The sequence below is a fragment of the Lytechinus variegatus genome, chromosome 13 (assembly GCF_018143015.1).
Source record: "Lytechinus variegatus isolate NC3 chromosome 13, Lvar_3.0, whole genome shotgun sequence".
In the NCBI taxonomy this organism is placed as follows: Eukaryota; Metazoa; Echinodermata; class Echinoidea; order Temnopleuroida; family Toxopneustidae; genus Lytechinus; species Lytechinus variegatus.
In genome coordinates this window covers 15,640,613-15,744,208 of record NC_054752.1, presented here as the reverse complement: position 1 = coordinate 15,744,208, position 103,596 = coordinate 15,640,613, and the positions used below count along the sequence as shown (strand labels likewise).

Here is a 103,596-nt window from a genome sequence, read left to right as displayed (position 1 = left end):
TTATGTATAAATGGTATAAACGTAAGACACGTTCGAGACAATTTTACCATGTGAGTAAAAAAAAATTGACACCTCACCAATCCCCAATTTAAAGAAAAATTTGTAATGAATGCATAATTATTATATATAGCCTTAATGAGCATGTTCTCCCAATAATCTGATACCATTTTCATGTGTCTTTATGCTTGGATAATCAGAAGGTATTCTTTGCAGTGATGTAAATTTTGATATTCGCGAAAGTAAGGCATGACTGCAATTAATGAATCCAGATGTCAGTTATGTCATTGAGTTAATAAACATATTTGTAAAACCCTTTTAAAGGAAATTAACTTAAGAATTAAGCGTTTATTGAACACTTAAAATGTAAATTATTGAAAAAAGAGTCTTGAAATGGATTTTCATGCATTCTCTTTAGGATTATGACATTACTGACATCTCGATTCATTCATTGCAGTCTTGCCTTACTTTGGCGCAAATCAAAATTTACATCACTGCAAAGAACACCTTGTGATCATCCAAGCGTGAAGACGTAACACATATATATGTTATCAAATTTTTCGAGAGAATATACTCTTTCAGGCCATTCATAATGAACAGATAATTTACTTATCTCAAATGGCCACTGTTTTATCAAATCGCGGGTACATGCACAACACATAAAATGAACGCAGTTGCGGATAATAAACGAAATATTTTGAGGTAGCACAACATAGCAAATGTGGAAAACATTTGTAAAAGTCGCCAGCGATCGAAGCGAACCAGAAAAAATTGGCTTTTTAAAATGTTTTTTTTTTAAATTAAATTCTACTTATGTGATAGTAACTTAGGAAATTTGGCCAAAGTAACCATTAAGAGGCTTTCTACGGTAAATCTTGCCAGCGAAAAGCTTTACTTATGCGTTAGGACATAATATACAATGATACAAGGGATATAATTAGCCCTTGATGAGGATTTTTGTCCAGAATGCGAACATTATTGCATCAAATTTAGCAAGCTTATAATAGACACCGGCCTCCTTCCTTCCCGTTCTTTATATTTTTCAATCCTCGGCAGCCCGGTCGTGTTATTAAGTTCTTCTCTTTTTTTCTTGTCCATTTTCTTCATATTCTGATCTTCAAATTTTATCTTTTGGCTTTACCTTCATTTCCCGTTTCCTTTTGCCTCTTTTGTCCCCTTTTCCCGCCATTCTTGCCCGTGCCATTGGGTAATATCTTTTTTTATTTTATATCCCTCTCTTGCTAACCATGGTAATGTAGGAGTATTTCAGGATACTTTGTACTTTCGCAAATGTTCTTCTTTCCTTCCATTTTCCCTATTTATGTTCTCTCTTTCCCTTTCTCTTCACATTTTCCCTTACCTACTTTTCTTTCTTTATTTCCCTTTCTCCTTTTCTCCTTTCCCGTTTCCCCCCACCCCCCGGTGAAATCTGCCGGGGGGGGAGCGAGCTTGCCCCCGCCTGTTACGCTACGGCTGGTCACCTCGACGGTGTAGTGTTCAGTTTGCTCACATAGTGGACGAGGCAATTGTTTGCAGTATGTGTGTGTGTGTGTGTGTACACATTGTGGAATATGTGAATGTCATTCATACTGTTGGAATGCTCAAATTGAGAAGTGTGGACATAATTTCACACTGTCGACACCTCGACAGTGTAAGTGTTCACTGTTTGTTCACGTGGTGGCCTACTTGTGGTTCACGCTGATAAAAAGGCTCAAATCAAACATGATTGTGAACTACATTGTGAACACATTGAAAATACATTGAGAACACACTGTATACACACTGTGAATTCACTATGAACTCACTGTGAACACGTCGTGAACACACCATGAGCAGGGTTTAGCCCCTTCAATTTCTCAATCTCAAATTTTCACTGTTCCCCTTTACGCCTGAAAGTGAAAAGAACAGTTGTTCTATATTCATTACACCTTTTTTTCCTCCGAACTATGATGGCGCAAGACGTAAAGTAACACGATCGAAACAGCATTGATGGAGATTATTATTTTGATTTGTTGGCATTCACCAATTTATTTCAGATACGTATACTCTGTATATACATACAATTCAAATAACATTATATTTACATTTAGATGAATAATGAAAATGCCCCAAAATAAGTATTTGCAATTAATTACGAAAATTGCACATATGAGGGGATACGGGGTAATACCGATTGGACTGTGCAACTAAAATGCTGGTCAATTGTCGGTCATATTTTTCCAACAGTTGAGCAAATTTTACATCTGCATTGTTAACTATTTTCCGGATTGCTTGATTTGGGCACATGCGTGTTCAATGATGACTTGTGTGCGGCAATTATTCCCTGGACAACTATAGGTCAATGAGAAACAAAAGATAGTGAACTGTTTTCACTTATCAAAAGTTTATTCTAATGACCAACGATGTTTGGGCAATGAAACGTTTAATGGACAACATGCGACTCAAAGCTGGTTAAGGAATACTATTGTTAACAAGCATCATTCTGATATTTCTCCAACTTAAATTGGATTTGTTTTTCATTACCACTTTTTTTTTGTTTATAAAAAACAGAAATATAATAACCAATAAAACATATCAATGAAGCAAAAATTGCACGAAATTGCAAAAAAAAATTTGTAATAAATATTTTGTATCAAAGTTTGCATAGTTTTGAAGTAACTTTACAGGCCTTTCCGTGTCATTAATAAGTGCGTGCCACATGCATACAATTAGTGTGTAGTATTTCTCAGCATGGACCTATCAATAGGTCCATGGTCTCAATCATTGTTTGAGGGTAGGTGACTTGTCCGGCCACAGAAAGGTTAATGCACTCGCAGAATCTTTTTAAATCAACCAAATCGTTGGTTAAGATATGAACTGACGAGCTGTCAGTTCAAAAAACTCATTCATTTTGCATGCAGCTTGGTTCTTCACCAACAATTAGTAAGTTCATATTTTAACAAACATAAATTTCATATAGGTTGGTTAAAATTTGACCTGCACCTCCTGGGTGCGAGCAGGCAACTTTAACTCTCGCCATACGATAAGTACGGTAAAATAATTACATCCACGCTTGTTCGAATCATCCGGAAATCATACCCTGCCAATCATCACACCCTGCTAACACATCTATATCTCCGGTATTGGGTGATTTCAAGTTCGGTGTAGAGTCATTGCTGGTGTTGGAAGCACAGTTTTGATTGTCTTCTCCAGCTTCAAATCCCGTAATTTGTGTGTTTTTTTTTACAAACATGGCTCAAATAGCATTATTGACAGTTCAACACATTGTAAGCTTCATCGGAGGACCATCTACATAATTACGGAGGCGCGATAGCTCAGTCGGTAGAGCGGGGGATTCGTATTCCGGTGACCCGGGTTCGACTCCCACTTGGTGCCCTAGTGCCCTTTGGTAAGGCATTAATCCTCATTACCAGGTCCTTCGGAGGGGACCTTAAGCCGACGGTCCTCTGGTTTCTTGCTTAAAAACATTCATGCTTTCTTAGCAATCAGGTAAAAACTCCTCACCAATCAATGTTGCAATTATGTTTGGTGCTATCATACTGGAATAAAGTGACCTACATGTAAAATGACCAATAGGGAAAGATAAACACCGAACTTGAAGTGGAAATCATCCATCGCCTTGTGTACATGTGATCCGGGTGTCTGACAACTATGTAGGTTTAAAAAATCCTTGATCTTGATTGGCTGAGGAGCACCGTTACTATGGTAACTGTCCGGTGAAAGAGGACTTGTCGAAATATCGTCCGACAAATCATGCCATGAAACGCTCCACTCATGATGGTCTTGACTAGCATTTTGAACAGGGGGAATCTCTAGTTTTCAGAGGGTAATATTGGCATTGATTAAACTTAAAGGCATTGTGTAGACATCCCAGACCAATGGACCTATTGCAACACCTCAACATCATTCAAGTTGTTAATGGTCATCATATTGCTGGTGATCATACTATACGTTCTATATCCAAGACCACGACTGTTCTACTGATCATCATAAATCGCTCGATATATCGCTGGATATCGTGCTATACGGACTTCCTCCACGACCGCGACTGTTCTTCATATGAAAGTGATCATGCCACGCACCAAATTCATTGTCCCTTGCCTCAAGGTCTTTGGTCTTCTTGGACACTTTGGCTACTTCCTTGGCGACCTTCTCTTCGAAAATGAGCTTCTTTTCGGCTTCTTCTCTCTCCTTCTTTCGCCGGAGACGCTCCTGCTTCTCGAGCGCCCACTTCTTGGTAAGGGTATCCTCGACGTTGTCCATGAGAACCGTGGTTGGTGATCGATTGCGCGCTCGATATCGCTATGGATTGAATGCAAAACAGAGAGAGGGGCACGTTATTAACACAGGTAAAACCTGGTCGAAAAAGAGGTAGCCTTGTTTGAGCAAATTAAGAAGTTCAACCACGACTTGATTTTTTTTTTCTTTTTCAAAGAAAGTCTTTATTCAATATTTCTCCACAACGCATATAAACAAATGCAAAATGTATGTGATACATCAAATTCAATATCATACATATACAAAATACATAATTTAAATAAGCTCGATGTGCCTCGATTCATCAAGATATACAATAAACTTATTTTGTTGCATGTGCATAGTTCGTTCTATCTCATGCTGATACTTTAATTTCTTTTGAAATGATGAGAATGTTAAGTTTCCTTTTAAACATTTAGTTGAAAAGATATAATATTGATTTGATGATACTGATGTTTATGTGAATGACGGTGGGAAAGATTGTGATATTTTTAGGGTTTTTTCTGAAGTGTTTTATTCATCAACCACAATGTCATAATCACGTACAATACAGAGGTCGATAAATTCCAAATATGCTGAATGACAAATTTAACCCCATCCCCCAAAAGAATAAATAAACAAAACAAATAGATAGAATTAGAAAAATAAAATAAATATTCAGTGATCTTTTTATTTCAACATCATTTTTTCTCTTTAAATGATGGACTCACCTTCCCAAACTGTTCCGTTCATAACTATGGAATTTCATATTCCCTTTACTTAAGGCAGAATATTTTATGTCCATTACAGATGGGACTCTTGGGAGATTACCGTATGCTGAATAACCGATTATTAAATGATGACGATAATGAGGATAACAGTAAATAACAATAATTACAATACTACCGTAATACCGAAGTGTAGTAGTGAATGATGATGATGGTGATGATGATGATGATGAAGACGACGAAAAAAAAGACGAGTACTAAATAAAAATAATTACAAGAAGGGTGGAGAATGGGAAGGATTGGGAAGAAAGAAAGAGAATATGATAATGACCAAAGAAAAGGGGTGACTTTTTACCGAGAATTCTCCGGATGGCGACGGCCACTTGCCCTTCGGATGGTGTAAGTGTTGTTCGAATTTTGGAGGTTGTTTGAGAACGTCTTGGCCCATCTGGATACCATTAAACCGGTCCGAAAGTGGAGGAGGAAGACCATACACTGTAAGAAAAAAAATATCAGACAGAAACATGTGAGAAAGAAAAGGAATTAACTGGATCTACGGGTAGTTTTGAATTCATATTTATATACAATCTCCAGTAAGCCGTTATTTTTGCTAAAGCTGACGATGATAATGACGATGTTGGAGAGGATGATGACTTTGACGACGCATCGGCGATGTGATGACTGAAGATGATGGCGATGATGAAGATTTTCATGTTGGTGTGTGTGGAGGAGGGGTAGTGATGATGATGGTGGGGTTGGTGGGGGTGATAATGGTTATGATGATGGTGATAATGAAAGAGATAATCAAGGAGATGATAACAGTTACCATGGTTACTGATGATTATGGAGTTGAATATAATGGTGATTATTGGCGAGCGAAAATAGTTACGTTTATAAGCTGGCATTGATAATGTTCTGATAAAATATTATTTTTAGTATGCTTATTTCTATAATCTTTTTTTCTTGCCCCAGGGAAAAAAAATCGAACTAAAGAAATAGATCCCCTCGTATTTCATCATGTAACGGTAAGGAGAGTTTGAATAGAATACAGCAAAGGGGAAGGGAAAATAAATAATATTCAGTTGGTTGACTTACCTATATCTATATTGTCTGTTTTAAACTTTATATTGTAAGGATCCTTGTCGCTGGCTGTTAAAAACTCGGGTAAACCAAGAGGGCCGAGGGGCGGATACTAAGAAAAAATAAACAAAACAAAATGATGATCAATATATTTATGCTTTATATGACGCCTAATTCACTTTCATAACGAGACGGAACGAACCATATGAAGACAACGAGTGAACGCGGGGGGGGGCACTGTATTTCATTACTCTTATAGGAGTGTCGTCAGGGACGATTTGTTTACTTTGTTAAATCTTTTTTTAAGAACACATTTATTTTTAAAATTTGTTTTCTATATTCTAAGAGTGCCTAGAGATAAATCCGAATTTGAGTTTGAAATAATCTATAAGAGCTGATTTGCTATACATGACATTCAAATTTTCACCTGGCCCAGATTATAAAAAAATAATTTATTTCAAAAATTTAGAGTGGCTCAAACTAAAATAATTGAAACGATCATTAGACAAGTCCACAAGATCTTGGTTCATTTCTCCAGCCAAAAGATGAGATTCAGCCTCCACCCCAACCCCAAAACGCCCCCAGAAAAAAGACTTTCACCATGGTATTTCATGAAGCGTCTTGTCAGTGAAAGTCACTGACAAACTTGATCTGAGCAAATCAGATGCAAGGATTTCAGTAGCTTATAACAGTTGTCGATATAAATCACTGACCATTTAATTCATGAAATGCTCCGCAGGATAACTAACTAATCCGATGCTTACCTGTCTAAAGTCATGCGGTTGAGGATTCTCAAACTTCTCCTTGGGATGTACAAGTGTCTTAACGGCTTCTTTCCTCGCTTGGTCCGAGTCTGGGATGTTGAACCTCGTGAGGATCTTCCTGCTCCTCGGTCGCGGCGGCTGTAAGATCTTCGGCAGTGTCACGGTGGGCTTCTCTGTCGTGGTCTGGTCAACCTTCTTCTCTCCGGGAAAGGTTCCCCAGCGCCAAGGCTGCATCGATTCGCGCGTGTTACGTTTCGGCGGTTTGGGCATGTATCTCTGCAGAGTGAAATCGGGTGGCGGCCTCTTCCAGATGTCGTCCAGTTTCTCGGGAGGACGGATCAGGTAAGAGTCGCTTCTTGTCACCAAAAGGTCCTGCCCGGCTTGGTACTTGGACTTGTCACTGAGGGTCACCGCACCGTGGTTCAAGACCGAGGTTGTTCGGTGATGGCCTCCCGTTATTGCTCGGTCGGCAGTTGGACCAAGCCGCTTGGACTTGGTCCCAGGAACAGCGCTTCTTGAATGCACCATTGTCATGGCGTCCTTCTGGGTTGTCGGTCTTCAGTGAAGCTTTGAGACAACGAGGTAGATTGTTCCGTAAAGATGAGGACTTAACAGCTGCAGAAAATGGAGATGGTAAATGGAAATCAAAGAAGAGCTTATTATTTTAAATTTTTTGTTGGTTTGATTGGCAATTAGTGATACTCAGACGGCAAATGATGGGAGTAGGCCTAGCAGTTGGCACGATCATAATTAATAAATCATGTCGTAATGGAACTTAGTGAATACATCATTAATCCGTTTGAAAACACTATTTGTCATTATATGAAGCATGTAATTCACTCCTTAACTGCAACTGAGAAAACTTAGATGTAAGTTTGCTTTCACACTCCATTTGTTTTCCTAAAATTGGACAATACTGGTGACATGATTATTGTTTGCAACGTGCCATGGAACAAAATGACTGTATAATTCAGTGTAAAGGTAAATACATGTACATGTACAAGGACAGGTAATAGTCTATTACATCGAGATTAAAAGCATATATGGCCGGCGTAAAAAAGTGACCGGATGTATGCTTTTTGATACATCAGTGGCACAAAAGTATCCGGGAATAGTATAGACAGACGGTTAGGGTATTTTTAAGACACGGAAATAAGGGGTCAGGGGGTCAAGATTACATTAAGTGAGGGGGGGATCCAACAGAATAGTTGGAATAAAACCAACTTATAGATCTGTGGTGAAAGTACGTTTGACATGGATGTTCACTTTGTTATAGGGGATTGGGGGTGGGGTGGCTGGACCCCCTTTGCTGAGGAACTAGATTAATTAATGTTTAAACATACTCAATCAACGGAAGAAGAACCCCATCAGACAGACACATTAATACTAATTGTTGCGATCATGTTTATGTTGTCAAGCATCGTCAATACAAACCCACCACACCGTGAAAAGTAAATATTTGAACCCGGACTCTGTGATAACTGTGTGCAAGGATAGCAAATACATTGCCTGTCCAAGTTTTGCAACTTGGTTTTAATTGTATATGAATTTTTTGTACGGCAAATGGGTATAATGCACCAATTTAAATACATTAGATTATATACATTTCAACCTACCTTGAACCAGTATAGGTTCATGGGCCTGGTTTTGCTTGTTACTTTTTGATGGTTTGACTTTGTTTATTCGTATGCTGCTTTTATTTGAAATAAATAGATGACTACAATCATTGCATTTTTTCCTCGAAAAAATCACGAGCTTATAGCAAGCGAGCCCCCACCACGGCAGCGAGGTTTTCAAATACAGCTGGAATCACGTAAATCGTGCATAAAATATTTAAAGACCTGTGAATACATTCGATTAAATTCATTTGAATGTTCTTGAATGGAATTGAGCTGATAAAGGAGCCAACGCTAAATCCCCGGGGTATAATTAAAATATGCAGCACTTTAATTAGAACATGTAAAGGGCTACATAGACCTACAATAAAACTATGAGCATTATGTCCTTATATATATATATATATATATAAAAGGACATAATGCTCATATATTCTATGGTATGAACATCACCGTAATAGGGCACCGGGGCCACGGGAACGGGAGGGAGGGGGGGGGGCTTCCGTCCTTAATTTCTAAAAAATCGTGCACAAAAACATGAAAATTACCATCTGATTGCATTTTTGCTGGTAATAAGTCCCCCTAAAACGATGAAACGATATTAGAACTATGTATACATGTACAGAGTAACGTCAGCTATACGGATAGTTAGCTAAGAATAGTACAGAGGAAAGATAGAAATGAAGAGAGTGCATGGGGTGATGTTCATGTAGATCCAAAAATGAAAGAACATTAATTTGAACAGCGCCATGTCGTCATAATCATTATTAGTTACGATCTCATATTATTTTGGCTATGATATTGTAGCCACTGTAGAAGTAGCTGTAGTAGTTTACGACCCTATTAATAATTCCAAGGTTTTACTTTGAATTCAGGCCCTGTCTCAAAGTACTTTTTGGAATCTGTACCAGAATAACATTTTTGAAGAATAATTTGTAAGATATATTTTGGTTATCTATGGCTGATGTATTAACAATAAAGGAGGGTACGTGATTTTTTTTTTGATATAGAACCATACGACAAAGTCGACAGTTACCTTAGTGTTCCTCATCATTGTCTACACTCATGGGCGGAGATCCCGGGGGGGGGGCAGAATATAAAATGCCCCCCCCCCTACTATTTGTTTGTGGTCTTTTATGATTGTAAGAAATACATCATTCAAAATCGAAATAAAGCATGTATTTTAGGACGAGATAAACTCTTGGCATTATAGCCCTTTTTTTGCTTATCAATTATTCTCGTCGAAATAACTTTAAATTTCGGATGATAACCATTTTTTTGCGCTTGTCAAATTTTCCGGCCCCTTGCCCCCCCCCCCCCCTATACCTTTTGTCTACATGCACGTGAATCCTACATGTATTCCTCTGCTGTATACATCTACCTTCTCTGACTGACCTCTCTTACAATACATACTAAGTTACAGGTACACTGTAAAAACCGTGGTGTTAAAACTGACACCAATTGGTGTTAATAGAGGATCACACCCTTAGGTGTTAAAATTACACCCTAAAGATTGAACATAACACCAAAGAGTGTAAATGTAACAACCAAAGGTGTTGTAATAACACCTATATAGGTTTAAAACTAACACCACCAATTTAACAACGGTGTAATGGTGTGGTCCTCTATATACACTGGTTAACATCACAGTTTTCGCTGCGCTATCTCTGCTGATCTCAGAAGCTAACGGAGGAGAAAGAAGAATTGATCTCAAGTCCAAGACCTCGATACGAATTATGGATTGCATTGTTTTCGGAAAAGATAATGCCCAAAATAAAACTAATCAAAGCAATCCAAAGGCATGATTTTTTTTAGAATTCTATGAATTCGAAATATAAGAAATTGATAAACAAAAGTTACATCATCTTAATAATGAAGTAGATGTACACTACATGTATATACTCGAAAACATGTAAGAGATGATAGCAACGTTAGATCGATGTAGTCATACAAGTATCCTATATGACTTCTTAGAACAGAATATAAATCATAAACATGCAATTAAAATAGAAAAGTTGATGTCTTACCTCGATTGAAGAAAATGGCATTTAGATCTGGTTTTAAGTCAATTCCTTATGTATTCGACGGTACGCGTTGTACATGCTGTCCCTCAAAATACGGGATGTGTATATTTCGTGCTTCGCATGGGGTCCTGTATGAAGGAGGGGTTTAGGGTATACCTGTTGATCGTAGTTACGGACCATAGCAACGGCGAAGCAGTGCAGACTCGTCCATTGTGTAGCGGAGCGAATAACAATGGATCGCAGGCTGACAAGCGGGGCGGTGAGTCGTAACGTAAGGACAATTCCCGGCCGACAAAATACCATAGCAGACCGAACACGCGCTGTTATTTACACGATAAACCCTTTTCGGAATAATAGAATCACCCACGATCCTTTCTCAATGAATCCTCTCAATTTGACCCAAATTTTAGGGTCACAAACGTGCTTTCGAGAGGTCAAATTCTCGAATTTGTGCCTCTGGCATCCTTTCCCAATTCAAGTAAGCAGATCGGGACAGAAGAGAAAGTTTAGAGGTGAACGAAAAAACATTGAAACCAGTCGGGAGCGCGCGTAACGACCCATTTTTTTTAGGGGGCCAGAAATAGCATATGGGGTAAAAATTTCTTAAATGATGCGACCAACCGATTCGAGAAAGTAAAACTTCTGACCTTCTTAATGCAAAATTTTAATTTTGTGATATATTCAGAAAACATCATACTTCCTCCATTTTCCTTTCCTAAATTTCTTTGTCCCTGTTTGTTTGTATTTATTTCCATATAAAAAGATAGAATATATACATAATCAATTTAATATAGCATACAGATGGTGGATGACCCATTTCAGCGGTATCAATAAGATACCACTGTCCTTCCATGGGGTCCCTTTTTCTTGGTAGTGAAAATCGTTGGGGTCCATGAGCCCGGCCATCTGCTCGCTAGTGAAACGAGTTTAATTCATATTTCATATAGAGAAAAAAATTATGAAGCATGCTGGTTTTGACATTTTCATTGACGAAATTTATTTATTTGTCTTCATTTTTGTATATCGTTCTTTAACTTTAAAAAAAAAAATTCTGCGTGACAAGTGGCTGAGCCTTTTTTTTTTTTTGCTTTGTCAACGTTGCTCCCTTCTTGTTCCGGGGGAAGGCACCTCGGGGCACACGAACTTATTGGGGCTCGTGTCTAATAGGCCCCTGTATCTACGCCCTACCCGGTAAAAAAGTAAACTTATTTTCCGGTAACCTTTTGCTTTTCATAATTAGAAGCCCAAGTTCATCGAGTTCAAAACAACGGTGTTAAGACCTAAACAAAATTGAGGGGGTACAACATTACGCATTGGTTGGGGGAATAAACATCGTGAGCGAGCGAAATTGTGGTCTTTTATAACGAAAATCGATTTAAAAAATGATTTGACATAAAAATATAAAAGAAAAATATATTATCACATATTTCACACTTACGCTTGTGAAAACGGAAATTTGTTTAGAGGATAGGGCTTAATATAAGAATTAAGTTGAAAAGTTTTATACGCAATTGTATGTATCAAATAAATATCATCATACTCTGTTATGATCGATAGCTTATAGATGAACTTAAAATTAAGCAAGGATATTATTTTGGTGCAAAAATAATATTCAATAAAAAACAATAAATGTGATAGATAATCCTCCCCATTATGAAAACCATTATGTTTTTCTTATTTTCAAGATTTTTTTAGAAAACATAGTGATCATCAAGTAAGGTCCAAATAAATGATTGATATTCAGATCTGTTTGTACGTCTTATAATAAATCCACAATGGCACGCAAAATGAATTAATCCTCTTTCATGCTAAGGTGAATTAATTCTAAATATTTTCTTTTCATGCTCTATTTCATCACTATTATTATTAGTAGTAGTAGTAGTAGTAGTAATAGTAGTAGTAGTAGTAGTAGTAGTAGTAGTAGTAGTAGTAGTATCATTCATTTATGTTGTTGACAATCCTACCATGGAGGCCAATAAACGTTTATCCAATGTTCTATTTAATTTTCTTTTGTACATTTTACACCGTATTGCCTTTAACGTGTTTAATATTATCACGCCCGCGGTTTGCCTGACGAATGAAGTCGATGCAGAAATGCTTTATATTATTTAGACATGATTTGAAGTTAGTCAGAATTTTTTTTTACGGAAATGTCGCTATCTGTATTTTCTTCTTTCCCCTCTCTTCACTTTTCTTTCTCGTCTTTTCCCCCTGTATTCTCCCCCCCCCTTCATTACTTAAAATATCATGGGGGCGATTGCCCATACCCCCAATAGCGGTGTACCCCCTCCCCCGTTTTCTCTTGAATGTAGCAACATTGGAACGAGGACATCTAAGATTGATTAGACGAATCATTCACACTGACAGGAAGGTGATATCTGATACATATCTTTACTCAAGTAGGCGATCCATCAAACTCAAAGTCGTATGGAATATAGGCCTTGTACGTAGTATATTAGAAGTAGTGGTGGTGGTGTTGTAGTGGTGGTGGTAGTAGTAGTAGAAGGAGGAGGGGGAGTGGAAATTTGAAGGATGATCGTACTGAGGTTTGAAGATGTGTTTGATCTCAAAATATCATAACCATTCCACAGCGAACAGCGGGTGCATGTTTAAAAAAAATCTCCTAACGAATTATTAATCACAAGTTATTGATATAACCTTAAGATTTAAGATATTCTACATTTTGAATGGCTCGATCAGGGCAAAATATTTATGATTTCTGCGTTTTTATTTTTTTAGTTTGATGGCATTATGCCCGATACATAGCATTGAGACTGGAAGTGTATTGACTGGGAATGAATGATGGCGGGGAGGGGGGGGGGGGGGTGGACGCCCAGATTCTCCACAAAGCAGTTTTTCTTTTTATTTTGACACTGATGTATTTCTATGGTCAGTAGGCAAGATCGGCCTTTCTTCATCTATCCCTCTCCGTCTCTTCTCATCTTTCTCTGTGTATTTTACACGACATTCTCACCTGAATTTCAAAGGCCGAAGGGGGGGGGGGGGGTTGAGGACTGCTTCCCCATCTCCAGTCTCCACACCCCTTGTCTACACCCTACGCATCGCTGACAGCCTCTCAGGCTGACAGCCTCTCGAGTGTAGCTGCAGCTTTCTCGTCGAGTACCTCTCTGCTTGAGCACACAAATGCTATAGTCCCTTCACCAGCCTGGTTGACTCCGCGAAGAGACCACATCCTCGAGAGATCCTGATCAAGAAATGAAACAAAATGGGCGAGTTCCTCAGCAGACTCCTGGAAGAATTTGGAGGGGACAAGGACAAGCACCAGGCTGCCTACACGGTCCGAGTGAAGACCGGCGACTGTCGCAATGCTGGAACGGACGCCAACATCTACATCGCGCTTCATAGTAAAGACGATGAAAGGACCAAAAATGTGAAACTTACTGGAAGCTTTTGGCAGGATCACTTCGAAAGAGGGGACTTCAACACCTTCAAACCCAAGGAACTTGCGGATAAAGGCCCTGTCTTGAAACTTGAAGTATGGCGAGACCTGTCGGGCTTCAACGATTCTTGGTAAATGCAGAATGAAATTTTAGATGTTATCAAGTTTTATTTCTTATTATCATGTTTCCAAAATAAAGATAGTAATGCATAAATATAATTTGTATAAAAGTATGAACAAAATAATTTATGTCAGACTTAGAAAGGACATGTGAAAAGATAAACAAGAAGCCAAGCTTGCAATTAAGGGTTAATAATTTAAGAGAACATTGTTTTGCTTGTTTAGTAAAAAAAAAAGATTTATTTTAGAGTGCGTCAACTCTGTCTAAACAAAGAGTGTTTTCATCACTTTCATTGCATTTTCACCATCAATATTAGAGAGAAGACAAGTAATATGGGACTTTACGTATTTAGTGTTGAAATCATTCTGCTTCAACGTTATCCTTGAGTCATTTTCGTAAAACATATTCAGGTATTAAAGAAAAATGAATATTTTCCATAATTTTTTCATTATATTTTCACTCTCCAAATCGATATAAAGCGTTAAAACTCATTCTGTTCGAAACTTACCCTCAGCCATTTTCATGAAATATACTCAGGTATGTCGATGTCATCGAAGTCGAGCGTCACTCGACGACCACAAAGTACATATTCCCGGTCAACCGATGGGTGGTCGACAAGCCTCGTCTTCAGTTAGTTGAATGGGATAGTCGATTGCCGCAGGACGACGAAAGTCGGAAAGAACAACGATTAGCCGAACTCGAGGCTATGAAGAAGAAGTATGATTTTGTCTGGAGATTCGAGGGCGTAATGCCGCAGGTAACGAATATTAATTCGATTTTCGTTTGGACAAACATATAGACTTGAACAAGTTAAACATTTACTTCAGGCATAATGGCACATACACTGTGGTAAACTTTTAAGATTCATATATATAAAAAAATGTACGGCGCCTGTTATTATTCATGAATACTAAACTCTTATGAAAATTTGAATTTGAATGTTGCTCAGCAACATACAACTTTGTATGAAGATAATATCACGCATATCCGTGGTATTTCATGCTATAAAGGTTGTAGAAAAGAAGAATAAAATGATCAGGTATTTAGCCAAAATAAATTTTACAATATTGATTTGAAATTGTATCAAGTTAACATCTCGCCAATTTCCGCTTTGTCCCTCCCTCTCACCCTGCTATCTTCTCGCTCACCCCCCTCACGCTTTTCATACCATAACACTCTAAACTATATTGGGTAAAAATGCTCCGTGACATGAGGGTAATTATGTGTCCAACCAAAATTGGGCATTAACATTTTGCCCATTCTAAAGTGCTAGACCAGTTCGTAGTTACTTCATGGACAATTTTGGTCAAATGACCTTTCATTTCTTTCATTATGATAGGCAGATTTCAAAGCAAGATATAACGTAAGCTTGCCTTACATAGCAGGATGAAGAAATTGAATAGACCAGGTGACTAGAATATCACACAAAATAATGAACGCTTCATGAAGGTGTTTGCTTCATTCCTACTTTGAACATATCATAGCATGTTGTACAACTTGGCAAACTGTGAAATACCAGTCGTTAGTGGACGCATTGTTGTTTTTTGTGGATGTAAATGAAAACCACTATTTAAAAGAATATATGAATAATCAAGACATCAAATTTGGTGCTTATCCCATTAGATTTAAAACCATCATGTCACTTTAGTACAAATGACCTTCCTCTGATGATCTGATTATGCGTCGAATCTTTTGATCATGCGCAGAAAGGAACAACGAACTGGCTTATTGCTGCTGTTTTTTTTTTTGTACCTTACTGGGCAATATAATGCTTCCCGCATTGAGTAAAATACTGCCCCAAATTGGTTGCACACAAAATGACCCTCGTGTTGGTTACAATATTTTACCCAATATATTTTACAGTGTATATTTTTCACACCATTATTGTCTTCATCATTTTAGGCCCGTGATGTGCCGATGGAGGAAATGATTACCTATGGATACGAGGTGAGAACTTAAAAAATTTTTTATTATCATTAATATTATTATTATCACTATTATTATTGTTATTATTATCATTATTATTATTATTATTATTATCATTATTATTATTATTATTACTATCATCATCATTATTATTATTGTTATTTTCATTATTATTAATATTATCATTATCATCATTGTTATTATTATCATCATCATCATCATTATTATTATTATTATTATTATTGAATGAAAGTAAAAATTTCCTTCTGAAGATTTGATATAATTAGCATATCACTTGAGGAACCGATGATGGTATCAGGACGTTCGGTGTGGACGGCCTTTCATTGCCGAACGCTGATCAGCGCTTTAGGTCATTATTGATGTTATAGATCTGCTTTTCATAAAACACACACACAACATACATTTGGAATATCACATGAACATTGGTCACTGAAGCAGGGGGGGGGGTGGGGCGTTTCCGCCCCTCCTTTTTCAGGAGCCATTGGGAAAAATGAATATGACAATATATGCATGTCCGTGGTATTGGGGAATAGGGTTTAATGTCTTAATAAGATTAAAAACAAACAACAAAACCGAGTTATTTCCTTTAAAAAAACGAGATAAATGCATGGATTTGAAATTAAATAAATATATCGGAATAAGGGGGGAAAACAACAAATTATGACGAGGGGCATATTTTTTTGGTTTTCTAGTGGGATCTGACAAAGCAGAGCTTGGCTCTGAGCTTACAAGGCGTCATTACAAGAGTGAGGGCGACATTTTGGAATTCCTTGGATGACATGAAAAGTATCTACGGTGGAGACCTACCGCCTCCAACGGTAAGATATCTTTAATAAGCCGTTGATCATCAACCCTTTTTTCGAACGACCTTTCCCATTTTTCAAGAGGATGTACACTTAAGGCCTGGTCACACAACCCGAGCGTTGTTGGAGCGGATGTGGAGTGGTAGGGAGAGAGGGTCGAATTTCGCTCACAAAATTGGGGAGAAAAAATCGAAAACAAAAAAAACAACAACAATCGAAAATGGTGAACGGTACCGAGCGGTGATGATTTTTTTCTCTCCGCTCCACGACCGCTCCAACAACGCTCGGGCGGTGTGACCAGGCCTTAACACTTTCGATGAAGATGTTGCGTAAGCATTTCTGACATAGTATCCTGTGATATTCAAAATCTAATAGCGACATTCACGGGATAGACCAGAGGAGCGTTTCATCAAAAAAAGTTGTCAGACCCGACAACTTTACTTGATTTTGATTGGATGAGAAGCACAGTTGCTAAGGTAACAGGACTTGTCGGGGAAAGCGCCCGTCTCATGAACTGATGAAATGCTCTCGGCTCCGTAACACAAACGTTTGCGATGGATTACAAATGAAAGAACAGCACTGATTGGTCCCTGGTCAGTATTTTAAACCAAATGCGCTTATAACATTGATCTTGATTGGTCAGTTCATTTAGCGATTGATCGCTTACCTAAACGGCGCCAAGGTGACTAGAAAGTAGGTCAGTGATAAAAGATGGAAAACGTTTTGGCATATCAACTATTATTTTGGCCAAATTATTATCGAATATTATTTGGGGCAAAGATTATAATTTATTATTACTCTTCAGTGGATTTAATGAAAAGAATATTTTGAAAAAGAATATTTTGAAAAAGAATATATGAATAATCATCGAATCCCAAAATGTTTATGTCAGTAAATGCGACAGCAACCTTGGTGATTTATCTTGAATGACCTTTACTGCTCATGGAAAGAATGCAATTGCGAACTTGTCTTATAGATGACTGGTCAAGTTCAAGTGATATTGCGAACTTGATAAGTAGACATGTTAGATAATTTATCGATATATTGATCCCTAACAATGACCGATTATCTTGGAACATAGGCTTGAGGTTGTGGCTTATAACCATTATCATTTAAAATACTTTCACTGTATATAATATAGGCCTTATCATAGTGGTAAATTAAGCGATTAATAGATAATAAGATTTCCAGAAAAAGAAGTAGGCGATTTCTATCGACTTTTTCCCTTTCATGAATATTTTTTTTGGGCATATTTACCGTAAAAGTCAGACAAGTGATGTCTGGACCAGTCCTCGAAAACCATGGTAACTTAACAATAGGAGTTTGGTGAATTTAAAATCTTTAAAATATATGAAACACATTTATAAAAAATACACGAGCTCATTGCTGCATATAGTTTTGAATATTATACTTCCAGTGTCTTTCGCGATGGCGGAAGGATACAACATTTGGTATGCAGAGGTTAGTTGGTTGTAACCCATCGCAGATCCGACTTTGCAAGAAGATTCCGCTCAAGTAAGTTAAGTAGATCTCATTTCTTGACCTAGATAGTTCGTTTTGTTGTAACTACTAATACACATTCATGATTGACATTGATATTCACATTTGCAATTTCAAATAAAACAGTTATTGAATGATACTGTTAAGGAATTGGTTTCATGAGCGGATATAGCATTCCCAGAATCCTTTTTGATCTATGTATATTTTCAAGAAGAAATTTGAAGTACGTACTTAAGTATTTCCAACGAAACAAGGTAGTTCAGTTTTTCGAATGTCTTTTCAACAATATACATATTCAAAACTGTATGAAATTATGTTTATAACTTCTTTTCTGTAGACTCCCAGTGACTGACGACCTGCTGAAACCCTTCTTAGAAGGGATGTCAATTGGAAAAGCAATCCGGAAGAAACGACTGTTCGTCATAGACTATGAGATAATGAAAGAAATGCCCTTAAGGCAGGGTGGAGAGGTAAAAAATATCAAGTAGTGCTTTTCAAACTTGATGTAACTCCTAATATAAATGTCAGCTAAGCGCTCTTTAAAGACATGATTGAGTGATTAATTGATAGTATTTGTCAAGTATAGTACAAGTAAATGAATACAGAGTACCAAAATACATTAAAAGGATAACCCATGAGAGTCGAGATGACTTTACTTCCGATGGGATCCATCCGTGAGTATGATGACAAAGCGAAGTTGAATTTGGTTATATAATGGCAATTAAAGGAATATTTATTCTGATAGAAAAGCCTAAGGTTTACTTTACCACTTAGCGATGATACATCTGCTACGAATATTTGTTGTCACCAACTAATTTGCATATAACTGGAGCTAAGTCATGACAAACATAGTTACTGCCGCTATGCTTGGAAAAATACCAAATTATATATATTTTTTAGTTTATGTCAGACGTGTATCAATCAGACATGATTATTCACGTCTGGGACCGACCTTTAGCGTCACCATCCGAAAGACGTGACCAGGGTTCGAACCTCGAACTTCTGCATCAATTTGTAACTTCCCCACGTAGCTTGGATTACAGGCGCACGCCACAACGCCCAGTTGATAATATTTATATTTGCTTATATAGCGCTTAATACTTACTTTGTCAGAAGTCTGTAAGCGCTATACAGTATATGCAGCATAATTACCCCGGCTTTAGCAGTGCAGCTGTTACGTGCGATGCGTTTCAAGGAATAAATTCCTGCCAGGTACCCATTTACCTCACCTGGGTGGAGTGAAGCACATTGTGGATTAATTTCTTGCTGAAGGAAATTACGTCATGGTTGGGATTTGAACCCTCGACCCTCTGTTTCAGAGTCCGGAGACTAATCCACTGGGCCACCACGCTCCACTTGTTAATAACAAATTGATATACATGTAGGTCTACATTCATTTGTATCTCTATCCACATGTAGGCACCAGCTCCAATAGCCCTGTTCTTCGTCAACAAGGACAAGAACCTGGTTCCCGTCGCAATACAACTCTTCCAGGAACCGAATGAGAACAATCCGGTAAGGATGCCGACAATGCGTATATGCTTCCTTACACACAATTGGAATACGTTATAAGTTTATTAGCTTAGAGGGTGATATTCCATGTGCTGCTGATGATTCCAGATAATATTAGTAGACCCATCAACAATTAGATGCGAAACAATTACACTGAATCTATGATAGAATCAATTCAATTCGTTCATGGATTTTTAGCATCATCTGAAATATACAATCATATATAAAACTAAATTGGAACCATGTACACAAAACTTGTAAAGCGTAAGAAAATACAGATGCATTAAACATAATAAGCGTTTTCACAAAAACATTTTATAGATGATTAAACTTAAAGCAACACTAACAGAATACTGTAACGAATCGTAGAATCTTAATTGTAAAGATATTGATACTAAAGAAAAACAAAATATATTATGGTTATATGGAGCTTGCATTGAATGAAATTTCACATGGAAATAACCACATCTCGACCTACTCTATGATTTATAGTCACTTTAAAATGAGTTAGAACATACAAGTTTAAACCAATTACATTATCATGAAGAACCTACCGATTTCGATAACAGATCTTCGTACCAAGTGACCCCGAGTACACGTGGATGTTAGCCAAGATGTGGTTCAATCTCGCCGATGCTTCCTACCACCAATCAATCTGCCGCATGGGAATGTCTCATCTCCTCATGGAAACCATTGCCGTGGCAACGCATCGGTGTCTCTCCCCGTCGCATCCACTCAACCGTCTCCTCGCACCTCACTTCCGGTTCCTCTTAGGAATTAACCAGTAAGTTACCCGTATCCAGGGGTGGTATATTACGGTGAAGGGGCACAGTTAAAACAAAGTGAGAAAAGGGAACAGAGAGAGGAATAAGAAAGATAAAACTCAACTCTATGATAGAGTTCTGCGGACCGTTTCGTCAAAGGACTTAATGGATGTTTCAAACTCAGTCTGTCTTATCTGACAGTTACCATAATGACTGTCCAGCATCTGTACTCCTTAGCCAATCAGAGCCAATGAAAGTTTCCCGAAAACAAAATGTTTGATATGATGCTCTCCATGGTCGTTTACCCTCTATTTTACCCCCGATTTTAATTACAATGAGAAAAAAAGAATGACGCCTATCAAAATAACCAGGTTTCGCCCTTGCCATGACCCAATATTACCTCGTTTACGATCTAATCTGGAAATTATTCAAAAATTTTAAATATCGCGACATTGATTTCACATAGATTTTTCTCATGAGAGATGAGGTTTGTTTGAGGTTCATGAGGTTTGTCTTTCCCCTATAGTGTTGGTTACGACACCTTGTTTGGAGAAGACGGTTGGATCGAAGAGACCTTGCTGATCGGTCGTAAAGGGATGATGGAGTTGATTCGTCGAGTCTGGAAGGACTGGAATATCTCGAAGGATGGTCACATGGTTCATGACCTCGAGGAAAGGGGCGTCAATGACCCAGAAGTACTACCCAACTACCATTACCGAGATGACGGTACCCTCATATATGAAGCAATTGAGGAATACGTCAGAACGGTCGTCAACGGATACTATGGTATGCTTCACAAAGACATCTACGAATCTTTATCTTTTTCATTTTGACCAGGAGATTGGTGTACTTAAAATCAATTTGGAAAAAAAATGCCTTGGACTTTACTTTTCCTCTCTTAGCAATAGTGTGACAATAAAAATGTGATAAGACAGGAAAATTTCCATGTATGTATATGCTTATCCACCCCCTTTGGACAAAAAATAAAATGACTACTGTTGTTCAAGTTAGCTTCCAAAATCCTTCCTTGACTAACAATACTGAACTTCCAAATTCTTGTTCATCTTGATTTGCAGGTCACGCAAAAAAGATCAAAGCTGACCCGGAAGTACTTGAATGGGGAAGAACCCTGGCAACCGAACCTTCTGCAGCATCTCCGCATACATGTGGGATCAAGGTCAGTAAAACACTCTAGCCACTCTTGTATCTAGCCAGTCTCCTGCATGAAAATAATAGGCTCACAATTTTAATTAAGTGCACCTGGTGAAATGATTGCTATCCTTTAGCAGGTTACCAACTCTCACTCAGTGAGATCGAGTGAGACTCACTCACTTAAATAGTCCTTTTCCCTCTAAAATTTGGTTTCTATTTGCATGCATTTCTATTTATCTCAATCATTTTGACCCCTAAATTCGCACTGTGAATTCCCAACAGCCCTGCTGATGGTCATCCAATGTTAGGTGTGTTGTTGGTGTACCCAAAGGGTCTGTCTTAGGGCCTGCATGCCTTCTTTGTATACTATTCTGTGCCCCTCTCTCTTTTCTTTCCTTCATTTCTCTTATTGCATCCCCCTTTCTCTTTCACTATATCCCCTCTCTTTCTATCCCTTTCTTTAGCTTCTTTTATCGACCTCCAGGAGTAATTTTTCAACAACCACAAAACCATGTTCGTTATGAATATATTACACACCTTTAAATTTGCAAATAAATTTATTTGATGCAGGGCATACCCAGTGATGGCAAGTTTCGAAATGGTCAGCAACTGACGGAGCTTCTCACCAACATCATCTACATATGTAGCGCTGGCCATGCAGCAGTTACCTTCACGCAGTATGACGAGTATGGCTTCGTCCCCTCCTACCCTGGGTGTCTCAGGGGAAGTCCACCTAAAGATAAGGTGATCTTGGGGTACAGTATTGCACAAAGCCTAAAGGGTTTGCCACACCATGGGGCCACTGCAAATAAGCTTATAATCATGGTAACTTTGCAATCCAATGATAATTTCCCTGAAACCCATGATTGCTATTGGCTGTGGAGCATTGTTAATTGGTTGATAAAGATATCATAGGAGTAAAGATCATTCGACAAAGCTCTGAACTACTTTGCCAGTACATGGAGACATACGTATGGGCTGGCAAGCCATTTCATTACTTGATATTGTTTCAAAATTATATAAGACAAAGGATGGCTACACATGTATTACATAGCAAAGTAGAAGGAATAAATCATCTTATGTTATGCTGTGTTTACCAGTAGGATGAATTAATGTCTTTTTTATTTGATGATGATCCTTTAATAGCATGATGGTATATCAATAAACTGGGCATTGAATGCTTGGAAAGTCTTAAAGGGGAATCCAGCCTTGGCCATAAAATGTGTTGGGAAGGCAAAAAATAAAATAAATAGAATGGCGAAAGTTTAAAAGAAATCGAACAAGCAGTAAGAAAGTTATAGCTGCTTTAAAATTGAGATCACTAATAGAATGTAGATTTCAAATTGGCAACTGGGTAAGTAAATTATGACAAGGGGCAAGGACAACTTCCCATAGGCCATGTACTTTATTATCAGGGATTTGTGGTTTTCTCCTAAGTACCCATTCCCCTGGGGCAGTAATCTAAATATAATCCAGGCAGTATATTGTTTTATGTCCTCATGAACGAAAAACACAATTCAAAATAAAACTTTTTGGAAAAATGACATTTTATCCATAATATGTATTAGAGTACATGGAAGAGTAGTCCTTGCCTTACATCACTATGACATCCCATATGCGGCCAATTTGAAGTCTCCATGGGTATAGTGATTACCAATATTTACAACATTTAAAAATTCATAACTTTTTTGTTGTTTGTCCAATATTGATCAAACTTTCACCTATCGACTTGTCTGATTTTTCTTTTTCTTATAAAAGCAAGTTTTTATTTGGGTTGGATTCCCCTTAAAGTGTGTCTGTAAACCACTATCTGAATTCTAGCCTTTGTTCAATCAATACCCATTCATGGTACATTTATTTAGGGCGTTAGAACAGAGAACGATGTGCTGGAAACTCTTCCTCCCAAAGACTGGACCATTCGAGCTATGGTGATGTCTAGAATCTTGAGCAGGAGAGACACCAAAGCTCTGGGGGACTTTGAGGTGCAGTACATGTACGACCCCATCGGCAAGAAAGCCATCGAGACGTAAGTACCTGTAACATGTACCCTGTAGTGCAAAAAATGAACAGCAGTGTTAGAACTGCACCATCAGTGTTCACAGGTTTTAACAAACTCAAAATTTTACACCAGTGTTGAATCAAAGGTGTTAGTTCAATGTTGTACCAACACATTGTACTTGTTGAAATTGTTCATTCCACATTATTTCATCTGGTGCCATTTTCACATATCATGTTGTATTTCAACACCAGATTGAGAGTTTCTCTAATAGAACCAACCCATATCCTGTTCTTAACACTATAGTTTTTAAACTGTCATTGGTAGAAAAAATGATAAAGATATTTAATCAAAAGATTGCCAATCATTCATAATGATGAAATCAATAACACTCTTTTATAAATATCAATCTTTCTTGCCCCCCCAAAAAAAAACAAAAAAACAAAAATCATAGAAAATGAATGTGAGAAATTCACACCAGGTTCAAATCCTGATTAGGGCAGTCAGTGTATTTTCTCACATCATTTTCTTATGATTATTTTAAATCCTTTCAATTATGACATCATGAATATGTAAATACACAACAATCAATATATAAAAAAACAATAATAAAGATAAGTTTATAACAGTTCTTGCATTTTCAATTTTAATAGTAATAATTTCAAGTTGTCAAACATACAATGGCTTTCAATCTCAGCTTTTACAATACTTTACACAATAATTGCACTTGAACAACATCAATTTTCTCCGTAACAATTATTTAGATACTACAAAAGAAACTGACTTAACCTGCTAATAAGGAATAAATCCTGGAAGTTAATTACAGAGGTTTTCCTAAACTATTTTTGAAGGTGACAATTATTACAAAACAGCAAAATATAACTCACAAAGTATAAACAAAGAATATTGCACAATAGAAACCAAAATATTGAATGACAATGAAAAAGGGCCAAGGGATGATGACAATTTCAACACATTTTATGTGCAACCAAATCAACTTATAATCACACTAAATCTGACCATTATTGTGTTGTTGTGTCTATCATATTCAGAAGTATGAATGTAAAAATCAATGAAACTGGTCATTCCTCTGGCATTTTTAATGGTGACTTAGTCAACATATCTGTTTTGCAGATAACTATAAATTCACCCTGGAAATAAATTGCTTTTTTTAAATTAAGTTGGTTTTTATTTAAAAAAATCATAATGAATATGACATTTTGGGAGTTTATGTAAACACAAAATAAAAACATTAAAATTTAACTCTCTTATTCTTTGACAGACTTTCATCAAACAAAACTTTACCAATATTTTCCTACAATTTATATTTTATCAAAACATTATCAGGGTGAACTTTTAAGTGTATACCTTTTAAAACAATTCAAGCACCCCCTCCATTCAGCCTTTACTGCATTATTTTAAAATATATTCATATCAAGAAATCCAATTAGTGGTTAGCTTGTTGATCCAACCATTCACCTGGATCAAACAAAATTATATTGATTTACTGTGCATTCACAGTTTCATCAAGAAACTATTCTCATTTTTCTTATCACCATCCAGATTGCATGAGGAATTGAAAGCAGTCACTGCAGAGATTGATAAACGGAACAAGGATCGTGTTCAGCCATACCTCATCCTTCATCCAAGTTGCATCCCTAATTCTATTGCCATCTAAGGGCATGTTTCACAATTATGTGAGACGGGAAAACAATCCAATTGATTGCGAACTTCTGTTGCCATTTTACGATTGATAAAACAATATTAGCTGTAGAAGCAGTCATCAGTCAGTCATCAAATGCAATTTTGCAAGGCATGGTTGGTTCGAAGACCCAAAACAAGATTCGCAATTATTCATAGGTGTTGGAATGCCTCATAGGAGTTTCCACAAAGAGAAAGTGTAACTGGGATTAAGGGTTACCTAGGGACCGTTTCATACAGCTGTTTGTAAGTTAAGAGCAACTTTAAGAACGACTGGTGAACCTTTCTTATGCACTTAACCATCGCCAATGAATATACCATTTACCAAAAGAAAGGATCACCAGTCGTTCTTAAAATCGCTATTAACTTACGAACAGCTTTATGAAACGCCCACCTGGACATCTGGGGAGTGTTTCATAAACATTTTCCTCTGGCAAGTTGTCAGATCAAGTTGTCAGATCTGACAACTTTCTCTGATTTTGATTGGTTGAGATGCACAGTTCCTATGGTAACTGATGGACAAACGTCTGATATGTCCTTTTGAGAAACACTCCCCTGAAGTCATGATAAGTGACAATGTACATGTAATACAGTTACACACAATGTTGATGATAAACGGGGGTTCCCAGGGCACAAGCTAGTTCATAGTTCCACTCTGCGCATAATTAGAGGCAGGTCAATGGTCCACAGGTGGCATGGTTGTTTAAAATGTAATGAGATTTGAAGAACCAACTTTGATGACTTGATTATATAGGCCCATATTCTTTTGAATTGTGTTTTTCATTTACAATATCCACAAAAAACAACAACAATGCACCCAGGAATGACTGGTATTTCACAGTTTGCCAAGTGGTTGTACAACTACAGGTGTGCTATACATTAATATGCATTCAAACTAGAAATGCAACAAATACCTTTATAGAGTGTTCAATGAAGTGGTATTTTAGTCATCTGTCTATTCAATTTCTTCATCCTGCTCTGTAAGGCATGATTCATAATATCTTGCTTTGAAATCGATGTATCATAATAAAAAAAAGGTATTTGACCAAAATTGTCCATGAAGTAACTAAAAACTGGTCTATAAATAGACCAGTTCATAGTTACTTCATGGACAATTTTGGTCAAATGACCTTTCATTTCTTTTACTATGATAGGCATATTCCAAAGCAAGAGTTTATGTAAGCATGGCTTAAATAGCAGGATGAAGAAGTTGAATAGACCAGGTGACTAGAATAACACACAAATGAACACCTAATGAAGGTATTTGCTGCATTCCTACATGTACTTTGAATACATATAGCATTTTACACAATTTACATGGCAAACTGTGAAATACCATTCATTCGTGGATGCATTGTTGTTTTTAGTGGATGTGAATGAAATCCACAATTCAAAAGAATATATGAATACTGTAATCAAGACATCAAATTTGGTGCTTATCTCATTAGATTTTAAACCACCAAGTCATTCAAGTACAAATGACCTTCCTCTGATCATGCGAAGAATCTTTTGATAATGCGCAGAAAGGAACTACGAACTGGCTTATTTCACTGATGCATTGGGAACTACATCAAAATGGTTGTTTTGATCTTCATCCAGCTAAGTATACAGAGCCTGTCTATATCATCGCACATTTCACTTGGATGAATAAAGCTGCTTTAAGAGGACCTGGTGGGTGTTTCATAAAGCTGTTCGTAAGTGACGAGCGACTTTAAGAATGACTTGTGAACCCTTCTTGTTTTAAATGGTACTGTATATTCATTGGTTTAGCGCATAAGAAAGCAGAAAGGATCACCAGTCGTTCTTAAAGTTGCTCTTAACTTACCAACAGCTTTATGAAACACCCACCTACTTACTGACTGTTGATATTGAAAGGTCAATTTAAGTCACACTTAAGTATTTGTAAAATATCTGCAAAATCAAAACCTATTAACTAAGAGACTGTATGTAGATACATTTTTAACATGGTTTTGGGCTGTCTTGGTTAAACAAGTGGAATGCCTCTGGCCGTCTCACCTGCATCACGCGGTTCAATATAGCAGCAGTGCTGACTTTGAATACTACTCTAACTCGCACAAGATGTTCAGTGATACATGGTTACTCTTATGTCCACTTTTTATGAACTAGACCAATAAACTTACAGAGATATGATGGTTATTCACCAAAAAACCCCAACATGGCCAAAGTTCATTGACCTTACATGACCTTTGACCATGATCATGTGACCTGAAACTCAAACAGGATATTCAGTGATACTTGATTACTCTTATGTACAAGTTTCATGAATCAGATCCATAAACTTTCAAAGTTATGATGGTAATTCAACAGATACACCCAATTCGGCCAAAGTTCATTGACCTTTGACCTTGTTCATGTGACCTGAGATGTGCACAGGATGTTCAGTGATACTTGATTACTCTAATGTCCAAGTTTAATGAACTAGCCCAATAAACTTCCAAAGTTATGATGGTAATTCAACAGATACCCCCGATTCGGCCAAAGTTCATTGACCCTAATGACCTTTGACCTTAATCATGAGACCTGAAACTTGCACAAAATTTTCAGTGATGCTTGATTACTATTATGTCCAAGTTTCATGAATCAGATCCATAAACTTTCAAAGTTATGATGGGAATTCAACAGATATCTCCAATTCGGCCAAAGTTCATTGACCCTAAATGACCTTTGACCTTGGTCATGTGACATGAAACTCATGCAGGATGTTCAGTGATACTTGATTTACCTTATGTCCAAGTTTCATGAACTAGGTCCATATATTTTCTAAGTTATGATGACATTTCAAAAACTTAACCACAGGTTAAGATTTCGATGTTGATTCCTCCAACATGGTCTAAGTTCATTGACCCTAAATGACCTTTGACCTTGGTCATGTGACATGAAACTCTAATAGGATGTTCAGTAATACTTGATTAACCTTATGGCCAAGTTTCATGAACTAGGTCCATATACTTTCTAAGTTATGATGTCATTTCAAAAACTTAACCTCAGGTTAAGATTTGATGTTGACGCCGCCGCCGCCGTCGGAAAAGCGGCGCCTATAGTCTCACTTTGCTTCGCAGGTGAGACAAAAAATGTTTCAAATTATAGAAACAATAGTACCAGAAGTAAAACATTAATATTGTTGAGAAAAGATATAACTTACAAATTTGCATTGCAGTTTTGAATGTTTACATTCCAACAAGGCTGATTGGCAAATAATTGTTAATCAACCATTTCCATGATGCCCACTTTTGAGCAACTCCATCAGAAGTAATAGATTTACCTTAAACATTTTTTCTTGGACAAGTTGGGAAGATATATTGCTGAGAAAAAAACAAAACACACACCCCCAAACCATTAGAACTTTACTGGTTACAGCCTTTATAATGAGCCAATACAACATTTATCCTACAATTGTTTTATTATGAAAATTAGCCATGGCATTGTTAATGTAACAGATAGTTTTGCATATGTTGTCAAAATTCATTTGTAGTGCAAAAAGAATAAGTACCTTCAATTATATGTGGAAGTACAATGAAGAATAAACAGAGCTATAACACTTTAGAAAAGAGTGCACATTTCATCCATAAGGCTAATTAATATAAATATTTAGAATAGAACAAGGTATAATGGGACTTGCATATATCAGATTCTTAACATTATTTGTTGTATTTTAGTGTTTTTGCATAATACATAATGTAGAATGTGATACTAATTGGTTGTAAATGAAGTTACAACTGCATGTTTTGATCAATGTCATAGTCTTATCTACATATTCAAACCTTGCACATAATATGTAAATATTGTTTCCTTTTAGCAAGGCTCATTGAAAATGACCCAAATCTCCTGTTCACAACAATTTTCCTCCGGGGCCTAGAAAAACTTCTGGAAAGATTTTTGTCAAGTTCGATCAGTCTGTTTCTTAAAGCTTCTATAAGGATTGGAAAATAAATTGGTCCCAATACCAGTCTCTTGCGTATCGTATGAATTTGTATATCCTCAATTAACAGCTATTGTGTGTCATATTAATGTATATATCTTCAATAAACAGCTATGGTGTGGATGATATGAAGAAAAAGATGTTATGTGTGGATGCATTTTGTATTTTACAAGGGGTGGGGGCCACTGTTGTTACAAAGTGGACAACATGTTACTACATGAACAGTTAAAAGAGACCCTAAAATGTAATGATTTTTAGATCTCGGACTACGCATAAAGTATTTGGTATCATTTTCCTTACCCCAAAAACATTGTCATAAGAAGGAAGAAAGTGTACCCTTTTCTCTGATTTTAAAATATTGATGCCCTTTTTGCGTTATGCATGTAACAACTCTGTTTACCTACTTCTCCTTGTAAGGACAATGCCCCCTTCCCCTAGATTGTATCCAGGTCAGGATCCACATCAAATAATCAAGTGATGATAATTGCTATTTTCTCTTTTTTGGTATGAAACCATTTGTCGAGCAAGGAATAGGGATGGGTCAACTAGGTCTAGATTCAATACCAAGAATCTATCTTTTTTTTACTGTGGTTGCAAAGAAAAATTTCATGGAAAGTTTCAGGAATTTTCAGCCACCAGGAATTTGGGAAATTTTCATTGTTTTTAACACAAACTGAAAATGTACTTTTAAATACAAAATTACCACTGACATACATGTCCTTTCCACATAGATGAAACTTTTATTCTTTCTTTAAATTGCTCAGGGTAAAATGGCCAGGATTTATCAAAATTACCTACAGTTTACATTGTATACAACCCTGTATGTGCAATATACATATAGGCCTTGTACTAGGATTGAGCATAGTATACAAGATGGAGGTTATCAATTGTGGTGTCTCTGTCTCATTGACTGTGTGTTACAAATAGCTAGTCTCTCTCTTTTAGACAATTCATTCAGAAAATAACTTTATATCAAATATAAATCAGGTTCAATTTATTGTTTTACAATCCTATAAGGGATGGTCCAGGCCAGCACCCCAAAATATTTGATCTGTAGCATATGATTGGAGTAATGTCATCAGGCATTATCCGAACTCGGCTTTGGCAATTTTCAAGATTTTTGTAATTTTTTTATAAAACAACAAATGATGGGAGTTTGCTTAAAACACAAACTCACATAATTTGTTGTTTTAGAGATAATCATACACACAATGAAGTGTGTAAAATTGTGCCGTGTAACGTCGGTTACCGTGAAAATGCCCTTTGGTGGTTGGTTGATTGATAATGATTTTGACAAGTTCGTCAAATTATGACTATTATTGCCAAGATATTTATATTTTATGATATTGATATCTTATTTTTACTTTGTATCTTTGGTCAATAATACATTCTTTGCGATGAAACATGAATCTAATGTGCTTCATTGTAGTGCGAGTATACATACGTTGATCCTGGGAGGAGCAGACTTCATACAACTTCCACCCCAAAGAAAGAGCCAGTTTACTTATATGACCGGGAATAGTGGACAGAGCGCGTCATTTGTTTCTCATCACATCTGCTTTTTTATCATGATTTTAATCATGATCCGTGTTGCTGTTTCAATTTGGAAACCGACACTGAAACACACCCTTAGCAAGTCGGCATACAGGTAAAGACTGGTACAAATTGATACAGAAGTATCATAGAAGATTTTTAAGAAATATGTTCTTTATGGACAAGCAATTACATTATTTTAAGCCTACTAAGAAATTTGAATGAGAATGTTTTTTATTTCATTTTATTCAATAGTAGATGTATTCAAACTAAAGAGTAGGCCTATAAATACTGATTAATACATGTAAGTTTCTTGACAATAGAGAGTGAACTGGAGATTCAAAGGAGAATAAGAGATGGGCCTCAGATGGCAATACCCAAAATAAGAGACTCCTCAGTCAAGGAAACCGAGGGTGAGGAGGGACCAGAGCTTGCGGCCAAGCAAAATGCAACTGACATTGCAAGGAAGGTAATAGTTTCAGGGGGGAGGTATGCCTCTTCCAATGCTAGCAGGGTTGAAATAAGAGCTATATCTCATAAATCCGTTGTTGGATCTTTTTTATGTATTTGTTTTCCGTCAGCTCTGTTCATACAGCTCTATGCTGATCAGATCATGAACTTTCAAGCTTTGGTGTATATCAAGGCTACATGTACAATCAACAGGTGGCATTAAATGTAATAGATGTAATGTTTGCATCTGTGTTTCATTGTTATGCTTATTCATGTGTCTAGATGCTTGCCAAAAACCATCCTTTAAAATAGAGAGTTCCAAAATTACAAATGGTCAAAACTTAATTTAATTTTCTATTCTCCTATGCAAGATTAGTTGGTTTAAGGATTATTTTTAATTCCCACAAAATAAGTACCGGTACATGTATCTGTTTCTGTCAGATTTGCGAAATATCGGCTTGGCAGCTTGAGTGACATGCACTGTAAGATAAAATATATCAGGACAACTCCCCCTCCCCCAAAGAAAAGATTTTAAAAAAATACACTTTTGGTATGGTTATATCATTAAATAATAATCCATTCATTGTTACTCAATTTCAGAAAGAACAAAATTCCGCAACCGTAAAGGCCAACAAGTCGGCGCTGAAGGAGATTATCTCAAAGAAATTGGCCGCTAAGAGAAAGCCAGATTCCTCAGATACAGAAGACAGCACAGAGAAGAAGCTGAGACTTGAGGTCGCGAAGTTAAAAAAAGAAAATCAGACACTTCGTGACCTCAACAGGAGACTACAACTAGAAGTCATCAACAAAATTTCAAAAGGTAAAATGAGCAACAGGACTATTATATTACATGTAACAAAGAATATATCCCCCATAATTTGTTTGATATATTGAAGCCATGTCACTGATTTCATAATCATTACCGAAGACATTACTTAAGAAAGAAACAGTGTACACTATTTTTTTTTACAATATTACAGAGAAGCAGGAATTAATGCCTAATATAAGAATCCTTTTTCACATGTATTAAAAGAGTGTACTGTAGAGTCTTGATATTGTGTTGACAGCCAACCTCATCATACATTATCTTATTTAAATCTCAGCATTTGTTCATCACAATAGGCCTATTGCCCATCTGTGGCCTCCACAAGTTCTCTCTTCGGTAAGTTCATTATTTTTGTAATTTTGTTACTTCCATATTGTAACTAACTACATGTATGTCTAAACTCAGAAAATGTGAAGACAATTTTTCCCCCCCAATGTTACATGAAAAATAAACTGGTCTAACTGTTTATAATTTGAATTCAAACATCTTTTGAATCTCAGGTGTTACTTCTCAGGCAAAAGCAACTGTATCAGAGACCAGCACCTTATCCTTCCACACATCTTGCACATTTGTTTCGCATGAAATAAGGAGAAAATTCAAATATGTCATAAGATAAAATACAAAAGAAATAGTGAGTGGATGATGCTATCAGTCCCCTCATTTGCATGCTGGCCAGGATGTTCATATAACTAAGAAATATAGCAAAACATTAAAATATCGTAACTTTCTTATTTTGGTGAAATTTTCAGTTTTATGCTTGTTTAATTTTTTGCCTTTCTCTCCAAATCATCTTTATGTTGGGGGTAGACTTATCCTTTAAATAAATAGAACCGAGTCCTGTACATAATATTGGATTCCATTCATTATCAAGAAAGTTAGGACTAAGCTACTTCATAATTTACTGGACTTAAATTTATAACAGTTTGTTCTTTACCAAGTTTTAAAACTTATGTGCACTATAGAATCCAACCTGATTATACAGTGTATCTTGCCTTTATTCCTAATACCCTACAGGGGGGGGGGGGTCATTATGTGTATTTGGGCCATTATGTATTAAATATTTGGATCTGCAAGATCAACATCTATACTATAGACAGAAAAGCTTTGACCATGTAATTATTAATATTTATTTTTTTTTCAATCTGCAGGTTTGCCTTGCGGAAGGAGTATATATTCAAGAAAGCATATGGAAGAATTTAGGAGGAGCGAAGAAAAATTCCATCTTCATAAAAGATCTCTCCATAGCAATCTACGGCACGGAAGTTTCGAAAGGAGTATATATTCAAGATAGCATATGGGAGAGGGTACAAGGAGCGAAGAAAAATTCGATCTTCATGAAAGATCTCTCCATAGCAATCTACGGCACGAAAGTTTTGAAAGGAGTATATATATTCAAATATATGGGAGAGGGCACGAGGAGCGAAGAAAAATTCGATCTTCATGAAAGATCTCTCCATAGCAATCTACGGCATGGAAGTTGTGGAAGGAGTATATATTCAAGACAGCATATGGGAGAAGGTATGAGCGAAGAAAATTTTGATCTTCATAAAACACCTCTCTGTAGCAATCTATGGCACAGAAGTTGTGGAAGGAGTATATATTCAAGATAGTGTTAAAGTTTCACTGTGGTGTACTTAACTTTCATGTGCGGCACGCAAATGGCCTCAAATCATCTGTATTACAGAGCGTCACCTCACCTAGACTTTATATCCGTCATTGTAATGAAGATGTTAGACTTTACTGTGATGTAAATCCATTTTTGCACAAATCTTTAGCTGCAAATTCTAGTCTGCTCAGCCTCAGCAGCCATAATTCAGCTCAGTCAGTAGATCTAGCTGTTATTGTTAAGTGTAATCTAATTCACTGTAGACCTATACAGCTATACACATCACCATGATGAAGCCTAAATTAAATAAGGGCACATCATCTTCGGCCTCCGCGAACGATAGTAACTCTGCCGAGGGGAGGGCTGCCTCTCAACCATTATCAGTGTCTGATGTGTCTGAACTTTTGAACCAGCTTTTCAAAGACGATGAATTTACTTACTGAGGTGCTCGAAAGATGTGTACAGAGAATCATAGCAAACCAGATTTGAGCAAGTGAGCACAAAATAGAAAGGCAGGAAGGTCTACTTATGGAGATGAGAATTGAACTTGACAGAGGAAGCTGATGCTAAAAGCCCTAAAACGCTCCCTCGACATGATGGAAGAATGGGTGAAGCTGATGGAGGAAAGCACCAATGATCTTGAACAGTATGGCAGACGGAATTCGGTCAGGGTTTTTGGCATTCCAGAGTTCAGACAAGAATGCTCTGATTTCAACCTTCCACGATATTAACATCTTCAATAACATTGACCTTACGTATGGGCGCCCTGCCTCAAGGCTAGCACGTAGACACGAGCGCTGCTTGAAGAAACTGGCGAGATTTACCAACCACCTTACGTTCTGCATCAAGAACTCTGTCATCTCGACAGACCTGAAGATTCGCCTGCCAGTTCCTACCAAGAAAGCAAGATTCATCGCTTTGAATACTTCCTGCCACTTTCTCCGCGAAAGAATCCGACTGACTCGCATGACTCTGAAGAGCATCAAATCCGAAGTAGAGTCTACTACTGCGAAAATCAAGGCCACACTCAACGAGGAACTTTGCGACATGACCCACGATACAACGGCAAAACTTTCTGGCCAAGTTTGAGAAGTGCAAAGCCCTCCAACAAGGCAAGTATAACAAGCTCATTGAGCATGGTAAGTTTCATTCCGCATGAACTGTTTCCGACACTTGAGTAGTCAACATGTCCTCACGTGTTTTGACTACTAACGAGACCACGCTACTTAGCACAGGGCTTAACTTTGCTATAGCTCCCAAGCGCATACCAGCTGTTGAGATTATTGATAAGATCGAATTATCCGTCCATTGCCGCGATGCCGAAACCATCAGCTCAGTCCGCAGAGAGGTCAACGCAATCCTCGCCTCCGCTAAACCACCCAAATCTAATGTTACACCCGGCATGCACAAAGCCTTAAAATCTCTCAAGGTAGATAGTGCCATTATGATACTGCCAGCTGACAAAGGCCACGCTAGCGTGGTACTGGACACCTGTAATTACCGTGATAAAATGTCCGAACTTATTAGCTCGGGTTCTCACCAAGCCTTACAGAAGGATCCTACCAGTTGTCTCGCTCACAAGCTTGCAACCATTCTCCGCGGCTTACGGAAGAATGGCAATATCGATTGATGGGACCTACAGGGTACTTAGACCCACACAGAAACAGCCTCCTTGGATTCCATTCATTATCAAGAAAGTTAGGACTTTGCTACTTCAGAATTTACTGGACTTTAATAAATTATGTGCACTATAGAATCCAACCTGATTATACAGTATATATTGCCTTTATTCCTAATACCCCACAGGGGGGGGGGGGGTCATTATGTGTATAATTTGAGCCATTATGTATTAAATATTTGGATCTGCAAGATCAACATCTATACTATAGACAGAGAAGCTTTGACCATGTAATTATTAATATTCATTTTTTTTCAATCTGCAGGTTTGCCTTGCGGAAGGAGTATATATTCAAGAAAGCATATGGAAGAATTTAGGAGGAGCGAAGAAAAATTCCATCTTCATAAAAGATCTCTCCATAGCAATCTACGGCACGGAAGTTTCGAAAGGAGTATATATTCAAGATAGCATATGGGAGAAGGTATGAGGAGCGAAGAAAAATTTGATCTTCATAAAATATATCTCTGTAGCAATCTACGGCACGGAAGTTGCGGAAGGAGTATATATTCAAGATAGCACATGGGAGAAGGTACGAGGAGTGAAGAATAAATTCAATCTTCATAAAAGATCTTTCCGTAGCCATCTACAGCACCGAAGTGCTCCATAACAGTTCAGTGGAGGGCAAACTGAGCCAAAGACACAAGAAAATGCCAGGGAAAAAGGCAAAGCCAGCACTCTGTACCCAAAAGATGAATGCCATAACAAGTAAGTCACTCGGGTTCTTCTTTAGCCAATCAAAAACTTATGTCCATGTATGTGCACTTGGAGTCAAAAGTTCATATACCCTGGACTTATTTATACCTATTTTTTCAATCAGTTCAAATTGTGAAATCAATCACATCGACATTCATGCCTTTCATACACACAGGACAAATTCGCTGGCAGTGGAATTTCAGTAGAATTCCCATTGTAGTGGGGAAATAACCATAGGTAGACCACCAGCTTATGGCAACCCGCAGGGGCGTGCTGCTCCTAATCAACCGCCGGATCAGTCTCGCGCCGCAGTGATGCAGGTAAGGCAGGGGCTGAAAATGGCGGCCCGAGATATAAACTCTGGCCCTACCTCGCAGCTGATCGGAAACCACTTACTTGATGCAACGAATGATGTAAGGGCCAACAATGCGTCCTAGGCAACGGTTGCCCGAGATGTCTTTGTATACTGGACTGTTATGTAATGAGAGTTTAAAAGCTTGTGGTCGTAATTAGCGTTATTAGGTGATAAACGCTCCAAAGCTCGTGGACATACCTTTGACTCAATCAGTTTTAACGATTATATAGTTGTTCAACCTCGATTTTGTAAGGATTTGGAATTTTAAGTGTAATTTGCTGGAACAATGGCTGGACTGGCAGCAGAGCTTAATCTTGAAGATGATTATGATGAATCCATAATGCAGTTACTTGGAGAGGAGATTCCATGACCTGCTATCATGGGAGTAGACAGTCCAAGGGAGATGGATGGTGGCAATACTCCAGTCGCTGCGGAGGACATCCCCATGGACAAGAACAACGTCAGTGGAGACAGAATTAGAACAGAGGATCTGTACGAAGACATTTCTTCGGACGAAGAGGATGCATGTACGTGTATGTTGGAGGCAAACAATAACTCTGAAGAAAAGGGGAATCAAGTCAAGATGAACATACTACTGCCATCTTCAATTCAGGAGCTGAGTTCGTCGCCGTCCCGGCCAGAAGTTGTGGGATCACTTGTCTCTTACATGTCGTATCAAGATGGACGCATTAGAAAGTTGGAGAAAGACATTGAGAATATGAAAAAATGAACTTGTTGGCATGGTGAAGAAGAGGAGAAGTATGATGAACTATTGGAACTTTAATTCTTGTACATATATTTCCTTTATGTGAAGATTTTTTTTGTCATGGTAGAATTTATTTTCATTATTTTTGTTATATAATACTTTTTATTTTTGTTTGATGATATACAATACATGTACATTTTGCATCTGTTTGCCATTTTACAGTACTCTTTTTCTAAACTAATATTTTTTTCTAGTTTAAATTGATACGTACATGTATACACTTTTATAGATATTTCGATTTTGATTAACATTATGTATGTTTTCTTTGTATTTGAGAGACATGTTTTATATTTTAGTGTTAGACGTACATTTTGCATCTGTTTGCCATTTTACAGTAATTTTGTTTCTAAATTAGATATTTTTTTCAAGTTTAAATTGATATGTACATGTATATATCTTTATAGATATTTCAATTTTAATTTGAGTTATGTATGTTTTTATTTGCATTTGATAGATATGTTTTATATTTTAGTGTTAGACGTACATGTAGAATATAGACAGATGTTTCATTTTAATTTTGTATAGATTTTGTTATAATTTTTAAAGATCTTGATAGCATTTTTTTTTACAATGATGCATGTTATGTAGTCATGTATTGTAGAATCAGAATATATAAATGTCTTTAATTACTTGTAAATGTAGTGTATAAGAATTAATGAAATAAATTTTTAAATTTATTCTGTTTATGATACATATTCATATTTTGTTATTTTTTTATGTTTTGAATAAAGGGAAAAAGATGTCAAGAGATTAAAAAACAAAGAATTGGAAGAAGGGGAAATAATATATAAATGATGAAAGAGAGAGGGAGAGGGAGTAGGAGCAAAGAGAAGAAAGGCAGAAAGTGATCTTTAGATTATACAACAAAATATAAATGTATAGAAGGAAAGTAAAATAGTAAGGTACAATGGAAGAGAAAAACGGAATGAAAAACAGGTTAAGCTGAATAAAAGATTTAAAATTAAAATGAGTAAAATAACACGAGAGAGAAAAAGAATAAATATCAAATTTTCATTTATTTGTTATTTTCTTTTCTTTCTCTTTCTCTCTAATATCTCTTTTATTCTTTATATGTGTTTACTAGGGCGAAAGAAGTATAAACGAAGAGGGAACAAAAATGAGATGGTGAAATTAAGTATAAGAACAAAGAATATAACTGGAAATGAGAGGAAAAAGAAAAGAAATAGCAAGAGAAAATTTTGTGCCCCCTCCCAGAGTTAAATGGCAAATTGTCCCCCTCTCCTAATGAAACACATTAATTCCTTTCAACAAAATTCCTGAGGAACAGAAACATGGAGGTTGTGAGCTGGGGGTCAACAGGGATTCCTCATCGTTAGATGTGACTGAGAAGAAAAAATGGGGTTTTACTTTCAAAGAAGGTCCTAAAGCATTACCAAAGAGATAAGCTTAAAAATCTGACACTATTGTCTTGTAATATGAAATATTCTCAATTGCCCTTATCCTATATGATGATTTTTCTGGTTATTTACCAAAATTATAGACTTTGGTTGAGAATCATTAAGCCTAAAATATTTTTTGGTGCACCCAGCCACTCTAACTTTTTGAACCCTGATCTGTCACCCTTTTGCCTCTAGTCTTGCACACATGATACCACATTCATCCATACTGGACAAACCTAGGCAGTGTTATATGCAAATTTGGAGTTGCAATTGGTTTATGCTTCTATATTTTTCTGAAATAAACTGGGCAAAGATGAATACTTACATAAGAAACACAAAACAATATTCGCACAAACTACATGTAGCATCATAATTTATTTTCATGTGTTATCAAAAAAAAATTTATTAACTATAACAGTTTACTTTTTGAAAGAATTATGTAACATTATCTTGATATTTTAAACTTATAAATGAAAATTTGACATCAATTTTTTACTTTTTTTACATGCTATCATTCTAATCTAGGATTGACGAAGGAATTAAACAGCTGGCCCCAAAGACAGTACACAAGTACTGGGATACCATTACAAAGGTGTGTAGGATGTTGCAGATAGAGCTGAAGCCGAGCATCAAAAATTTGTCCATGGAGACAATCGAGAGAGTCCTTCCCAATGTAGAAGAGTACAAACAAGGCCAGCGAATAGCAATAAAGAAGAGAATTATGAAAAATAAAGAAAAAATAGTGGGTGAGTCATACTGACACAAATTGATTTATATTTATACCCCTAGGCCCGTATTCTGAACTTATAAATGAAAATTTGACATCAATTTTTCACTTTTTTTACATGCTATCATTCTAATCTAGGATTGACAAAGGAATTAAACACCTTGCCCCCAAAACAGTCCACAAGTACTGGGACAGCATAGCAAAAGTATGCAGAATGCTGCAAATTGAGCTACGGCCGAGCATTAAGAACTTATCTAATGAGACAATTAAAAGGGTGAGATGAAACACAGAGGAGTATAAGCAGGATGTGAGGGTGTCTATCAAGAAGAGAATCATGCAGAACTAAGAGAAGGGTGAGTCATATTGACATAAATTGCTTTATTATAAATTTTTAGTAATCCTTGCTAACCATGATAGCCCAGAGAAATCTTTTTCCTTCTTTGTCCACGGGGTAGGGGTGCGGTCGACTGTTATCCATAACAAGGCAAAAGCACTTAGCCCCCCAAACCATCCACAAGTATTGGGATAGTATAGCTAAAGCATGTAGAATGCTCCAAATTGAGCTACGGCTGAGTGTTAAGAACATATCCAACAAGACGATTGAGAGGGGAAGAAGAAATGTAGAAGAATATAAACAGGGAATGAGGCTTTCAATCAAGAAAATAATTATGCAAAACAAAGAGAAGATAGTGGATGAGTCATATTGACATAAATTGCTTTATGTTTATACCCCTTGTCTTCCGTCTAAAAGTAAATTTTCAGTAATCCTTGCTAACCATGATAGTCCAGAGAAATCTTTTTCCTTCTTGACACTGTTTTACTTTCAAAGAAGGTCCTAAAGCATTACCAAAGAGATTAGCTTAAAAATCTGACACTATTGTCTTGTAATATGGAACATTCTCAATTGCCCTTATCCTATATGATGATTTTTCTGGTTATTTACCAAAATTATAGACTGGTTGAGAATCATTAAGCCTAAAATATTTTTTGGTGCGTCCAGCCACTCTAACTTTTTGGACCCTGTTAAAAAACTTGAATGTAAAATATGTGAGGATCATGATGCGCACAACTGCGGAACATCCTTAATTACCAGGTTTTCCTTTATCTTCACTTAGAAAATATTGATGGAAACACAAAATAGTGTGGTATAAGTCTTCTATATCACGAGGGTCGGTAAACAGTTTTTACAGATCTTGAATTCTGAAAATCATTCAAAATTTCTTTAATGACTTACACTTTTCATAGAAATATAATTAAAACTCTAGTCCTTACTTAATATTTAATTTCAAGTGACTGCATCAGATAACAGTCTTGACGCTATCTTCAATGCAAACTTGACGATTCCACCGCTGAACAGCATGTCAAGTACTTAGGATCGAACATTAGCTTGGTTGGAGGACTAGCAAATTAGCAGAGGATGAGTCTTACAATTAATCATAATTTGTGCATTTCAAAATAAACACATTTCAAGCCCAGCACACATTTTTTTTTCGAATGAGCAGGAAGAGAAAATAAAGAACAGAGAAGAGCTGATAAAGAAAGAGCAAAGGAAGGAAGATACCAAGGAAGAAGATATGCTGATGAAGAAGAAGGAAGAGGAGAAACGAGAGCAATAAAAGGTGACAAGGAAAGACAAAGGAATAACGGAGGCTATTATCGACCTTTTCAGATAGAGTGAAAGCGAGGACGAGATGAATGAAGAAAAAGCAGAATCATCTGATGAGTCTGATTCAAGCTACTCGGAGGAGGAAACTTTTCTCAATATCTCCTCTGTACCCATCAAGAGTTCGGACAAAATTATCATCGAGGTGCAGAAGCTTGTGAGGGGCAAGAGATTCATCACGAAAGTCATCATATATACGAGCATCTACGAGGAACATGATAGGGTACTACAACTTAAGAGGAGGGTGGAAACTTCCTATCCAGGAAGGCCCCAGAAGGATTGTAGAATGTTAATACATGTACACATAGAATCGATACTACATGTATATTTGTGATTAAATTTTGTATACAGGTCCCCTAAGTACATCGACACTCCAAGTTTTTGTTATCAAAAAAACTAACTAAAGTTTACTTTTTGAAAGAATTATATGTAACATTAACTTGATAATTTAAACTTATAAACAGGGGTGTGAGTGGTCACAAATAAAAAAATCTGAAAAAGCTGAGGAGTGGTGAAAAAGTCTGAAATGGGACGAGCTCCCAGTCTTTTTGTACAGAGGAAAGCCAAAAAAAGCTGAAATTAAACTGAAAAAAAAAAAAATCTGAAATCAGATAAAAATCTGAACTCTCACACCCATGTTATAAATAAAAGTTTGATATCGGTTTTTCACTTTTCTCACAAGCTTGATTGAGGAAGGAATTACGCACTTAGCCCCCAAAACAATCCATAAATATTGGGATAGTGTAGCAAAAGCATGTAGAATGATACAGATAGAGCTCAGGCCAAGCATTAAGAATTTGTCTAATGAGACGATTGAAAGGATGAGAAGAAACGAGGTGTAAAAGCAGGGTATGAGGGTGTCTATCAAGAAGAGAATCATGCAGAACTAAGAGAAGGGTGAGTCATATTGACATATATTTATCCCCCAGTCTTCCTCCTTAGAGTAAATTTTTAGTAATCCATGGTATGATAGTCGGCTAAGTCCTGAGAAATCTTACCTTCTTAGTCCACAGGGTAGGGGTGCGGTCGACTGTTATCCATAACAAGGCAAAAGCAATTTTGTGTCTCTCCCACTTATGAAACTAACCAGAAATATTGTGATTTGCGAGGGCACGCAATGGAATTGTATCAAAACGTAATTGTGAAATGACTGGAATGGAACATGTGTCGTAAGAGTCTCGCGCGTTAACTTTAATGTTGACCTCAAAATGAGCTTTGACCACACCATGTGACCTCCCAACACAATAGCATGCAGGTCCCTTACAATGTAAGTACATCTACCTTCCAAGTTTGGTTTTAAGTGATTTACGGTTTGTGGAGCGAGGTTGCAGAGTTAGATTGCCCACTGATGATCCATAAAAAATCATTTACACCACCATCAAAGACGGTACAGAATGGGTGACATTTCAGTATATACAAAACAGTTGCAGATTCATACCTACCAGAAAAAGCATTCAGGGCCTCATTTGTTATTTTGAAATGTGAGGCAGAGAAGGGAGGGTCACAAGTTTCTGTATTTGAGGAGAAACCAAATGCAGTCAATGTGTGCAGGTCACTACTTGAAGCTGAAGAGAACTCCATCAACATCAGAACAGCTGTTACGGGACATTGAATACGAGAGAAGTACAATGCAAGGAGGGTGTATGAAGGTGTATGACTGCAATGGATTGACACGTCTGGACAAGCTAAAGATTTACAATTCTATGATTGATTAAAAATTAGATCATTCAGATGATGGACTACAGGGCAGCGGATCAAAGTTCTTGTGAATGAGGTGCACTGTGACTAGAGACTCGGCAAAGTCAGCTCTGGGGACTTTTGTCATAGACCGAACAGAATGGGTGACATTTCAGTATATACAAAACAGTTGCAGATTCATACCTACCAGAAAAAGCATTCAGGGCCTCATTTGTTATTTTGAAATGTGAGGCAGAGAAGGAAGGGTCACAAGTTTCTGTATTTGAGGAGAAACCAAATGCAGTCAATGTGTGCAGGTCACTACTTGAAGCTGAAGAGAACTCGCCATCAACATCAGAACAGCTGTTACGGGACATTGAATACGAGAGAAGTACAATGCAAGGAGGGTGTATGAAGGTGTATGACTGCAATGGATTGACACGTCTGGACAAGCTAAAGATTTACAATTCTATGATTGATTAAAAATTAGATCATTCAGATGATGGACTACAGGGCAGCGGATCAAAGTTCTTGTGAATGCTGTGCACTGTGACTAGAGACTCGGCAAAGTCAGCTCTGGGGACTTTTGTCATAGACCGAACTTACCAGGAGACCATGAACATTGGGTAATACCGGTACATTGAGGTAAATCCGGAAAACTTGTCCCAAGCAGAACTTGCCGATGATGCAAAAGAAGTAAAGAGTGCCTCTCTTGATGTCAGATCCCAGGATGAAACTGCTTGATTCGACATATGCCGACATCAACTTGGGCCAATTTTTTTAATAAGGTTATCATCAGGGAGATTGCAGGGGTACAAGTATGGGAAAACAATCAGGATATCACAAAGCACATAAGTGACACGGAGAAAAAGCTCAACAACCATGTTAACTCCTGGAATTGGCTTGGCACCAACCCTAATGATGCCAGGCAATTATGCGAGAGAACTTTTCGATCTCAAGAATGAGGAATGCTTCCTTGAGCTCCTCCCTTCAGCTGAGAGGAGGCATCATCTATCCTCTGTACTTGAAAAAATCACATCGCTTAGGAAGGTCTACAGGGCTCTCAAGCCAGTTCGAGAAGAGGTCACCAAATATAAGGCCACTGTAGTGAAGATGGGCCAAGAACTGCTTGATAACTTTGGTTATGTTATGTGGCCAAATTACTTGCACAAATTAATTGAACATGTGCAAGAAATCCTTGATGACCCAGATGCCAGGCAGCATTGGAGCTCTTAGTGGAGAACAGAGTGAGGCAGCAAACAAACTGTTTCGTCATCTCAGGAAATATGCTTCCAGGAGAAATACAGTTACGGAAAGCTTGCGAGATGTCCTCTGGTTCATTGGATGTTTACATCCACGAAGCTGCGTGCCTTGCGAGCAGCAAGTTTGGTCATGGGAAAGTATCACTGTTCAATTAGTGGAGAGGAGGGACATAGCAAGCTTAAGTGCCCTTCAACCCCTAGTACCAGCAAGTGAAATATTTGTCTTCGTTCATTATGCAAGTCAACATAGCATTTTCGGTAGATTATCCAATGATGAGAAAGTTGTGATTACACTGGAGACGAATGGCAGCTGGATAATTTAAATTCAAACAAAATACAAAGCCTGTGACATTTACGAAAATGGATTTTACATGAAGCATTATGTAAAAGTTATGGAAATGATTTCTTACAACTGCTGTAATGGACCTATCTAGAGTATAGCCCTAATATTTTCTAGTATTTCTAGAAAACAAAAACTCAGAAAATATTGTGTTTTTGATAGACATATATTGTTTGTGACCATTGTTTTGAATCTTATCAGATTAAAGAAAAATGTACAAAACATGCTTTAGTAGATGACTTTTAGTATGCTCATGTTTTGACCTGGTAGGTGATGATCTGACCTAAAGAATGTCGCCTTGCAGCCTACTCCTTAATTTTAACCCATTCTCATTAAATTTGGAATACACTTTGGTCATAAGGTAGAGAATGTTTCAGGAATTCTATTGCCATGGTAATGGCATATTACATCAATTAATGTGTCAGCATCATGCAAATTGAGGTCGAACTACAATGTACTTGACCTATGCTCAAGAAAACTGGCACACACATTTTCAGATATTATGTTGCCATGGTAACCATATATTGTGGCCCCCAAATCCAGAAAAGGTCATTGTAGGTAAAACCACTTTTAAGTAATACAGCTGGTAGTGCTCATGAAAATTGTATTTTTTATATATTTTTAAACAAAAACTACAGTAGTGACCCCCCTCTTTTTTTTTTTTTTGCTTGTCAAAATTTCTCGGGCCCAAAACGACCTTCATTTGGGAGTGGAAAACTAGTTTCTTTTACTTATTTATTTTTTTGCTTGTCAAATATACTTCAGCCTCCATCAAAAAAATTCCCAGGGGCCAATTTATAGTTCGCAATGAAGCCGCTTTGATAATGTACTTAAGGTTGGTGTTTTATAATTGGTTATGTTTTCTTATTTCTCCTTTCTATCATACAGACTACACCAGCAACACTGGAGCACACCCCACAAGCAAGGCACCACTCAACACCGCAGCCAGCTCCTCATCCGCCTCGTAGGTGTCCTTTGATGATGATTCAAGCAATAAATCTCCATCAAGGGTTGCTGTAGAGCTATCAAAGGAACTGTTTTCTACCAAAGAGGGGCTGCACCGCTGTGTCAATGGCAAAGGAGAGGCAGGCCTGGATCTGGAGAGGGTTGCAGTTCTAACAGAACGCCTCTTCCAAATCTGTTGATTGGGACATATAATCACCGGGAAGCCTGGTGCGAAGTAGACCCCAACCCCACCCCATACCAAGAAGAATGTGCAGCAATAGTGGCATAAAAAGGTACAGGGTAGACTATTGACAAGGTACAGGGTAGACTATTGAAGGTAGTGCTTTAGAGTTACAATCTAATGATCTAACAATATTTCTCACAATACATTTCACACCATGAACATTAAAGTGGTATCTTCACATGAACTACAATAAATTTCAGATGAAGTTTGTGAACCAAAAATTAGCATTTTGGAGACACTACTTAGTTAATTAGAGCAAACTTTAGGATTTCACACATGAATCAGCAATGACATTTTCCACAGAATTTGATATTAAAGTTTTATAAGTAAACCCCCTTATCTTCTTGAAATGAAATGAGTCAGAAAAGGAATATGCTGTTCGTTCTGTCTTTCTCTCTTCAGGTAGCAACACTCCTAAACTTTGCAGGTGTGGTTTTCGACAAGGAAATCCCAACGCAGGAGCTGACGGAAGAGACAAACCTCGCTGCACTCGGGGACCTGGCAGAGCAGATAACAACGTTGGACAAGGCACCAAACTTAGAGTTATCTGCACATACAGGGGCTGACGTCTTAATTTGAAAGCAGAATGTACATGTAGATCTCATCGAAAGAAACAAAAGGTTAAGGCAGGAATAGGAGGACCTACTGAGCATACTCAACGTTCTGGAGATGAGGATGTCTGCTTTAAAGGCCAAGCATGAATAGTCAGGTACTATTCATCTGCTGTAGGCCAATTTTTTTTTTAGTCACACAATTTTACTTTAGCAGTCAATTAGGTTGTATTTTCTTTTGTTGAATAAAATTGTTTCTATTTTTAAAAAGAAATGTACATTATAACACCAAATCTGATAAAGACCCTTTACTTGGCAAGATTCTGATGTAATTCAGTCAAATAAGATTTTACAAATGTGATTTGAGGTATGTTTTTGGTTTTATGTGGAATTGCTTTATCAAATGTACATTAAATGTAGTTCAAAAGTGTCATTCAAATGTGCTTCATGCAGATAAAACATAAAATCTTAAGAGGAGCATTGGATTAGTAGCAACATGGAAGATTTCACAAATGTGTTTTTAGTTACGTTTTGGTTTTATGTGGAATTGCTTTATCAAATGTACATTAAATGTTGTTCAAAAGTGCATGTGTGTCATTCAAATGTGCTACATGCAGATAAAAACATAAAATCTTAAGTGGAGCACTGTATTATTAGCAACATGGAAACTGCGATTAGTGTTGTTTTTTACGCCATGGCCCTGGGAAGCGGGGAAGCTGGGGATGTATTATTTCCCATAGACAGCACCCCCTAGAATTCTGGTAGGTGTGTAAAATTGAAGACTTGTATGGAAAATGAACAGGATTTAGTGTTGAAAACTTTCGCTTGTAATTTGTTTTTACCAAAACTACAGTAGCAACCCCTCCTTTTTTTTGCTTGTCAAAATTTCTTGGGCACAAAACAACCTTCATTTTGGAGTGGAAAACTAATTTCTTTTACTAATATACTTTTTTGCTTGTCAAATATAATTCAGCACCTCCATATAAAAAATTGTTCCCAGGGCCCTATTTATAGTTTTCTTATTTCTCCTTTCTATCATACAGACTACACCAGCAACACAGGAGCACCACACCCAAACAGTCAGGCACCACACTCAACCAACACCTAAGCCACCTCCTCAACCACCTCGTTGAAGTCCTTTGATGATGATTCAAACAACAAGTCCATCAAGGGTAGCTGTAGAGCTATCAAAGGAACTGATTTCTACGGAGGAGAGGCTGCACAGTTGTGTCAATGGCAAAGGAGAGGCACGCCTGGATCCGGAGAGGGTTGCAGTCCTACGAGAACGCCTCTTCCAAATCTGGCCCATGCCCAGATCTCAGCAAGGAGCTGCTTGGAAGACTGCAGTGAAAGCTATAGATGGGCATACAAGGTATCTTCAGCATAAGGAGAGATGCGGACGTGAAAACAGATGCTAGTATTTTCACGGATTTGATTTATACATGTATATTTTGGCATTAGGACTTGAATCTTCACATAAATCAGACTTTTCAATTTCATTTTTTATTACATGTATGTACACTGACATGTTTTGTTCCAACTGCCTATTTTTTTTTCATTTCTAACATCATACATTGAGTTTTATAGAGTTTATATATATCATATAACCAATCCTGTTAAAAACTCTTCAAAGAGGGATACGATTTCCATCGAACAATAAAAAGTTCCTTCCAAATTAAATTGTGCTTTTTGTGAAGTTTAAACATCTCTTCCTTTTGTAAATAAAAGCTACAAATGTTTAGATAATATTTTCAATTTCTCATTTACATATTTCAAAGTTATTCTGCTTCACCATTAAGTACAGAGATGTAATTATTCCTGATTTCTTTCTCTCTTTAATGCAGGCCATCGAGATTTGCAGCATACAAACTTTTCACCTACCTGGTTCATAGGTACCTAGAAAAGGGTGTGGGGGAGGGTAGTGCCTGCCTGTGCGGTGGCAAGAATACGTAAGGAGTTCCCAGAGGCCTTTGGATTCAAGCATGGGAACGATGGGGAAGTGATGGAAGTCGCCGAGCAATTAGCAATTTATTTTGACCCATGAATTTCTTGTGTATTTTTTGCCTTATATTGTTTGTATTTATTTCTCACTTTTGTTAAGTGGGGGGGGGGGGTAATGGAAAGTCTCCGCCAACTGCGATGTACTTGGAGACAGTTAAGACTTCATCGTCCACAACATTCACCAATAGAAGATTTAGTTAATATCGTTCAACATGTTCTCAGTGGTTCAGCTGGTTCGATGGGTTACCGCTTTATGTGACCTTTGCTAAACATACATCACAAATTATACGTATCACAAGAAACAGGATAATTCTTCAAGTTTTGAATCCAAAAGGAGTGCGAGCACGATCTCATCGAGCAATCTGACATCAAAATTAGTTTTTGTGTTAAAATTATCTTGCAGTAAAGAGCTTGATGCACACATTCCCATCAAGAAAGAAGAGACTGAAATCCAAACCTGGACCTATAGGTGCCAAAAAGGTCAAGGCCAAAGCGACACTAATCTCATTCCGAATGGGTTGATTGCATTACAATCCAAAAAGGAGGGAATACATTCAGGTTCAGGCTATAAAAGGAGGAGGGTCCTAGATCCTCAGGCTAAGGAGGGAAGCAAAAGCAGAGGAAGTTCTTGAGAATTTGGGAAAAATACTTTTTCCCCTGGTGGGGTTTCAAAGATATGGGATGGCTTAAGAAAATGGACGCACAGCTGGCAGATTTTCGAACGAAAGAAGTGCATGATGGCTGACTTTACAGACAGAAACAGTGCCAGAAGTCAAAATGAGGGTGTGCTTGCTCACTAAAGGTAAGAATAACTTTTTATTGTGCAGGACACCCAACAGGAGGCTCAGTATACTAGGTCTGGTCTCCACTACAAGACAATGGCCGAGAGCAGAAGAGGCCAACTTGTTCCTCATCACAGAAGATAGGCTTTTGGACACAGCAACCAAAGCCTTTTCAAAATGCACCCAATGTGCTTTCAGTCTTACAGTGAATGTAAGGATCCCTCTTTACCAGATGTCACTTTGCCAGATACCGCTCTGCCAAATCCCGCCTTGCCAGGTGCCATGGTCGGTAGGCCTACATGTATTCATAGCTCCCTAGATGATGTTAGCATGCAAAGTCGGAGGAACTTTTCAGAGAGTTGCAAATCACATCATTCTGAAAGTGGTACAAATCTGCAAAAATGTTTCACAGAGGATAGGCTTTTGGACATAGCCACCAAAGCCTTTTCAAAATGTTCCCAATGTGCTTCAAGTCTTACAGTGAATGTAAGGCAGGGGAGTGGGAGTGCTGCCCACATAGACTGGGTAATGATCCATTGAATTTATGTTTCCTGTTGCCTCTCCAATATAAAGTCATCCTATAATTGTGGAGTGAAATGTATTTCTGCTTTGTGGACTTGATGTAGTAATTGTGATTGAAACAATATCTGCATGTGGAAATGTACCCTATATTACAGTACATACATTTACATGTAACACAAACAGGAATTCCCCTGAATGAAATAATTTTACAATAAAATGTCATGTTTTTTATGAAATAATTAATAAAAGTATTGACTGTCAATCTTCTGTGTGAGGGGAAGAAATTGCAATTCAAAACGTACATGAGTCAACACAAATTACCGGCAAAATGTTACTTTTTCATGACACATGTTAGCATTCTTTCAGAATTTATGTACAAACTCTTTTCTTGGTAGCACACACTCCTAACAATACCCTTTTGAGTGAGAAGATCAAAGGTTACACAGTTGATGACTCTGTATCACAATATCTAACGGATCCAGTATATTAACTTGCATAAAAAGGAATAAAGTATAATTCATGTTACTAAACATAAATTAATGCATAATGGATTGAGAAAAATAAGAATTTTCCCCCCTGAATCTCTTTCAGATCTGCCCAAATGGACATGGAACACCATCTTGGTGTTCCCAGGAAAGATGTTATCTTTTCCCCAACAAAGGGTATATAGTAACCTAATAGCAAAAGGAAATAAAGCAAGAAGGGTATGGAATGTATCTTGCTGATGATCTACCCATGGATAGAAGAAGAGACATCTGAATGAACTGAAGTTAAGACTGCTTTTAAACTAACTACGAGTATTTACACAACAGCCCTCGAAAGACCACCCAATAATGTGATCATGCATTTGCTGTAATTGCTCCTGCCCTCTGGAACAAACTTTCAACCCATATCCAAAAAGCTTGCTCTGTGGAAATATTCCAATCTTTACTAACAAGAATCATCTTTTTTTTCATTTCTAGTATTTATTATTTTTGGAAGCTAGAAAGCCAGCCCTGTGCTTTGAAGCCTTCGTATTAAGGGCTCCTTTAAATGTAATCTCTACTTTTATGACACGATATTGGAGGTCTCCCCTTCATCAGACATCGCTTTGAGGAAAAGTGAATATTGCATGGAGATTCCGTTCTACATGGTCTAGTAGATATTGGGATATTAATTGAAGGTATGGAGCAATGTCATCACTCAGAACTGCTTTATAAGGAAAAGATTTGTTTGATTTTAAGAAGTTAAGGTTAATGAATAGAAGGCACAAGCAAACTACGTGGAATGGGACAAAAAATAATACCCAAATTTGTATATCACTATTCAGGAGAAATATCCAACAGCAATATTACCAAAGTGGCATTGTGAGCTTTTATATTTGACTGTTATTAACTAGAATCTTTTAACTTAACTCTCTTTCTACTTCATATTGTTTTGGGTGATTTCGATTTTTTGCAGTTCCATAACACAGTGATTCATTTCTGAGGAAGGATAGCATCTGAACTTCCTTGGAAAGAAGATGCAGGCAAATTCAAGGACTGTGTCTCCAAGTTCATTAATCTCATGTGTCGGGATGGGAATATGTACCTATGAAACTAACAATCCTCTACTTATTTTTAGAATTGTCATTTTGTAGGTTTTCTTCGGGAATTTGTAATTATGATGATCTATTTTCTTATGATGGTTGATTGTGAGCTACTTTGGAATGAAGATATTTGCGGATAAGATCAAGGACAAAGAGATTGATGACCTTCATCCTTCAGTGTTGCAAAGGATATGTTTCCCCTGAATTCAAGAAATGATGGACACTTCATCCAGCTTTGTATGAACTCAAATACCCATTGTGTCATTGATGAAATGCAGGGCTCAGAATAGCCTGAAATTCTCTTTCACATAAAAATCCATATTTTGATTTGGTAATTCCTCAGCATTGTATCTGATCCCGTTTCTGTCCAAGAAAAAAGTTTAAAATTCATGTTTACTTCAAAGTTTGTTTCCTGAGAGCTTGCATTTGACAAACATTACCAAATATTTTGGCAAAAAAGAACCTGTTGATAATGCATACATGATACAACAAAATTAGTTTAGTAGCTGAAATACAGATGTGATAGAAAGACTAATGGGAGCATGTTTACACTGACAACATAATCCTGACATTTTACCATACCACACTGGAATGTGTGTGTCCCGCGGTGTCATATTCTCTGTCTCTTGGTAGGTGGCCTCCGTGGTAACAGACCCATTCTTTCTTGGTTTCTGGTTTGTATCAGTATTCTTTGGATGGTAGATGTAGGACCTGTACTACTCACGACTGCCTGGGATACCTAGTAAGAGAAAAATAAATTTTTACTAACGATCATATCTGCATGCAAGGACATTGGAAGGAGAAAAAATAAAAATTTCCAAAATGATTTCTCAGCAGAAACTACCAATGCAAACATAAAACTTGGGTGGTTTGCTTCTGGGCAATTCCATAAAGTAATTAACCTTTTTGTACATTCGACCCCATTTTTCTCAAGTTTTACTTCACTTCATAAATTGACCAAGCCATGCTCCTTTGAGATCATTACAGACTGTCAAAGAACAAGAGAACAAGAAATCAGAGACAGAAAATTTTCTGAAGGGGCCTACAAATAGGAGGTCGGATGTACATATTTTATGGAATTGCCTTTCTGATAAATCTGAAATGCATACTGATGACTACGTAATTTGTAAGAATGTGATAATTAGCATAAAGACTAATTCGCTCTCCCACTGGAATTTAACAAGCAGGTTTTCATTATAAATCACCAGTCACCTCATAGACAAAGCAATAGCATATGCAGGAAAGCTGCAATGGATAGATGCATAGCATCCTTGCACCAGGATTCCTCCTACATGTAAAAAAAGCAGCAGACATTTGACAAGATGTCTTCTCCTTATGAAAAGCTGTTTCAAATAAAAAGCTCTTAAAAATAAGACATGGCTCATGCTCATAATCTTTTGGAAGCTCATAATCTGCTATCACTTTAAAATAACTCGTTAAAATCTATGATATATTAGATCAAATCTAAGAAAAGTTTTTCATAAAGGCATAAAGGCATCACCTGCATATGCAAGAAAAAAATTACGATGAAATTAATGCAAATTCAGACCTGGGACATCTGCTGACGTACTGAGCTGACTGTCCTATCAAACGAAGTGTCCCCTGTTGCTGGAGAGCTTTGGTGGTCACTCTGTTGGTCATCTTCCTCTATGCTGGAGGCTGACCGCTTTGTTCTAGTACTGACGACACGAGGAAAAAAGACTGGCTGGCTGCGGAGTGAAAGTAAAAGGAAGCAGAAAGAAATCATAGCATCATGAACTGATCTAAATTGGAAGTCTCCTGGCAATCTAGTGGATTTACATGCAGATTATGATTTTGAAATGAGTCTATGTGGGCCATTAGACTACAGGATAGTTAGACTGAATGATTGTTACACCCAATGGTACTTGGACCAATTGATAGTCGACCATATGGGTTTAGCCATCATGGTGTTGGACAATTTGAGGAGACCATCTGCTGTAGCCAAGTGGATAAAACCACTACCGATGTACATGCACATACCTTGAGAGACCAGAAGCACATGGTGTCTTGCTTTGTGCCACATGTGCTTGCTTGTCAGGAGAGCCTGAAGTGTTGGATCCTAATCTCCTTCTCCCCACCAGCTTAGGTCTCTGGTCGATCTGTGAATATTCAGCACCAGCACAGCCTGCGTGGGATCCAGGACCTTGAACTTGTCCAGTTTGAGCACCATCCGTACCTCCAACTACCTGACCATGCTGATGATCAGTTTGTTGGTGATCTGCGGATTCAAGGTGACCACCGGAGTGAGAAGGGATGGACCTCTGTTTTGGTCTTGCACCAGGGTCCCTAAAACTCTGTCCATGCAGCAGAGAACATTGTGAATCTGGATCTAATGCTGGGTTGACTGAACCACCCACCGTGGGGCATAAAGGTCCAATGAAGGCACTTGAAGGTGCTGCTGATATTGATGATGGAAGCTGATGAGTGGGTCCCATCTTATCTTGATTTAGCTTACCACCCCCATCAGGGAATGGATTGAATCCATCGGGAAGAGTGTCATGTTTAGTCCTCAGTCTTGGGAACTCTGGCTGGCTAGGAATGTCCCATTGCCAGGGAGGTAGTCTTCGGGGTGGCTCGGGGAGGGACGGGGGAATCTGCTCATTCTGCTGATCAGGGTTTCCAAGTTCATTTCCAGAATGACCATGTCCATAGCGCGCATCGACACCACCTCCTGCAGCTGCTCTTGGAGGATCAGAACTTGCTGATGACTGGGCTTCTTGAGCTGGAGTTGGCATCCAAGCTGTCACAGGTGAAGGTCTATCAAGCTGACGATCTCTTGTATCCAGTGTGGATGATGATGCCTCAACAATTTCCAAACCTGAAAGAGAAATATCCAAAATAATAATCATTGCACATAATCATCAATCAGTTGATGCTAGTAAAATAGAAATTGATATTTTCCCAGAGAGTTTACCTATTCTTCAGTGAGACAGCAATACAGGTACTGTAAGGATTCTATGAAATTCTGTATTGTGATTTGAATCCCACATCAATAAAATTTTTAAATTGTCAAAGCCTGTAGTAAGTAAATAAGTATAGCCTGAATTATCAAATTATAAATGCAGGCAAAGACAAAAAAGACACTAAACTAAAATTGAAATAAAAAAAAACTAACTGATATTCAATTATAAGATGAGCAATACAATCAACATGTCTCTCTGTAATTATGAGGTGTAACCTTTAAAATAATGTTCCTTAACCTTTTCTGTAAACAAAAATAAACTCTCCTGTACATGTACTACAAACCCAGATGGTGAACTGGGAAGCATTTCATGAGTTTTTTTTCAGTGATTCCAACCGACAGATGATCTCAGCTGCTGAAAATCAGTGCATCTGATTGGCTGAGAGGGAATCAGAGAAAAATCACTGACAAAACTTTTCATGAGAAGCTCCACTGAAAACAGGCCTGCAGTAACTCACTGCCAGCTTCATCAGACGCCCTCTCTTGGGCGAGTTTCCTCAGTCTTCTTGCTATATCCATTCTCCTTTGTTGGAGCTTTTTCCTTGTATCATCGATAGTCTCGTACTCAGGAGCATAGGTGACATGTAGGAAACCCCCATAGAATGAAGAGTCATCCATCTTCCGCTTGGCAACTCTGTCAAATCAATAGAAAAATTGTGTTTAATCATTCACTATTATGTTGTTTCTGTATCACATGAATTGGAAAGAAAAACCTTTGGGTTATAGATATTCAATCTTTTTCTTTTACTTCTCACTATCAATTGTTCTGTCATCTTCAAAGTGTCTGTGTCCCAGACATCACAGTCAACCTACAATACTTTCTGATATTCAGAAAGCAAGAGTCCAAAAATAATCTTTGGCTCTCTCTCTCACTGCCCTTAATACAACTTTGTCTGGTAGGCTGTTGGCCAAAATCCACATCAAAGTCAGCGCTTTGTATTGACCTTTGTAGGAATTTAGCCCAATGTTTGAAAATGGCCATGGGCCCCAGCCTTGGAACTGTTCCGATTTTGGAGATAAAATGTAGATTCTGATAGATAGATCTTAAAGTGTAATAGAACTATCTATACTATCTTGAATCCAGGCATAAAAACACAGCATAAATCCTGTTTGATCTGACCTCATACAGGTATCTAAAATATGCATGAATGGTTATAATTTTTATGTGCTAAATGATATATTCCCGTAAGTAACGGTGTATTAACCGCACCTTTTTCTCGGCGGAGTAGAAGCAAAAGTCGGGGGTGCGGTTTATACACAGTGACGGGTCTGAGCCCGCCGTAACCCCTCCCGTACATGCACCCACCTTCATGACACTAATTTTGACTTTATTCTCGATTCAAAGTAGTGAAGTTCCCTGGCTAATTTAAAAGAGACGCCAAGCATACTCGGTAATATTTTGTCACCGCCGAGCGAGAGTTGAGTGAGCTTAGAGATTGCGTTGTGGTTATAGTGCGACTTAAGCTGGCGCTATTCAAAGTCCCGTTTCGCGCCAGCTTGTTTTTTTTCCTTCCTGTTTGCTTTTCATAAGATACCATGTAAACCACGCACGAGAGAGACGGCACGAAGCCGTAAAAAACAACTGGAAAAAATGCCAATTTCTTTGTTTCTTGAACCTTCCTATAATCCCGTATCCAAAATTCATGCTAAGACATCAAATTTCTGAAAGTGATTGTGAGATTGTGATGCAAGAAATGTGAATGTTTCTTCCTCCTACGCTGTTAAAGACACAGATCATAATTTGATAAGATGTACTGGCATGACTTGTACTGTATCGTAGTTTGCAATGTAATGGCAGTGCTGTGTGTGTACACTGTAGCTGTGACTGTGAGGTGAGCGAGTGGGTAAGTTGCCAATATTGTCGGGACCGTTCTTTCTTTCTAACATTTGTAGATGAATTGATCAAGAACAGCATATTTCTGCATACCGGTAATCTCTTTGGATACTTTGAAATCTTAAAAACTTAGATTTTGTTTCTTCGTACCTCAAATATGCATGTAAATGTGATTTTTTTTTTTTTTTTTTTTTAGTCCAAAGTTGGGGGTGCGGTTAATACACCGTTACTTACGGTAATATGTAGGTGATAGCACCTACATGTAAGAACATGTTCTAGTCATGAGTAAAGTCATGGCAAACTTAACGAGTCATAGCTTGGTGAAACACCCATCAGGGCTCTGGGGGTATTTCGGAACTTGGATGCATTTTCCCCGATTCACACTCACCTAGCAGCAGAGATATCTGCATACTTGATCCAGTGCGTCTTGGTGAACTCCTCTGCGTCTGACTCGTCAAGTGTACGGTATTCCTCTATCTTCCCGTAGAGAGACAAGAGCTTCAGAAGTTCATCTGTGACGTTGATGTCGGGGACTCCATGAACAAGGAGATAGCGGGATTCCTGATTAATTGTGAATACCTAGAAAGTTAAGAAGATGGAAAGGGGTTAGAAATGGAAATGCATGATTCCCACCTCAAAGTCTTTAGACAAAGCCCCATATCTGATATGACTTGTATACTAGTAGTAAAATCCAAGTGACAGGTTAAAGGAGTGGGCTATAAATGGGTGATTTTTGGTTTTACTGTGGGAACAGTTTTTTTGTGTTCCTTTTACCTTATCTCATAATATTGTCATTTCATGTTGAGATGCATTACAAGGAATTAAAAAAAAAACTTCCCATATTGAAATTACAAAAAAAGTATTTCTGACCCATGTATAGCCCACTCCTATTACTAAAGAGAATACCGGTAATAATGAAAAAAAATATTCTGTACTTTGCAATTGTTTCTGTCCTCATACTCGTTATCAATATTTTTTTCTTTGTTTTTTTTAATTCAATTTAAAAATGATAGTAAAAATGATAGTAGAAATGACTCTTATTTGTATGTTTAAAGATTGAAATAAACAAAAGTTATGCAACAATTTTTATAACCATTCTTTTTAGAAACAAAATTTATCATATATACACGACATATCCTCTAAATATTAATTTAAAGAGGGTCGGCAATCCTTTATTTTTCATGTTAGTAAATTACTGTGGCATTTATTGCTGAACCCCAAACCGAACCAAAGTTCGGGAAGAATTTGCCGAACCGAACCCGAACATGCGGCCTGACTTGCAGCGCTATTTTTAACATTACATACGTAACGTGCCGTATCTTCAAAAAGACATCCTTTTATGTTTTTTGGTCGCACATGGTATCCATTTGTCAATGTAAGTTCCCCCCCCCCGGATAGTTGCTGAGGCTCACAAGGTTTTGGCATGTTGTGTGAAGATTGCAAATGAAGTATGTGCAGCTGTTACTGGCATTGTTGAGGAACACCACTAATCTAAATGAAAAGAGTTTAGCCTGGCTTAGGTCTACTTTCATTTTCAAACTGTTCATTTCTATCTTAATCTCATTTTATTTGCATAATTTACATTGATGAAGAATAGACTTATTTTCAAAGATTTTCTAATGTAAAATTTGTTATTTTGCCTCCGAAGAAGATTCTGCTAGGATCGAAAGCTTAGGCCCCTTTGCTTTTGACTCTCTTATTTACTCCATTGGCTCTTTTTTTAGATAAGCAGTTTTCAGCAGCTTCTTTTTGCCTTTGCTAATGTAAAATTGTTATGATCTAAATGTTCCTTCCTTCACTTGTCACAGCCAAGGCAGGGTGTGATAGCTTGTTGATCCAGTGGCAACTTCTGAAATACAGAACTCACAGAGCTACCAAGTCTCACGCATTGTGCGTGAGACTCACGCATTCAGGGTCCGTCTCCCGATCTCACGCATGGCACCCATTTTTCTCACGCATCGGGACCCGACAGAAAATATAGAGAAAAAGTAGCATTATTTGCTAGACTGACCGACCGCCTTCGCGTCTCGCCCAGCACACGAGACGAATCGAGAGTGCAGCCAGCACACAGCTAGTGCGTGATACGATGAATCGCGTGCGTGCATCGCATGGTTTTGAAGTATGGATCGATATCATGATGAAGCCCATATCTCACCATTTCGCAACATACGAGTGTAAGTACTGGCCGCGCGCGCACAGAGACGCCAAGTCATGAAAATCTCACGCATAACATTTTTTTGAACTTGGCATCTCTGAACTCAATCCAGTCAAAGTCAAACTTTACCGTAGGCTACATGTACCATAGTCCATACATCGCCATCGGGATTTTTATTGGCAGTGTATACAGCCACACGCGTGTGTCTTTACCATCCAGCCACACGCGTGTGGTTATATCCAGAACACCTATCTGTGGATACCGCCACACGCCGCCAGTAATAACAGTAAAACACGTACCGTATGTAGGTCTGACCGTCTATATCACGATCAAAATAACCTCATTTCTTCATTAAATTCTTACATTCTAAACCCCTTTGATATCCTTAGATCGTTTCAATTTCATTCTCACCGTCTTCTCTCCTTGCTTTTCTTGTCTTGTTACAAACGGTCGTCTGTTTAACAGCAAATTCTCTTTTTCTACTTGTGTCGATTCTGGCTTCCTTCGCGGTGGCAGACCCATACAGCGTTAGCGCAGCAGTAGACATACACAGTTTGGGTTTACGTAAACGTAAACCCAAACTGTGTATGTCTACTACTGCGCTGTGTATGTCTACTACTGCGCTGCGCTAACGCTGTATGGGTCTGCCACCGCGAAGGAAGCCAGAATCGACACAAGTAGAAAAAGAGAATTTGCTGTTAAACAGACGACCGTTTGTACAAGACAAGAAAAGCAAGGAGAGAAGACGGTGAGAATGAAATTGAAACGATCTAAGGATATCAAAGGGGTTTAGAATGTAAGAATTTAATGAAGAAATGAGGTTATTTTGATCGTGATATAGACGGTCAGACCTACATACGTGTTTTACTGGCGGCGTGTGGCGGTATCCACAGATAGGTGTTCTGGATATAACCACACGCGTGTGGCTGGATGGTAAAGACACACGTGTGTGGCTGTATACACTGCCATTTATATTTTACCATATTTTTTATAAGAATCAGGGACAACTCGGACCACGGGACATCTCGGACCGCGGGCCGAGTTGTCCCACCCAGTACGAGATTTTTTTCCACAAGTTTGCGTCTATTTTTCCGTCATTTCGAAATTTCTTGTAAAGATTTTTTAGAGATATGGTCTGATGGTAATGTTCTTCACTTTCTATTACTTTTTTTTCGCTGAAATAAAAAAAAAGTGTAATTTTAGGCGTTTTTTCGACAGCTCGCGATTCCCATAGGCGCGCGTGTATTAACTGTGTCGGTGCTCGGCTCGGCCCCGCTCAATAACTGACTTGATTTTGTGATCATTTCTCCTCAAAGTACCACTTTTATCGCAGAAGATGGACTTTGTTGTATTCCATTACCTCCATTTTCTCATCACAAGGATAAAATTTGGTGTATTTGCACGATTTTGATCAAGTTTTTCATCTTTTTCTCTCTGGTCGCAAGAAGCGAATAACCGATGAACGGTCCGCTGCTCTTCATCGTAATTCTCCGTAGCTCGGCCGCCTAAACTGGCGGGGTGGGATTCAGACCGAATCCACAATGGAAGTGGGCGTGCACAGCAAAGAGCTGAGCTTGACTGAGTGAGAGAGAGTGAACTCGAGTTTGAAGCTTGGCAGTGTCGTATAGGCTCTGCCTTTTTTTGTAAATATATATTTTTCAATTTTTTCTATATTGATTTTCCCTGGTTTCGAGCTCTAAGATTGTAATGATATAATTATGCTTCAATTTCTTTGACTGAGTGTGACTGTGGTGTGGATGTTTGAGCCGAACAAAAAATATGTGGATGGGGGCTCCGAGCATTTTCACTCCTGCCCCCGAAATGTGAAAATGTTCTAGGTGTATCTGTGTGGGCATGCCAATTTCATTTTTAATTTTTATATTGAGTTTCCTTTGTGTAGAGAGCAGAGTTTTGGATATAGGGTAAAAGGGACGACGATGTGAGGGATGGCGATGATAGCATCCCGGCGATAACGAGGGGTGGGCCTTGATGAGAGGGACGAGGTGGTGAGAGATGGTGATGATAAGAGGGATGAGGATCTTTGATGACTCTTGATGAGGGGGGGGGGGATGATGAGAGGGACAAAGGGAAAGAGATGGAGATGAGGATGTGAGGGATGGCGATAAGGGGTGGGCCTTGATGATGAGAGGGAAGAGGAGGTGCATGAGGGATATAAATAAGAGAGATGATGCCGATGACTCTTGATAAGAGGGGTGCATGAGATGGTGAGAAGGACGAGGATGTGAGGGATGATTATGGGAGGAAATCGGGGGGGGGGGGGACGTGTCCCCCTACCAAAAATAGGGGGACACAATACCAAATGTCCACCCTACTATTTTTCTTCATGGAGAACAAAATAATGAATCATTCACAATTGAAATGATACATGTGTTTAGGACTAAATGACCTTTTATTATTGAAAACCCCCTCTTTTTTCTTGTCAATTGTTTTGGGGTTAGAAATTACCCTACATTTGGGCGATAACCTTTTTTTAAATGTTTGTCAAATTTTGCAGCCTGTGGTCCCCTCTACCTTTGTTTTTCCTTATCCGATTTTGATCAAATTTTTATATTGAGGGCTACCCTCAGCCCGGCATGCCCACACAGCTACATCCTGAATATTTTTCGCATTTAGGGGGCAGGAGTGAAATCGCCCCGAGCCCCCACCCACGTAAAAGTATTTTTTGTTCGACTCAAACATCCACACCACAGTCACATTCAAAGTCAAAGAAATTAAAGCATATTGATTATTGCAACTTAAAACTCAACTCTACACCACGGAAATTCAATATTAAAAATAAAATGGGAAAAAAAGGCCTAAAAATGATCAATTTAAAGTGAAAATTAAGCCCCCCCTCTCAAAAAAAAAAAAATTATTGATGGCTAGCCTCAGCCCGGCATGCCCACACAGCTACACCCCGAATATATTTTTTTTTGCATTTCGGGGGCAAGAGTGAAATCGCCCCGAGCCCCCACCCACGTAAAAATATTTTTGAGCAACTCAAACATCCACACCACAGTCACACTCAGTCAAAGAAATTGAAGCATAATTATATCATTACAATCTTATAGCTCGAAACCAGGGAAAATCAATATAGAAAAAATTGAAAAATATATATTTACAAAAAAAGGCAGAGCCTATACGACACTGCCAAGCTTCAAACTCGAGTTCACTCTAGCTCTCTCTCACTCAGTCAAGCTCAGCTCTTTGCTGTGCACGCCCACTTCCATTGTGGATTCGGTCTGAATCCCACCCCGCCAGTTTAGGCGGCCGAGCTACGGAGAATTACGATGAAGAGCAGCGGACCGTTCATCGGTTATTCGCTTCTTGCGACCAGAGAGAAAAAGATGAAAAACTTGATCAAAATCGTGCAAATACACCAAATTTTATCCTTGTGATGAGAAAATGGAGGTAATGGAATACAACAAAGTCCATCTTCTGCGATAAAAGTGGTACTTTGAGGAGAAATGATCACAAAATCAAGTCAGTTATTGAGCGGGGCCGAGCCGAGCACCGACACAGTTAATACACGCGCGCCTATGGGAATCGCGAGCTGTCGAAAAACGCCTAAAATTACACTTTTTTTTTATTTCAGCGAAAAAAAAGTAATAGAAAGTGAAGAACATTACCATCAGACCATATCTCTAAAAAATCTTTACAAGAAATTTCGAAATGACGGAAAAATAGACGCAAACTTGTGGAAAAAAAATCTCGTACTGGGTGGGACAACTCGGCCCGCGGTCCGAGATGTCCCGTGGTCCGAGTTGTCCCGTCCCCTTTTATAATCATCATCCAGGCCATGTCAATTGTCATCATGATTATAATTATATTCAAACGCTTCATCAAACAACTTTGGGATCTCCCATCAGGCATCATATTGCATGAATATAAACCGAGTCTGAGAGAGATTTTTTTCCGCGCTCGTGCACTTTCGCACCGTCCGACTGTTTAAACAGGGCTGTTATTGTTCCACGACTCGCTGGTACGTTGTTGTTCCACGACTCGCTGGCCGCACGGCCACGGCCGGCAGCAGGGATGGATGTGTTGGGCATAAAGCCAAGGTGCGAAAGTGCACTAGCACCTTTTCTGACATAGAAATCTTCAAAAATCTAGATCTAGGGTACGAACACGTTGAATGTCGTATCATATAAGTAATTACATACCTTAACAGCCGTACCACGCCGTCCATCACGGTACAATGGCCGATTCGTGCAATCATTTTGACGTTTTTTAGAGGACGTTTTCCTACTGATAGTAGACGCCATAATCAGAGACAGAAGTACGGTACCAGTATGTACAGAACCGGAGAAAACCATGTGCATTGTGCAATTAAGAAGGAAACACGCCGGGTGGTGTGTGAGTGACCGAAGAACCGGGGTGCGAGTCCGGCCCGCGAAATGATTTTCCCCACCGGTACACCAATATGAATTCATGGTATAAATTGCGTCTCAGTGGCGTAGCTACGGGGGGGGGGGGGGGGGGGGGGGGGTAGGGGGCTGGGGACACATGCCCCCCCCCCCCTGAGATTTTGGTGTGCCCCCCCCCCAGAAAAAAAAAATTGGCAGAGCATTAAAAAAAAGGGAGAAAGAGGAAAAGAAAAAAGGAAAAAGACTGAAGAAAAAAAAAGAGGAAAATAAGAGGAAGACGAGTGAATAATTCAATGTGAGGGGAAAACTTGCAAAAAAAATCTATCGTGCCCCCCCCCCCCGAGATTTGGTGTGCCCCCCAGAAAAAAAAATTGGCAGAGCATTAAAAAAAGGGGAGAAAGAAGAAAAGAAAAAAGGAAAAAAAGAAGACTGAAGAAAAAAAAGAGGAAAATAAGAAGAGGAAGACGAGTGAATAATTCAATGTGAGGGGAAAACTTGCAAAAAAAATCTATCATGTTACTCTATAAAATTTTTACTTGCGCTTCGCGCCAGAATTACCTGTTCAATGAGATTCATATCTTGCTCAATAGGCTGATATGCCAGTTTTGACGTCATTATACCGGAAAACATATTTTAGCTCGGACATCGAGCTTTCATTTTTTTTTTTTCATTTACAAAAAATTATGTAAGTGCTCCGTAAAATGTCCGATTTATGGTCTACATATCAGCATTTTAAGCTCACTCTGCGTGGTCACATTGTTTGATTTGCCAAGTTAATATTGTCATCGTGTATGTTCCATAAACAAATGTATTCAGAATGCCCAGATTCTATAGGTCTAAATCTAAAACATGCGCAATAGCCTGCATGCATATGTTCTTTATTCAAAATTTACTTAAATTATCCAGTTTCACACCAGAATATCCGAATTGTCTGCTCACGCTTCACGATCGCTTTATTAATGATACCCAATTAACTATATAACAAAATCTAAAATCTCAATTTTCTTCCTCTCGCGCTCGCATCTATTGTTTAGTTACACAACGATCCCATTTCAAAAAAAAGTGCTTAGATGACCATTTTTAGGTCGGAATGTAAAAAAAAATGCTCGCGCTTCGCGCTCTCATTATTGAAATACATACCGTCTTCGTGGGTTACTGTAAGCAGTCCATAACCGGGTCCCTTTTCGATAATGCTATACAGTTAATAAAAATTTCTGCTCGTGCTTGGCGTTCGCAGTAACCATTTAGTTACCGTAATCTTGTTCAGGATCACACATAACATTGCCCAGAATATTAAATTTTCAGGAAATACATGAAAGTGAAAAAAAATCGCTCGCGCTTCGCGCTCGCACTTTTAATAAGGTCTATGAGATTATTTCATTTTAATGTTGTTTTATAAGAATAAAATTAAGAAGTGACTGATCGGGGAAAATATAGGTGAAGATAATTTTGGGGCCCGTCCGGGCGCGTCCCTTATAGGCGAAAGTCGGATCCGCCCTTGTGACACACTACACACATACTGTGTGAAAAAACAAGGACCCCCAGTGCCCCCCAGGAAAAAAATCCTAGCTACGCCACTGTTGCGTCTTCAGAAAAAGAGTATAGGCAAAGAACTAAAAAAAAAAACAGTATATTATGATTATGATCATTAGTTTGCAGATTTTAATCCATACAATGGGGATCCCCCAATATTTCAAGTGGGGGCCTGTATTATCACCCCCCCCATAATTTAGGGTAGAAAAATTATAATAAAGACGAACAAATGAAAAGTTTGATCATGATGATTATAGTGATGATTATAGTATGCCATCAATCAGTTTGTTTTCCTCGCAATTTGTGTATGTCCTTACTAAATAAAAACATTCTTTTCCAGGACTTTCAAACAGATGGGTGGAGGTTCAAGATGAAAAAGAATGAAAAGTTTTATTTTTAAAACATGACATAAAAGGACCCCGACGAAAAACAACTTGTTGATATAGGGTGTTCCATCCCTCCAGTGTTGAATAAACTCATTTTGATAAATCAATTAATTAAAAAGGGTGGAAAATAAACGGGAGTAAAGATAAACGGGGAAAATCCCATGGACGTAAATCCCAGAGGGGTAGATCTTGAAAAAGTACAAACAACTTTTCTCAGATTTACCTCCCCACATCCAAGTTTCCAATGCGCGAAATTAAAGGACAAGTCCACCCCAACAAAATATATAAAAAGATAAAAAAAATAAACAAGCATAACGAAAATTTCGTCAAAATCGAATGTAAAATAGAAAGTTATGGCATTTTTACGGTTTCGCTTCAAGTTCACAAAACAGTTATATGCACATCTCGGTCGGTATGCAAATGAGGAACTGATGACATCACTCACTATTTCTTTTGTATTTTATTATATGAAATATGAAATAGTTTTATTTTCTCGTCATTGTCATGTGAAATGAAGTTTCATTCCTCCCTGAACACGTGGAATTTCATTATTTTAACAATTTGTGCTTCAGGCAAGGAGGTCCTAATCGTCAAATTCGTAAAAATTGAAATATTGTATAATTCAAACAATAGCAAAAAATGAAATAGTGAGTGAGTGACATCATCGTCTCTCTCATTTGAATGTAACTGGCTCGTTCATATAACTATTTTGTTAAAAATAAGCGAAACTTTAAAATGCTATAACTTTCTTATTTTACATCCGATTTTGATGAAATTTCAGCATTGCGTGTGCTTGTCTGATTTTTCTCTATTGATTCAAATCAACATTTTTCTGAGGTGGACTTGACCTTTAACAAGCTACCAAGAATTTCTCTTTGTGCATATCTAACAAAACGCGCTGGTCAACATGTAAAAAGCTCTTAAGCAAATTATCCTGATTATATCGCGGACATAATTATCTGAGGCTGAAAATGGATGCAAAGCGCAAAAAGTATTCCAAAATAACAAACTTCCGCTTTCAAGCAACCCCAAGCAAGAAAGCAGAAAAAGAAATGAGAAAGGAAGCTGAAAGTCTGCTGCAATAAAAAGAAACAGCTAGTATAAGTGAATCAGAATCGGTTTTTTTTTTCATGCACTTATAAAGCATTTTTGTCATTTTTTTCTTTCGTATGAGTTTAGAATAGGCTTACTTGTAACACAAATTGAATTTTCAAAAAAAATTATATAAGTACAGTACACTGCAACAATGAAGGAATTTTCAAGAACACCATGCATGTCAACCACTCCCAAATGTCCTAACCGTTTTAGTGGGGGTAATGTTGAAAGATCCCCATCCACAAGAACATTAATTTTGTGTCAATCATCCCCTCCCCCCCCCACCATTACCGATCGACACCGCTTAGGTGATGACGATTTGGTGAATAAAACCCCGGAATAGAAGTGACTGGACAACAAAGAGAAGTACAACCTACAACAGTTATATGAGTGAGTTAATTAGTTTTCCCGCCATTCACGTGATTCATGTGTGGATCCAGGGACTGAGGCACATGGGTACTGCCACACTTTGGCCAACTGCATCGTCTGCATACTCTACTCCGTTGTGGCAAAACAAATCGACTTGCCTTTGAAAAATCCATTTCAATTTTATTTTTATTTAAATTACTATAGGTTTTTTTTCAGTTAATGCATTTCAAAATATTTTGTGAATCAACTTTGAATATGTCTATTATACATAATTCATATATTTACCAATCATATTTACAAGAAATCATAACATTTTTGCTATAGAATACATAGCCTACATACTGACATATAGGTATGTAAACTGAATAGGTTTAATTGCTTAAAGGTTTAGCAGGAGTAGTAAGATTAGTTTTGTTATGGGTGTTGCAGAAATATGGTCTCAATTTTCTTAGAACATTTATGTATAAAACCATGACGATTTTAATTGAAATTCTTTGATTTTCCTTCTCTATTTTTTTTCTACAGAACAGTGTGCCAGATATTAATTTTGTTCATATTCAAGAACTCCAAAACTTCAAGAAAGAAGAGTCTAAGGAAGTGACGAATATGGAAAACGGTCTTTTCTTTTAAGTCCATTTACTTTAAAAACAAAATCATCACAACCCCCAGATTACTGACGTACGAAATTTTCTTGTTGATTGAACTCTTTATTTTTTTCTACATACGAGTGTTGAAGGAAATTTTTAAAACAAAATTTCATTAAAATGGTCTGAAAAGGAAACGCTTCTATATACATACAAAATTTCTTTTCTTCCGGTTCAAAGTTTATACATACACAAAAAAATTAAAGCGAAATTCTCTGATAATGTGATATTTTTTTTTTTCCGGCAAAATAAAATTTACCAGAGAATGATTTCATGTCTTGCTTTCATTTGTATTGGAAATATAGCATTGTACCGATAGAGATAGAGCTAAAATGAAAGAGATTTGGATAGAATATTGTGGCTGTTGATGGAGGCTCCCGCCCCCCCCCCCCCGTGGTGGCAAGTAGGAATAAAGAGGTGAAAGAGAAATAGGACAAGATTTATAGAAAGCGGGAATAGAATAAGAAAAAGATATTTTGGACAATGGTGGCACAAAAGAACTTGAGTTGGAAATTGAATACAGTCATGGAGTACAGAGTAAGAATATAATACTGGAGAATGAGGGGACAGAAAACATCGGATTAAAAATGATAAACTGGGGCCCGTTTCATAAAGGGTTACAAGTTTGGTAACTTTGCCATGGCAACTACCATGGTAACTAGGGCTCATCACGGTAGCTACAATGATAGCGATTTTTAAATAGCTGTAATTATTCTTTATGAAACGGACGCCAGATGAATAATGCAGGCACTGGGTTCCATTAAGGAGCGGGTCCCCTAACGTCATACCTTTTTTTTTGCTTATCGAGATGTTTTGCAACAAGAAAGGTATTCTGTTAGTGATTTTTTTCAGTAACCATATACATATAACAGTGAAAATTACCATCAAATTGTTATATGCATGTTCAGCCCCCCCCCCCCTTGTGTCAGTTGAGCTAACAATTAAAAAAAATAGGGGTCCGCCTGATTTAAATTCGTTCCGCGGCCCCTGTCGTCTATATTCAAGTCGGATTTAGATATAAACTAAGATTGTGTTATGTAAATGTTAAAACTTGATGGGAATGCGGATCTATTTACCTAATCACGACTTGATCTTCTCTCTTCATCTTTACTTGGATAATAAGCATGGGCCTATATGTAAGCACGGTAATGTTTTATATGCCCAAAAGATGCAACACAACCAATGCTTTGCTTTTAAGTGATATCACTTGTGATATCGATGATTACAGCGCGCAACATATCGTCTCAGATTCGATTGACGCTTGCTGATTTGTTCGCGTCACGAGCGCGCATCAAAATGAATAGGCCTACATTAATGAATTTGCCATTGCTTTGATGTGAGTGGGTTAGGGTGAAATGTGAAATACAAATCTAGTCCCGCTACCTCGGGTAGAGGGACTTCCAAGCTACGTTTAATGTTCTACACTTTTCTATTATCCCAATCAGTGCTTCCACTCTTCCTGAAATCAAGGAAATCCCAGGAAGTTTTGTTATTTTCCAGGATCAAAATGACCCTAAATGACCTTTGACCTTAGTCATGTGACCTGAAACCAAGGGAGGGTGTTGAGTAATACTTGATTACCCTTATGTCCAAGTTTCATGAACTATAGGTCCATATACTTTCTAAGTTATGATGTCATAAAAAACGTAACCTTATGTAGGTTAAGGATTGATGTTGACGACTGCCGCCGTCGGAAAAGCGGCGCTTATGTCTCGCTCCAGGGGCGTCGATCCATTTTTCAGATAGGGGGGGGGGATCATGAATCAACTTTCCAAACAAACACAACCCCCACACACACACACACACACACATATATATATATATATATATATATATGATTCATGAAATAGAGACACGAATATTACCAGCAAATTAATGCGAGCGCGAGCTGAAAATTTTGATATTTCGATCTTAAAAGAGTTTAATGGACGTTTTTAATAAAGAACAAGATATATATTCAACAAAAGATTATTGCACATCGAAGTGAGAGTTCTTTTGCGGTTTAGAACTGAAAACGGGACATTCTTTTCACATATTTAATCATTATGAAATATGGGTTTTGTTACATAAATGATGCAAGCGCGAGCGCGAGCTGGAATTATTTTGGTCTTCCAATGTGAAAGCGGACTTTTTGAGCACGATTTTAGATAAGGAGCAAGTTGTGTATCTCAATCTCCCTTGCTGATTTCTGTGTAACATTACAATCTTGTTTTATTTTTTGCACATGCAGAATTATTGGGGGGGGGGCAAAACGATGTTTGCCCCCCCCCCCTCCTGCCCCCCAGGATCGACGCCTCTGTCTCGCTCTGCTATATCAGGCGATACAAAACTGCATTTATAGAGAATTTAAAAACAAATTATTATTTACGGAGGACCATAATCAAAACTGAAAATATAAATTTTATAAATTGACTGGCCTTGAGTGTAACCTCATATATATCGCCCGCAACAGAACCATATTGACCCGTGTCTTTAGACGAGGGAAATCTTAAGGGCAATATATTCGATGTTCCACGAAAGAAGAGCCATTCAATATTTTTATTATCATCCAAATCAGACATCTATAGAGCACAAAAAATCACTAAAATGGAGGTATTTCTTTTAAGAATAGTTGTATTGTATCGTGTTCATATCAGGGCTACCATTGTGACGTACTTGTAATAATAAGATCGCGATCCTAGGGACGCACATCCAGCGCCTGGATCCAACGCTGTCTTTATCATGAAGTACATGTATAATTACTGGCAATGACAATGACCATGATTTATTTACCCATGTCACCCTTATTCGGGTATTGGGGACACTATCGTATAGAACACAACATATTCAAAATAATTTCAATTATATGTAAAGGCAGTTTATAAACACTCGCGTCGCGTGCGGGTTCGTAATCACTCGGGTAAAGGTATTTACAAATATATACAATCACATATTTACAGAGTAATGGAATAAATATTACATGAAATTACTGTAGAGACGTAACGGTAAGTGAAAGGAATGATGTGTCTCTAAATCGATTGGTGAGAGAAGGGAGACAAAAAAGAAAAAGAAAGAAAACAAAAGGGAAGAGAAAAAAGAAAAGAAAAAAAGATAAATGATGGTAATAACAATAACAAAAATGTTAAAAGAAACAATACTAACAGAAATGATAATAAATGATAACAATAACGGTAGATAGAAAAATATACGAATGAATGCGTGTTATAGGATAGAAAAAGTTGAAACTGCAATGCAAAGGCACCGATATATGAATAAAAGGTGAAGATATAATTCTAATATATATTTGACTTTGGCATAAAAATTGATTAAAAAAATAGAAAGAATTAGGACTTATTTTCCCTTTCCCTATACTGTTGCTGTATGGATCATTATGAAATACCAAGATGAGAGACCAGGGAAATCACAAAGGTTTATTTTGCATGCAAAGCCAATAGCTTTAAAGTATATAGCTTTTCACATCATTCTCATAAAATAAAATTATATAACACTTTTATTTATTCAGAATATCTGAAGTCACAACTGTCATGTTATATCCTTTAAGAATCGTTTATTTATACACTTTTACATGTGCGAAAGACGCGAGCGAATGCTCAACCATATCTACGTACTCATAATATGTCACAGATGACATATACATACGTGTTTTTATTTCTAAGGAACCTACATCACGGTGCTTAATCAGGCAATGCATATCAATACGTACATGTTTATAAGTTACAGTGCGCCCCCCCAAAAAAACAAAAAAAACGTCCCTCTGACATAGGGATGAATAAATTCTAAAACGTGGTAGTCTCAAATAAATGTTCATGAGTAGAAAGCTCATTTCATGATCTAACTAAAACAATTTCATTGGTCGCACTTCAGCTGTTTTAAACACACACTCTGCTATGTAACAGTGGTGCATTTTAGGCCATTCCAAGTTTGCAGCATTGATGCATTCCTGCATTGTCTATGGTACGCTACCCCCATGTTTACATCTAGGATCTGAGCAGGGAAATTTCCCTACTCATATCCAGGCTCATGAAATCATAAACTTTGGCATGTTCAGAAGGACAAGAAACGTAAAAAAAATCAGTTTGTTTGATGATTGATAAGGGGAATTAGTGTACCAACTTGAAAGAAAATGTGAATGATGGATCAGTAAAATAAGCTGAAAAACAAAGGGTTTTTTTTGCAAAAGTTTCTTTTTTACCAGAGAAAATTTTGACCTTTTTTTTTCTTTTAAACAGTTACATGTACATTGAATTAATTCGAGTTCAGTAGCTTATTAACCTAAAAAAAAGGACTGAAAAAAAATGCAGTATTGTTGGAATTGGACATGAAACAGACGTGACCTGTTGTCGCAATCATTGTGCATATCCCGTTATCAAACATAAAATAAACTGTCAAATACTGTTTTCGGCCTTCTGACCGTGCCTTCTGAACATGCTCAAGGTTGTAATTTGATGAGCCTGGTTAGATCATGGAGATTTCCCAGGTCAGATCAGCGAATCCTTGGTCAGAATGATCAAAGGGGATTGATATGCTAGAAAGTGGAGAACACACAGCAGTGCTGCATGCATGCAAACTTGGAATGGGCTGAAAAGCACCACTGTTACATAATAGACTGTGTATTCAAAACCATGTCAAAGCAAGACCAATGATTTTTATAGAAGTTAGAACACTACATGAGCTTCCTATATCTATAAATTTCATTGAGAATATTCTTATTTTGGGAAGTAATTCAGCCGCATATCAGAGGGATTTTTTTTCGGACGCGCTGTATAATGTTTAATAAAACAGGTTTATGTGCTAGTCTTTTATTATACATAATATAAACTTCGTTAACGTCACCTCAGTACTTGTATAGCTGTAGTATCGTAGAGAAGGGAAAATGTTCCATCATTATACAATACGTCCTTATAAAAAGGAAACCGTTTCATCAGTGAGATGTCTTTACAGCCACGCTGAGAAATAAAACTCGTTAATTTATCAAGATCATTGTTCTTGCACTTGATAAAAAACCACAATCCGAAATGTATTTATTAAATGACACGTATATCATTATTACTCTAGATTAACTTATAAGTTTCCAATCAGCATGGTCAAGGGAATAAATTTTCTTAGTTTTTCAGTTATGAAAGTGACAATTAGACAAGGGAAGTGCTTCATTTTTTGTCTTTGATAATCTATTATTTCTTTTTACAAACATTAATTTTACTAAGAATGGGTATTATATATATAAATATATATATATATATATATATATATATATATATATATATATATATATATATATATATATATATATATATATTGTGGGGATGGGTCCGTGCCCCACCTTCACTTCCGGCGCCTTGGCACACAGAAAATATACGTATTTCTGTTAAATTTTCTTTCAGTCAAGTCTTTAAAAGATTTAAAATTGTATAAATCCCGACCAAAAATGGTACCTGTAAGAGGAAGGGTCCTTCTCAAACGGACTGGGACGTGTGTTACAACAGTTTGAGCGATTGAGGACACATTGTTCTCCACCAATATGGAACTGCGACTACTAAATGTTTCATTGTTCTTCGATAGTCTTTCCATGTTCACATCTACCTAAGACATGTAGGACTGTGCAGAAGTGTCTGAGTGAGGTGTAGGTCCATTGCCCCTCCCAGTGAGACGAAGAAATAAACCTATTAAGACTCGGCGGTATGGTGGTTTGATGAACCAGTAGATCACCGCATTCCACCAGCTTTGGCATATGATCAAGTACCTCAGTGCTATGGTGGTGTAGGGCGAGACCTGTTGCATTGTAATCGCAGAGGAAAAGCCAAATATTGTGGACGGTATCCATGATATATAGAAGGCAGCGGTTATGATTAGAACCGTCTTCACGCCTTTAGTAGACGAGGTTGGTGGCGTGTCCGAGGAATTACCGACGTTGACCGACTGACGCTGTGCAGCAATCTGACGCCGATGCTTGCGAGTTATCCACAGTAAACAAACGTTGCTGTAGATCGTCAATACCACCCCGCAAATCGGAAAAACGGTGTAAATAACGAAAGTTGGTCTGATACCAGATGAACAAACGCCGGCGTACGGATTGCAGACACCTTCCACTTTGCTGTGAGTGAAGGATGTAATAGAATTCAAAATGGCTACCAATGTTATGATCATTATAAGTATCTTGAAACGGCGACGTGGTAGGATGACGTAATACCGTAGCGGTCGGCTTACCGCGATGAAGCGGTCAATGCACGACAGGGTTAGAATCCACATCGATTGCCATGATAAGACGGGGCAGATAACAATGATGATGCTACGTATGACATCAGGTACTGGGAAAAGTTCGAAAGTAAAACCCGCACTAGAGCAAAGCAGTCCGGTCAGAAGGTCCACAATCGTCAGAGCTAACAATGCAACCTTGGTGTTCTCACCCCAACCGCGAACACGGGGAATAACAAACAGATTGATAGAGTTTGAAATTAGAATGAGAATTGTACTGATCGAATAAATTGCCGCCAATATTATCTTTATCCTCTGAAATGAATAATAGGTTGGCACGTCGTTTAAAGAGGGATACAAATACGAAGTGTTGTCCATAGCCCCCATAACCTGCCTCTTGCACCGAGAAATGCTTCTCAGTAATGACAATTAAAAAAAAATAGCGTTCTTTATTTTCTGCAATCTCCGGAGGGTTCTGAGGAATATTACGAAGACGATCACAATTTATAGGCCTGTGTACAGTGAGGGCAGGACGTGAACTACAGGGAGCAGGGGCTAACCGCCAAAGGCCTATATGATTTTTCAGGTAGTGAAAAAAAGAGAAAGGGTAAAATGAACATAGAAATTGGAAGAGAGAAAAAAAGAAGGAAATTATAATGCATGTAGCTTTATATTCTGTGACCGTAATTGAGAAAGAATGGTCGCCTTGTCCAACCCTTTCTCCATAAAACAGGTATAGCCGCCACGAGGACGCCACGAGGGTTGCATTCAATGTAGCTTCTTAAAAGACTCCGCTAACTTTCAAAAGGAAATTTCAGAATTCTCTCATTCGTGGTTATTAATTATTGCAGTGGTTGAATGTTATCGCCTGATCGAATCGCCTCTATAATACGCTCGAGTTCTTGCGCAGTACTATAGTATCTGATTCAATTTATTAGTCAGGGTTTCCAGGGTCGCTTGTAATTCCCAACACCGCTGCCCTGCGTTTTCTTCTTCGGTTGTTATCATACCCTTATGTCTGTGCGCAAAACACATGTGGTGTGTGAGGGTGTGTGTGTACCCGTGTGTATAGTTAAATTTCCTCATTACTGTGTCTATTGTTATCTCTAAAACATGCATTTCATGCTCCCCCCCCTAGTTCATTTTCTCTTTGAATGAGTGAATATACAATTACACAACGAATGTCGACCCACATTCTCTACATTTCACTGTGTTCAGATAGTAATTTTCGCCGGATACTTTTGGAGAAATTGAAAAATAAACATTTTTGGAAACTTTATGGTATGAGCTATCAGAAAAACCATGTTGTCGTTTGCACCGACCCCTATATGGCCGCCATCTTGGATTTTTCAAAATGGCCGCCATGCATGAAAGGGGTTTTCGGAAACATCTCGGCTTCTAAATAACCTAGAATAAAAAAAAATCACCTAAACCACCATTTCTGAGGTCAAGAAAAGTATTGGTATCAAAATAATCAACCTTTGTTGGGGGAAAAAAAACATTTTAATTTAATTTTCTGTCTCTATTACGAATTACCAGACCCAAGAGATACTCCGGGCTGAAGATATTTATATCTAAAAAATTGAGTAAAATTTACAGAGCTAAATGCTGAAAATGTCATAAGACAAATAATGAAGTTATTGAATTTTAAAGATTTGCACTATTCCGGCGAAACAATTCTATATAGGCATGTCTTAATAAATATTCATTAGGTGGGCTGATGATGTCACATCCCTACATTCCTTTTTCTTATGTTAGTACAAAACTGTACGTAATATAATTAATGATTTCATTTTTTTTTTAAATGTGTAAATGTGTCTCCTCTTTTATGAAATAAGTTGTAGTAAATGACTAATGCACTTAATCAGTTTTCAATCCAATTGTGTTAGTTCTTGGTAGAGATTTTTTGAATGAACCTAATTTCATATGATAAAATACAAATGAACAATTGAGGATATCAAATCATCAGCTCACCTAGCGAATATTCATAAAGACATGCCTAGTACTGTTTCACCGGAATAATTCAAAACTTTGAAATTTAATGACTTCATTATAATTTATGTTAAGATCCGAGTTTGATTAGATTTCAGCATTTTGCTTTGTGAATTCTACTCTATTTGTTGAGATACCAATATCGTCTGCCTGAAGCGTCCCATTAAAGGGGGAAAAGACCCAATGCGTATACTAATCGTCTGTTAGTTACATTTCAATAAAGTGTATAACTGCATTGTGTATTTTATAGGTTCCGCATGGGTTGGCTATGGTTCCAATGTGGGTTCTACGTGGTTTCAAGTTCGTGTTTTTTTTTTAATCTGAGACCCAAACACTTAAATGCAACATGAAAAAAAAACCTAGAAAGAGATAAATAGGTTTTAGGGTATAACAATGCTCTTCAATATCCTAATCAAATGTTTTTCAAAGATTCACAATACTTGTGAAGAGGCTTTACTCTCTTCGGGTATCAGGCACTGCGTTACAGTGGTTTACGTCATACATCGAACCCAGTATGCCTCTCTAAATAACTCTAAATCTGACAAGTGTCGTCTCTCAAGGTGTACCACAAGGTTCTGTTGGTGGTCAATTATTGTTTTCTATAAATCTTCTTCTTATAAGTACAATAAATAAAACGTATAATATTAGCTACCATGGCTATGCTGATGACCTTCAGCTTTCTATTCTGTTCCTCCATCCTTAGATGCGATTTCTGAATCTTTGAAAATATTGAAACATGTATTCACGAGATGAAGCGTTGGATGAATCCCAACAGTCTGAAGATAAATTAAAATAAAACTGAATTCATAATTTTGGCCTCCAAGAAACCCTTGGTGAAGGCCAATTACAATCAATTGGTTCTGCACGTAGGCGATAAAATCATTCATGGGCCGTTGTGGCCCAGTGGATTAGTCTTCTGACTTTGAAACAGAGGGTCGTGGGTTCGAATCCTAGCCATGGCGTAATTTCCTTCAGCTAGGAATTCATCCACGTTGTGCTGCACTCAACCCAGCTGAGATGAATGGGTAGGAATTTATTCCTTGAAATGCCCCCGCGCTGTAAAAAGGCTGCGGGGCTAAAGCCAGGGTAATTATATCCGAGTCCTTTGGAAGCGCATAGGGACGTTATGACATAATGTGATATGCGCTAGACAAGAACTGCGTTATTATTTTCTGCCCGTCTCAAGTGTATTGAACCTTTGTGATATATTAGCAATATGTCCTTAACTGAGCAAAATTCTAGCATTCATAGTCTGTGAGATATCAACTGTGAAACATTGGATTCATACGTAGGTTCTTGACTTAAAAAAAAACATGTGATCAACAATTACTACTTAAATCATGTTTATATTTTTATAATTCTTTTCTCTTTGGACTTTCTAAAAAGCAGTAAAACAGATTGAAATATCTTCAAAACTCTAGTACGAGACTTTTCTTTTTCACACCTGGAAAGTCATAATCACACTAATATTACGTTCTCTTCACTGGTTGCCTGTTAACAAAAGAGTGTAAGCTCATGTTACTCGTCTACTGAGCCTCATGGGGTGTCGCCACAATATATTACAGATACGCACAATGCAAATCGTACTTTACGATCCGGAAATGAGAAGTTACTTTTAATTCCTCGAACCCGACATTCTCGGGGGGGGGGGTCCTTTTCAATGCTGCGGCCAAGTTGTGGAATCAACTTCCTCAGTAACTCCGCTGCATTAAAGTGCATGACACTTTAAAAGTGCAAGACCTATTTCTTCAACCGCTAATGCCTTCGACTACGTAATCTCCATTTATTACAAATTAGTTTTGTATACATGTAAAGTACACACTAAACTGACTTCGTTTGTGTGCATATACATATATATATATATTGCCAAAAAAGTATCACGACCAAGAAAAGGGAAGAAAACAAGGGGGTCAAATCCGGGGATGAAATATGAATATCATATTCTGAAAATTAAGTAAAAATCTCTATATTTTTTTAAAGGCCTTGTCATCTCCGTTCGCTCGCATTATTATAAAAGTCTAGCCTATAAGCATTGTCTGACCCCTTAACATTTTCAGCTCATTACCCCAAATCTGCTGCGCACACAGTTTACTCGAGGAAAGTATTTACAGCCTAAATTCCCTGATGTCTTTCATGCAGAAAGCCCTTGATATTAGAACAGCAAGTTTGATTTGTGCCAGTCCTGTGTGAGGAGCAACTTTTTTATTTGACCCCCTCCCCCTGTGAATACCTATCGACACCCATATGCCCCGGGGTGAGGAAGATCTGGCGTCATCTTTTGTTGTATTTCAAAATGATAAACACTAGAACCGGATATCAATTATGATATTTTCATTCTTTCTTTTTATTAATATAGCTAATTAACAGGAAAGCATGTCTGTTTTACATTTAAATAGACAAGTTCCCTCCCCATTCCTTATTTGTTTTCTTTTTTCTTTTGCTGTTTTAAATCGATCAAAATTCATACATAACAAAAAGCTTTTTTTTAAAGTCTCAACCACATGACACGTTCTTTCAGACAGAAATTAACTGTTTTCAAAAATACAAGCAAAATATATTAATCTCATTGGGCTTTCCGTGCTCTATACAGTTTAAGGTTATATCCAGTAGACTCATCATTCACAGGACATCATCTCCCAGATAGATATTAACTACATTCTTAAAAGTACTAGCAAAAAAATAAAAAATCTGGGCGTTCCGTTCTCCTACAGTTTAAGGGGCAAGCCCGGTAGGCACATCATTCACAGGACACCATCTCCCAGACAGAAATTAACTATGTTCTTAAAGATACTAGAAATTCAAAGAAATGATAATGATCTGACTGGGCGTTCCGTTCTCCTACAGTTTTAAGGGGCAAGCCCGGTAGGCACATCATTCACAGGACACCATCTCCCAGACAGAAATTAACTATGTTCTTAAAGATACTAGAAATTCAAACAAATGATAATGATCTGACTGGGCGTTCCGTTCTCCTACAGTTTAAGGGGCAAGCCCGGTAGGCACATCATTCACAGGACACCATCTCCCAGACAGAAATTAACTATGTTCTTAAAGATACTAGAAATTCAAACAAATGATAATGATCTGACTGGGCGTTCCGTTCTCCTACAGTTTAAGGGGCAAGCCCGGTAGGCACATCATTCACAGGACACCATCTCCCAGACAGAAATTAATTATGTTCTTAAATATATATATAAAAAAAACCTGACTGGGCGTTCCGTTCTCCTACAGTTTAAGGGGCAAGCCCGGTAGGCACATCATTCACAGGACACCATCTCCCAGACAGAAATTAACTATGTTCGAGTATTGTTTGTTTTGTTTTTGGCCACTATTCTATTTGTGTTTTTATTCGTATAATGTAGTAATCAAGGGAGTCCGCTTGACAGGTCAATGGCATTTCTGACTTCCTACATCCGCTGCATTTAATTTCCATTTCTTTTATATTTCTACCATTTTTATTTTCGTATTATTGCTTATATTGTAATTTAAATTCTTTTTACTCCTTTGTTGTATACTTGTATAAAGGCCTATGTTTATATGATTTTTTTAAAGGATGTCAAATAAATAAATGAATTGAATGTTCTTAAAGATACTAGAAATTCAAACAAATGATAATGATCTGACTGGGCGTTCCGTTCTCCTACAGTTTAAGGGGCAAGCCCGGTAGGCACATCATTCACAGGACACCATCTCCCAGACAGAAATTAATTATGTTCTTAAATATATTAAAAATAAAAAAAAAATAACCTGACTGGGCGTTCCGTTCTCCTACAGATTAAGGGGCAAGCCCGGTAGGCACATCATTCACAGGACACCATCTCCCAGACAGAAATTAACTATGTTCTTAAAGATACTAGAAATTCAAACAAATGATAATGATCTGACTGGGCGTTCCGTTCTCCTACAGTTTAAGGGGCAAGCCCGGTAGGCACATCATTCACAGGACACCATCTCCCAGACAGAAATTAATTATGTTCTTAAATATATTAAAAATAAAAAAATAACCTGACTGGGCGTTCCGTTCTCCTACAGATTAAGGGGAAGCCCGGTAGGCACATCATTCACAGGACACCATCTCCCAGATAGAAATTAATTATGTTCTTAAATATACTAAAAATGAAAAAAAAATCTGACTGGGCGTTCCGTTCTCCTACAGTTTAAGGGGCAAGCCCGGTAGGCACATCATTCACAGGACACCATCTCCCGGACAGAAATTTATTATGTTAAAAAAGAAACTAGTAATTAAAAAGAGATAATCTGACTGGGCGTTCCGTTCTCCTACAGTTTAAGGGGCAAGCCCGGTAGGCACATCATTCACAGGACACCATCTCCCAGACAGAAATTAATTATGTTCTTAAATATACTAAAAATGAAAAAAAAAATCTGACTGGGCGTTCCGTTCTCCTACAGTTTAAGGGCAAGCCCGGTAGGCACATCATTCACAGGACACCATCTCCCAGACAGAAATTAACTATGTTCTTAAAGATACTAGAAATTCAAACAAATGATAATGATCTGACTGGGCGTTCCGTTCTCCTACAGTTTAAGGGGCAAGCCCGGTAGGCACATCATTCACAGGACACCATCTCCCAGACAGAAATTAATAATGTTCTTAAATATATATATAAAATAATAACCTGACTGGGCGTTCCGTTCTCCTACAGATTAAGGGGGAAGCCCGGTAGGCACATCATTCACAGGACACCATCTCCCAGACAGAAATTAACTATGTTCTTAAAGATACTAGAAATTCAAACAAATGATAATGATCTGACTGGGCGTTCCGTTCTCCTACAGTTTAAGGGGCAAGCCCGGTAGGCACATCATTCACAGGACACCATCTCCCAGACAGAAATTAATTATGTTCTTAAATATACTAAAAATGAAAAAAAAATCTGACTGGGCGTTCCGTTCTCCTACAGTTTAAGGGGCAAGCCCGGTAGGCACATCATTCACAGGACACCATCTCCCGGACAGAAATTTATTATGTTAAAAAAGAAACTAGTAATTAAAAAGAGATAATCTGACTGGGCGTTCCGTTCTCCTACAGTTTAAGGGGCAAGCCCGGTAGGCACATCATTCACAGGACACCATCTCCCAGACAGAAATTAATTATGTTCTTAAATATACTAAAAATGAAAAAAAAAATCTGACTGGGCGTTCCGTTCTCCTACAGTTTAAGGGGCAAGCCCGGTAGGCACATCATTCACAGGACACCATCTCCCAGACAGAAATTAACTATGTTCTTAAAGATACTAGAAATTCAAACAAATGATAATGATCTGACTGGGCGTTCCGTTCTCCTACAGTTTAAGGGGCAAGCCCGGTAGGCACATCATTCACAGGACACCATCTCCCAGACAGAAATTAATAATGTTCTTAAATATATATATAAAATAATAACCTGACTGGGCGTTCCGTTCTCCTACAGATTAAGGGGGAAGCCCGGTAGGCACATCATTCACAGGACACCATCTCCCAGACAGAAATTAACTATGTTCTTAAAGATACTAGAAATTCAAACAAATGATAATGATCTGACTGGGCGTTCCGTTCTCCTACAGTTTAAGGGGCAAGCCCGGTAGGCACATCATTCACAGGACACCATCTCCCAGACAGAAATTAATAATGTTCTTAAATATATATATAAAATAATAACCTGACTGGGCGTTCCGTTCTCCTACAGATTAAGGGGGAAGCCCGGTAGGCACATCATTCACAGGACACCATCTCCCAGACAGAAATTAACTATGTTCTTAAAGATACTAGAAATTCAAACAAATGATAATGATCTGACTGGGCGTTCCGTTCTCCTACAGTTTAAGGGGCAAACCCGGTAGGTACATCATTCACAGGACACCATCTCCCAGACAGAAATTAATTATGTTCTTAAATATATATATAAAAAAATAACCTGACTGGGCGTTCCGTTCTACAGTTTAAGGGGCAAGCCTGGTAGGCACATCATTCACAGGACACCATCTCCCAGAGAGAAATTTATGTTAAAAAAGAAACTAGTAATTAAAAAGAGATAATCTGAATGGGCGTTCCGTTCTCCTACAGTTTAAGGGGCAAGCCCGGTAGGCACATCATTCACAGGACACCATCTCCCAGACAGTAATTAATTATGTTCTTAAATATACTAAAAATGAAGAAAAGAATAATAACCTTACTGGGCGTTCCGTTCTCCTACAGTTTAAGGGGCAAGCCCGGTAGGCACATCATTCACAGGACACCATCTCCCAGACAGATATTAACTACGTTTTTAACTATACTAGAAAAAAAATGACTGGCCAGGCGTTCCATTCACCCTGTAAATAGTAGTACAAAGACTGATCTCACCATCTAAATACTTTAAAAAAAATTATGATTAAGGCATTAAACTTTCACCAGTTTCATATCTTACAATGGACTTCATTTCAAAATTAAGATGTAAGTCAGACTTGAGCTCTGTTGACCTCTAGAGGTCAATGACCATAAGGTCAACGACCTGTAAATATAAAAAATAATAGCTTTTAAGGTATCCTGATATCGTGAGATAATTTTGTGTATTATAAGTTTTGATCTTTGACACTTGAGAGCTGGCAAAGGCCCTTAACATTTTGGAAAATTGAACTTAGCATCACTGGTTTATAATAAACAGGCCTCTATAGTGTAAAAAAAATCCAATACAATTTATTTTTATCCTAGCACAATGAAATGAAAAAAAAATGAAATACTAAAAGTCCAGTAAAATCCTAAGTGGTGGAAAAACACAATTTGTTTGAGGTCAGATCTTTTTTTTCTGGACTATTAAGGGACAATCCCATTAGGCACATCAATCACAGGACACCATCTCCCAGACAGAAACCAACTACATTCTTTCAAGTTCTAAATAAAAAAGTAAACTGACTGGGCGTTCCATTCTCCTCAGGAAAACATCTACCAAACAGAAATTAACTACCTTATTACACTATTTTTGGTTATTTGACCCGACATTCTGTTCTAAGGTCTAGAATTAACGACAAAAAATAAATACATTCTGAAACAAAGATAATAAAATAATGATAATAATCTGTGTTTAGTTCTCCTACCCTGGAAACATGCCCCTATGTGGCCTATGTTGGGATGTTGTGGGCCACCTGGCACATATGGGCAGTGGAAATCCCATATGGATCCCTCAAGGGGTCCATAAGAGGTAACTAATTATTGGTCCAGGATAAAGCATTGGTATTTGGTTAACCCATCTGGATAAGACATTGGAATTTCCCTAAGGTATCAAGCGGGTGCGAATTTGGTTTACCCATAATGAAATTCCCATACTGATAACGGATGGGTTTGAACTGTGTTAACCCGTCTGAGTATGACATTGGAATTTCCATATGGGTATCAGATGGGTACTGATGAGCTGGGCTAATCCATTTTGGGGTGATAGTGAAATACCCACATGGGTATCAGATGGGTATGAATTGGGTTAGCCCATATATTGGAATTCCCATATGGCTATCAGGTGGGTGTGAACTTGGTCAACCAATATTGAAATTCCCATACTGATAACGGATGGGTTTGAACTGAGTTAATCCGTCTGAGTATGACATTGGAATTTCCATATGGGTATCAGATGGGTACTGATGAGCTGGGTTAATCCATTTAGGGATGATAGTGAAATACCCACATGGGTATCAGATGGGTATGAATTGGGTTAGCCCATATATTGGAATTCCCATATGGGTATCAGATGGGTATGAATTGGGTTAACCCATATATTGGAATTCCCATATGGGTATTAGATGGGTGTGAAGTGGGTTAACCAGTCTGGGTGTGATATCTAGATATCCATATTGGTATCAGATGGCCATGAGTTTGGTTAACCAATATATTGAAATCCCCATATGGGTATCAGATGGGTATGAATTGGCCTAACTCATACTGGAATTCCCATATGGGTATCAGATGGATATGAAATGGGTTATCCACCTGGGGATGATGGTAAAATATCCACATCGATATCAGATTGGTATTAATGGATTAACCCATACATTGGAATTCCCATATGTGTATCAGATGGGTGTGAAGTGGGATAACAAGTCTGGGTGCGATATTGGAATTCCCATTTGGGTATCAGATTGGTATGAATTGGGTTAACCCATATATTGAAATTCCCATATCCCATGGGTATGAATTGGCTTAGCTCATATATTGGAATACCCATATGGGTATGAGATGGGTGTGTAGTGGGATAACCAGTCTGGGTGCGATATTTAAATACCCATTTTGGTATCAGATGGCTATGAATTGGGTAAACCCATAAATTGAAATTCTCATATGGGTATCAGATCGGTACGAATTGGCTAACTCATATATTGGAATTCCCATATGTGTATCAGATGGGCGTGAAGTGGGATTGTTGGAATTCCCACGTCGGTATCAGTTGGATATTAACTGGATTACTCCATCTGGCTATGATAATGAAATACCCATATGGGTATCAGATTAGTCTGCATGCACGCACCCTGATTGAAACTTTGATCAGCAAGTGTGTCTCCGCGCAAAGACTAGCACATACAAAACTTGCTGTTCAGTACACAAGGCATGAGTAGGCTGCGCATTCAGACCCTTAACGCGAGTGAAGGGTTTGCACAGCAGACTAGTATCAGATGTGTATTTGTTTCGTTAACCCATATATTGGAATTGCCATGTGGGTATCAGAGGTGTCTGAACTAGGTTAACTCGTCTGGGTGTGATATTGGAATACCCACATGGGTATCAGACGGGTATGACATGGGATAACCAGTCTGTGTGTGATATTGAAATACCCAACGGGTAGCAGATGGACTTGGTTAACCAAATTGGGGTATGACATTGTAATTCCTCCATCAGATGGGTATTGGGAATGGTATTCTAATTCCAAAATGGGTATAAGATGTGTAAGAAATTAGTTAACCAATCTGGGTATGATATTTCAATACCTATTCCCATATGAGTAAGACATTGGTATGAACTGTTACCCATTGGGGTAACTCTTGGGGAAAATCCTGGTAAACACCTATGGGATAATACCTGATTAAAACATATGAGTTTTAAAAAAAGGAGAATAAGATGGTCCTGCCCATATAGGAATAACATTCACATGTCCATATTGGCATATGTGACCGAAAATTGGTAAGCCCTTGTGGCATATATTTGGGTTAATTATGGAATATATCTGGTACAACATGTGTACAACATGTAAAACCCTGGTTTTACCCATACGGGCAGCATATGAATATGATGCCCATATGGTGTCCATATTGGGAACACGAGAAGGAAATTGGGGGAACCGTTATTTCGATAAACCGACATGTGAACCAGATGGGCATAAACTGGGCATACACAAATGAGCAGCATAAAATAGGCCCATTATGTGTAATATATGGGGGATCTGGGTATGGGACAACCCAATTCATTGGATAAGATATTGGCAATTATAGAAATGCATACCCATATGGGCAGCATATGAATATGCGTATATGGGTAAGACATGGATTAAATATAGGTAAACCCTTGTGGGATACAACTGAGTCAACGCCCATGGGTACCAGATGGGGAAAATAAGGCTGGGCTTACCAAGTAGCATATAAATATGCGCATATACATGATATAGGTAACACATGGGGAAATCTTGGTAAACTCTTGTGGGATATATCTGGGTAAAAACATATGGGAAGCAGATGGGAGTAAGCTGCACGGCCATACCCATATGGAAATGGCATGGATATATCAATATGCGTAACTTAAGGAGAAAACTGGGTTAACCCTTATGGAAACCTGAATAGGGGAAAAAATGGGTCATGTGAGATGGCGCATATGGCCCCACTCTGGACGTGAGTGCAAAATCATCTGAGGTCCACAAAACCATTTTGATGTATGCCAATAAATCTTGCTGTAAATAAATATATCATGTATATTGCCCACATACGAACCTACAGTATATGGGCCCCCTTGTCTAACCCTGATGGGCAATGTAGGATCGTCAATATGGCCCCCACATTGGATGTAAATGCAAAATTATATGGGACCCATGCCAATGTAGGCCCCATATTATAGGTCACAGAAGATGCTCATATGTGATAACCCATATTTTCCCCAGATATTACCAACAAACATCTGTATGCTTCCCAGATGGGCCCCAGGAACAATCAATAAGTGGCTAGCATGGGTCATCAGGGATAGTCCATGTGGGCCCCTGTAGGACGTGGGTGCAAGATTGTTTGTGAGCCCATATTGGAGGTCAGATTGGCCCACATCTGACACATAAGGCCTTGCTCCCAGGATACAGTTTAAGGAACAAGCCCAGGGGTCTCATCATTCACAGGTCATATCTCTCAGGAGGAGATGCAGAAATGACTCAAATGAGCAATATTATTACTTGAAAAAGATATAAACATATTTATTAATCTGACAGGTCGTTCCATTCTTCTACACTCAAACTCAGAAAGCATCTATTTAAGGTGCCATGGACGTTAAAATCCAATTCCTTATGTTCCCTGCAAAAACATCTTACAGTTAAAAATTTCCAGTATTCCAGTGATGTATAACTCTTCATAATGAGGATATATGCATAACTGAAACGCGTATAATATAGGTATGTGCAGCGACGTAATGAGCCAAATATGTTAAGAGGTGCAGAACATGGCATATGGGCATTATATTTAAAATGGTGCAAGTGAGTGAAGCGAGCGAAGCGAGCGATGAAGATTTCTGACATTTTGTAAAATCACACTTTGCCATCAGTTTGATATGATATTCAGAAATGATATAAAGTTTGGTGGGTTTTTCCTTTTGATTTTTCTTGGAGGTGTAGTATTTATTTATCATTTTGATATGGGGTGCCCTCCAAGCCCCACCCCCCCCCCAATCTATACATCGATCCGTGTGAGGGTGCGTGAGTGTGTGTTTGGGTGTGTATTACACATGTAAACATGTATACATAAGTGTATGTTTGTACATACACCCACCTGCCTGATTTTTCAAAATAAAAATATTGAGAGTGAACAAAACGAGCGAGAAAAAAAATCTGACTTGATGGCATGATAATTATAAAAATTTCAACCACATTAATGATGACGGTATTTATAATTAAATGTTTATATCATATAAAAAGTATAATTTATTTAGAAAATCTACCTTGAAACAGGGGGGGGGGGTGATTGCACACCTCTCCCCTAACCCATGTGTACACATACTCTCCTACCTGTGTTTTTTTCTTTTTACAGAAGAGTGAGCGAAGCGAGCGAGAAAAACATTTTCTGACTCTATTTCATGGTACAATATGTAACTACAATAATAATACTGATAGTATTAATCATAACAGAAGTAATGGGGATGATTTCAATAAGTAAACGATTAGTTCATATCATAATTATAGTCATACTGCGTTGAGAAACCCTAACTTGAAACGTTGGGATGATGAGGATTCACCCCCCTCCCCTGCGGCTGCCGGCTATATAAGCTGCGATCGTGGTTGAGAGGTGTCAGGTGTAGATGAAAATGGTTCTGGAAAAACCAATTTGAATATGCACCCTGGTGTTACCAATATGAATTATTTTAATTTAACCAGGCCGGGGAGGGGTAAATTGCCACTTTGTCGACTGCCAACTCGTCCACCCACCACATGGTCTACTTTCATTTGGTCTAATGTCATTCCGTCCATCAACATTTTATCTAACAACCATTTGGGTCCAATCATCACTTCGTTTAATCAACATTTTGTCTATGACCATTTCGTCTCATATCCAGTTGGTCTAATATCCATTTCATTTTCATTCATATTGCACAATTTAACACTTATTCCAATTAGACCAAATGGTATATGGACTAGATGGCTATTGGACCAATTGGTTATTAGACGGAATGGCGTTAAACTAAATGAAAGTAGACCATGTGGTGAGTGGACGAACTGATGGTAGACAAAATGATAGTAGACGAGATGGCAATTGGACGAATTGGCATTAGACGAACTGGAAGTAAACCGGGGGAGGGTGGTACTACAGATACCAATTCCCAGCTGCTTAGTAAGTAGAGTATCCAATGACCATGCTACCCATGACATGCAATGTACATTTTATAATATGACCAATGTACTAAGCCCCAAAAAATAATAATAAATTAAAAAAAGATGAACAGACATCATGGGCACTGACGAAGAGTGTGACTTTACCTTTCAATTTCATTTACGAGAGCTATGCTCCTTTTAAATCTATGATTTTATTTCTACGGCATTTACTATACCATTTATGATTATTTTATTCCTTATGCCAAAGCAGACTAATTCTATTTTACTCAGGTACTTTTTACTGCTAAACTTCGACTGTTGGCGGTGAGGCCCTTTTCAGATTTTCCTGTTTTGGAGCCGGAGATTCGCCATTGTCATCTTGCAGTCATGGCAACGCGTCTTTAGATGCGTTTTTTACAGTGCGCTTCATCCATCTTCAGCGCATTGATTTCTTTGAAAGGTGAGTTTCACAATCCGTATGCCCATGAACAGACGTGTTTTTCACGACTGTTTCAGAAACGGATTTTGAATTCTCTTTTTTGTCACATCATGGGCACTGACGAAGAGTGTGACTTTACCTTTCATTTTCGAGAGCTATGCTCCTTTTAAATCTATGATTTTATTTCTACGGCATTTACTATACCATTTATGATTATATATATATAATAATAATGAAAATATAAAATCTTGTGTAAACCGTTCCAGTCCAAAGATACCAAGATTAAAATCATGAACATATTTAAATTATTTGAAATCCTAAAATTCATAAATGACTCTTCACAGCCATACTCACATAATGCAGATGATAATCCATGGTTATTATTTATTCATTTTTTTTCTTCTTTATTTTATACTGCAGGGTAGGCCTGTTCAGTCATACAAAACTGCTTTCCAAAGGAGCTCTAAAGTTTAACAAATAACTCGACTATCTTGTTTTACAAGATATATTACGTTTGCAGATAAGTGGTTCCAGATAAGCTGGTGCTAAATTGTTTTGTATTTTGAAAGCAAGAACACAATATTGATACTTGATACGTTCCTCCAGTGTTTGCCAATTGTGTGTAGACAACAATTCATGTTGGGGAGTAAAATAGTCCTTATTCAAAATTATTCGGGCATACATATTCTGCACTTTTTGTATCTTATTTTTCTTGGTTTTTGCACATCTTTCCTACGATGTACAACTATAATCAATGACCGGTACAATCATGAAAAAATGTAAGTTCTTAAGTATCTTAGACGGAAGGAATTGTTTGATTCTCTTTATACAACCTTATCCTATCGTACGAGATATTTTAACGATGATACTAAATATGTGTTCTCCACAAGTCATACCAGAATCAAGTGTTACACCCAAGTATTTGATTATATTTATTTACATTTTCTATCGGTTTATTTCTATAATTTATCATTATAGCATTATTATTTCTCAATCTTTTCCCCATGACCAAAATCCATGAATCTTGTCTTTTTGGGATGCAAATGCATACCGTTAAGCATGGTGTTACATCCCGGGAGGGCCACTTACATTGACGAGTGGATACCATGCGCGACCAAAAAAACACGTAAAAAGGATGTCTTTTTCACGATAGGGCACGTTACGTACGTAACGTGATAAGGGTGTCAAAAACACAAAAATTATGAAAAAAGGGTATCTATTTCGCTAGGAAAATTACGTGTTTAGGGTCGACTTTGCGGGGATGATAAAACAAAATTAAAATGTTTTATAAAGGATGTCCTTTTTGCCCCAACACTTCGTGTTTAGAGTCCGATTTGCGCGAGGTGTAGAAGGTGGGGTCGTACTAAACCAAATAAGGTAAAGCCGACGACCGAAGGACCCGTAAAAATAAAACATTCCTGTACTTGTTTAGGGGTTCATTTCATGGAATATTTGCCAAGAGTTTCGTTTTGTTTCCAATACTTGTTAAGGGTAGGGTTTCACACGCCAATACTTATTAAGGGGTGCATTTTCAGAATATGGAAATTACGTGTTTAGGGTGCTTTTTGAGACCCCATGGTCGCGCATGGTATCCACTCGTGAATGGAAGTGGCCCCCCCCCCGGGTGTTACATAAGCACTTGCCCGATTGCCCGGGGCAAGTAAAGGTTAAAGTCGGGCAAGTATTTTGAAGTAAAGACCAAAATTACTTGCCCGAATCGGGCAAGCAAATTTCCCACAGTAGAATTACCAAAATTAGGGTCGATATGATATATCGACCCTAAATTTGATCATGGCGGGCAAGATGAAATCACTTTGGAAAAATAAATGCAATCAGTTCATATCAAAAGAGAGAAAAAGGGTCAATGGTTTTTGAAGCGGTAAAATTTTGTTTTCAAGGATTTTTTGGGAAAGCGAAATAGATTCTCGGGCAAGTATATTCCAACTATTTAAAAATTTACTTGCCCGACAGGGCAAGTGCTTCTATAAAGTTATGTAGCACCCTGCGTTAAGGTCCAGCCAGTTACAGATAACATCAAAATCACTTTGCATATTTTTTTTCGCATACATTCGTAATTCCGAAGCTTCTTTATTCCGAAGGTTCGGATATTCCGAAGGTTCGTCATTCCGAAGGTTCGTATTTCCGAAGGTTCGTAATTCCGAAGGTTCGTTAGTCCGAAAACGAAATGAGGTTCGTCATTCCGAAGGTTCGGTAGTCCGAAAACAAAGTGAGGTTCGTAGTTCCGAAGGTTCGTTAATCCGAAAACAAAATGAGGTTCGTAATTCCGAAGGTTCGTTAGTCCGAAAACGTGATGATTAACGAACCTTATTTCGTTTTCGGACTTACGAACCTTATTTAGTTTTCGGATTAACGAACCTTATTTCGTTTTTGGACTAACGAACCTTCGAACCTTATTTCGTTTTCGGATTATCGAACCTTCGGAATAACGAATCATCGGAATAACGCCACAAATGTTCGGATTAACGAACCCTTTTACGTTTTCGCATTAACGAACATCGAGGTATAGGCAATTTACGTGTTTCGGAATTATGAACCTTCGGAATAAAGAACCTTCTTTTATCCTCCTTATGACAATACATCGTGAGAGAAAAGAGCAGTATCATCTGCTTAAAAAAACATTTTGGCATTAACATTCAAATTCAAGTATCATTTATGAAAATACAAAATATTAGGCTACCCAATATGGATCCCCATGGGACGCCTCAAACGGTTAGGCTAAATTGAAAGATAGGCCTATATGTAAGATTTTGCGCGGGAGCGGAGCAAGCAGGCAATTTTGAATCTTTTTATTATGCAAATTTGACCAATTTAACAATTTTAACGGCATTTAAAGCTAAATCTTCACATCAACATTTGGATTAATCATTTGACGATTATAATAATAATAAAATATCGACTCTGTTAATTGTGTGTGTGTGGGGGGTATAGGCCACTTCCCCTCCGAAAATCCCCACACACAATGCACAATACACACTTACTGATTATTACTCATGTCTGATATGAATTTTTTTTTCTGAAACCATAATATTATTGAATATGTAATATAATTTCCCATTTGAAGAGCTTTTTGATACCATATACCTCTTTGAATCAACTATAGAGAAATAACAACAAAATATTAACTTCACCCATTCAATGAACAAGGTGACGATATAACATTGTTCTCTGTTACATCTCCATATGTGGCAAAGTAAGGGTGGCAATGTTTGGCTTATTTTCTCTTTTTATTTCGGACAAATGCTTGATTTTTTTACACTGTCAGGCTCCATTAGAGCTATTCATCATTTAACTTGGCTCTTCAGTAAATTTGATTCTTTAAATTATTTTTTCTTAATTAAAAATATAAATTGAAAAATGAAAATTTTCTTGCCATATCACTTTCCACCAATAGAGGGTGTACACAAAAATATGCCCCAAATTGAAGTTTTTGAGCGCTCTGGTGAAAAAGAAAGTTATTCTCAAGTTCCTAATGAAAATTAAATTGCAACTGTATGGAAATTAGTAATTTTGGTCACAAAAGTGTAATTTTAATCATTTTTTAAAGTGTGTCTCAAGTATTGCACTGGCACACCTGTAGATTCCCCACAGGCAGGATGGTTGCAGTGAGCAAGTGATTAACTTAAAGGTCAAGTCCATCCCAGAAAAATGTTGATTTGAATATTTAGAGAAAATCAAACATGCATAACCCTAAAAAAAATCATCAAAATCGGATATAAAATTAGAAAGTTATGGCATTTGAAAGTTTCGCTTATTTTTCACAAAACAGTGATATGCACAACCCAGTGACATGCAAATGAGTCAGTTGATGATGTCCATCACTCACTTTTTCTTTGGTTTTCTATTGTTTGGATTATACAATATTTCAATTTTTACAGATTTGACAATAAGGACCAACTTGACTGAACCATATAATATCAAACAATGCTAATTCCACATGTTACAGGGAGAGATTAATCGTTTTTCACTTGACAATGTGGATAAAATTAGAATATTTCATATTTCATGTGGTAAAATACAAAAGAAATAGTGAGTGGATGACGTCATGAGTTTCCTCATTTCCATACCGACCAGGATGTGCATATAATAAATGTTTTGTGAAATTAAGCAAAAATTTGTAAATGTCATAACTTTCTTATTTTACATCCGATTTTGATAAAATTTTCAGGGTATGCTTGTTGCATTTGTATTTTTTTTATTCAAATCAGCTTTTTTTTTTTTTGGGGGGGACTTGTCTTTTAAGGCCACCGCACACGCACGATTGTTCTGAGCTGAACTGAGCTGAAGATAGCGGTTTGTTTTTGTTGAAGATTGTTTATATGTCATTTTGACAAGAGTTATGGCAAACTTTTGCACATACCATAATTATCCTTTTTCATATTACAAGGATGCACAAGAAAAATATTTCATATATGTATACATCATATTGGTAATAATATAATTATGTAAGAAGTGAGATTTTTTATTAATAGAGTCAATGGCGACAAAAGTCAAATATGACTAATCGCCACTCAAACCAATATAAGAAGAAGTTCGCGATCCGATTTTGGAACAAATCGCATTTTGCTCATTTTCTGAAAATGTGAATGGAACATATCATTTTATTTGAGGTTTAAATTAATTGAAAGAATACTAATATTACCATTTTGAAAGATTGCAAGCCTCTGTTTCAGAGTAAAGTCCAAATTAGTTTCAAATCGTAGCCAATCGTACGACTGCTATGACGTCATTGTGACTAGATATAAAATTCGCTTTTATTCCAAGGATGATAGCATAGTCACAGATTTGAACAAAGGTATTCGTACGATGATTTAGAACATTACACAGTAAGATATTCCAAGTCCCAATGTTAGCATCAACCTCTATAGTAGACTTGTTAACTGCAAAAAAGGGGCTTACCGCTGCATTTTTGAGTACAAATGTCCAACTTGGCACAAATGTTCCTTGAGTCAAAAGAAAAAGATTCATCCAAAGAGACACGCTGTATCTATGCAAATAAGCAAGTAATTTGCATAAATTTGCATATTATGTCGATATAGGAAAAACAAGTAATTCAGAATAAATATTTCAACAGAACTGCCCTAAAATATGAAATAAAGACTTAGGGTAAGACAGGGAAGAAAACTGTCATAAAATAATTGGGATATCCTTGTTTATTATTACCTAATTTACATAAATTATGCAAATTATAAATTAAAACAGAGTATTCTTTCAAGAATCCTGAACTGTTTTTATAAATAACAGCAATTAATACAAAATGTCAACATTCTATATGAAAGAGAATATATTAGCGAAAACATCGATATGCTTCATGACAGTATTAGTGTCTTAATTTGCTTAGAAAGAGGGCAAATATGTCAAAATGTATGACGTGATATTGCGCTAAAACGAGACCAAAACAACCTCTATGTCACAGTCACACTCACGAATCGGACAATAAAGCGATCAATGGTATGTCATTCGAGATAACACAATCTCAACACAATAGCTTCCATCGGCTTCTCGTATCGCTTTTGTTGGTGTGTCTGCCACACCGTAATCTGTGATACATACGGGCAAAATGCATTTCGGTATCGGTAAAACACTATTAATTTTGTTTTATTTGTTTCTAATTGGTTTCTCTTGGAAAATTTACAGGAGACATTGCTTTGCAGGTTACTGCTTAAATGAAGCTCTGGCACATGAATCATGACGAATGTACCCCACATCAATCCATATTTTAACTTTGTTAAAATATATGTCTTTTGGAGACCCCGAAGTGGCAAAACTGCATTCCCCGGCTCGCGGCATTCTCGCTACTTTACAAATCCAGTTTGACTTGTATTATCGACTTGGAAAAGACAGATGTATGAGACATCAGTGTGAACATGTTTCCTGAAGATAGTTTTTTTTTTATTATTTAAGACTATACGTCCACGGGAGCCCTCCGAATTTACTCCATCCTCTCTCTGTATTTCGACACTAAATAAAAAAATATCGTGTTTAAAAACCACCGGCAAGGCAAGTTGCATTTTTGGTATAATAAAGCAACTTTTATATCTATATTTCATATTTATCTATATCAATAATATTATCAATGTTATTATTATTATTATTATTGTTCTGCAGTTTGTAATAATGTTCTAGCACAGTAAAGGCTATAACCCAACAGGAGCATGCCTAGGATACCCTTTTCCCTTTTGGTTTTATGTATTCAAAAATAGTTTATTGTCTTTAGAACTCTTAAAAGATTACTTTTGTTTGTATCAGGGGCGGAAATTTCTCACAAAAGGTAGGGGGACAAGGGTCTGGAAAATTTGACAAGCAAAAAAAATAAAACGCTATTACCTAAAATTAAAGGTCATTTTGACGAAAATATATTTGACAAGCAAAAAAAAAAATTAATAAAAAAAAAGGTCATCTCGTCCCAAAACGTACGTTTTATTCCCATTTTGAGTGATATATTTCTTAGCATCACCAAAGACCCCAAAAAGTAGGGGGACATTTGATATTGTGTCCCCCCCCCCTACTATTTTGAGTAGGGGGGACACGTCCCCCTGTCCCCCCTGGGATTTCCGCCCATGGTTTGTATTGATATCTTGGAATAGATTGAGGAGAAAATACTCTACAATTGACATGTAGAAGAGCTGTAGTACATTAAAAAAAAGCCACACGTAAGCTCTAAAATACTCAAACCCCTTTATTGCTTCCATTCTACAGCGCGTCCCAAAAAAAACTATACACTTTTGAAATGGCCGCCAAATAAAAAAATCTAGCGCTTTGGGGAAGAAGACTCACATATATGAAAAGCCAATGAAGTCAACTTTCAAATGACACCAAAAAGATGGAAAACTATTCATGCTTGAGCGAGCACTGCCCACTGAAACAAAGGGTATGAAAATTAGGGTGGGCTGGAATTAGCCTTCCAATTTATTTCAGTTGTTGAGAGGCAAATCCTTTCGAACTTGCAAAGTTAAGGGGGTTGTGATAAATTAATGGTCAACCGTGATCAGTTTCGATATCTTAACCAAATTTTATAAGTTATTAAATTGAACTTTAATGCATGAGTGAACACAAATTACACTTTTGGGGCAGCATTTCAACTTTATCATTTGGATCTCTTTTTGGGCAGCATTTTAACTTTATCATGGAGATCTCAGCAATGTGTTCATGGGAGTCGGCCAGTCGGGAGAATAGGGGGTGAGATAGGGCTTAAGTGGGAGGAGTAGGTTGATGAAATAAGGGTCAACAGAACATTCAGCCCCCGCCCCCTCCCTCTTTCCCGGCCTCCCCTCCGGTTGAGAGACTGATGGCTATTCTCATGTACGCGTGAAGTCCAGAGCAGAATGTTGGTTTAATGATTAATTATGAATTAGGGCATCAACTTTTTCCTATCAATCATTTAATCAACAATTTATCAGTAAATCAACTCATTCAATGTGCAATGACGTAATCAATCAAACATTCATTTTTTCCAATAAATTAATTCATTAATCATCATAATCATTAAATTTTTTGGTAATCAACCAAACTGACCATCAGCCACCGGTCACTTGGCAGTTAGGTTTTAAAAAGGCTACAATCCAGGAGGTGAGACAAAGAGAGAGAGAGAGGGGGGGGGGGCTGGGAAATGGAGGTGAAGAGGGGAGGGTACATATGACTTTTAATTTGTAATAGGACAAAAAGAAGAGGAATGCCCTTTTAACCAAGTCTTAGCATATCTTGCCCTCTTGCTTGTAACAGGTACATGTACCATCACATTACTCTTACTCTCACGAACACACTTCTGATGTCCGCAAGATGAATATGCTACACTAAAATTACAATTCCTGTTCACTCATGCATTACATTTAAATTTAGTAATTCATGAAATTTGCCTATTAAAACCAAAACTTATCTCACTCATGAATAGCATAACACCCTTAGCTTTGTAAGTTCCAAAGGACTAACCTCTCAAAAACTGTATGGCTAATTCCTGCCCAGCCTAGCCACGCTTAGTCTCTCAGGAGGAGAGAAGTGGGGGGAGGGAGTAGAGATGGAGGGAGGGGTTGCTAAATGTTCTGTTGACCTTTAGCCCATCAACTTACTTCACCTACCTAAGTCATATTACCCCCTCTTCTCCTGACTGTCATGAACACATTGTTGAGATCCACATGATCCACATGATCCACATGATCCACATGATAATGCTGCACTAAAAATTGCAATTCATGATCACTCATGCATTGAATTTCAATTTAATAACGTATGAAATTTTCACAAACAACAAACTGATCACATCTGATCTTTAATTCACCAAATAACCTTCAACTTTGCAAGTACCAAACAAAATATCTGAAAGAAATTGGAAGGCTAATTCCAGCCCACCCTAATTTGCATACCCTTTGTTTCAGTGGGCAATGCTCGCTCAAGCATGAATAATTTTCCAACTTTTTGGTGTCATTTGAAAGTTGACTTTATTGGCTTTCCATATCTATAAGTCTTTTCCCCCATAGTGCTACATTTTTCATTTGGGAACCATTTCAAAAGTGTATAGTTTTTTTTGGGACGCACTGTATGTTAAATTTAAATATTTTCAGAGCCCATTCGGGAGAAAGATACATTTCTACTACACACAGTAAAGCCTTTTTACTTTCTCCTCTTGAAAAAAACAAACATAGAAGGCATTGTTTTATATCTCATAAAATAAGTTCGTGTACATGACGGTGGCCTGTCAAAGTTGCCCAACCCTTTATTTTGTTTTGACAATATATATTTAGAATATCGTCTAAATGAAGCCCTCATCTGGAAAAGGGCACTTATTAAAGGCGGCATCTACATTACATAGAGGAGGCCCTGGTACTTGGAAGCGGGGGCTGAAGCACAACGCAAGATTTTCCGGACGAGGGGGCGGGAGGGGGGTGCTGCGTGTGTTATTCTCGATAGATAGCACCCCCTGGAATTCCGGCAGATGTGACAAAACGAAAAAAAAACGAAACGTTACCCAAAAAAAATCATTTTGTAGTGCAATCCTTTTTGTTTATTTCCTGTAAAATTTATTGATGTAAATTTGAAAAACGAAAAAGGTTCAATGTAAAATTTTGGTCCCAAGAAATCAAACAAGCTTCAGCCCCCTCTTCCAAGTGCCAAGGCCTCCTCTATATAATGTAGATGCTGTCTTTAATAAGTGCCCTTTTCCAGATGAGGGCTTCATTTAGACGATATTCTAAATATATATTGTCAAAACAAAATAAACGGTTTTTGGCAACCTTGACAGGCCAGCGTCACGTACACGAATTTATATTATGAGAAATAAAATAATGCCTTCTGTGTTTGTTTGTTTTTTTCAAGATGAGAACGCAAAGATGCTTTACTGTGTGTAGTAGAATTGTAGAAATGTATCTTTCTTCCGATTGGGCTCTCAAAATATTTAAATTCAACATAGAGTGGAATCAATAAAGGGCAGTGTGGCTGTTCTTCAATTTACCACAGCTCCTCTACATGTCAGTTGAAAAGTATTTTCTCCTCAATCTATTCCAAGGTATCAAAACAAATAAAAGTAATCTTTTAAGAGTTCTAAAGACAATAAACTATTTTTTAATACATAAAACCAAAAAGGGAAAGTGTATCCTAGGCATGCTCCTGTTGGGTTATAGCCTTTACTGTGCTAGAGCACTATTACAAACGGCCGAACAATAGCCTTTACTGTGCTAGAGAACTATTACAAACTGCCGAACAATAATAGTAATAATAACAATAATAATATTAATAATTATAATAACAATAATAATATTAATAATAATTATAATAATATCAATAATGATGAATGTAAATATAACGATATAGATATAAAAGTTGCTTTATTATAAAAAAAAAAACACGCAATTTGCCTTGCCGATGGCTTTAAAACAAGATATTTTTTGTATTTAAAGTCGAAATACGGAGAGGGGATGGGGTAAATTCGAAAGGCTCCCGTTGGCTTAAATAAACAAAATTTTTTTTTTCAGGAATCATGTTGTCTGATGTCTCAAGCATCTGTGTTTTCCAAGTAGATAATACAAGTCAAACTGGTTTTGTAAAGTAGCGGGAATGCCGGGGAGATGCAGTTTTGCCACTTTGGGGTCTCCAAAAGATATATATTTTAACAAAGTTAAAATAAGGATTGAGGTAGGGTACATTCGTCATGATTCATGTGCCAGAGCTTCATTTAAGCAGTAACCTGCAAAGCAATGTCTCCTGTAAATTTTCCAAGAGAAACCAATTAGAAACAAATAAAACAAAATTAATAGTGTTTTACCGATACCGAAATGCATTTTGCCCGTATGTATCACAGATTACGGTGTGGCAGACACACCAACAAAAGCGATACGAGAAGCCGATGGAAGCTATTGTGTTGAGATTGTGTTATCTCGAATGACATACCATTGATCGCTTTATTGTCCGATTCGTGAGTGTGACTGTGACACAGAGGTTGTTTTGGTCTCGTTTTAGCGCAATATCACGTCATACATTTTGACATATTTGCCCTCTTTCTAAGCAAATTAAGACACTAATACTGTCATGAAGCATATCGATGTTTTCGCTAATATATTCTCTTTCATGTAGAATGTTGACATTTCGTATTAATTGCCGTTATTTATAAAACAGTTCAGGATTCTTGAAAGAATACTCTGTTTTAAATTATAATTTGCATAATTTATGTAAATTAGGTAATAATAAACAAGGATATCCCAATTATTTTTTGACAGTTTTCTTCCCTGTCTTACCCTAAGTCTTTATTTTATATTTTAGGGCAGTTCTGTTGAAATATTTATTCTGAATTACTTGTTTTTCCTATATCGACATAATATGCAAATTTATGCAAATTACTTGCTTATTTGCATAGATACAGCGTGTCTCTTTGGATGAATCTTTTTCTTTTGACTCAAGGAACATTTGTGCCAAGTTGGACATTTGTACTCAAAAATGCAGCGTTCAACCTCTTAACAAGTCTACTACTACTACAGTTTATTCTGAAATCGGGTCGCAGACCAATCGTAAGGAGTGCGGTCGCTTTTAATGAACTAAACATTATTTGTGCAATGCAAATCTATACCTAACTGCGTACATTAGTCACAACAACGATACAGTAACAAGGGTGAATTGAATTAGAAATGAGAAACGGCAGTTCACCTCTGTTCTTTGATAATACACGGTCCTCGCTTTCTTTCTCTCTCGTTTTCACACGCACTCAACCTCTGTAAAAATGTATACATTATTGAAATACCGTTAAATATATAACGTAGATTAATGAGAGTTAACGTTGATAGAAAAATACACTTGATACATTACCTCCGGATTAATAGAAGAAGAGTGAGAAAAAGGCGTTTACTTCCCAAAGCTGGAGGACGAGTCTACCGAATTCAAAATCCCCGGTTTTAAAAACCATGGAACTTCTCATGAAACATGATCAGTGATTTGCGTCGACAAAGTTAGAACTAGCCAATCGGATGCAAGAATGGTAGCTTGTAACATGGTTGTTCATTGTGAAGATTCGCCGTGAAACACTCTTGACAATGATCGAATACCATTGCATTGAGCTTGACCACTGGACTGCAATCATTATGGCTGAGATCGAAGCTTAACCATCTTTTGTGAGTCTCCCAACACAAAGATTAGCGTTAATCGTACGATTGATTTTCACGAGAAATCGTACATTGCAGTCAATGCAATCAATCGTAAAACAAAATGTTGTACAATCAGAAAATGATTGCTCATCTTTGTGTCATACAGACCCCAAATGTGCTAAATCATCGCATCACGAGCTCAATTATAGTAGTACTACAGTCACAACGGCGAAATCACTCCATATACCGACCAATTGTTAACAATGACATACCATCGCTAGGTTTGGAAATGGCTTCGTCGGTATGACTGTCGCGTTAAACTCAACAATGACTCTTTTCAATTGGCGGAGCGACACCTGAAGTGAACAACAAAAACCATTGGAAGCAGTCACTAACAATAGCGTAATGAGTCCCCTGAACAAAATTGTAAAAATTAGGAGTTCAGACATGGCGTATGGAGTAAAATTTCGTAATAGCTGCGAGAGAGCATTTAGCTAGCGAGCAAAAATGTTAACCCCTTTTAATAGAAAATCAAATTCTATGATAGATTTTGACATCGTATTTACATGATAGCATCGTATCACTCCTTTCCCCATTGTTGTCGTTTTGTGATGTGAATCTATTTTTCAAGGGGATGATCAATTGTTTCAGTCCCCTTCACCCCCCCCCCCCAAAAAAAAAAACAGGGCAAGGTGATTCGAATTGTTTTAAAATAATTGATAAGCCAAACAAAACCAACAACTCTTCTCGAGATTATTTTTCTTCTTCTCAGATGTTCCTTCCACCATTTGGTCTAAGATAGCGGAATGGAAATTGGGGCCTTGTTTATGTTTTATCAAAAGGTTCGTTGACTTCTTAGCACAATACAGAATCAATAACATGCTTATTTTAGTTGTCAATTTTCTGGGTCAGTCTAACATATCTTCTACAAATGGAGAATGAGAGTGACTGTTCATTTATACAGGAGTCACGAAACGGCTTTGAAAGTGGAAGGCTTACCCTGGGGGATGACCAAGCGAAAAAAATATTATCAGATGGTCATTTTTACGTTGTCGTACATGTTTTTTTTTTGGGGGGGGGGGGTGGGGAGAGAGCTGAAGTCCCATAGCCCCTCCTCCCGTTCTACAGCTCCTGTTCTCAATGTCATTTTGGAATAGAGAAAAATACTGTGTTTAATTGAATGAGCCAGCCGATGATTGATTTGTTACTAGGATTTTTTTGTCGCGTGTATTTTTATTGTCAATGTTCGGAGGTTGAACACATAGGAGGTTGGGTAGACAATTATCTTTCCGATTTATTCCATGTCCTTTAATTTTGTTCGGCTAACCCGCATTCTTCAGACTTCTCACGGAGATGAGTTAACTGTGAGAGTGTGAGGAAGAGATGAAGAAGCGACCGACCGGTGAAGGTTGTGGCGGATTCCTTCTCCCATGGTAGGGACTTGTGTGAAAAAATGTTGTATAATTGCGTTTATAGAGCATTTAAAACAACTTATTCTCAACGAATTAAGGACTATTTTGAATATCGCTTTATTGTTGTTAGTGTTCTTTATTCATGTTCATGTACATGACTTGTATAGGCCCTTATAAGTTAATGCTTAACTCAACTCAACAATAAAACAATATGTAGGTTAATGTATGAGTCCTAATATTAAGCTTATACATAATATATAGTTCAGTAACGTTACTTCAGTCATTAATGTATCTTAGTATCTTAGAGAATGGAAAATGTTACATCATTATACAATGCATCCCAATGCAAAGGAAACGATGAGATGTCTTCAAAGCCTCGCTGAAAAATAAAGCGTATGTTTTATTAGCAAAATCAATTATCCCTTGTTCTTGCACTTGATACAACTAAAATCCCAAATGAGTTTATTAATTGGTATGCATACTCGTTGACGGACGCTAGGACACCATCTTTACTCTAAATCTAATTATAAGTTCAAGTTTCCCGTCAGTAAGGTCAGAGGCGGGTGCGGTTGTTACAACTGTCTAAGCAAATGAGGACACACCATGTTCACATCTACCTAAGATAAGTACTGTGCAGAATTGTCCGAGTGACGTGTAGGTCCATCACCCCTCCCAATGAGACGAAGAAATAAACCTATTGCGACTCGGCGGTATGGTGGGCTTATGAACCAGTAGATCACTGCATTCCACCAGCTTTGGCATATGATCAAGTACCTCAGAGCTATGGTGGTGTAGGGCGAGACCTGGTGCATGGCAATCGCTGAGGAAAAGCCAAATATTGTGGACGGTATCCATGATATGTAGAAGGCAGCGGTTATGATTAGAACCGTCTTCACGCCTTTAGTAGACGAGGTTGGTGGCGTGTCCGAGGAATTACCGACGTTGACCGACTGACGCTGTGCAGCAATCTGACGTCGATGCTTGCGAGTTATCCACAGTAAGCAAACGTTGCTGTAGATCGTTAACACCACACCACAAATCGGAAAAACGGTGTAAATAACGAAAGTTGGTCTGATACCCGATGAACAAACCCCTGCATACGGATTGCAGACACCTTCCACTTTGCTGTGAGTGAAAGATATAATAGAATTCAAAATGGCTACCAATGTTATGATCATTATAAGTATCTTGAAACGGCGACATGGTAGGATGACGTAATACCGCAGCGGTCGGCTTACCGCGATGAAGCGGTCAATGCACGACAGGGTTAGAATCCACATCGATTGCCATGATAAGACGGGGCAGATAACAATGATGATGCTACGTATGACATCAGGTACCGGGAGAAGTACGAAAGTAAAACCTGAACTAGAGCAAAGCAGTCCGGTCAGAAGGTCCACAATCGTCAGAGCTAACAATGCAACCTTTGTGTTCTCACCCCAATCGCTAACACGGGGAATAGCAAACAGATTAATAGAGTTTGAAATTAAAATGAGAGTCGTACTGATCAAATAAATTCCCACCAAGATTATTTTTATCCTCTGAAAGGAATAATAGGCTGGAACGTCGTTTAAAGAGGGATACAAAGACGAAGTGTTGTCCATATCCCGCCTCTTGCATTGGGGAAAGCTGATCTCAGCAATGACGATCTTTTTTTTTGATATAGCGGTCTGTTTCTGCAGTTTCCAAAGGGTTCTGAAAAATATCTGGAAGACGATCACAATTTGTAGGCGTGTGTACGGTGAGGGCAGGGCCAGAACGACAGGGAGCATGAAGGGGGGGGGGTCAACCGCCCACGATTTAGTAAGTCGTGAAAAAAAAGAAAGGTAATTGAATGTATAAAATGGAAGAGAGAAAGAAGAAAAAGATGAAATTATAAAGCATGTAACTTTATATGCTGTCATCTTAATTGAGAAAAATTGGTCAGCTTGTCCAACTCCTCCGAAGGTCTAGCCGCCACGAGAGCCGGAGTTACATTCAATGTGGTTTCATAAAAGGTTCTGCTAACTTTCAATGAAATGGTAGAATTCTCTCACTTGCGGTTGTGATTATTGCAGTGGTTGAATATAATCGCCTGATCGAATCGCATTTATAATACGCCCTAGTGCTTTCGCAATATCCTATTCAATTTATAGGGTCGATATTGCTATAATTCTCATAATCCAGGAGCTCGATGGATTATAAACTTTGATGTATTCAATGAAGCATCACGGGATTTTCCTTGTATTACGTTGCTTATGAAGGCTTAGACTACGTAATACAAAATTATTCCTTTCCTTCTCTACCATGTGTATACTGCCGCGGCAATCAGGAGCGGATCCAGCCTTCGCCAATAGGGGGCCCGGAATTTTTTTTTCAGCCACATTTCCCCCTATTGGCCACTCGAAGTTGTTTTTTTTTATTTTTTAGATGAAGGGGTAGTCCTATTAGTCACTTCCAAGCTTTATTCTTATGAATCAACATAAATATATGATAATCATGTAAGCCTTATTTGAATAGTGCGAGCGCGAAGCGCGAGCTATTTTTCTTGATATTATATCATGTATTTTATCCTTAAAATTAAACATTCTGGGCAATGTTTGTGATCCTAAACGGTATTCAACTATTGGTAATGCAACAAAGATGCGTGATGTCACTTGAGAACAACTCTTCCCATTACTTTGGAACATATTTCTTTTAACTGCTTCTTTTATCACATCTATCAGTAGATCATGTGCCCTTTCTATAGGTGGACGGCGGCGGCGGCGTCTAAATCAAATCTTAACCTGCGGTTAAGTTTTTGAAATGACATCATAAGTTAGAGAGTATATGGACCTAGATCATGAAACTTGGCCATAAGGTTAATCAAGTATTACTGAACATCCTCGTAGAGTTTCTTGTCACATGACCAAGGTCAAAGGTCATTTAGGGTCAATGAACTTAGACCATGTTGGAGGAATCAACATCAAAATCTTAACCTGAGGTTAAGTTTTTGAAATGTCATCGTAACTTAGAAATTTATGGACCTATAGTTCATGAAACTTGGACATAAGGTTAATCAAGTATCACTGAATATCCTGCATGGGTTTTATGTCACATGACCAAGGTCAAAGGTCATTTAGGGTCAATGAACTTTGGCCGAATTGGGGGTATCTGTTGAATTCCCATCATAACTTTAAAAGTTTATGGATCTGATTCATGAAACTTGATCATAATAGTAATCAAGCATCACTGAACATTTTGTGCAAGTTTCAGGTCTCATGATTAAGGTCAAAGGTCATTTAGGGTCAATGAACTTTGTCCGAATGGGGGTATCTGTTGAATTATATACCATCATAACTTTGAAAGTTTATTGGTCTAGTTTGTAAAACTTGGACATTAGAGTAATCAAGTATCACTGAACATCCTGTGCGCATTTCAGGTCACATGACCAAGGTCAAAGGTCAATGAACTTTGGCCGAATAGGGTGTATCTGTTGAATTACCATCATAACTTTGAAAGTTGATGGATCTGATCCATGAAACTTGGACATAAGAGTAATCAAGTATGCGAGTTTCAGGTCACATGATCAAGGTAAAAGGTCATGTAAGGTCAATGAACTTTGGCCATGTTGGGTTTTTTTGTTGAATAACCATCATATCTCTGTAAGTTTATTGGTATAGTTCATAAAAAGTGGACATAAGAGTATATAACCATGTATCACTGAACATCTTGTGCGAGTTAGAGTAGTTTTCAAAATCAGCACTGCTGCT

General features: G+C 37.7%; 4 protein-coding genes across 4 annotated transcripts; 1 reads left to right on the top strand and 3 right to left on the bottom strand.

Moving 5' to 3' along the window:
- Positions 1–3,554: 3,554 nt before the first annotated feature.
- Positions 3,555–10,683, bottom strand: LOC121426355. The gene is made up of 5 exons (XM_041622632.1): positions 10,449–10,683; positions 6,806–7,420; positions 6,057–6,153; positions 5,317–5,456; positions 3,555–4,299 (listed from the first exon to the last, which is right to left on the bottom strand). The coding sequence occupies exons 2-5, from the start codon at positions 7,337–7,339 to the stop codon at positions 3,985–3,987; spliced, it is 1,086 nt and encodes a 361-aa protein (XP_041478566.1). The 5' UTR covers positions 7,340–7,420; positions 10,449–10,683; the 3' UTR covers positions 3,555–3,984.
- Positions 10,684–13,671: 2,988 nt separating this feature from the next.
- LOC121425876 (allene oxide synthase-lipoxygenase protein-like) lies at positions 13,672–25,655 on the top strand. Its single transcript, XM_041621961.1, has 13 exons — positions 13,672–13,976; positions 14,504–14,723; positions 15,869–15,913; positions 16,606–16,731; positions 18,134–18,231; positions 18,554–18,686; positions 19,636–19,731; positions 20,298–20,512; positions 21,019–21,278; positions 21,569–21,669; positions 22,215–22,388; positions 23,507–23,670; positions 25,204–25,655. The coding sequence occupies exons 1-13, from the start codon at positions 13,672–13,674 to the stop codon at positions 25,316–25,318; spliced, it is 2,052 nt and encodes a 683-aa protein (XP_041477895.1). The 3' UTR covers positions 25,319–25,655.
- Positions 25,656–51,386: 25,731 nt separating this feature from the next.
- Positions 51,387–62,120, bottom strand: LOC121426859. Its single transcript, XM_041623264.1, has 6 exons — positions 62,005–62,120; positions 56,075–56,265; positions 54,311–54,486; positions 52,871–53,708; positions 52,419–52,578; positions 51,387–51,608 (listed from the first exon to the last, which is right to left on the bottom strand). Exons 1-6 carry the CDS (start codon positions 62,104–62,106, stop codon positions 51,480–51,482), a joined length of 1,596 nt encoding a protein of 531 aa, XP_041479198.1. The 5' UTR covers positions 62,107–62,120; the 3' UTR covers positions 51,387–51,479.
- Positions 62,121–71,766: 9,646 nt separating this feature from the next.
- On the bottom strand, positions 71,767–72,681 carry LOC121426029 (probable G-protein coupled receptor 21). The gene has a single exon (XM_041622158.1). The coding sequence runs from the start codon at positions 72,479–72,481 to the stop codon at positions 71,816–71,818; it is 666 nt and encodes a 221-aa protein (XP_041478092.1). The 5' UTR covers positions 72,482–72,681; the 3' UTR covers positions 71,767–71,815.
- Between the last annotated feature and the right edge of the window lie 30,915 nt (positions 72,682–103,596).

Excerpts from the sequence above, each read along its gene's own strand:
- LOC121425876 (XM_041621961.1), top strand. The coding sequence starts at position 13,672 with ATGGGCGAGTTCCTCAGCAGACTCCTGGAAGAATTTGGAGGGGACAAG. Across the intron at positions 21,279-21,568 it reads GGTCGTCAACGGATACTATG|GTCACGCAAAAAAGATCAAA; the intron begins GTATGCTTCACA and ends CTTGATTTGCAG. Across the intron at positions 21,670-22,214 it reads CGCATACATGTGGGATCAAG|GGCATACCCAGTGATGGCAA; the intron begins GTCAGTAAAACA and ends TATTTGATGCAG.
- LOC121426029 (XM_041622158.1), bottom strand. The coding sequence starts at position 72,481 with ATGTGGATTCTAACCCTGTCGTGCATTGACCGCTTCATCGCGGTAAGC.
- LOC121426355 (XM_041622632.1), bottom strand. The coding sequence starts at position 7,339 with ATGACAATGGTGCATTCAAGAAGCGCTGTTCCTGGGACCAAGTCCAAG. Across the intron at positions 6,154-6,805 it reads AACCGCATGACTTTAGACAG|TATCCGCCCCTCGGCCCTCT; the intron begins GTAAGCATCGGA and ends ATTTTTTCTTAG. Across the intron at positions 5,457-6,056 it reads AACAGACAATATAGATATAG|TGTATGGTCTTCCTCCTCCA; the intron begins GTAAGTCAACCA and ends TTTTTCTTACAG.
- LOC121426859 (XM_041623264.1), bottom strand. The coding sequence starts at position 62,106 with ATGGCGTCTACTATCAGTAGGAAAACGTCCTCTAAAAAACGTCAAAAT. Across the intron at positions 52,579-52,870 it reads TGTGCTTCTGGTCTCTCAAG|CCAGCCAGTCTTTTTTCCTC; the intron begins GTATGTGCATGT and ends TTCACTCCGCAG. Across the intron at positions 51,609-52,418 it reads TACGTCAGCAGATGTCCCAG|GTATCCCAGGCAGTCGTGAG; the intron begins GTCTGAATTTGC and ends TTCTCTTACTAG.